Source organism: Varroa destructor, unplaced genomic scaffold (genome assembly GCF_002443255.2).
Source record: "Varroa destructor unplaced genomic scaffold, Vdes_3.0 BEIS01000004.1, whole genome shotgun sequence".
Lineage (NCBI taxonomy): Eukaryota > Metazoa > Arthropoda > Arachnida > Mesostigmata > Varroidae > Varroa > Varroa destructor.
The window spans coordinates 24,148,479-24,270,374 of NW_019211457.1; the positions used below are offsets into that span (position 1 = coordinate 24,148,479).

Below are 121,896 nucleotides of genomic sequence, written 5' to 3' on the forward strand. Positions count from 1 at the left end.
AAAGATCGTGAGGTTAATCATTCAAAAGTAGGAAAAAAAAAAAACATTGGGACGATCAGGCATTCGGAGTTGTTTTCCAAAAATTTGTATTTATTTTTTTTAACATTTTCTCTTCAGAAAATACATTTAGTTTGAGACGGCGTACATGAAACGATTTCGTTCGTTGAATTTAGACAAAAAAAATTATCGTTCTAGTGGTCGTGGTAAGCATTCGTGTGCGCTATAACGTATTTCGGCAGCTAACAGAGTGCTTGCCGGAACGTTTCGTTGAGTTTGCAGTTGAAAATTGGCGCAACAGGCGCCCACGGTGTCGTATCCTGAGTAAAATTTTTGAGTAACCGAAACCATATTGGCATAGTATTTCTAAAAAAACAGACTGATTTTAGTAATCTTTCCATATAGTTTATATACGAAATGTTCCTTCCAAAAAGATATCGTTTTTTTCCATTCAAATAGATGCATATCTTTTCTGTCTTTTTTTTGTTTGAGAATTCTCTGTCCTTACGACGTGCCAAAAAAAAAATTCTCTATTTTACTCTCATGATATAAAAAGCGCAGATTGCATATATTCACACAAAAGAACATCTCAACCCCATATAACGTCTGTCTAAAACGCTGAACAGAATGCCATTTCTCTGGCGTATGTCACCTACCTCACCTTCCCGACTAAGCTTCCGAAACAGGTCATCCGTGTCAAACTTGTGCTTTTGGTCTTTAACAACCCGCGGGATCTTGAGCAGGTAGCGCGGCAGCTGGTCGAACACAGAAGGAGTTTCGAATGGGAGCATCCTGCGAGGAGCACCTGCCAGCCCTCCGCCGGCTCCTGCGCCGCTCCAGCCCACCGTGGCGACGCTGAAAACACTCACGGCACTTCCAGTCAATAGGCGAAGGCACCAAAGCCTTCGTTGCGACGCGTGTATTTCAATGAATACGTATTTGCACGTTAGTCTCTAGCAGGCTGAGTCTCGCGCTGGCTTTTTTTCTGTCTATTATCCAGTTCAATTTGGCTGCACTATATTATCTGATATTCCCGTCTAATGGGAAGCTGTCGATCTTATGGAATCGGTGACAAATTTCCAGAGTGATACGAGCGCCGATGCCGATATATGCGCTCCACACACGTCACAATCACGTATTGAAAGACTCTTGTGCAGGGTTTCAGTAACAAGAAACCTTTTTCCTTCCAACAGACTTAGCCTAATAGTGCAGTATTCATATAGGCACAATCAAACGCGAAGACACAGCTAATGAGTGAGTGGAGTCGCAAAAACGTAGCTTACTCTTCAGTTTAAAAAAGCTAAACGAGTCTCGTCCTCTTGTCTAACGCCACGGTTCCAACGAGACTGCGATGACTTAAGCGACTTGACAAGCTCGGAGCCACTGTTTGGATTGGAGAAGGACAAGACGTCGCTCAGGACCAGCCTGAATTTTGCTACTCCTTCCTGCTAGCTCTTCTCTTCATGTTAGCTCTCAGCTCTTGCAACTTGGGGTTGCCTCCAAGCGGACGAAGACAAGTCGCGCGAAGGCAAAGCCCGGCCGGAGCCCGGACAACCCTAGCAAATTATCCAAGATGGAAGACGAAGAGCGCAGTGCACTAGCAAGGGGCGGAGCTTCGCGCGGGGCTCTGGGGTCTACGCGCCACCCCCGGAGCCGAGGGCTAAAGCGGGGAATTGGAGCAATCCCCGTTTGTTACGAAGGTATGTAATGGCTCTCCGGCAAAAAGCCTGGGTAAGGAGACTGTGGGATAACTCGCGTAGTATCGAAGCTTCCAAGACAGCTGGTAGGGTCGGTGGGGTGGAAAGGACGGAGGGGGAAATTGCAGCTCTCGACAGGGTGGCACTGTTGGACGCTCCGAAGATGGAGACGACAAAGCCGATGTGAAGTTACGACAAAGGCGCACTCTCATTGGTGCTCGGCGTGCCTTTGAAAAACCGTTCTATCTGCGCATGCGAAAGCACGCAGTGACACTCCAATAGGGATCTTTTCGATAGTAGCAGAACACCTGAGACGTTAAAATACAATAAAAAGGAGAACAGGCTTGGCGAAAGCAGGTGCCATTTCTGCTGGTCATCGAAAACCGGTACAAAGAATTTAGGAAGCCATGGAAAATAGATATGCTGGGTCAGCTTGAAACATCGAAGTACATGGCGTAACTGTGGGCTTGGTACTGAATTTTATGTTAGTAATATAAATGTAAGAGCGACCTTAGCAGCGCAATCAAACTGTTTGGCAGAGTATAATTTCAATAACTCTGTAAATATATATAAGCATGTCAATGAAACAAGCTTTTAGCAGGTAAAGCTATCCGAGAAATAAATTATTATTCCTTAAACGGATTGGGTTAGCATGCGTTCTATTTTCTGTAGCTGATCCTAAAATATATAACTAAATAGTATAGTGAATATATCGAAAATCAATATAAAAAATTACCTTCTAGTATTTAACTCCGGACCAAGTGATTAGCTTCAGAATCGACTCACAAAGACGCTTCAGGATTATATTTAAGCAGTTTAAATAGTACTTACTGTCGTTCAGCGCAACTCAGACTCATTCAGGAGGCACCGCTTGATACCGTAAGAAGTTCGGGAGCAGTAGCTGTTTCCACTTTTCGTAGATTTTCTTCGTTAGCGTTCTCACGTTGTCCATCAGCGCCCATCGACGCGAAGTATCGTTCCGCCTGAGATGACGCACAGTCATCAGACGGCGCTGCCGCTTCGCTCAGTGATAATCGGAATCGATCAGGTTCAACTTCGCACTTGAATCTGATCCCATTTATTCAGGGTTCGCTCTGTCATTGCTGTCGAGCAATGACGTGTGTACCACGGCTTCTGCCGTCGACTACTAGTTCATCCGATCACAAAATCAATATAGCACCAGCAAGCGACATCAGTGAATCGTAGCCGTTGGTCTCAATCGATGCGAAGTGAATGAATACTTTTGAAGTCGCTCAAATTGTCGGACAGCGTTTTGCTAGGAGGTAGTTGAATTGACACCGGCATTCAATCGGAAACAGATTGGAACCGGACGCAATGGAGCGCAGAGAAAAGACGCCACTTTTTTTTTGTATGACTATTATTATATAATGGGAGTAGGGGCAGAAGACCCAGCAGACTTCTATTGTAGGGGACAATTTTTTGTGTCCGTAACAGGAGGCCATCTACGATGCCACGCAAAGGAAGCTGAAAAATATATAGATAAAGTACACGATTTACAGAAGAGACTAGGAGCTATAGTGCACCGATAAACAAAAGCACTTCAAACGTTGGGAGAAGTGTAGTCAATTGAAATGTACCATGCACAGATGCGAGATCGAATAGGCTGGACGAGGTTTCACGTACCGATATGGGCGATTCATTAATGTCACGCGTTTCAATACAATGTTGAGCCTATTACTTGTGGAGAAATAACAGCGTTAACTAGTTTATAGCGTCGTATCATCCTTAGCCTGGACTGCTTGTTGAAACTAGGCTTATGTAGGGTTATTGATATCAACTAAAAAGCAGTCACTTGACTTTACCTCCATTATCACATTTAACCAAAGATATGTATATCAATTTTTAAGAACGTTCCCTTTTTTCTAAGAACAACTCACCTGTTTTTTTCAAATGCCTGACCCCGTAGTCGTTCCTATGCTACCAGATCACTGTTGCATTGAAGCATGTGGTATAGGATTTAAATAATAAACGGAAATAATATATTACTGATGACGATTGTAGAAGCGCCTTAAGGCTTTTCCTACGCGAAGACTTGCAATCACAGTATCTTTACTTGTATCTAGTAACGACTGCAGTAGGTCGTAATGGATCCTGTTACAAAGAGATTGCTCGTTTTCTACGAGCTGAAGAACTACTTAATAACGCTGGATGGAGAGTTAGCCTATGGGAAGTGACCTGCTATCCCTCAGCTCCGCTAGGGTGCTCTCCTTCCGGTTCTTACATATACACACATGTATATATATAGGTTCGAGGCTTCGAAATAGCATATAAGCCCTTAGACTTCAATGGGTATAACGCATGTATATACAGCTTGTGTTTGTGTGTCCGTGCGTTACCTATACGATCGGTTATCAGACCGTCTACAAAAGATATATCAGGGGGTGACTCTCCTATACCATTCCTACTAGAGCTAGCTATACGATAGCGAGAGGGAGCGTAGAATGTGCGCATGATGCGCGCACCGGTGAAATGGGGAGTCGCACATCGGGCGCTCGATGCCTACGAACAGGGTTAATAGGGTCATCGAGGCAGGTAGAAGCAATTCATCAAACGGTCGCGGCAAGTAGGGCCGAAAGGTAGAACTAGTGGCACGAGAGTGTTTACTATTGTATTGAAACCTGGTGTGCGCGAAGGCGATAAGCAGCGACTTAATAAGATAAACAGTAGTATAAAAATCCTAGGTAGGAAGGGGAAATGATCGCTATTCAAAGAAAGCCGGGTGCTACTGATAGCCAACACGAAGGAAAATCACCCGGGAGTAAAAGTCATTGAGATTCGTTATAATCAGATATCTACTGGACAAGGGGAACATATGTGCATTCCTCTATGCAGGTCAATTTACTGCTGTTGTCCATATCATCCGCTTGCATTCGTCATCTTCGTTGTGCTTCGCTATTTTTAATCGTACTCAATATTTCCGTTTACGTTTTATAATTATGACGTTAACGTTTCTACGGACATACGATGTGACAAAAGTAAAACACCAAGTTAACGATAGTTCGGTAGGTCATGTTTACTTATTCAAACTGCCATTTATTGTAACTTGTTGGGTAAAAACGACAGTATGTCACATCGAGTCAATGTATGAAGGCACTAATTCTATTAACGCTCATATGAACTTAAATCGTTTGGCTCGAGATGAGGGCAGATTTTAAAAAGTTCCTCAATAAACTCACTAATGCTGTTTGACACCGCTGATTCGGCAATAAGATCACTGGCGCATTCGTTATTTGTCCGCTCCCTGTAAGGACGTCAAGCGGTACAGACGAAAATATTAGTTGCATTTTCAATGTTTTTATCAAATATATGTTATAGACGTCTCTATTGTCCCTGCTTTAAAACCTAAGACGCACATTTATCCGATAAGTTAGGTCAAAATTATCTACATTTCTACGATCCGGAACAAGAAGGTCTTCCAAATGCAGACGACCAATTTCGGCTGATCGTGAGGATTAACGTTTGCGATAAGCCCGGACGCATTCTGGAGATCCGTTAGCATATCGAGATCCTTCGATTTCAGTATCCTCGCCGAGAGTTTAGCAATTAGAGCATTAAGTGACGTTTCTAATTTCAGTTGGACCTCGCGGATGGCGACCTCAAACTCTGCGCAAAGACCAGTTGATCCTAGGCGTAGGAACGCACTTACCTATAACGCAAGCACGACAGCGAAATTAAGCTACTAACTTCAACCCGGGCCAGACTACGTTAACAGTCATCCTAGACGTCCACAGTCACGCAGACACAACTGGAAAAAATGGGCCTAGAATTAAAATAGATTAGGCCGTGAGTCTAGTCAAGTGAACATAGTGCCCATGGTGCTTGCTTGTATCGCTCTTGAAACTACAGAAAAATGACCCCGCCGGCGATAGGTAAAACATCTTTCAAGTTACTGAGTATTCAGAGCCCACCGAGAGAAGCACGCTAGCTGAGTTAGAATCGTAACTTGCTAATGAAAGCATCAGTGCTTGAAAGATCAAAGCTGAAAATTTTACCTCGTCACAGGCAAATGCGATTTCTCGTATCGCATCGATTTGAACACAGTAGCGAATCGTTGGCGCGTCAATTTGAATCGACCAAAGTCGAGCCTGTAGCGCTTGGAAGACGTCACAAAGTTTGCGGCAGTAAACACCAGCTAAACCCACATAGCGCCACATAAAGGTGTCGACAAAATGTTCACAGCGCTTTATGCAATCTTGCAACCTGTTGGTGAATTCTAGCAAGGAATATGCAAACGTTAAGGGAAAGTAACGTACCGCAACTAAACTACCCTTAAACTAAATGATGTAATTTAGATTTACTATGGTGAATCCATTATGCTATACGAAATTGCCTTCAAACCTTGATTACTGTCTGTTAGATTTCCAATTAGGAGTAGGAGATCCTCCTGTTCGACACTGAGAATATCGTTGATGAGGCTGCTTGTCTGTTTATCGGTAAACCATAACTTGAAATCGTGATCGATTGGCGCCAGCTGGCTTAATCGGGTCAGGGGAACAACAACTTCAACAATTTCATACGCCAATCTTGGATACTTGGGAAATTGTTTTAAAGACTCACGGACGATGGCTTCCGCGTGCGGTAAAATCAAATCTCGGAAGTGATTCTCTAGAAGCAAGCTAAATTTTCCATCGCCGTATCTTGGACATACTTCATCCATGATCGAGGTCCAGCAGTTCAGTCGGTCTAAATTTACGCACAACCTCTCTACGGTATTAGTTTCGGCTGAATTAAATATTTCAAGCAATTTAACATGGACATCCTTCAAAAAACGTCTTATTACGCTGGCGTTAGGCGCGATACGTCGTCTGGAATTTAAACACATGTTCAAATTATAACCTCTATTACTGGCAATCTAATTCAAATTAGGTCGTCGATTATCTAACTATCCTGTCTATTCAGCTCTGTCAGGAATGGACAATGTCTAAATATATCTATGCACTACGTACCACTTATATATTTCGATTGAAAAAAGAATATAGAAAACAATAATGAGTACATACGCAGTCTCAAAAAAGCAGACCACGGTGCTCAGCGCTTCTTCGTCGTTAGGTCTGTCCCAAAAGCACAGACCTTCAAGCACGGCATCCTGCGACAAACGCAGCAGCTTCTCACTCACCTCGGGTGGAAGTACGTCGCTGTAAAGGGCCTTGAGGTTTTCTCGCATGTACGCAAACGAAATAGGAACTCCACGAAGTTTAGCTTCAACCGCTACATCGAGGTAGATGCGAGCTCGTTTCAGCCGAGTGACACCATAACGGTGAGCGTGCATTTTAAGCAAAAGGGCGCCTTCATCGTCGACCAGCAGGTGGCTCTGTTGATTTTGGCGGTGGGCCGCGAGGTATCTTGCCATCTGCTGATGAACGACTACCATTCTCGGTGACGGCTGTCGACGTAGCTGGTACGTACCTTTAAGGGCGCAGGACCCACTTGTACCATCGTCAATTGTGGCCTCGGTTTCCTGTTCAGCTTCATCTTGAGACATCAAATCTGAGAGGAGATGGTCAACGAGGACGTGGACTGTAACGTATTCCGACTCGCACAAGGCCTTGGCCGCTTTTTCAGGAAGTAGCTTTGCTATGAGGGCAGTCGCCGAGTTAGTGATTTCGTGCAAATGGCGTTTCCGTTGAAAACAAAGAGTGACCCTCTCGCATGGCTCGAGAATTTCGAATCTTACTCGTTTTCCAGAACTGAAGTCGCAGGTCTGCCTACGGGCAAAGTTTCGTGCGACCTTGAAATTTATTTCCAGACGATAACTTGTATGATCCCATTTGTTCGAATGGTGTGAGCATGTGATCTCTATCTCGAAGACAGGCGTAATACTGGAATAAAAGGGGCTAGCTAAAAATTTGATCACGGACTACTATTATAAAGCATTATATGCACCGAGCACGTAGGTAAATTATCAATAGCCTTAGTTTACGCGCTTTTCTCCGACTCTGCAGTTTAGTAATATTATTGATTATTTCGGATCTTTTATTTTTTTCCGACCAGTTATTAAATCTACGCACTCAATAGGACGTACTGGTTGCAATTTAGAGGCTTCGGTTGATCGTAAGATCTGCGTAATATATTCCCTTAGTTGACTCTTATTAATTACGAATTGCCCATCGAATTCGTCCGTGAGGGCCCACCATTCCGAGCACCATTCTGAGATCATATGTGATTCCATCAAAATTTCGTTATTTACACACAATAGCAACAGGTTACAATTTACGTAATTCCAGGATTCCCCCTATATTGTAACCAGTACTATATAGTGATTGAGAAATAATTGATAATAGAAAGTAAGTTGATCCAATCTTATAGATAGCGGCGGTGTTCCATGGCTCATCAGATCACAGTCTAAGTAAAATAGAAAAGAAACCATTATATGGTGCTTAAACCTATCGTAACTGTCGTTTCGTTTTATCCTTATTTCGTACCGCCTTTTTTCCATCGAGTACTCTCATTTTGTAGCACGATAGCATGCTTTTGTCTAGCACCCGCCCCTTATTTGACCCTCGAGCTCGTGATATCCTCTTCAAACAATCTACAGATACTACAGATGGGTTCAACTCTAAGCCCTACAATTACTCCCGTAAGCCCCTTCCGTCTGATCAGCATAGAGCACTATAGTCTTCTACACCAGTACCCTCCACTATAGCGCCCTATACTCATGGTCACGTGCAGGTCGAGCATAGCAATGAAGCAAGCTCAAGAATCGCCAGCGAACTCGGAGCGTATCGCCCTCTCTGCGACTTGTAAGTCCTGAGGAGCTACTATGCCGCAGAGAGCTCCAGAGCACGACTGCCTGCCCACCTATCGGAGCTACTCGGCTGAGTTTGCTAAGCAAGTTTCTCTGCGTTGAGCTTGTTCTCCTCGTCCGTCGAACAATGGAGCGAAGGACTTCAACGCATGTTGACCGGCGGAAAATCCTAGTTAGCCTCCGAAGGCTTGAAAGCCTGTAGTCCCGGACACCTCGGCACGCACAAACTACCATTCCTTTGCTTAGCTGCTGCTTCTACTACTGCCCTCAGACATCTTATATACGACCCGAACTGTTAGTGAACACGGTACAGCTTTGCGCCAAATGCGTACTTACGATCGTTTAGCTGTTTGTCGTATCTTCGCCTGCTGCTTCGTTACAATAGCTTCAACTAGGCGATAAACGTACTGGCTGAAAGTGCGCTCGTGCTTCTCATATACGCACGCATACATACACTCTATACCGATATACTCGGGGGTAAGTGCAATGGGAATCGACCAGCGACCGGGTCGTCGCGTTGAAGAGCAACTTTCCTATCAAGCAACTCTCTCCTCCAGGAAGCACGTGTAGAGTGCAGTATGTTTACTTACGAACGATACTAACGCGTTGCTGGCCTCCATCGCCATCACTGCTTACGCTGTAATAGGTGATGATTTGTGTCAATATCTGTTTGCATGACATGCGATACTGAATCCAATGTACAAAGTGACAGATACAACAACCATCAGTGCTTCCCAACACACGTGCGCGACACGTCTCCGGCGTCCTTGCGTACGACCAGTGAACTGGCCTATCGAACTAACAATATCGACCTTATTGGTTGGCCGTGGGAAGACAAAAAAAAAAAAACGAAGTGAGTAGTGATAACAAAGTAGTGAGAAAAACGAGTGTTACGACAGCGATTTATTAGGTTCCGTCTACCTTCGACACCCCGGAGCTGACAAGAAATTATTGCCAGACAACCTATGTATCGCCTAACGTAAAACCATTGACTTCAGCCACACCTGTTTAAGTAGTCTTGAAGTTTCCAAGTACATCTTCTGTGGCTTCCTTGTTTGTTCTCTTTGTGTTTACCATATCAATCTTTCTAGAAATAATTAACTGTTACCTTCTATTTTATGCTTCCATATCTTAGTGGTATAGATTGGTGTTTTTGTCACGCACAACTTCGAACCCAATGGTTCACTGGTAGCCTCGTTCTCGCGGTCAATGCTAAAACAATGATTTCGGCAAAAATCATCCTTTTTTCACTCACATACATTCTGTGCAGATGGGAATATTTTAGGGGACGGCCCAAGTACCTCAAGCCTCAACTGCCAGACGTCGCACTGAAATTTTGCCAACGGCGACTGGCAACGTGAGTCGCTCCTGAGGTTCCCTCCCCTACGAAAGCCATTCAACGACCTTCGTTCTGTGTTTTTATTTCGACTTTTAACTTTTCGCATCCTTCTATTACTAGATATTATTGCATTTCAAGCGTTTTCTACCGAAAGCCAACAACGCTTTAGCTCGTTCAGTTGTGTGAAAATCACCCCACACCCATTGCTAAACGTCAACTGTCCCTTCAAGCCATTATGCTAGCGAACGCAAAGTTCCCCTTTTGACGGTTGTGTCCAGAGTGGTATTGCTATGGCACCGCGTTTTCGTCGCGCGCAAAAACATTCGATGCCTCCGGCCGTGTGTCTACACATTTATGCGTAGCTTGCGAAGAACGTCTACTAGTTTTCGTTCGATTTTCAGTGGCAGTCTTGAAGCGCAGGTTCGGTGGCCGCCCCGGTTCATCGTGTGCACTTGTACACCACGCTGGCGTTTATGCTCGCCGTTTACTTGACCCCGTCTTCCTACTCGCATGAACTAGTAGCTACCCTGCTGGCTAGCAGATCACCTTCTCCCCATTCAATTTTTACGTTTCTCGATTCGGATTATTGTCTCAGTGTGAATCTGCTGCGCTAGCGGTTTCATTGAGCTGGGCGATAGTCACGTATACGAGTTTCGTCAACTCGTTAGACTTGTGCTCCACGAAGCAGCTTGGTGGGAAGGAAGACTTGCTTTTCTGTAACAGTTGAAACCTCTTAGCGCTCATCGATGTCGCTGCTACAATGGTTACCAATATCGAATATATTACTAATAAAATAGATATGCAGCATGTTGGATAATCATAATTACACGAGAAAAAAAAAAATATATATATATATATATATATATATGTATATACATTACATAAAAAATACGTCAAGTAGCGAAGTACATTTTTCAAAGGTCTTCAGTCAGCAGTTTTAATTGAAAATGCACAATAGGATGGTGTACTGTGATGTAACCCCAGCTAACATAGATATCTCACATGAGAACGAAAACGTAATAGGAATATTTGTGGCTGGTTTCAAAATATTCTACTTTTTGGTTAAAGGTCAACATACAGTCAACCAGAAAGGGGCCTAAAGTCTGGCCTTTTATCACGGCTTTACCTGTTAATCCGAAAAAGGTCACAGAATTTTGATTGGTGAAGGAGAAACTCTAAAGTGAAAAGCTGATAGTATCATCTAACAATATAGTAAATAATAATAAATGACACCTCGAAATCAATAAAGTCACAAAGTATGGGCCAAAAAAATAAAACTTACTGTGAGAATAGTCTGGATAGCCTTCGTCTGGAAGTATTTACCAAATAGAAAAAGCAAATGAGACATCTTCATGTTGACGTATCCATTTTTGTTAGTCGAAAGGAATCAATTTTTGACCCGAACCGAGCTGAACCATTGATTCACTATTGTCACAACGAGGCGCAATGCGAATTTGTTTATCCGAAACAATTTAATCAATAATAACTGAGGTCGTTAACGGACCCAATTTTCAAGTTTAACTTTCTCATGTACCTACGTAAACTGTATGAAGCAAACATAATTGTCAAGGAATTACAAAGCGGATTTGCAGAGGGAACTAACTGCCCAACCCTCGTCCCCCCCCCCCCCCCCAGCTTGCGCTACTGGAAGTAGAAATATAACTGTCGTTCACCGGACAGACACCCAGTCTCTCGCAGTGGTTCCCCCTTCTCACCGGCCTGTCATAAAACGCCTCTACGCCTATCAACGCAATCTCCAATCAAATCTCATATCTTTAAGGCAGCAATAAGGGAGACAGAAGTAAGTGGACACAAACCAAATAGAGATAGGACACAAACAAAGAGCGTAACTTTACTATGCCTTTTTTTCTATCGAGTCTCTCTGTTCGTTGTCGCCATCGTCATCGGTGATGAAGCAAGCAATAACTTTGCGAAGCAGATCACTTCGGTAAGCGAAGTCTCCATTAGATCACCCGCGTGAGCGTGCACCCTGACAACACTGCCGACTCTAAAGCTGTATGACTGCTTCCTCGAGATGCAGTCTTATGTGCCCGTGCACTGCACCGAGCTGCACTGGGCTACGGCCAGCAACTAACTCCAGTCGGTATGGTCTGAATCGTTTGAGTTCTACGGCCATAGAGGGATCTCGTTCTTTGTTGCGCGTTCTGCCAGGAAGAGAGGCGGGGGAGCGACGAGAAAGCAAAACTCCGTACCCATCGACAATGCCTGTCACAACAGCTTCGGGCTGGTAGAACGCTACAGGGTGTCCTCAAATGCAGGCAACGAAAAGGTCGCAAAGTTTGCGACAAGGATACAAAGGTCCCGAAGTCGCACCCCCTTTTTAATTGTACCAGACACTAGGTGCACTAGAATAAATAACGACGGCAAACACCTCGTTTGACTCAAAGCAGCCTAGGTAATAAGAATGGGCATTGATTTTGGAGTAAAAAAAAATATACTGTTCTCTTCCTACATGGTTGCCAGTATATCTACCATTCTAATTGGGAGACATTTATGCCGTGGGTACTTGGCTGAATATGACTTTGAATGAATTTTAACCGACGAAAAAGTCCATGATGCTTCTGTAAACATATTATAACAGATGAGCATTTATAGTGGCTTAGAGTTACGTCATGATCAACAAAAGTATTTTCTTTCTACATGCAACGGACTCTACAATAAAGGTATGTTTCAAGTCAAATATCTTGATTCTGGTTAGAGGAGGTTTGGAGCTCGGCAATAGTTATCTATGCTATCTTAAACGAGATGCTTCCCGCTGTCGACTTTAATGATTCGCATGCAAAACCGCAGGGATACAGCAAGAGCGTCTGAGCTCGATCGCTCTTTGATGGGCAGGTTCGATTTTCAAGTCGATTTGAAGTGAGAAGACAGAGAGTTCTCATAATCAAAAGCATCAAGATCCGCCTTGATTTCAGTAGTTCCCTCCTAGAAGCGAACATACTGCCAGGTATATATAGCTAACACCTGAACTAAGATTGAGAGCAGGCACTTTGAATTTGTCCTATCGGCCAAACAACAACTGAATTAAGATCTCTTATAGCGTGCAATACCAATGACAGAATTTCACCAAATGTTTACTGACGATATCTGACGATATATATATGAAGCTAGCCTTATAGTCACTATAGAAACGTACTCTTAGCCAGAGGTGGTAGCATAAAACTATAACGTGATCTCGACCATTTGCCCCATCATCACCCCTCCCCATTGTTGTCTGACACGGTCCACCCTTACGCGAACACTTCTGTTTGTTCTGAACAAGCGAAAACGTTGCGTGCAGTCAACAACAACACAATATGTCGGAAAGGTCTCGTATATTTGAACTTCCTCTCAATTTGTCAAGCTTAAAGGTAAGCACAATGGTGTGTAGGGTAGTGTGTGCGTAAGGCGTGTTCGTAGAAACGGAAAAACAGTTTGCCATTGACGATACAGCGACAGAGTATGACATAGCGTAATATTTCAGAAACTACACTTCACTGCCGGTGCCTTATATATAACATAAGCTTGTTAGGACCGTTTGAGACAGCCGAATCCCGTTCTTCTAACAGGGCGGTCAGCACCCACGTAATAAGTACGTATTTGGTGTTGGGAAATTTGTCAACACAGAATCGTGTCCTTCTATGCATATGTACGCAGTTACTTTCCTGCTCGTGCGAACCTTCAATACTAGGCGCTAAATTGGCCAAAAAGAAGTGAGTTGGTGTGTCAGGAATTGTAATCTGTTTCAGCGAAAGGCCTTTCTGACGACCGAGTAGCGAAACATCCGAGTGACACTATTGCGTGGAATTAGGAAGGCGAAAAGCAACTAAAACGTTTAGCTAAAAAATCGTTAGGCTATATGGCTCACTGAGCAGTTATTTACTCCAGCTATATACGTTTTATGGTCAGTCACTGAGTAATTGAGACATAAAAGTGTTCTCAGCATTTGGTCCTAAAGCGCTGGATGTGTCGCGAAAGTAAAAGCGGTGATGAGTAGTGAACAGTTGATACTTTTGTGTGATCAGCTTAGAGATGTGGTCGTTTCGTTCAAGCAGCTCCCGACGCTGCTCCGAGAAATGACAGATCAGACCCTCATCATGTCCGCTTTCAAAACATTTTATCGAGCCTTGCCTGGTTCGTCTATGACGCAGCAAAACACGGTGACATTGCTTTCAGATCTGTTCTCATATGCAAGAGGCTCGCGGCCGGTCTCCGATGACACCGCTCGCTCCTGCGATGTTCGAGGCGGGCTTGAGATGCGGCCGTCGCTACTGCTGCTGCTGCCCTTTACTAACAGCGACATTTGACACGTTGAGCTAAAGGAACAATATATTCTAGACCGATCTGTACTCGTCTTGTAGAGAAAAACGCGTACGACAGATCTCAATGTGTATTATGCATAGATCAGCGCTAACATCCGTAATGCTCTCTGCGTCACTGATGAGCACCCGACATGGATCGAGAGCTGAAATACCAACATGAACAGACTAAGTAACTGTAGAATACTTCAGTGAAAGATTCACTCGTTGTTCTTCGATAGCTGCAAGAACTAGAATTGAATAACAACGTTTCTACGTAAAGTATCTTAGGGCACCGTAGCATTCCAACGCTGTCTTCAGCAGCCCTAGCTTCTGGTACGTCCAATCGAAGATTACCCCAGAAAACTAATGCCGTTTATTGGCAAGCCTCAATTACTTATAATGAACAATTGGGCACCAGACTTAACTTGTTGCAATCAGCAAAACCTGCCACAGGTGGCTTACTTAATTTCAGGAGTAGCATTATATGCGTCGTGCAATTTTTCAGAATGGCCAGGCCGTTAAGCTATGGTTGCTGTTGCATCACCAATTATCCCCTATCGTTTAGCTGGAGTTCGAGTCCTGAGCGTGGCTTTTTGAGCACCCCGTACTAAAAAGTCACGTCCCTTGTGCCTGACGCATTCAGCCAAACAACCAGTCATCAATGGAATGATGGCGCTTGCAAGCTGAAGTCAAGCTACCAGGCCCCCTTCGCTAGAGGTCCTGCCTCGTAGATAAATGTGTTCGTATGTGCTTTTATGGGTCTGAATGTTGGATGGTGCCTGTCCATTCTCGCGTTTTCTATGGCCTGAGTATGTTGCGCCTGTTACCTTCCTTACTGGCAGGGTCGGCCGAAGTGCTTCTCCTTTGTTCTGTTCTCGTTTTGAGCGTTCTCGGCCTCTCCCCACCCAGCCTCTACCTATTTCATTCGATGCTTTGATGGAGTTGTCTTAATTTCTTCGCACCTCCTGTGCAGCCTAAGCCGGCAACAACAGCAGCACCAGTTTGACTACAGGCCGCTCACCTCGCAACCGAATAGTTTCCTTTATCGCTTTTCAAAGCCTCTTTTTTTCGTCCTCTTCGGCTCTCATAGGCCGTCTATCCCAATATATTCTAATATACGCCGCTTGACTCTCCATCAATCCATTTGGCTATCAGAAATAACCGAGTGAAGAAAGAATGGGAGAAAGCAGGCTCAATGTTGAGCCTGCCACACAGCAAAAGGTTAAGAGATGACCGCATGCATGGATACGTTTGCTGCTGTTGCTGCTGCTATAGGAACGCTATTGAACGCAAAGTTCGGTGTCATTTGTAGAACCCAAAAAGACACACTAAGGATATTGTGTAGTATTACAATATATGTATCTGTATGGAATTATTTGTTTTATGGGCAATGAAAAAATCCTTATCACACAGGTTGTGTTCTATGCCTCTCGAAACGTTAAAACTAGATCAGAAACGTAAAGTCTGTGCACTTTAGTGGCCAAAGTTCTGCCCAAAGATCTACCTGCTTGACTTGGAACTCCGATAACCTACCGCAGCAGAGTGCGCGCGAAACTAGCCTTAAGATTATCTACTTTTTCTTCTACTATTACCTATGTGTGTATGCTACTACACAGGTTTCTATAGAACCTATAGAAAAAGGTTCTGTGGAAAAAAAGCCAACGCCTACTGACCTACCTCGGTTAACCGTATAAAAAATCAAGACATCGTATCGTTACTCTAACGAATTTTATTTGTTCAAAACTTCCACCTTCGTCATCAATTCGTTTATCAGTCTTTGTGTTGTAATGTGAATACGAGTCCACTGCTATTAATCGGTCTTTCTCTATATTATATATATATATATATATATATATATACACACACAATTTATACGCACAGTGTCGTATGAGAAAAGGAAATGGATAACGCTTTGTTCGAACGGACAACTACTCCATTTCAGTCAATAGGACTATGTGCCCTCAACCATTGTCATAATAATAATAGCAAATTATTCTATAATCCTGTACTCTAACCCTGGTGGTGTTACCCGTGGCGCTGTGATCGCTTTGACACGATAACATAACGCCCCCTAGTGTTTCATCACTGTTATCTTCACACTCGAGCGGCCGATCAGTAGCGTTTGCTGTTTCGATCAAGCATCAATATATGATTTGTTAATTCCGACGCTGCCGTAATGATGGCCGACACCTGCTTCCTATTTCCTGCTTATCACAACAAGGGCGACCCAACGGCTATACCATTTGCGCGTTTTTTCTTGCAAATTTCTTTTGTGTACGCTCGTACAACGCCGGCCCTGTAGCAATCCATGGCGCACAACGTTATATTCAACGTGATCGTCATGTTCGGTGAAGGTCGACATCGAGTCAGAACTATAACTGCTAGTAGATAGACTTAATTAAAGATATCAAAAACCAATAAGCAATAAATATCTATAAATGCTAAGATAGCTAAACCGTCATTGTTAGCCCTGATGGCCTTTTTCTTTCGAATGCTGACCTTCACGTCCGGTGTACGTCAATGTGGTGCGCCTGTAAACATACAAATGCAGTCTGAGTTAGTTCGATTTTCGGAGATGAATTCTAGACGAACCTAGACTCGTTGGGATAAAGACAATTAAGCACATTCTCGATAGCTAGCGTAGCTTTGTGGTTATTTGGCAACCATTAATATATCTACACCGTGGTAAGTCTCTACGATAGAAGGCATTCTCTGCTAGCGTTCTAAAACGGCGTTTCTAAACTACGTATAAATTATCTACGAACAAAATCACGTAGTGCCCCGTCCCCCACGTCGAATGGTTTGGTGAGAAGTAGTACGATTACACTAGCGTTAGAGTATTACAGAGAAACGATGATCCTGATCGTTTTCTGGGAGAGCCACCTACACCTACAGTTGTATGATGCTATACATCGTTCAGGTTGCGACGTTGTCAAACATTGTTTTACGCACGCATTAGAATCTAACCGCGACGACACTTTCGCTCCTCAAGATCGAACGAGAGACGATTGATTCTCTACGGCGGCCAGAATTACGCCATAACCGCTGCGTCAATGTGGTTTTGGCTGGCAAAAATCCGTCATACTGGATGTTGTGTACAAGGATAGAACAGATCGATTAATCGTTGCATAGAAATCCCGAAAAAATAGCGTCCGTTTTTTCATCTTTGGATATTTGAATTAAACAATTTTTTTTCTTTTAAAGTGTTTTTCCTGTGCATCTCAGTATATTGAGTTTGATTTCCTTTCCTTCGAAACTTTGGTACATAATGAATATGATAACGAACAAATTAAGGGAGCATGGTTATACAGATAAAAATAATCCATATAGATCCTATACGGGTAGACATGCTGTAGATAGAAATCCAGCAACACAGCTGAAAATCTGCACGGCCGACATTGAGCCCATTCAAGCTGAAGATAATCTTCCATAACGACACATTAGCACAGCATATTGGTCACATATTTGTCTATGGGTGAAATGCCAACATTCGGATTTTGCCGAAAGATTCGAGTCGTATTTCTACAACATCCAAAAAAAAAACCTCTATTTTAATTTAGGCCAAGCTACCGAAAAACAAAGCAATGCTAACCCAAATTCCTTCGTCATTATATCGATCCGTTTCCGTCCGTCGGCGCATGGGTCATTAGCCTTTTCTCTTTGACGGATCGACTGTATTTAACGGAACTACGCTCCTGACTTCCAGTCTTGAGGCCAGTTCGCCAAATTTACACTCGTACAAGACTAGTATTTGCGACAGCTTAACGATTGTAGCAATAATCTGCTTAAGCAGAAAACTGACTTTCCGTAGCTGACTTTTGGCTTCGCCCATCGCTTCGACGAGGGGTAAACTAAATCTTTATTGAGGATTTTAGTCGGCTCGCTTGTATGACATTGGGTAGCTCGGCTCCTCTAAGAAGGCGTTGACATTAATCCACCCAGATCGTACCAAGCGGCTCACGGGGAGGTGGTTAGAATGGGGGCTCGATTTCAGCGTTGGCTCTGATGTGCTGTATCGCGTCAGAAGTTACAACGGCAGGCAATACAACCCCAAGGGTTGATACCAAGTGTTGAAGTCCATCAGCATAGTCAGTCACAACAGAAGGTGTGAATTTAAGCCGTCCGTTCCCTCAGGTCCGTGCGTCACGCTTCGTTATTGTAAGCAGGTAATAATAATAATCTGGCAGCCGAGCAATGGAACTTAAAAAATTTTCACAAATAAGGAACATGCGAACAATTGACGTACCAAGTCAATTCATATCAAAAAAATCATAGAAACTAACAATGTGTGACGGCTTATATTTCATCGGATAGGTCAGGTGGATTTGTTGGGCTCCTAGGTGATTAGTAAGCCTTATCCAACTTAAATGTCCCCGTTTGTATTCAGAGAATTTTGAATTCACACCGGTGATTTATTGTCGTTGTTTTAGTGGAAATAATAATCTTATTTTCATTTTTTATTCAAGGGGTCATTTGCAAATAACAAGAAATAATACATTCAGGTGTGCGCTAAAAAAGGGGGATCTTTCGGCCAATCAATAGGCTGTCGTGATTCGCCAATCTATCATGGTGTCCCCAGGTAGTATCTACTCCATAGGAGCAAATTAACTGCGTAATTCACGCAGACGAAACCTACATAAATCTGTCCGCTCAGCACGCGTCAGTACAGTCACAGTAGGTATCTGTGCAGCGCCAGTTGGAAAAAGGTAGTGACGATCTACAGAACCTAGGTGATCGGGGGTAGTGATTTCGAAGAGAATTAGAGAGAGGACAAGAACCGTTGCATCTTTTGTTTTATCACTACCATCCCTCGCACTCAATGTGGGTTCTCTTTTTCGCTATTTATTTCCAAAAAAATATGGAAAATCAGTAATTCTCCCAACGTCGTACGTTGGCCGGCAACTCAATTGACTAATTCCTTGTCCATCGTCACTCCTCTGAGCCCTTTCAGAAGCTCGCTTGTTCGGTCTGTTCACCATGAGTTCTGGAGGTGATAGCCATCGAAGCTCTTATTCGAGTTCGAACGCAGATTTGGATTGGGGGCGCATGCGAAGAAAAGCCTCATGACTCCCGCTGAGCGCTGATACGCCAAGACTCCGCGGGATACATGGTAATGCCGAGGACCAAGTGTTTGGGGTGAAAAAAGAGAAGAGACCACCGTCTGTGTCCACACCATTTGAAGGATTCTAGAAAGCGAAGATGGCACGAACCCGTGAACGCGTCGCGCCCTTGGAACTATTATACATATAACACATAGACACGAAGCAGGGTGTCGAGGGGGAGACGAGGGGTGATGAAAAAAGCCAATTGTACCAGATTGGATAATTTCGTAAGACAGTATTTGTTGACGCGCATTGTATCTCGCTGTTTGAGTCCTTACTGGCCAACGGAGATTTAAGTGTCACGCTATCTCGAACGATAGGAATTGTAAACATGCTAGGCGAACTGCTACTAGTTGACTCTTGATGCTAATTAGCTGCCAGGAGGGTCAGCGTACAGAACAGTCCCCCCGCGGCGTAGGCACCCACCTACAGGATATTCAATCAATATCCTCCCTTTACTAATGACACGATGCGTGACCGTATGATCTCTCTGTCGAGGGATTGCTACATCGAGCAAGTGCTGCGAAGGTTTCCTAGGTAACTCCCACACAACGACAGGCATATGGATACATACGAAATGTGTGAGACAAATTTTTGTTTGGTGGACATTTGTATTTGGCGGACATGCATAGATTATACTTTTAAATGCAGTATAATCATAAGAGACGCGTGGTAGTCGACACGACTGTGGGTGCGTTTTTACTGAGAGCTATCTCTGCATGCGTTAACACATGTGTCGTTTGCTTAAATTGTGATTTACTATATTACTCTCATTTCGATAGTTATATAAATACAGCGGTTTCCTTACTTGCTGTATGCTAATTCATTGACCTTTGGGCTAGCAGTAAAAGGCAACAGAACAAAGCCTTACTATGGCCTGTGTTATGGAACACGCCTCTGATTGACAATTTCAATTTCCAAACCAGAAAGGCAATAAGTTTGAAAACCGCAAAAGGACAACGTCCAAACCAAATTCTCCCTACTCGAATCTTCTTATTCCTTTAGGACGTCAACAGTTTACGTGCGTACTAAGCATAAATACGTTTTCGCAGCGAACATAATCATATTTGACTTTGCGTCCATAGCCTCACGTGCAGGTCTAGCTATTACCATAACTCCCCCAAATGACGGCCTTGCAAGTTTGAGCAACCCATCCCTTGCGCGACACCGAGCTCAAGGGACGCCCTTCTCGCTGTTGTGTCCTAGACCAGCTATATCCGTCCTACAACTTAAGACTGCTCTAACCAAAAGCAGCAGTAGTCCATAGTCGAGGGTTGCTTTCGTCCTGCATAGGTCGACAGCGTCGTGCGCTAAACAATGTCCAGCTAGCTTCAGCACTATCAGTATCTTTTCGATTCGTATTCGCTCACGAACTCTCTATTTGTTGGGCCAACACTCAGCGCCTGTAGCGTCGACGACAGTAATAATAACAACACATAGAGGCCAGCTTCGCCTGTTGACACATCCAAGAGTCGGGTGCTACTCAGTAGGTATACAAGTTTGTATCGGCTTAGGCGACCGACAGGCCACGTCCCACTAGCGCGTTCTTCGCCTTCCTGCACCGAGTTACAAGATTCATGCAGACTTCATCCAGACAGAAGAGCAGTCGTAGTGAAGAAAAGATTCTGCGGAGTCACACACATATACGTACATAGCGATAGTGGAGACACCGAGACGCTCTCAGGGTCACACTTCAGCTGACATGGCCCCTGCTCGTCGTTTTGCTGCTGCGTGCGATTCGGGTTTAGAAAACAGTCATCGCTGGCAGAAGCAATTCACTGCCGCTAATCGAAACGACAACGCACAATTATCACGTGAATAAGTTCGAAGGGTGGCCGAATAGGCTGGCCCATCGAAGACTGCAGAGTACTGACGATCGTCGACGTTAGACCCTTAGAATAGTAGAAGTTGATAGTTGACTAGCAAATGGATCGTTGCCACGTGTGTCATAGCTGCTTGTCGATCAGGGCAAAGCGCCTACCCACTCGTATATATATAGAAGCGATCTAGAAGGAAATCAGAAGACACTGATGCAGTCAAAACGGTAGCTATGGGGCGCGTCAAACAATGGCTAAGAAACAGTAGTTGGCGACTTCTTAGCGTACATACCGGCCGATAATGGCAAAGGCGATCTCGCCATCGCTGAAACCGAAGAGGGGCAATCAGAGGTGGGCTTCAAAAATCCAAGACGGACGCACACGAAAACCGGTGTGAATGATCGAGATCTGAGCAATCTTACGTGAATCAGCCGTATACGAGCGCATTATCGGGGCGCGCATTCGTATGGCTATCGGCTATTCAGAAGTAATGGCAGGTAAGCGACGCCATTTTGTCTGCATAATATAGCGAGTGCAAAAGATGGAGGCGACTGATGCTGCTACTATCAAGTCCAACGGAATTCTCTTCAGGTAGGACAGCGGAACCGGACGGAAAGTGCCCTGTTTATCGCTTCTCTCGCTGATTTGCATACAAAATGCGAACAATCCAAAATGTTGAAAACGTCAAAAGGATGAAAGAATAGCAGGCCCCTAAGGAATTAGTTAAAGAATAGTAGATTGTGCTATTCCTTCTAAAGGTCCTTATTCAGCCGGCGGTGACGTCTGTGAAATTGGCCAAAAAAAAAAAAAAAAAAGATTATCCGTGACATTTGTGTGCGTTTCTATCTAATCTGCTCTTTACTAGGACTTGTTTGAGCAGACCGTCGATACGTAGCGGCATAAATGGCAGTGTCTTGAATAGATCTAGGCAAACTATTGAGTAGCAAGTTGAGTGTCAGTGATTCAAATGTCCTTTTTCACTGCTTGCCTGATCCAGCGTGGGATAACGGAGGTTTTTTTGATGGCCTCGACGCGTGATAGCGCCACCATACGACGCTACAGCTAGGCAAAGAATATAGTGTGAATGATGCGTGTGAATTTTTACTGTAGTGTTTAGAAGTTGAAGTCTATTGCTTAATAGAAATTGAAGAACTTACGCTGAGATCTGTTTCGCCTTGTATGCGTTCCCTATACGAGCGCTTCGAATGTACGGGGAACGGATTTGGGTTGTCTACTCGAAACGAATCGAAAGCTTTTTCTCTGTGCTTTTCAATTTGCTCACGAAGATGAGCGTCTTCAATCTGAAAAACACATCGACATAAATTTAATATTTGTGACGAAATTCGTCAGCACTACCTGTTACCGAACTAGATTTTTCCGTTGGCTAAATAAACGTATTGTTATTACATGTCCGTGTTGTAATAAACAAAGATATGAAAAGGTGAAGAACGAAAGAAAATCGTCGTTGTGTTTATTTTACTGTTTTTATGAAGAGCTGCAGTACTGACATGAGCAAAATTAGACGTTTAGATAAGCTTCTTGTTTCGGCCCGGAACTTCGTTTAAAGTCTACTAGGCAGATACTAATATCGATGGAAAAATTGGACACGAGTCTATATATGCATATGGAGTCTTTTTAAATAACTTCATCATTATTTTCACGATAGAACCGAATCTTAACTATCTGTCCTATTAGTGCAACGGATTGAGCGTTACGTTTTTGACCTGAGCAAAAGCTTCCGAACAGGCCAATATGGGTGTCGTGTTTCTCACGCACAGTAACGGAGACGTCGTAACAAGCTCCTGAATACTGCAGGACTAATCATTTACCAAAGGAAAAATAATGCTACACCCACTATCAGCTTGAACATCTGCTCGTGTGAATACGTTATTATCGACGTAACTACGATCGTCGACGTTTAAACCGTTCAAAGTTGCACATTCGAACTTTACGCTGCTCCATAACGATCATTCTCGTAATTATAATAATACGTATCATCATAATGATTAGTGGGTCTCCGCCCAACAGCGGGATCGTCTCAACCGACCCAGACCGAGAATCGGTTGGAGCGAGGAAGATGCACGGGGAAAGTGCAACTAAAACAAGAAATCAAGCCTTTAGCGTCCAAAAAATGGTAAGCCCCTAATATATGGTGGAACACATGAGAAAACGAAGAAAATATATGAAGAACAGGGCAGAACGGCGTCTTGTAAATCCTAAACCTTTTCTGGGTCGGTCCCTATCATCGACCAGGATCACTTTGTCTTCATTTTTTCTGCGAGGAGACGATTCAAAGCAAAAAGGGAGGCGTTCCTGATGCCGAGAAGCAAATCGCTGGTTGTTCGAGTGAGTCTGACGTAAGTCAGCCTTTCTTAACTCCTCTGAGCGGGTCTAAGACCCGGCGATTTCGACTTGTTGCCGGCGGTGGTATCTTGTCTTAGCGCCGATCGTTCGCCTCGGCCAGTCCCGGTTGTTGCTACTTTCGTTGTTACTACCGCTGCTGGTACCGCCATAACGGTCGCGCCTCCATCTAGATGTTCATCATGGCTTCGCTGGTTGTCTTTTGCTTTGATTCGTCGAAACGGGCATCAATTGACTTAATTGCTCTAGATTCTGTCGGAGCGGCCGCGGCGGGTGATGCCAATAGTGGTCGATTTTTTGCTGAGAGCTCGACGCTGCGCGGGCGCTTGTCTGCTCGTAACCGGTGCGATGATAGTGCTGCTCGCTAGATGCGGACGTGAATGGTCGATTTCTTAGCCAGCATGCCTAACGACAATTTCGTCGACGGCAATGATGACGACAACAACAGCTGCAGTAGCCACAAGGAGACCAGAGGTTCATACATGAGAGACCTAACCGAAAAAAACGCAGCTACCGCAAAGCGGAAACGACAACAATTCGCCAAGAAGTTCGCGGTGAAAGCTGAAGCTCTCAAGACGTCAGGAGGTCCGAGTCGAACAGACACACAAACTAATTTAGTTACAAGTATACAATGATGATTAGAAGCAGAAGTTATTCTGCCACAACAGTAAAAAGTCAAAGGGACAGACAGGCAGCGGGGAAAGATGCCCATCAATGCACAATTATATATTCTGCATACATTCCGAAGGAGGGATCAATGAAAACGCTGTTCAGCCTGGCGCACACAGGTGCTGCCACGCCCGTTCGACTCAAATCACCGCGAACATTTCTCCAGTTTAGTTCATAACTGGGTCTGGGTAAAATCGCTTGGGGCTAAATGTGTTCAACGAGAGCGAACGAATGACGGCAGGCTATTCGAGCTTGACCGGCGGTTAACGCTAGGTTAAGGGATTAGGCGCTCTAAATCGTATCAACTTTTGAGAAAAGTCGAGATTAACGTAAGTGCCATTTCTGCGGACCAGTGATTCGCTAGTTTACGACCCGTCATCTAGCAGCATAAATACCTATACAAATCGTACACGCGAAACGAAGGCTACCACCAATTGATGACCAACAACAATTTTCCAACAGCTCACGTGCTAGTGACTCCATGCGGCGCCTTTAGCGGTAACGAGATAATTTACGGTTCTCATATGTACGCACGGCAAAAATGCAAGTTAAAGTAATTTAATAACGATTAAAATAGAACATGTTCCTGTCAAAACTTAATTTTCAAGCTTCTTGTACCTGTACAGCCATTACAGGTGTTCAACTAGGATAGTTCCGTTGTTGTATACTTACTTTTGCGCGTTCCTCATCGAACTCCAGACAGCCCATACCCTCTAGCTTGTGGAGATCTAGCCATCCTTTCCATCGTACGCAGACTCCGTTCATAATAAATGAGCTCCGAATGTACACCTAAAGTTACACACATTGTTTAGATATTTATTGTCCTTGCAGTACTCAAGTTCTAGTTCAGCCTAAACATTCTTGACCGTCCTCAAATATTTCCAAACCTGTGAACGCTTCTAACACCTTAACGTCACAGATCCTTACATAAGCACCTACAAGCAACTCCGAGTTGGTACGCCCAGTAAAAGATCTGCACCTTAAAATAAAGCTAAATATTTCATATATCTACACCGTTTCCCATTATCACAAACTCAAATAGAGCTATAGGGTCGCCAGTATATCGCTGTCCCATCCCCACAGAGGCAAAAGGCAATTGTTAATGTTATGCGGCAACAGCGCGCCGCAATTTCCATGGCAACCGAAGTCTTCTTTTTGAAACCTCTCACCCACACCCCGCGGGGCCGCTCAGAGCTTTCATGTCCTCCCTTCGGTCCCTTTGTCCCCATTTTCTTGCCCGCGATTCTGTTAGACTCCAGTAAGACAACCTTCGACAGCTGTTACTCTCGACAGCATTGCGTATCCCCTCTTTTCGCGAGCCCTCTCTTGCTTAATGGGGTGAACCCTGGTCAGCGAGTCGTGTCTGGCAATGCCTTCGGAGCACTCTTGGAGCCCAGCACATTCTCTACGTACCCCTGACTCCCCAGCTTGTCTAATGGCGTCTAGACTCTTAGCCCTATATCCTACTTCGGACGCGACACCATCAAAATGCGTATTGAACTCTGGGAGAGCTCCTCAAGACGGAATGGGACGAGACTGGAAGACTAGGTGGCATGTCCTGTTCAATCAAACGGGTTGAAGTTCGACCAGGAAAAGCAGACTATTTCACGGTCGCTAAAAATAGAACGGAGGATTGTATCCAAGTCCGAGATTTTGTTAGATGACTGAAGATGAAACTTAGCTCACAATTTGTCCAAACAGGATTTTACGAGGCTTTACTATATTTGAGTCCGGCCTAGACCTTCCTTTCAGGTTTTTAGTGCTACGAGTGAAGTATATGATTTTCGTGATTTTGATCAGATAACTAGCCTTATTGGATAGCTTGCATGATACTCCTTTTTTATCAAGTAATCAAAAAAACCAGCATGATCCATATAGAGTGTATTATAGCATACCTTACTAGGTTTACGCAGACTCGTACTTACAAACGAACAAATATGAAGCTTTTGTCGTTTATGGTCTGAGCAGGCCCTAGGAACGATTCAAAGTGCCTAACGGCAGCAAATCAGATGCGTTTGATGAATGCGTATCGCTGACCCAGGCTTCCGTCTTTGCGCGGTACGACCCAGCAAAAAGATCAACCGATGTTCACCAATCGCTCTAGGACGAAGGCATCACTGACACCGAAAGCAACGAAAACATCTTCATTGTCAACTCGCACTGTCATATCTAGTCGTCCGTCCGCTTAAGAGCAGTACTCGGATCCCCCTTATCGCTCATCTGCATCTCCCATTTCTGATTGCGGCCCTCTCCAATTCTTAGCATCCCGTTTTCTATTGCCTCCTGGTACCCGACGCTGCTATACTGCTATTCAACCCCCGAGTATATCTAGTATTGCAATCGTAATCAGTGATGCACGGATGCAGCTCGTCGAGACGATAATACCATGGATTTGTTGTAGTTCTTATACTTGTCGATCCGCTGTTCGAAATCGGACCAAAAGAGAAAAAAAAAACACTTATTACAGATGAGATCTATTGCATGATCTTTTTTCCTTACGTCCGTTTTGTAACAAGAGTCGACCATTCGAGTTAAGTGATATGATAGCAAAAGGATAGACCTGCAGCTAGATGAAGTTTAGGTTGACGGCATACTCTTCATTGCGACGAATGGCGAAAGACGTGCAGTTCTTATCCTCGAATCCTTTATCGGAGGTATCAGGACTAGAGATGCTATCGAGGGAATCTATTGGCTTTAAACTGATCAGCCACCTATAAAGAGCATCAGCTTTAAAGCACTCTTGGGCCAACAACAGGACCGTAGCAACAGGCCAGTGCAGGGAAGCGTTAAGGACAGGAACATTTTGGTAGTCCTTAGCCTGCTTAGGTTTATGATTGCTGGTCGTTTTTTCTTTTTTTTTTTTTATAGTATATAGTGCTTCCTTTAGTCGGTATCCATGCATATTTGCCATCCGCGGTAATGTAACCCATTTAATCTGTTTGGCGTAATAGCCTTCCCTGTGTACTGATGTGATCATCTATGTAGAGAAAGAAATCCTCGCTATACGGTAAGGCTCCGAACTCGAAAAAGGCGCTGTTGTCCTACTTATATATCTTCAATGGATATAATTCGTCGTTAAAGTTCAACTTTTTATTGCGAGTGAGCACAGTTCAATAAACATATATTTAAATCATAAGTTCGGCTTTGAATCCAGCCCACGGTAAATCTGTGTGAGTAGAGAAAACACTAAGTTATGAGTCTTTTTATAATGATTCAATAGAAATATTATTTTAAGCAGAATTTCGAACAACGCACCACTGCCCAAAGGAGATGCACCAGTGAGAGCTATAGGCAAGTTTCAGCACATCGAAATGTAGCAAATGTGAATATCTTTGAATCACCATCAATGACCAGCCAAATATCATGCTGTAAAACACAAAAAAAAAAACAGGGATCAATAAAAACAACATGGATTTATTTTTTTTTTTCGACCGTTCCCGGTCCGCAAAAAAACACTTGCACTATTCATTGTTGCTTATGCTTATTTACTTATCTATCTAGTTATTTTGCTTCGTAGCGCTCTTGGGTTCACAGCTTCCATCACGCAGTATTTGCAGAAAGGCTTCACAGAGAATGAAAGCCGATATCAGCGTCTACATTGCATAGACGTACTTGGAAACTAACCTCAACATGTCAGCGTCGCTATTCCGCCTGAATCTTGAACGCCTTCAATTCATCCTTTTGCATAATTGATATCTGTGTCTTTGTCTGTGTCTCTTTTTGCTAAACATTTTCATCTGCTGAGATACTCCGCATCCTGCCTATATCATATCCATCCGTTCCTTCTCAACACCCACAGAGCATCTTTTTCCTCCTGTGCTTTCCCTTAGTGAACCCCCGCTTCATTCAGCTCAGGACTAATTCCGTCTTCTAAAACTAACGTAGCGTAACGGTGTGAGATGAGATCGTTGTCCGATGCCAACGCGTCAATGCGCGAGACGCTCCCGCTTCGGAGCTGCCATCAGTCCTCACTACGGCTGCCTTCCGAATGACCAAATGAACGAACCCAGGCCGGCAAGCGATAAAGGGCAAATTTCTGCTACTAGAATTTACTCTACTCTACAATGAATGCCACTAGTCTTTCTGCTACGAGAGCAGGGTTCCATAACGGCGATGACTGGCATTGCATCGGCACTACAATCAGAGCTCCGTTGGTTCAGCTCGGAGTTCGGTTGCGTTTTTTTTTAGTCTGGTCTGCTACCGTCCTGATACGGTATTTTTGTTTCAGTATAACTCTGGCGTTTCCGCTCGGCTGCACCAAACGTTTGCTTCTATTTTTTTATGCTTCTTCTATTTTTTGCTGCTGCTGCTGCTAAGTATTCATTGGTGATCATTGTTGTTGTCTTCTGTTTTCTGCCGCTATATGCGTTGTTGATCTTGGCCATCAGCTCAGTTTCACTTCGTTCTCGTTGTTTAGCTCGGCCGGCCGCTTAGGGAGTGCAAGACTAGCCAAATGATCTTCGGGCACTCCATCCCAGCCCATGGCTCGATCTAACAGTCACTAAACTACTTCGAAGCACTGGCTGTAGGTAGGCGAACCAGAATGATGGATGAGTCACAAAGCTAGATAAGTAGCACGTTGTTTCAGTCTGGCGTTTTTGCAAGGTGGGCAAATGTGCGTAGCGGCCAACTGTGATAACTTGTGAAAAGTTCAACTTGCGTTGATTTAAGCAACATATCTAACACGCAACGAACCAGAAATGTACCTTGAGAACCCCAATTTTCTCCGCCTTTTCTTTGACGAAACGTATCGCACAGTAGAATGGTGACTTAAAACGGTGAGCATTGGCGACAGTTATTGGGCCTATGTTTTCGCCTAACTGTTCATCTCATCGGAACGGTCAGCAAGCCTACATAAGCATGCGATCAGAGCAAATCACCATGGGTGGACACGCACCATGGTCATCATGGAATATGGGTGAAACGAGCGGAATATATATATTCATACGTATTTTTAATAAACAAAAAAAATCATTAATTAAGTCACATTAACATTAAACATGACTGTAGGGATTTTACGCACAACGTTCGTTAGTTGGTAAGCCAATGCCTAGAATGATCGCCAATGCGAACTACTCATATACCCGTTACAGTTATAGCTGTATATATAACGGCCTCTAAATGTTGCATCCTATTGCGAAGTAAGCGCCTCTAAAGCATCCCCTTACATATATAGGCAGGATCACGCGATAGTACCAACAATCGTCTTTGAAACGAAGAGCGAAAACGGTCGCATGGTTCAAAAAGTGCGCCAGTTTTTAATTTAATGACCCCGTACCGTTATGTAATTATTGGCTTAGGCCACCGAAAGCTCCCTGGCCATATTGACGTTCAATTATTCGACAATCTAACCAGGTCATAGGCTAGTTGCCTGTCGCCGATGCTTACTACCATGTCCGTCATCTCCATTGCCTTAAGCTTTTCGACGCCAAATTTCTGGTGAACCCGCTGCATCAAATATATTTTGCGCGCTAATTATTTACATGAAGATAGTCATTACTTATACCGGTGTCGCTACTGTAGTTGTTTCAAATTTTGGCGGGCACGAGCCGTAACAAACGGCGAAAGTCCAGCGTCAGCAACTTTCGGCTCGGAATACTGATTTTGATGTCATCGGTGTCTCCGGTGGAGTATCACAGGCGGAGCGAACACCTCAACGCCCATGTGACACGGCGGTTGGAGCAAGCGAGCATACCCTTGTAAGGGGACGAAATAAAATAGAACCCATTCATAATCAGAACCAGCAAACGATTGTCACTTAGACCATTGGGCTGGCCGTTCGTGCTATGTCGTCGTCGGACACAAATTGCCGCCAGGCACGCTTCTTGTCAAGCCATCGAAGCAGCATCGCATAACGGAACGCTGATGAAGAAGCGGCATGTTAATGTCGATCGAGCATGAGCACTCACAGATGCCCGTGAACTACCGGGCAACAACCGAATTTCAATAATCCAGTAGAAGGATAACAAGTATTATGAATAAGCGTAGCAAGTAGATGAGCGACTCGTTAAGACCGAGTATATTTCGCCTTACTACCCAGCCTTGCTTTTTTCTTCTATTGTATTTCGGCAAACGTCACACTAGAGGAGACAAACGAAGACCGAAAACATTCGCCATTGTCAACAGGTAGGTCCATTTAGGTCGGCTCTTGCCAGTGTTAGTAAACACGAAAATAAAATGCCAGTCAGTAACGCGGCAGATGACGAAGGTACAATGTCTTCCTACAGCGCTATTCACCACTTTGTACCCTCATACTTATCCTCTCTGCGAGTACGGCCGCTGTCCTGTCGTATTCGTCTGTAGCCTACTCATCAGGACTGAACGAAAACTTTTTACACTTTTCATAACGAGCGTCTTGCCCGCGAGCTAGCGCAGTAATATGGTTCCCGCCCGCGACTGATGGATCTTAACGTTGGTGCCAAATATTATTTGCACGAGTATATTTCTGTTAGGCTATAGTACGACAGGTTCGCTTCACTGATGCGATACTCCAGAAATGATGGTAGTAATTGATTTACGAAGTTACTACAGCACCCTTACTATCCATGAGGATCGCCATTCGGTAGCCGATGACAAGAATAAGCTACTGTTGGGTATTACTAGACCAGCTCTAGATAACGTCTTGTCCTAATTTTTCGAACTTGAAATTTACGTTGCTTCTTGCCCTTATCTTAACCTCGTCTTCCTACTGATAGTAAAAACATTGAATCAAAAACTTCTCAGTGCTATCTTCAGTTATCACTAATTTTTAATTTTATACGGCCTTTCACTCGGCCTCTAGTAGCAAATAGGACAACGAAAACAATCGTTCATACCCTTTCTTCGTTAAGGCAACCGCCTGTTAGACGACGTACCAGTGCCTAAGCCGGTCGGAAAATCGGCCCGTTTATGTATGTATATGCTCGAGTATGCGTAAGTTGTAAGCACCTCGCACATGTCCAGTGTGTTTTTGTATGTTTGTAGGTCGTTTACTCTCATTTTTATAGCCCTATCCATTGACCAGACATCGGCGGTGTTGCAATACTGTCCATGCACACTTTTTCCCATCAGACATTTTTGTCGCTGTTGGCTAGAGACAATCAGTTTTTACGTTGCGTAGCTGTGACTCAGGAGAAGAGGGGACCCTGTCGAGAATGAGTAGAAACGAATCGAAAAAACTTAAACGATTTAGTTTGACATCGTGCGAATGCTCCAGTTGATTCGCGCATTGGTTTCTTTCAAAGAGATCACGAAGGCATGACACATCACCTTCCTTTAGATAGTGTTGGTATATCTTCAGGCTGCGATCTCTCGCTCCGTACTGAGGTTTTTTTCCCAATGCATTTTTATCTGGGTAACTGTTTCTGTCCACTTCTATTTACCTTTCCTGGTGTACGGTTAGCTATTGATGTGCGAATGAGAAGATGAAATGTCAGGCTATGAACATCTTTGATTGTCGTTGGCACCTTAACAAGGACACAACAGGTTTCTGCCTTTTTTGTACGATACTACAATTACTACGTGACGCTTGTTGCTTACCGCTTCTAACAAAGAGCGTCAACTTTTTTCCGGGGCCTTTTTTCGTGTGGATCTCTTTCATTGATGCGTATACAAGCACATAACTGTATACAAATCTAGACAGCGAGCGCTTTATATAATCTTGTGATTAGGAACAGATTCGAGTTGGCCGCCTTCGCATCTCCAGCAACATACATAGATAGTCTAAGGGTTTCAAATATAGTTGCGTTGTCTGCAAGAAAAATTAACGGAAGTATCTATAATATTTTCCTTGGAAGCGAAGGTTTATCGTCTTTCTCCGATGCGCAAGATCATCCAACCCTAACTGGTCAAAATCAATGTTTTTAGAGCAAAATGTACAAAATTACGTCAATAAATGCCCTCCGACTTCTGGTTGTATTAATTGTTGTCATTTCTTCTCTAGTCGACGTACACGTAAGATCCAATGCATGTCCCAGTTCTGGTGTTGTTACTCGACAAAGACTATGATATATTTACAAACAAAGAGAAAAAAAAATAGGTATTCATTATCACAATCAATGTGGGAATAATCTCTTGCTAATTGATGCTAGCCTTAGAGGTGTGGCGAACGTTTACTCAGGTTGACTGACCTATCCTTAGGCAGCCGAGATCGTCCCATTCTGTATCCTCGATCATGATCTCGCAAACAGACCATGTTTAAGCAGATGAAATTTCCCAATCGACGCAGCAGTTCGTTGACGACAGAAAACAAGTGGGTCCGACCAAGCACATAATCATGGTTGCCATTGCGAGAGTCCTATTTGTGCGACGCGACGGACACGACAAATTCAAATTACGACAAATCGTTCCGTTTCAGTCAGCCGTGCGTCTGCAATCTGACTAGTACACCCCTGATTGCTAGGTCCCTCAGCTTGTATCCACGAAATAAACACATGGCCAAATGCAAATTTTTAAACAGCCGCTATGAAACAACTGCGTATCGCCGTTAAGGCGCCAGGGTCACTCTCGTTGGGAACTTAGCATCAAGGCTAAGAGACTGCGTATCGACATGGACAGGTTTAGATAAGCTATTCAAGGCTGGCAGTACCGTATGACAACAACCGCTCTTCAAACCTAATAATATACAAGTAAATATATATATATATGTAAATTACAATTATGTCAGCTTTTTCCTGTTAGTAATCAGATCAGGTAATCAGAAGTGTAAAAAAAGAAGTGGGGCTTATCAGTTAGTTTCTTCGTTCGCTTCTTTTTACCTGTCCGTCGACTTTACGATAGGGCAACGGGAGCCTGCCATGGGATGGCTACCGATAGCTGACTGGCGGCTGGTGTCAAATCATAACCAAAATAATTAAGATAATAATAACTATTCTTATTATACACCGTATAATTATCTACGAATGACATGACAAAGTTATGTAGACTGACTGAATGATTCTTTCACATGCGCTGTAGTCACTGCACATCAGCAAACGTCACTATCGTGTTCAACGTCATTGTTGAAATCGCTCCGCTTTGGCTAAATGGAGCGCGTCGTCATAGGGGCCGTTGGCAGTATAATGACTTTAATTATCGACAGACACCGATCGCTTTCGACAAATACCTCTACGGACACTCCGTCGATACAGAGCTCCTGTAGCTGTGGACATCTTCTGCAAGATACTAATAATAATAATAATAACATGCCTGCGTGCAACGTATTACTCGTATCGTTCAATTTTACCAGTTGTCCAGGCGGCGCTGTTCCGGCTGAGTTCGATGTTTTTTACTGAACACTGTTGAAAACACCACCCCAAACAATGATAACAGCGCGCAGGCCACCGTCGGTCCAATGAACCGATACTGTCACATACAAAAGTGGGTGGAATAACGAATTTTTTTTCCTTGGACAATATATATATATGTGCACCATTCGGAAAGTAATAAAATGCCGATACAAACATTCCGCGTGGATACGCATCGGGTTAACAACCAATCGGCCCTAATAGAAGTGCTGGACGTATAGAAGGAACATGTTTTACGGCGTTTGAAATTTCGCGTTGTTGTTAGCCCTACGCAGAATGCGACAATTGCTTATATAGACCTCGTGCATAGATTGCATCATAACAAACAGTATTAAATACATATTACCAATATGGTTAAAGTTACGCGGAGTATTAAAATATTAATAGTCGTGTTTAAGTGGACTCGAATAGTAGATAAGTGTAAATCAACTGCATAGCTTCATTGTCATCAGGGGGCACAATCAGCCTGCTACACCACTCGAAAAGATGTTGCAGATACGGGCGACTGGTGGATACCTTTCTGTATATCGATATATCTGTCTTACATTACAGGATGACAGCGCACGTTCAAGCAGTTCAAGTTGATTATTTTGACCCATCGACTTATGAGATTGTCATGTCGTGCACTAAGACGCGGGTTAATAACTTATTTCGTGCCGTCTACATCCGATAAAGTGGCTCGTAGATGGAGCCTGAGAAAATCGCTGACGAAGAGACAATGCAAACAAGTCCTGCCCTCGAAACTTGAACTTCAGGCCTGCAGAGCTCGCAGTTGCTATCGCTGAATTACACCGTGACCATGTGGCGACAATCCTGTTATCTGTTCCAGCGCCCGCATGATCATAATCGACGAACGGGACGTGCTAAACGCTACTTTTGCTGTCCTACGTAGCATCCAAAAAGACAAGAAATTCGTATGGATCAAGCGAAAAAAGGTCCTCCGCTGAGAAGCCCAGCCACGCTCGGTGCCTGGCTGGCAAGCCCGAAGCTAGATGCGTTGTCAGAAGGAAAAGCAGGGAGAGAAAACGACGTTTTTCCTTCTTCATTAGCGATCTCGTGCCGTATAGTACGTCTTTGATTCGTGGCCTAATAGATGCGGCGATCCACTAGCATAAGACAGTATTTCTTTGTCGTGCTGCCCACATCACATAAGTGTTCAACGGCTGTGGCCATCTACAAATATAACTTGTCGCGTAACGCTAATGGGGTATTACATCCGTTGGGCAGACGTTACGGAGATGTAATATTTATTACATATCGCATAGATGTTTATGGCGACAGCAACAAAAAGGCCAACATAATGGTACTCTGAAGGGCTAGACTATTCGTTCTTGTCACCGTACGATGCTATTTGCAATCAAGATGAAACAGAGCCATTGAAAATGATACCTGTCCTAGAGACTGGCCTAAAATACGCTAGGAACAACCCATCCGAAGTTATTACTTATTCTTAACTAACAATGAACACAACTACAGTGTAACTTAAGTTGCGATACAAAGTTGCCACTGTTCAAAATCGGTTCTCAACACGTCAGTGTTTAGAAGCTAGCTTCGTAGCATCACAGCCGGCAACACTGGCGTAACGCCCGTGTCCCTTACCTAACCCAGCACTGGGTTATACATTTTGTCAATCGAAACGTTACTAAATGAATCAGCGTACCTAGTCATCACCCTCATTATGATCATTAACGTCATTGTTTGAGGGGTGCAGTGAAAAAACATCATCCTATGTGTGTTCCACATGGGAAACGAGCTAGCTTAAAGCCTAACCAAAAAAAAGGCGAAGTAAAGTTCGCTATTAACGCTACTGAGAACCGTGGCAGAAGCATGTGGCCGAACTATAAGCTTAAAAAGTCACCTGGACCCCTACTTTACTTCAGCTATTAGAGAATGCCAACGAAGAAGCGATGTGAGCTATGGTACCTGTGTGTGCGTACCAAAACCAAAGCAGCTTCAGTCGACCGCAAGAGACTACTGCCGTATCAGGGGACACTCGATAGGAATCGAGACGTAGCGAAGATGGCGTTGAGAATTCAGGAAAAAAATGAATACTGCTCGTACCTGGCACCTACGAAAATGCCTTTTGATGTAATTACATGTAACAATAGTGATGGCCGACAGCACAACGGGAATAGAAGCGGTCCCCGGAGTACTTGGGCACTTACGGAGCCCACTAATTGGACGACAGCATAGGCAGTGAATCCAATAGGGCAGCAACCGTAATCTTAATATGTTGTTATCACCATAATGTGTGCACGAGAGATATATGGGTGCCTGTGTACGTTTACATTGTTACATGTGCGGACATGTGTATACGTAATAGTAGTTGTTGTTATTGCTATTATAGTATTAAATTTCGGTGCAATTATTCGCTCGGTGGCAGACGACATTAGGCTAGCGCATGCACGATACGAATGTATTCGAATAAAATGTTGGCACTATTTGGATCACCTTTCGACCTTGACAAGGCAATAGCGGTGCATAATTAAGATCGCTTTATTACGATATGTGCAGACATACAGAATTGCAACTGTTGTTTGTTATATGTCGTCGCAAAAAACAACTCATAGGCTGTCGTTCCTTCAAAATACGAAGCAAGCTACAGTAGCTGCATGAAGAAAAGGACAATGGTACAAGTAGTCGCAACATCCTAACAAGCTATTGAAAAACAACGCTAGAAGCAAAATGAAACGACCCTCTGTTCAGGTAGTTCCTACAACGTCACCATGAACCCTGCCTACTTGGAAAGACGTTGATTACGTACGTGAGACTGATCTATTCAAGTTAAGATTCAATAGCATAATTTCCCTAAACTTGGGTCCCATAAACCATAACTTCCCTAAAGCCTTGGTATTTATTCGGTATAGCCTGAGTCACATAGTGCAAGGAATTAGTCAGTTGCTAGGTGTAATCTAACCTGTAATTCTAATAGCCTTGGTGACGAGTCTTGTCGACCAACTTCCAAAGTCACCTTCGTTGTCTCCTGCGGCCCAACTGCACGAGTGACCTAACGTGCAATTTACCCATCACCCCTAAATCTAGAGCGAGAAAGGGAAACGACGAGACGTCCAACAAAGACAGCCAATTGCTCGTACCTTTTATCTCTACACCTTCTCGTATAAATAAAATCATATACCCACACATACGCATACATACAGAGGATAGAGCATACGCCTAAATTGGACGCCGATTCAGTTTTTGCCCCTTAGGATATCGATAATGGTGGCTGAATTCCCCTATGGTACAAAAGCAATAGTTAACATTTCATTGGTTTATTAATTCGCTACATACATAATAGTGCTTCTGTCCCCTGTCATGGTCATTGCCAATGGCATCGCTCGAAGTTAAAGTAGACTGTAGGTAATCGTTGGGTGATTTAACTTAGCCAGACCCGAAATTAACGCGTTACTCACAGAAGATTTCGATACTAGTAGAGTCAATTGATCCAAGCCCGTTTCAGGTCGAGTATCGCCAAAAAACGTCTCTTCAGAATGTAAAGCTCTCTCTCTCTCTCTCTCTCTCTCTCTCTCTCTCTAGTTTTGTTCTTATAAAACTGTGTAAGACTCAAGTTGTACAATTTCAACAAAAAGGTTACTTAACGTTAATGGTTAATTAAGGGTGATTATAATGTCCTATTCGGTGCAATAAGGCTGCAGTAGCACTATTGGAATTCCTTTAGGAAGCCACACATTTTTTTTAGATCGGCCGCATGAGCAAAGGATCCGCGGGGTTTGCTGTCACCCGTTCTTTCGTGGGGGCATCTAGTAGTAACATATATGACAGAAATAGGATCATATAATTTAGCTGACTGAACAACCAGGTTCTTACCGGATGCGCAAATGTATATCATCAGACAGTGTGCTTTAAAGGCGATCCACACTCACAAAGCCAACGTATCGCGTTTATCGCCATCGGACGTTGGGTGGTGCTCCAAGCTGGCCTGTAGGCCGTATGCTTTGTAGACAGGCATCCGTATCGCGCACATATGCACCGCAGCTACATTGTACATGTTGCCATACAAGCATGTAGCGCCATAAGACTTTTTAGCAGAGTCCGATACCTTGTCAGCAGTTGTATTAGTAGAAACAATACCAGTGGCTGAATTTTCTGCGCACAGAGGAAGATAATGCCCATTCGTAGGTCCCTCCCCCTACAAGTACTGCCAAGCATTAAGGTTCGATTTGTCGCCACTTCAGCGACATCGCACGGCGACAACAGTAAATCAGCAGTGCGAGTGGCTGACGTCAAGGGCCCACCTCCCAGGCGACGCTTAATAACGCCAGCGGTAAATTCGTCCTCTTCCTATATATATATATATATATATATATATATAATACTTGGCGGCATCAGCAGCAGCCGGCGAATCCAACATCTACAGTGCGTTCTGCCTTCATGACGCGGCCTTAATGGTGAAATAATGCTAATGTAATGACAATAATAACAACAACGGCAACAAGCCAAGACCGGCGGCGTTGACGGCCGCTGTTCCAGCTATAGTGCCAATGGTGACGGCCGACAAACAGCAGAAAATGGCCACAGTCGAACGAAAATCGCGCCGTATCGAGGGAGAGCCGCAAAGTCACCGAAATGGCTAGACGAACTCAACAAACCAGCGGCGACACAAAAACGGTCACATACAAACAGACAGTTAAATGGACGAGCAGAGTAAAAAATTGAGAACAACAGCATCGGACAACAAACACCTCAGGGGCGCCGGGTAGTTGTTGTTGTTATTGCTGCTATATCAACTACTACAATAAAAACAACAATAGCCATGTCTGGTGACGAACCTTTGAAGGTATGACAGCATGGCGTTGCCCCATTGCATCTCTATGAACCCCGCAGGAGACTCATAATAGAAGTACTTAGTTCCTATAAATGCGGTTCATCAATTTTAATGCACACTACGGTACAAACCACTCTATGTACAGTATATGTATTATATACGGCCATACAAGCAATTTGTGGGCCAGAATGAACGAACTCTATGGAGCGCTAGAGATTACGCTGTAAGACAACAAATGATCATGCGATTCTGCCAACGATATAACATATGACTGATAAATTAGTTGTCATGCCAAGTGATAAATAAATAAAAATTGGTACATATGTATATAATTTTGACACATGCCTGGACATTAACTAAATTTATCTGCTCAGGAACAGATTGGTCATGGATAAGCAGCTATCCTTAGCGATGACAGAACTATGAAAGTATAAATAATTCATACGAACAAGTAAGAACAAACAATTGACGCTGTCGCCGCAGTCGAATGTAGCTTTACGTTGTGTACATGTCTGCGGTAGCCTAGCATCACCGGCCTTCTTTATGGATGTGCGACTCAGAGTAAGTGCTAACCCTTCGCTAAACAATGCCATTGACAAGCGGGCAAAAGTTTTTCGTCGATGTCTGGTGGACGTCCCTGTGTTAGTATCCTCCGTTGCCCGTTAAGATCAATATGCTTGTCCCGTCCTTTTCTTCGCCGAGCATCGCTGCTTCCTGGCATGTGTCATGTCTTGATTCATAAGACAACAAATCCGCGGAGGCCGATCAATACGCCAACTACTACTATCTTGAATCGGCCAGAAGCGATCAGTAGAGGAATACATCGTTGGCTATACGGCAAGAGCGGTCGCTGCGGCAAGGTTGATCTCCATCAGCTCAGTTCTACGGATGGACGGACGGATCTACGGAGCAATGCACGAAGGAGCGAGCGATGAAAACAGATGTACGTAGGATAATTGCAGGTAGATGGTGCTCCATGGCACCCACTGAGACTGGTTCATACATCGAATGCCTGTGTTCTGAACAATAACGTCTCAAACAGTTCTATAATATACGGAGGAGCATGCGTCGGCTCAGCGGATGAACGAGCTTCCGAGGAACAGGCAAAATACCCAAAACGGTGCTTTGCATGGGGCGGCACTCTTAATGACCCCCCTATCGCCGCGTCTATTTCAGCGAGTATTTTTGGTACCATTCTGATATGAGTGTCAGTGGGTTCATACAGTGGTAAAGGCAACTTGGTAACTAAGACGGCCAACTTCAGCGGATAGAGCTGGCAGAAGCGAGCAAATGGCAAGGGTATTCTTTTTTATGCGGGGTCTGGCCAAGTCCTCGCCAAAGGCTCGCCAAGTCCGTAGGCTAAGCACAGATATATAAACCGGATGATGCGGATTCAACGGTGTATGTACACCGAACCGTTAGCTCTCCTTTCAACAGTCAGTTTTGAAGAGCAAGCTATACTATTATTTGTGAGGAAGTTGTAATTTGCTGGTGTTATCGTTTTAAGCTGGTTTCGGGCGGAACATCGCAGCCTGAAACAGCCAGGGATAGCCTGAAAATACCTCAGTGATAATGTTTACAGTATACATTAGGCCAACCTGAAGTTTTTTTTTTTTATTCAAGACAAACTATTGTGATAGTAGTCGAATATTAGACGAGTGCACGGTATATGCTTATTTAGTATTTACGAGGATGACTCTTACTGCTGACGCCAATGTACCGACCCTTCATTGTTACCTCAACTCTAGTTGAGTTCTAGCGACACTGTATATAAACACCATATGTAGAAATGCCTCTGTGTGTGCCGAAGTCAGGCCAAAGATATTCGAGGTGAGTCGAAGTCGAAATGCAATGGCTGTACTCGCAGCGTGGATCGCTCCTGCTAGCTCTGAGCATACGCGCCAGGGGTACTCAAGCGCGGCTAACAGGATCTGAGAAGGAACAGAGATTCCTCTGACTCAGTCACCGCTCCGAGCTTCCTCAAGGGAGACTATTTCCCGAGTTTGGCTCCGCTGCTGCACAACATAGTCCCTTCGGCGGCAAGTACAAGCTAATGCCAAAATAATTACTACAATCACGTTCGTGTCAAAAAACGCATTCGCCAGGCTATGGAATCCCGTCTCAAATCGCCCGCTGGGCTTTGCTTAGGAAGTTGCCCTTATAAGTCGGCAAAGCTGGAGTTGCTCGGACATGCTGTAGTTGCTATGGGGTAGAACGAAAGAGAAAGGCGAGTCCAAGAATGGTGATGAACGGAGGTGAACTCCAGGAGGGGAGTCGCGCCGAAGGAAGGTTGGCCTATGAACGGTAGGACTGAAGTGGGGCTAGGCACTCCGATCATGACAGGGGATTTTAAAATCCCCTACACGTGACCGAAAGATATGAATTCGTCATTGGATTCGACGACGAGACATGTAGACAACACATGTTGGCGGAAAATTGCTGAGGAACCAGTGCCGAAGGGCCACCCGCCTGAAGGTACAGAATGCGTGCGCGCTTCGATGGGAACCGAAATTAACTTGGAAACAAATCGGATGCAAAAGACTTTAGCAAAATGTTAAAGAAACGCGATGACGCCTGTAGGCCATACTTGATAATATCCATATACATAGTTTCATGGAAAAAGGTTACATGATATAAACTCCTATTACGGAGTTCTTTCCTATCGTCGAGATGTAGATCCTGGTTAGATAAACTGTGTCATGCAATAGATTGCGCGGGAAGTGACGAGCAATAACTGAATGAAGATAAAACTAAGCTTTCTTGAACTTGAAAAACATGCATAGCTGCTAAAACTTCTTTTACAATTCGTTGCAGCAACTTAGCAGTACTCGGACTACGCAGAGTCAGTCTATCATGATCACTCTTTGTGCACGGTAAGTAACAAATTACAATATCGTCTGCAGCGTGCACTACTCACTCAAGCTGTGCGCTCAATAGCAATGCTAGTTCCAGATGCGCAATATGGTGCCCACCTCGGCACGACACACACGAATCATTACGAGTCTTCGCTAAGTGATTACTTCCATTAGAGAAGTCACCATCCCTAAAGAATCTAAAAATGTACATACGTCGCTAATTCACCTTTCAAATATAAATAAGGAACAAAGCAGGGCCATAGTTATGCTACTTCCCAGATCGCCCAGGGCACGCACGTGCTTTCAGCTGCCGTTCAGCTTCCCAGTGCTCGCGCGTCAGACTATAGTAGGAGTTCCAGCATTTCGGACAACGATGCCGGAGAGTCGCGGGAGTTGCCGGATTTGTGTGTGTCCCACCGACGGATGTCTCGTTTCCCAATAATAATCTCTAGCTCAGCTTGATCTCTCCCAGGTGATTCGCCTCGTACCGAACGTCGTCACAGCACCCATCATTGGATTGTAGATAGGCAACTTTCTAGAGCGATCCTGTCACCCGCTAGCCATTGCGAACTCGTTGATTGTGTCACATGCCTATACACGGAGAGTGTCTGTTGTTGCTCGCCATATCTCGACCTTGTGTCTTTCTACCACTCGGTACATGGGCCCAGTAAGGAGTAACAGGGAAGAATTCAAAGTGCCGCCAAGAAAAGCGGCACACCGTGCGAAGAACACGGTGCGCCTATGAGGCGCATGCCTCTTCTACTATCGGAACAAGTCTAGCCAGTTTTCTTTCTGTGGACGACAAGTATTGCTTACATTTATGTTGCTGTTCGCCATCGTCGAAAAGATTTCACCCGCCAGCCATGTCCTCGATGGGCGAAAGCATCTTCCCAGCAGCAGTGGCTTCGGCGCCTGATAACACAAGGCCTAGGCTGTCTAGCCTGAGTAAATATGAAGGACATATAAGGCTCCAAGGGGAAGCGGTGCCGGTGTACATCATAGTACTTGTAGAAGTACTTAGTAGTAGTACTAGAGTATAAAAGTGATGACATCATTTCTTCCTTAACGACGCTGGGTCGTGGGACTGCCCTTGGAATTGTGACTGACTCGCCACACTAGATGAACAGGACAGAGAGCCTACGAAAACAACTAATACATAACTGATCGTAGGCTATCGTACAGTTGTAGTTAGGTAAGTGGAAGATGCAAAGGTTTGCCGGCCGTCAGAGATAGGCAGATGAGTCCGAAAAGATATTAGACAAAAGTGCTCACCCTCTCTTTGCCTCATATCATTTTAGTGGGGGACTAAAAACTCTCGCAGTTTCTACCCGAAGGAAAACGAGATCGTGGTGCAGATAAAGCACTGTATCATCCGCATACAGCTAGCTAAATGAGGACATATAGAAAAAAGTAAGGGAAATCGTATAGCATTTCAAAAATGAGTAGGATAACAGCTCTGATAGTGGCAGGTCTGAGACAGAAAATAAACCCAGTCCCGGGATAGATACGTGATTGGCAGTACAACAGCCTCAGCGTTTGGCTGACAACTGTGTGAGCCTCTGGCTATCTTGCGTTTTTCGATAACTTCTTGTTCGTCAGTATGCTACAGAAGCGACTTTTGCTATTATCTCCGTACAGCACCGTTCGAGACAAATATTTGTTACTCAGATAGTTATATATAACTTTTGAGGTCAGGTTCGCTTCCTTACCGCATCCTCGCTTGAGGGCCGAAGCCTCGACAAAATGCCGCACTGCCGCCTGCCATACTGAGTATGTCGTTGTTTCGCATGGTTCACAGAAAAACAGACAAACCCGCAACGAATTTTCGTCACTCATCAATTTCAGGTAACAGAAAAGGCGAGCAAACTCTGCGTTACCGGCGGAGCGTTTTTCCGCCTCTGATGTTCACTATAGACAATACAAACATTTTGGCCGCAACCTTCATCAGGCAGACTTCTTGTAGGCGGCCGCTTCTTTCCTTCTCCAATGGATTTCCTGAAGGTTATCAGTACCCGTTCGAGCTTCGATATTGGTTCGACCTCAACTGAACTCGATGTGTGGCCCGTATCACCAGGCGACGCTGTGTCTTACTTGCTATTATGATTGCTGTTGCTACCACCAGTTGTGAATCTCGTTTCGTCGGGCAATGCCGAAAGTTGCCTTTAGAGGAGGCGGCGTGGCGGTCTTTCGCCTCCACCTGGCGAAGGAGGAGCGTTGATCAAGCCGGCCCAAACGAAGCAAGATTCTTTGAAGGGCCACACCAATTAGATGGCAATTGAATTTAATGTGTCTAATTGTATGCTGCAGTACATCTATGTCATCTCTGAGGTCGGCTTTGGGCCAAAGAAGCACATGACTATTGAACATATATAACAATAAGCTTAGAGGAAGTCGCAGCGGGAGAAAGCGTCACTGAGAACGAAACGCTAGGAGCTATATGCTATCAAGTTGGTAGTTTGAGTATACTGCAAACGTAGACCTACTTGGAATCAGATAAATTTATGAGGTGCGATCGCATCTTGGATCCTCTCCTAGACACCGATGCATCGTAAAACAGGATCGGTTCGTATTATGGACTTTTTACAGCATGACCCGGTTCAATTTCCGAGTTGTCAACAAAGGATCATGTCATAGACACAATTAGTCCGTTCAATTAGCCTAAACCATTAGATCTAGCAGCAGGACTAGCGAAATGAAATGAGCGAACATACTTTTTATTGACGCGCTGCAGTATCCTACCCGGAATGCTTTTCATATAGCTCCAGTCTGTCCTAGTGCTTGTCTTATTTAATCGAGCTTACCAATCGAATCTCAGTGAACTTCTCAGTAGCAAAACCGTCTAGGTCGGATCGGAGTATTTCATTCTACCGCACTCGAATAACTGACTGCTTATCCCGAAAACAATGCGCGGGCTTGTTTGGGCTCCTGCTTAAGTCAGGCCGATTTCACGTTCCGCTGCCCAGTTGGTTTTAGCTGCACCGTACATTTGAAAAGCCCAGTGTAACCCAGTATACATATCGTACACTTCAGAACCCTTGAACTGGGAATGATTTGAAGGTAAATACCCGAACGCGAGACACATGAAGCTACCTCGAGGCTGGTTTTAGTAAACGACTAACTATGGGGAGAGTCGTGGTCCACTGAATCCAGCTTGAAGCGTGACTATAAATGTCAAAAACAATGACAGCCAGCAGAGGTGTCCGACTGGAACGTCATATATATATATATAGAAATTAAATAAGAAATGCAACGTATTCCAGTAAACGTCAAGCGTACGATTTGTCGCTTCGTTAACTTGCTCTAAACGGTTAACGGGTAATATTAATCACTAATGGCTAGGTTTCGCTTGGGAAGTTTCGGGTAAAATACATTAAGGCCAGACAAACATTTGCTCATTACATGAGATAGCTAAAACCAATTCATAGAACTGACTCACCCTTCCAGGTTGCTTGTTGAAATCGCAATACTCGTTGGAAAAACCAGTCGCGCAGCCGGGAAACGCCAGTTGAAGGTTGGTTCCGTGAGCCGTGTATGCCTGAAAAGGTTTTCACTCTACAGTTAGGCAATACACTATAACTGGACTATAAAATACCATAATTGAAAAATTTGGCCAAGACCAACATCTTTGCCAAGTTGCTCGTCTGTGATCAAGGGCATATACATACATCGCTCTCATTACTATTAATCTAAATAGGCAAGTTGGTTCCATGCCAATGCGTTGTGCCCCCCTTCGACGTTCAGATGTCCTAGCATGTCGTTAAATACGGTTCACATACAATGAACATGTGATATATAGGTACCTAAGGAGACCTTGCACTGCGCCTATTTAATAAGCGCTACAACGTAGTGGTACAACCGTACGCGATCTGTCTGATCGACCGATTGACTAGGCAGAGCGATGCTGATTAGGCTGATATACACAAGTAAACTTGGGTTTATATCAGATAACTAAATTTGAGAAACCTCTAAACGGGTCTCGGGAGCGAAGTGCACGCAGTCACAAATGCAATATTTCCGTAATTAACTTCAAATATTTGCTTGAGTAACGAAAATAAACACAGATACATACATTGCTCCCTGGATTTGTCAGTTATAGCTAGAGAGTTTTTCGTTCAGGATCTATAGTAGACTATGAAATTATTAAGACAACTACAATTTTCTAGCATCATGTTATAATCGATCTAAACGATTACGTAGAAAAATATCGCTTTAGATAGATATAGTTGTTATGGATACCGTTTAAATTTGTACGGGATTTGTTGCGATGGTACTTAAGATGGTAGTGTTATATAATAATGAGTTCGTTTTGGCCACTGCACTTATTTGTTTGTTACCTTTAACGCCGATATTCAATCAATTATGCTCTCAATAGCAGGACAATTTCTGCATAATGCGACCGAGCATAGTTTTGTTATGATACCTGTTCATCATTATTATTATTAGCACATTTATAAATAGTGCCATAACGACAAAATTTTGGCCGCTACTCAAACACGTTTACATAAGGCTTGAGGTTACAAACAGAGAGCGAAAAATCCCCAATACAGACACGTCTCGCTTGACTAAATGGCCACCGGTAGATTAGGTTGTTTTTGCTCCTGGACGATACGTGTACGACGTATGATGCGCGTGTATGGATGCTGGATATGAGAAAACCGGGCACCTGTTTATTGTCACCCTATCGGTTTCAGAGAGCCTGTCATCAGGGTGTAATTAGCGTGTCACTTAATTGAATAGCCTTGAAAAATAGGTCGTTGCAAAATACCTAGATTTTTGTAAGGTTTAGACATGTTGCAAACAACAAAAAAAAGCCAAACAATCCTTCGTTTGTTTTTTTTTGCGAAATCAGAGACGCTGTTGAGCGGTTATTCATTGTTAAAAAATATCAGTGCATATGTTTTATACGCAAATATCAATCGATTCTACGTTTCCGCTGTGATCTTTAGTATATAAAGCACCGTTTTTACTGTTACTTTCAACTAGAGACCTTGGCGCACAATATGATACACGGTATACCCAAATCGTTAATGGCAAAGTCCTAGGCATGACCCAGGTCAAGTTGATATGTAAAGGCAGATGCTTAACTATTCTACAAGAAAAAGCGATATATTAAATTGAAAAAAAAAAACGTAGTCTGTGTTATTATTCAATAAAGGTCGAGACAGTTGCGACGTTATACGGATTTTGTTTTATAGTCTAAACCGTCATGCACAAGATGACGACCGTTTCGTACGTACCACTTCCACTCTGCCTTCTCGAAGACCGAGCTTGAACCGATATTCGCGCTCGTCACGGGGCCGGTCTTTGTACCCCGTGTATTTTACCTCACTTTCTCGAGCGCACTTTTTAAGCAGATCGTCACTTTCGAACTTTGCCCGTTGATTGAGCACCACCCGAGGTACGTTTAGCATACACCTCGCCAGGTCCTCAAAGATCGTGGGCTGCTCGTAAGGAAGCATGGCCGCAGCATCCGCCGGAAACGAAGTTAGTAACGCCACTTTGGCAAGGGGTTCGGGAGAGCCGCTGCCCCCCTGGTAGACCTTCACAAGTCCAACTAACGGCGCCCAACGCACTATACAACACAGCAGCCGGAACAGCACTACGGTTTTTTCTTGCGTGAGAGCAACATAGAACGCTGGCGGCGCGCGCGTTTCCTAATTGCTTGCCGGTATAGTAAACTGAAACGCTAGTTTATTCGAACGCTCCGCTATGGATTGACGAACACGCAGAGAAATAGTCTATTTTTTAAACGATATTCGCGACTTCTTGCACACCTGTTTCTTTACGCTTTCTTCAGAGTTTTGACTTGATCCCTCAAAATCATGCATCAGTATTCAAACACAATTAGTACAAAAGCAAATTTCAACCAAAACATACATACGTACACAACGAACAAGCCACACGCAATTGACGGACTCGCCGGTTTGATGCGATTCGCATTTGGTCTTGCAGGGGCTATTTTGCCTCTTAGTCGTTTGTTATTGTTTTTGTTACAAGATAGCTGCATAAACGTCACCAGTCGATGGAGTGCAGTACAGCAGCATGAAAAACACATGAAAAATCGCCCAGCGCATACAAGCGATTAGCAAGCGCCGATTCTGGTGAGTATCGGGCTTTCTTTGGTCGGGGTGAACAGTTTGTCGTGTGGATTAACGCACGCGCAGTGTGCTCTGGCCCGGTCTCCGTCGGTGTCAGAGCAAATAATCGTACAGCCATTCCCTCGCAGCTGAGAGGCTCCGCCCATTGGAGAACTAAGCACCTCCCAGCCGCTCTGTCACTGACTTCGAGTGGAGAGGAGGACAGCTATGGCGTCACTTCCTACCGTCGAAGGTTCGATGGATACAACGCGCAATTGGGGCGTGCCTGGTATTTTTGATGGTAGCACAGTCTAACTCGATTCGGATTTAAATACTGGGGTTAAATGAGGAGAGCCCTGTCTAGCAGCTGATGATAACGGCTTCAAGTAAATTACTAAAAAAAAAATAGAGAAGTTATAATTTAGAAATGTTTAATAGCGTTTAAATGTCCGTCAAAGGACTAGACTTCGACAGGATCAAGTCCATTAAGTCACTATTTCTATCTTTATGATTCTCCATCAAGAAGTTGCAATTCAGCATTGCGGTGGGCGTAGACCATGTCGCAACTATTCCCCGTATCAGTGCCTCATACCTTTATGCCAGGCGGTAATGTTTCTATGTGCATTTGCTTGGCTGGCTTCTCTCTTTCATCGCTCGCTGCTCCAGCATTTGAACGAATCGCTATCGCCGTAGCTGCGGGCTTTGCGGTCAGCAATTGGGTGCGCGTAAGCAGTTCGTTCGTTGGAGAGTGCCAATGCGCCTACCGAAAATAGCTGGGAGTTTCACAGACGGCTAGCATTTCGGTGACGGCCGAGAGACTCCCTGGGGTGGATTTTATCTGGGAAGCTGTCGATCCTGCGGTTAGGTCCGGCGGCGTTCCCACAGAAACCACGTAAATCGACCTGCCTCCTTACTTCCACTGTTGGAAGTCCGGGGAAAGATAGGGAGCACGTTGTTTACACCGCGCGCATAATTCTCGTCAAGATGTGTGCAGGCAGATACTTGTGTGTTGAAGATGAAAGGAGTAGCAAAAACAGCGTGTCCAAATAAAGGAAGAAGTATGTGTACCGAAGCCTGGAGACCAACTTATGACCGACAGGTGATACTGACATCTAGTAGAAAACAGTTGAGGTCTTTCGGGGAAGATCGAGTTTGGCTGAGCTACATTTGTTTGTCTGAGAATAAAAGTGGTCTTTGTGGTTAAGAAGATGGGTGACGGAAGTGATTTCATACTGGCGCGCATACTCACATACGTTCATAGATCACTACGAGAATTAATGTTTGCTTGTTATCGATAGGTACAGATGTGTCAGCCTTACCAGTAGTGGTCCTTCTAAACGACAAAAACGGTACTATAATAAGTACATGCTTCTGACTGATGAATAGGAAAACTTGGCAACAATAAGTTGGAATTTTCTTACTCTGAAAGCGAGACGCTCAAACTGAATCATAACACTTAACCAATGGCGGAAAAATTCCTGTGCACCACAGCGGTAAGGTTTAGGGGTATGACATCGAATCAGCATGATTTTAGTTCATATCAGGCAGGTTAGGTGAGTTCGGCATTGATTTTCATTGATAAAAATGACATTTTTGTGGAAACGTCTTTTATAACTGTCAAAAGTCGAAGCCGCACCTGAGGAGACAGGCTCAATTCACAGTGCTTACTAAAGGAAATGTTTTTGGCTAACATCGCAGTTAACAAATGCCCTTCGGTATCATGTGGCGAATTACTAAAGATGAGCCCTGGTACCCGGGATTTATATATAAACCTTTTAAAAAACGCGAGACCTGTTAAACATGTAATACCTAAGATAATTTGAGTAGGACTAAATAAAAGGCGACATTACTAAAAAAGAGTTTTTTATTGATCTATTTATTCGTGTAGCCCGCTGTTTTCTGGTAGTCTCTAGCCTACTTGCCACCATAGAGGAATCTCTGTATTTCATATCCAGAACAGATGAACCCGTTATAACCTTCGGCAAACCAATTCCAAGGTAGCGATGTTATAAACATTGTCACAACAGAAGAGTCATTGCTTGCTCTAATTTGTTTTGATCGGAAAGCAGTCCAGCGGCTCAATTTCGGGCTTTTTTTTTCGGTTATGTGCTATGTCTTTTGTCATTGTTGCTGAAACCTTTCCGACACCGAAAATTCACGTACCACGTAAGCCTTGACGTCTGATAGCGTTATACGTTATAAATAAAAATGCTCGGCAAAGAATACATTGACTAATATTGCATATTTTACCTTTCTACGTGGTATTTACCATTCTACAAGCCCTAACCGAGACGAATGTTCAACGAGGACCTTTGCCATGATCTGTCTCAATCATACCATTAAACTTTAGCGAAGTACCACTGCGCTTGCAAGTATTACCGCAGGTTTATTACGCTATCATACCGACTGTATTTATCTGCTGTGTTAATCTTAACTTTATACGATGCTGTCTTATATTTTCGCCATACCATCGACTGGAATCCATCGTGTGCTCGACTGCGAATTGCCCGATAGGTTTTTCTTAAGGTACAAACCATTTTTGGAGGAACAATTGTAAAAACAAATTAGAACACTAGAGAAGATCAATATGTAGCATTCTTATTTTGGACTAGACAAAGCCGCTACGAAGCCAATAGGTGCAAACTGTAAAGATACGCATATTTATATGGTAAGAAAATGCAAAAATATAAACAATAAAGAGCTAATTCGGACGTAACGGACGCCTCATTGGTCTTTTACGATATATTAGGGGATGCACCGGCTTCTTACCACATCATTGATTCTGCCTTCTTATCTGTAACCGCGAAGTCATAGCAACATAGCGTTGTTCGTTATTTTAGTCAACCGACGATGGATTCGTCTGAAACCCAATTTCATTGTTATAGCTGTATTAATGGTCGACATTCTGCCAGCCATATTACTATGTCACTTCGTCGTTGAGCTCTACGTACGGCGGTTTTATGTCTGCGGTCGCTTGTCAGTAGTTACTGTCCGGAAGTACTGACAAAGAGCACTGGCGGCTTATAGTACAGCACACCTCGTATAGGGGTCAGCACAGAATAAGCATCTGAGCGAGCAAACACCATGTTGTCGATATACAGAATGGGCAAAAGTCTGTTGTCGGTTTTAGCAGAAGAACCTCAAACAAATCAAGTAAAAAACTTTCAAACCTTCAGATAATTTTTGCCTCTTTCTGTATAACCTTAAATCACTAAAGCTAACAGAAAACTTACACATTTGTTAGTAAAAAATATATTGTATTTGATTTAATCCTGTTTATAATACTTTCTTATGTAAACAATTAGCGATTAGTAAATTTTTCGTTGAGCTTTTTTCATTAAATTTGTATTTGGATTGAATTAATTACTTGATGTGACAGTTTGCTATAAGCATATTAATTCCGCTATGTTCTGCAATATTTCTAAAGCTATCCAACACAATCGTGTTGAATTGAATTCATTATATCTTACTTATTGCATGTATGTCGTCCTAAAAATAAAATGTACCTTGTTGGCTTTATACATAGCTTTGCTGAGGTTGCTAGCCACAGATCGTATACAGATTGTGCTCCCTCTTTGAAAAACTTGAACATAACACTAACCATTATACTATCTGCTGAACTAACTGCGTTTGTTAATCAATTTCCGGAGAGCGTTTTTGTTTACACAGAGGAAGTATGTAACACTGAAAAACGTATTGAAAAAGTAGGTACTGCGTAGGAAACTAATTGAGGAAAAAGTCCAGGTACGCTATAGAACAATTGCTGCATCCGTGATGCGGTCCGTCCATGCGGTCCGAAGATTTTAGGAAGGACAATCCACTTGTTTCGAAGATTAGTAGCTCTCACAAGGTCTGTTTTAGACAATTAAACATGTGAACATTTGCTTTCTTTTGCAATAATGGTGTATAAGGCAGATCAACGAACAATCCAACAACAATTTAATAATTTTAATAGCAAACATTTAGAACAGCACAAAAGTCTGTTTTTATACCGGGGAACAGCGTAAAAGTTTAAAGAAAAATATTCATACATCGCTATTTAGCTTTCTGCAGAATACCAAAGAATTTAATAGTTATGAACACAATATATGATTTAACTGCTGATTTATGTGACCTAAATCGGGTGTTGTTGACGATTGTTATGTGTCATGAGTTCTGTGTTTTTGGAGCAAAAAACGTAAACATGCAGGGCTCACCGCACTTACAGAAATAAACAATTACACACAATTAACAAATCGCCACAAAAAGTATCAGGCCGCGATTTAATTGCCAATATTTGTCTCGTTCCGATAGAAGTTATCATCCATTACAACAATTAACGTAGTTCAGCTAGCAGCGATCTCTGATCCTAAATCTTGCGTTTTTATTTATTTTCAGTTAGATTTACGGCTTCTTGTTTATCTTATACCGCCCCTACGGGTTCGGCTTTTAGTCTGGCCGACTTTGCACAATCGTTCTCTAGTTTTGTCTTCGCTTCGAGTCTTTTCAAGACGTTCCAGGGTGAGCTTTAACGGAATCGGCTCCTAGCATAAATACCGCCACTCAAATAATCTCGTCCACAGACTCAACAATTGCCTTCAGAAATGGATGCCGACAAAGAAAGTCTCATACAGGCAAACGATGCAGAGGTAGAATCAACGAGAGCACTAGAGCACCGTACGAACAAAAGGCACTCACAAACGAAGCAAGCCGATTTCCAGAAACTTTTTTCAAAAGACCATAGAGACTTGGTTAGCGTGTAGGATTTCAGCGTGGGATAGACGATAGAATACACTCGTAACAGCAGATGCATTGCTTTTTTGAAGCGTGGGAACCGTTTTTTAACACGCTTTTTTTTATTAGTCAGCCAGACCGTCCACGCCCATCACAACGAAACAAAGGGTGGAGGCACGCGGAAAATCTCTTTGATCGTGTTTTTCGACTATATTTCCTTCCGAACGATTTGATGACAAGTACAAAGCTTGATCTAACAAGGTTGAGGTCGGAATGATCTGTATGGATACATTCACATAGGAGGACGATCGAGGAAATCGGGGGGGAACTGACGGTCACTACCCTTGCACAGGTTCTCGTCGCTGTTGAGTAGGTTTATTTTTTAGAACTTCAACAAACGGGAAAATCTTCATAGAATGCTCTCCGTCCTGTGAGAACGGCGGAGTTTTATCGTCTTGTGAGATAATAGGGTAGTGTTAAAGCCTGGAATCTTGGCCGCGAATCGGTGGCTTATCAAAGATAATTGGAAACAAATTCCTGCCTGTTTGGTCGACGCACGCAGCCAATTCTTAAACAGGGTTGAGTAAACCCAGATCAGAAGAATATGCGCCACCCTAAAGCCTTGCCGCCAAAAAGTTCGTAAAGTTTGTATGTTTAGGCAAGGTGAGCCACGGTGTCGCCATATACGTGTACTCAGAGGTAACTATATTAGAATTCGGTAGTAATCCGTTGAACTAGTATGGTTTAAAACGATATACCAATTGTATTTACTACGGCTTTAGTTTTGATACGGTGGACAAACCCTTATATACATGGCACAAATGTGGAGAAAACATTTAAATATATTAAGGTATTAAAAAAAAATAAAAAAACTGCACGTAACCGCTTCTGTGTTAAATGCGATTTCTTGAAATGGAAATTTGCATCAATAGACGAGGCTATATTCCCATTAATGTCAATTTTAAGCCGGAAAAATATACAAGCCATAATAGTAGTAAAATATGGCATTTGTTTGATAGCAACGGCTCCGTACGTGGAAACAATTACCGTCGAATCGTGGGATTTCTTTTTTTTGAAACAGTTTAATTTTTTCTTACCAATATCAGGAGCGGTGCTCACTAAATCAAGAGTATAAAAAAATAATGGTTGTCGGCACCTTTAAGAAAAGTGGTAAATATAGCGTATAGGTTTAGCTCAGAAATTTTATTTCTAAATCCCAAATTCGATCTCAACGACAGCAAATAATCTACAATAGTTGCTTTATCCGAATTCCCTATTCAACTAATTAGAAAATAATGTCAGTTTTTAATTTAGCAGGAAACGCAACGCTTCCATCAAATTATAAAGACGCTGACCGCCAGAAAATCTGCTAATCCGCTATCTTCACTGACAAAGATTATCTTGCGTAGCAAGTCCTTTCTGTTACATGGCTTTATTTTGTCAGTGCAGCTGGGTCAAATACACATTTTTATTAACGGTCATTTTCTAAGACCTAACGTCTAATAATAGTGGGATCCTTGCAACCCACTCTTTTGATCAATCGACAAGTCATCTTGCCTTCGGCTATTTTCACTAATCTCGAATGGCAGACCTGAACAAAAAAACACACTCTAATGCCATCTTTAGCGAATCGTTTTTGAACAGATTTTTCGACTAAAGTGTCATGTCATACACAACACAGGGTTACCCCAAGAATCATGGCAGGTGAAAACCTAAAGTGCAGTTTCTTTTTTTCTGAAACGTCCGTCTTAAAACTGCAGTAAAATTCCATTTATCGCACGGTCAAATTACAACAAGTTGATAGCGACAAAACGGAGTTTCCGGTAGATAGTACCAATAGAACAGCGGAAGATTTGAAGAAGCGGACACTATGTTTTGACCAATCAAAAATCATAGTAATCATCTAGACAAAACTAGGTTTTGCTTACTGTGCTTCATAGTTGCTGCAAGAGTAAAGCAAATTTTCTTCAAAGCTCTATGAAAAGACGCTACCATTTATTAAAGAGTAACAAAAACAAACTATAACGGTCAGCGTAATCATTTATTAAAAATAAAAGTTTTAGAATATTAAAAAGGTATCAAAGCGCAAAAAAGATACGCAGAACGCAGATAATTTCATTTAAGTTGGCTTAATTTGCGCAAATATGCCATTCACTATTAAAATAAGTAAATGCACAAGTAATCTAGTATGTACAAAGCAATAAAATCTTAGCTCCATTATTTAAGTACTAGCAGTTTTTACACGGTGCAACTCTTCTTTAAAAATGCCTAGAGATGCAAGAGAAAAATGTACCAGCAATCGCTTAATTCGTAACTTCGTTAAACTGCGAAGAAAAAGTCATGGTTCAATTCCTGTAGACTAATCGTTGTTTTTGCAGTATTTGCCCATTTTCTACACTTTGTTTATATATATATATATATATATATATGTGGATGTGCGGCGAGAGAATCAAATTCTTCCCCGCAATATGACCATGCCTTATCTTTTTTACCACTAAACAGTTAGCTAGTAGGGATAGTTTATTCTCCAATGTTTCGTCCACAGGATAATCTGATCCAGTACGTGTAGAGAGGCAACTGCTTTACACACGAAGCTTGCTTTGCAGGAAGCTATTGAACACACTTCCTAATAAAGATTGCTAGTTTATTTCGAAATACCTATAGCAGCTTCTCGCCGTTCGATTTCGGCGGTGTCGGGTCGCCACAACGAGTTGTTTCGAAACAGACAGCAGCCAACATACACGTACTCTTTCTTTGGATCGTGTCGATTTCCGATGACAAAACATAAATAAACAGACGTGTTCCGCTCTATCCCTTTCTCGCTGTTCGATAATAAAACAGTACGTTCTGTTGGGCAGTGGCAATGCGCCGGCTAGACGGAGTGCGAGGAGTTTGATTCCAGAAGTTGTTGTGATGGTTTAATTAGGGCACTTCACGTACTTCGGCGCCTAGTTCTACTCGGCGTTACGCCGCACTTCAGTAACAGTAAAGTAAAAAGCTCGGTAAAATCTGTTGATTCGTGTGTCGTGTATTGTTATTCGACGACATGTGCGAATGCTTCTGTATAGACTATATCATGATTTTGCGAAGCGTCATGATTCCGTTCATTGGACAATGATAGCGTGCTGAGAATGTCTATTGATTACCAAGCCTAGAACGGGCTAATTAAGTGAACGTATTTATTAAAGGAATGAGCTACATATTAATGATCTTGACAATGCAGTCAGTTGCAAATACTTGTATACACCGTTAAATGTATACTGTATTAAGGGAGGTTTGATGTTATGACGGTAGATAACGCTGCTAAGTTGTGTTTCAGTTGTTAAGTTTTGGTACTGATGTAATGGACGAGCCAATCTGGCGAGAATTATTGCAAACAAAAAATTTGGCCTGGACTGCTTTATTTTGGCGTTTGGAAAAGCGCAATAGGTTAATGTTCTAGGTATCAACAGCGTCGCATTTTAGTCAGATTAGTGAATCCTTTTTTAAAATCTTACACTTTCTTGTTGCGAACTGGCCCAATATCTATTCTCCGTGGTCGCTCGGACAATCAATGTACGTTTGACTTGGTTTACTTATGATCTCTCCACTGAGTTAAATAATTATATTTAGTCTCCCATGCAAAATCATTTCTAAGCACTGTAATGGAAAACTATATGTGCAGTTTCTTAGTGCGGGGGGTATTAATTAATTACTTTTAATTTAGAAAAGACTGACGCTGAAAGATGAAACATGCGGAAAACAAGCAGGTTACGAGGGACGTCATGCTCATGCTCGATAACGCACCAGTGTGCAAGTCAATGCGCTCACTAAGTTGGAATTTTTTCTTAGGCTACCCTTATAATAAAAGCATAATATACTTAAAAAATAACTTATAAAAATCAACTTATATAAATAAAATTGGTGAACCTGTTTTATTAAAAGGCTAATATGCAGGGGTTTGTTTTCTTTATATAGGAGACTGCCAAAATGCCAAAGGAGCAGTATCGGTCGACGGGTGAGACTGTCGAAGTTCGTCAGATGGCGTTTGGGGTTCATACACCCGACGAGATTGGCGCGATGTCTCATATTCGTTGTGTCAACAAAAGTCTCTACAATCAAGATCAGTCAAAGGGAAGACAGGCTGCTCCATTTGGAGTTCTCGATCCTAAGCTGGGTCTGTACGGCAAAAAGGATCCTTTGTATAATGACGTTTCTTCATACTTACGAATGATTACAATATATAGTGATCAGGTCTCATATATTGATTAGAGGCCTATGTATTACGAACGGGGACCAATTAGATGCCTTACGTACGTTTACAGTATCAGTGTTACCTTTACAAATTCACAGGAACGAAGCTGACCTGCTGTAGTTTTGATTTTTCTGCGATTTTGTATGCTGTCCCAATAGGAACCTCAAATCGAGCCGGCGTTTGTGAGACGTGCGGCAAAGGTTTGACAGATTGTCTTGGACATTTTGGCTACATTGATCTCGAGTGTCCTGTCTTTCACGCCGGCTTCTTCCGTGAATGCATCAATATCTTACAGTGTATCTGCAAAAATTGCGCCAGTGTCCTACTTTCCAATGATGACAAAGGTGAACTTTGGTTTTTTTTTTTACTTGTGAATACAGTGTCTAAAAATGCAATCATTATCGATCAAGTATTATTTTTGTTCCAATTTATATTATAGTTCTTTATTTAGTGTTACGTTTGTCAGCACATGAAACGTGACCTTCTGTCTTGTAAAAAGTTACAATTGTAATTTTCTTATCTCTAACGTATGATAAATTTTTATCTACACGAATAATTATGATATTAACATAGGAACAATTGCATTGTTATGTTTCTATATTAACAGCTAAGTTTCGGCAGCGGATTCTTTCGCGGCAGTTGGACTACGTGGCTAAGAAACATATGCATAATGAGATTCTTGACAAATGCCGTAAGATGCAAGGCAAAGCCTGCCCACATTGTACGTACGTGAACGGATTCGTGAAAAAGGCAGGCATGCTGAGAATTATGCATGACCGGACGCGCAATAAGATTTCTCGCAAAAAAGTTAAAGGAGAGGCTGAGGGTGATGATGAAGACAATGAAAAAAAGTCGGATGACAAAGGTGGGAACAGTACGGAACACTTACCTTAGTTCACATATTGCTTTGGTCTCTGTGTTGTTACAACTCTATTATAAAGTTCCTCTTACAAAACATTATAAACCTGCGTTAGGAAAGATCGCTTTTCTAAGCAAACTAAAAGAATACTGATTCAGCCTGTCGATGCGTTAGAGGACGATGCATCTTGTAAATCTCTAGATAATGTTCATAAACTAGAAAAGCTAAGTTTGATCTCGAGTATTGGTGCATGCTGTTTGCATTTGAAACGTTTTACCGAAAGAATATTAGCAACAATGGGCAAATAAAATTAACTGTGAATTGAACATGAAATCAATTATTTCAATCTTGTTGATCGGGTCAATCATTTGATGATATTTCTAACTAAGTAGTTTTATAAATATTTACTTTAAGTTTAAACATGTTTTCTACAGCGTGATTTTAAATTAAATGCTAAACATTGTTGCCATTTCCCTAATGTTACAATTCACCTTTATTTCATGTTTACAAATACTGTTTCAGAAATTGATTCAGTGGATGCCACCAAATGTCTCCAGCTGTTTGCGCGCGTTCCGGAGCACGACGTCACTCTGCTTCTGATGAATGCTGACATTGGCCGACCAGAAAATTTGATTCAGACTCGGGTTTTAGTTCCACCGCTGTGCATCCGACCATCAGTAGCTTCAAGCTTTCGGTAGCTCATTTAATAGGTTACTAATAATTAAGATAGTGCCACACAGTAATCATTAAACGAGATAATCATAAAGAAAAAAAAAAACATGTATTTAAATAGCTGGTTGCAATTGCAGATAGCCGTTACTTTCGCTTCAAGAATGTCAGCTGCGTGTTTGATTGCTGTCTTGTTTACTATGATAAATACCAGAAATCCAGAAGGTGCAAATATTCCATAAATTCACCAAAGAGGTATCAACTGTATTCATTTTTTTTTTGTAAATATGTCGAAGTTCAGTTTAATGAAACAACTAATCAAACGGCTCTAAACCAGGGTAAAGAGAACTGTAGAACAGATGTAAATAATGTAATATTCAGAAACAAATAAATTGGCACCGAGTCTTTACTAAGTTTCGCTTCTTTTTAAAATTATCCGTAGTGCTGGCACGAATGAGGATGACCTAACAGTGAAGCTGACTGAAATGATCTTCTTGAACGACGTTATCGAACGCCATCGACAAACAAATGCCAAGCCTCAAATGATCGTCGAAGACCGGGACTTCCTGCAACTTCAATTCGCTCTTTACGTCAATGGCGAAATGAGTGGTGTTCCACAAAACATGGCACCAAAACGACCAACCAAGGGCATTATTCAGAGGTTGAAGGGAAAGGAAGGTCGCTTTCGCCAAAATCTGTCAGGCAAACGCGTCGATTTCTCGGGGCGCACGGTCATTTCGCCTGATCCAAATCTGCACATCGATCAGGTTGGCGTACCTGTGCATATGGCAAAGATTCTCACATTTCCCGAATTAGTTACCCGTCACAATTTAGAGCGGATGCGTCAACTTGTTAAGAACGGCCCTGACGTCCATCCCGGTGCTAACTTTATCGAAGGCAGAAACAAGATTAAGAAGTTCCTCAAGTACGGTAACCGCGAACAGATCGCTCAAAATCTTCGTGTTGGAGACACGGTTGAGAGACATCTGTGCGATGGGGACGTAGTCCTTTTTAACCGACAGCCGTCATTACACAAGCTGTCCATTATGGCGCACAAAGCAGTTGTTCTACCCCACAGGTGAATTCTGTTTTTAATTCCTTTATTTGAATTGAGTTAATGTGAAATTTTAAAAGCAGACTTCAGTACCTACGAGGACTATGCCTAGTTAATGTTTGCTGCCCCTTAATATATTTCAGATCTAATAAAATCTAGACATTGTTTATCTCTAATGAATACCAGGCTACGACGAGCCAACCACATAAGGCGGTCTATGCTTGAAACCGGGTGTAGACACACGGTTTGTTTCAAACGGTCGTTAGTCGATTGAAGCAATGCTTAACTAAGGCGGGTGTACCATTCATAAAGTTCGAAAGAAAGAAACATAAAGTACCAGAAATTCTAACGTGTCCGAGTTCGTTTATCTTTCGCCGTTTTGCAGGACGTTGCGATTTAATGAGTGCGTTTGCACGCCATACAATGCGGATTTCGATGGCGACGAAATGAATATTCATATGCCACAAACGTACGAGGCGCGTGCTGAGGCTATAACGCTCATGATTACTACGGCAAATATCGTTACTCCTCGCAACGGAGAACCACTTATTGGAGCTATTCAGGATTTCATTACAGGTATGGCCACTTTTATGACAAAGTAAGATTATCTATTGGTGGCGACAGTACGTCAACAGTATATATGTGACTCAATTTTTAGAACCCGCATGATTGTGTTTGTCCTTTTTTAGCACTAAATATATGGTTATTACAATATGTATTTGCCTTAGAAGAATTCGAATAATTCAAATTTTGTTAACTTTTTCTTCTGTTCGGCAACCCTTAGGTGGTTATTTGTTAACACACAAAGACGAGATGTTTGATCGCGATACGGCGTGTCAATTAATCAGTCAGTTGATTGCTGGAAGAGATTCCGGAACACTTGTGGAACTGCCTCGACCAGCAATACTCAAGCCGCGCGTCTTGTGGACTGGCAAGCAAATTTTCAGTCTAATTCTCAAGCCCTCCAGAGAGAGCAATGTTCGAATTAACCTTCGTGCAAAAAACAAGAAATATACGAAAAGTAGGTGATCTCTTCTTCCATTTTATTGCCACTAGCGAGCGTTCCCGACTCAGTCATTTTTATAATAAAAAATAAGAGCGGAATAAATACAGTAAAAATGAGAATTGAATTATGCGTTTATGGGTTGTACACAAGCAGCATTTCACGACGTATTCAATAAGGGCTTTGCGAAGTTGAACCAAAAAAAAAGAATGGAGCGGAATCCCAAATTATATCTTGAAATGATCGTCGAAGGACAGTCCAGGGCAAAATAAGTAAAAACGCTGCAGATGTGATGCTAAGCAGTGAAGTGTCGAGCGTGCAAAACATCACAAACTAGTGCTGGGAGCATTGGCACTAGTTGAAGAGGCAATTGCATTCTATGAGAAAGATAATAGTTTTACGGCTTCCGGACCAAGCGTCTAGCTTGTATAAATTTATTATTACTATTGTAATTTATTGTCTCGTTAACGGTTAAATATGATATTAAATAACTACATGTAATACAACTATCTCCTTACACCACTCCTAACCGCTGTGCTCGCTTCGTTATTTTAGATGAGGATATGTGCGCCAACGATAATTACGTAATCATACGAAACTCGGAACTTCTATGCGGACGAATGGACAAGGGCACTATGGGCAGCGGATCAAAGAACTCAATCTTTTACCTGCTTCTTCGAGACTATAATGCCCAACTTGCCGCTGACGCCATGTGGCGATTAGCCAGAGTAGCTGCCTACTTTCTCTTGTCAACCAAAGGCTTTTCCATTGGTACTAAATTGTTCGCGCATACTGAGTTACAGTCTCGATGTGACGCAGTACGAAAAATATCCTTTAGACATACATTGATTAAAATGACCTTCTATGTTATAAAACCGTTTTCTTTTTCAATTCACTTTACATTGCGTCTTTAAGGACAGTTTACTTCTAATTCACAAATATATTTGGATATAATGTTCGGGTTAACATCTGATAAACTGCAAAACTTGCGTTTCCGATATTGCTACTGAATTATTTAGGAATTGGTGATGTAACCCCCGGACCTAGTCTGGTAGCGCAGAAGAAGGAACTTGTTCGAGTAGGTTACACAAAATGCTCAGAGTACATCCGCAAGTTAGAACAGGGTACATTGCCTGCTCAGCCTGGTTGTTCTGAAGAACAGACCTTGGAAGCGCTCTGCCTCAAAGAGTTGTCTTCGATCCGAGATAAGACTGGAAACATTTGCACAGAAGAGCTTCACCAAACCTGTTCACCTCTTATAATGGCATTGTGCGGATCAAAAGGTTTGTTTAAATTTTTAAAAAAAAAATTTGTTCATTATTTTGTTTGTTTACAAGCATTAACGTCTCACTCTTCGGTATTATTTTCCCAATGTGCTTTTAGGGTCATTTATCAACATCTCCCAGATGGCTACTTGCGTAGGACAGCAAGCAATATCCGGTCACCGTGTGGGTAATGGCTTCGAAGATCGATCGCTCCCACACTTCGAGAGGAATACGAAGGACCCTGATGCCCGTGGTTTTGTGGAAGACTCATTCTTTTCAGGCCTAACTCCAACCGAGTTCTTCTTCCATACGATGGCGGGACGGGAAGGTCTTGTTGATACAGCCGTGAAAACTGCAGAAACAGGTGTAAAGTGCAGGCGTGTTTCAATTCTATTTGGTTTACTGTGAATTCAAGCTGCTGGCTACTCTAACAGTCTGCGTCCTAAGAAACATAATAACTAAATATTAAAATATAAATCATTACGATAAATTGTTGAATTTATTATCTGAGCGATATTCTTTTTGGCCTTTCATTTCACTCAAGTTTACTAGTCGATGTTTAAAAGAAGTTTTGTCAGAATTAATTCGTAGCCTGCTGAACACTTGCTACAGGTGACAGGACAGCCTCACTTTTTGAAATTTACTGACACAGTTGAATCTCAAATGCTATACGCAGGATATATGCAACGTCGTCTGATTAAATCCCTAGAGGATATGATGTTGCACTATGACAGCTCCGTGCGTTCATCAACCGGCGACGTCATTCAATTTGAATATGGCGCAGACGCTCTCGACCCCGCTATGATCGAAGGAAAAGATAACGTCGTCGATTTCAACAGGTAAGACGTAATTTTAGAAAGTGCGATTCCTTGATTGAAAGGTACAGAAGCTGATAGAATAATGATTTCTACTGTACATATATATATATTTAGAAAATCTTGCAGTTTGCTTAAGCTTTGTAGAGAATTTACTGCTGTTTTACAAGACTACATTTTGGAAATCATCAAGAGCATTTTACAAAACAATTTGAGTGGGCTCTTCATGATGACTTTTGAAGCTTTGAATTTGTCAGTATTATTCGCTTATTTGTATTGACTTACGATTGCTTCAATCAATCTGTATTCGATAGAGTTTTAGAGCTGACAAAGGCCCTATACCGCTGTCCTGACGAAGAAGCTGCTGAGCCAGAGACACTTATGAAGCTCGCCGAATCCATCGTATCTGAGAAGTGGTCCTCTGGCGATGTTAAACAGTACTTCATTGATCAAGTGTTGCGGTATATTAAAGATATGACAACTAGCATAAGTCGTTCGTGGAACAAATTCGGAATCACAAAAAACACCCCAGCGATCTACAAAGAGCCGTGGCGCCAAACCAAAACTCAGCTTAGGGAGTTTCTCAAAACATGCCATAAAAAATACCTTCGAGCTAAGGTATGATAACAGACGAATACTTTTTTCTTTCCTACAGTTTCGTATATTGAGTTTTATTTTAAATACAGCTGTACGCCGCTAATCCTATGCTTTAGATCAGGCATTTATGCTAGATAAGTCTGTGGTCGAGGCGCATGTCAAAAAGAACATGAATTCGAGTCATGTTCTATTTGCTTTCAGTAAAGATTATACAGTTTTTGTATTACGATGAGGATTTTAATTCAGCAAACATTGTTATAGGAAATACTATTTTTTTTTCTCTAAAAATATAGATGTATAATAGGTGTATATATGCACTGATTTAATAGTTAATTAGTGCTGCTAAAGTCTTGGTGATAATGCATTGCAGCTGGAACCGGCTACCGCTGTAGGAGCAATCTGTGCTCAGTCGATCGGGGAGCCTGCCACTCAAATGACCCTGAAAACATTTCACTTTGCCGGTGTGGCTTCAATGAACATTACCCAAGGAGTGCCTCGTATAAAGGAAATTATCAACGCATCGAAAGCTATTGCTACTCCAATTATTACTGCAACTCTGCTCAATGAAACTGATTCAGAGTTTGCTCGGTGGTAAATATCTTTTCTAATTTGGCTTAGTGTACTTTTAACGGACCGAAACAAAAGTCATACCATAATATTAGGCATTTCATAAACAGCCATATGAGCAGAAAAATAAATATACGTTATGTACAGGATAATGAAGTGTGAAACAATTAGATTATTGTTGTCAAGCGTAGGATAGAATAGGTTATGATGAATGCGATTAATTAAGTCGTTTGTGACACTCGCTGACATTTCGTTAATTGCTTTTGGTTGATTTTAGTGTGAAAGCCCGTGTGGAACAAACAACCCTAGGCGAAATCTCAGAATACCTGGAGGAAGTGTATCTACCACAAGAGGTCTTCGTGCTCATCAAACTTGCTATTGACCGTATCCGACTTCTGCAACTTGAGGTTTCCGCGGATACAATTAAGTATGCGATTTGTTTAGACAAGAAAATCAAGGTAAGAAAGGAGATCTGCAAATATTTCTAAATGTAGCTATTCTAAACAGAAATTACTAATTAGAACACAAAGCGTGCTTCTTCACTACCAGATGCTTGAAGCCATCTCGCCCAGAGCTTAACTGGCTTACGTTCCATCGGAAATGTGGTTCTTTGCTATCTCTTTTTTTAACTTTTTGCATACAGTCATACGCACTAATCATGTCTAACTCCCATTTCCAGGTCAAACCTAATGACGTTATCGTTCAATCGAATTCTGTTATCACAATTCGCGCGTCAAAGACGCCGACAAATCAGAATTTGTCGCATATTGTACAGGAGTTGATGGTTCATTTGCCCCAGGTTGTAGTCAAAGGAGTGGCTACTCGTGCGGTTATCCATTGTGACGATTCAACGCCAGATCGGCCGATCTATAAACTTCTCGTAGAAAGCGATCGCCTTCTCGATGTCTTAAGCACATATGGTGTTAAACCTGAACGGAGCGGTTGCAACAACATCCTCGAGGTAAATTATAGGTGGTTTCCCAAAAGTCCAAACCAGAGCATCTAGGAAATTTCTCTTGTCGGTACGTGTTTTAAACTAATGCATATGGTGAGAATGATCTGACCCGCGCGATCTTGTAGGCTTCTTACATGGGCCTGAATTTTATTGACATGTTGACAGTTCGATGCACTTTTGTTTCAATTTAAGCCAACAGACTGTGTGAAAAGACAATTATGTGCTTTCAAATTCTTCTAGGTATCAAAGGTGCTAGGTATTGAAGCGGCCCGGCAGCAAATTATAACAGAAATGCGGGAAACGATGGAGGGACACGGTATCTCTGTCGACATGCGCCATCTAATGTTACTAGCCGACCTGATGACTCGAACTGGCGAAGTCGTTGGTATCACACGGCACGGCCTCGCGAAGATGAAAGAAAGCGCTTTGATGCTTGCCTCATTTGAGAAGACAGCCGATCATCTATTTGACGCCGCTTATTTTGGACAACATGACGACGTTACGGGTGTTAGCGAATGTATCATTCTTGGAAAACCGATGCGTCAAGGTATATGAACACAACTTGGTATTTTATGCTTTCATTGCGCTGTTATGCTTCTAGGTCACTTCTTAAATGATTTATTGCAGCCTTCTTTAACGTTTAACCCTCCCCGCAACCCGTGGATAACGATTTAACGCAGACATAATATTTTTCGTTCGTTTCTCACAGGCACAGGTTTCTTTAATCTCGTCCACGATTTTCCCCGTAAACCACCGGCGCCGGCAAGTCTCATCTTCGATAACCCCGAACTCCACACTTCATTATTCGTAACAAGTGCGGCAACCTAGTCCTGGATGAGTATTCATAGCGTTCTATAACCAAGTCAACGTTAAGAGTCAATTTTTCGGTGGGAATGTTATTGCATGGGGGTTCGGACGTAGATGCCTTGTAATGTAATATATACGTGTAAAAGTAAAAGCTGACATTGTTAGTGTGTAAACGAAATATGGTTTAGATTTGTGTGGAAAGAAGCATCACACACATTAACTACAAAAAACGGAAGAAAAGTGCCTATTGACCCAAACTCTAACATTGTGTATTGCAATCATTATTTTAAGCTAGGGTCATAGAAACCTTCTGTGGCTACGCTTGTGCATGGAGGGTGATAATTTGGTAGTTGTTGTGATAATGGTAATGGTAACTGACAACGACGACGTCGCTAGAAATTTAATGCTGATATTGATTCATGAATGTTGCATCTCGGAAACGCAGAGTAAGCAATTTAAAAAAATGAGGGAAAATGCTTCTGTCAGTTCGATTAAGTACGCGAATTGATCATGTAGTTATTCTTTGTAAATTTTTGCTATGGCTAACTTTACAGCGATTTATGTTGATGTTAGAATTGTTCGCTATTGACCGAATAAAACTACCTCTTTGTATGTTTTCTTTTAGTTATAATACGCTTGTGTTCCATTTTTGTATCACTAAAAATGACTAAGCCAAAGACTGATTTACAAGAAGCGATCTACGTCCTCCGTGTAATAGGATAGGATCTTACGCTACATTCCATGTAGCCCCAACATAGCTGGCGGGACTTGGAAAGGGTCTAGAAATACGAACAATATTTAATGTTTTAATGTAAGTACTTTGCTTCATTAGGGGTTGATTCTATGCGTGTGCAAAAGGATCGTTCGGTGCGTTAATAGTATCTGCATTAACATGTTGTTTGTAGTGTGGTTTTGTTAAAACAACTGCCCATTGTCGAAGGCTTGTACTCTTGTGATAAAATTTATCAACCGGTCACAGATCCGTGTGAATGACTTAGTAGATTACTTAAAAAAAATTTAATTTTGCGAGCAGTAATCCTTTGGGTTGACCTTGTGCTACTGACCATTTAGTAGGCTTTCTACTTACAAGACAAAGAGCCCACAGTAATAAACAATAACAATACCCCTACAGTTGAAAAAGAGCTGGCACGGCAATTGTAAAGACACTATTATTACAGACACATAATATCTTGGTACTGAAATGGCCTCGCTATCGTTAATATTGAACCTCTCTAATACTCTATGTCAATAACAGTACTTGGTTCCTTCTTGTTCTGTTTCCCACTGTTTGCGATTGGTGAATTGTCGTCCGACTGAGAGAAGCCTCGTACCTAATGGGGTTGCCCTCTATTCTCTACCGTCGTGTTACACAGGTTGTATCAGCAACTTTAGGAAAAAGATATTATTTCAGTTTTCTAAGTCAAATTTAGAGGGAATAATTATCGACTAGAGTTGTTGTGTCATACATTACTATAAAGTGAATATTCAAAAAGTTGTGTGTATGTCATGAAATATAGCTACAGCTGTGTACTAGTTAGCAGGCTGTAAGCGCTGCAAGGTTGGATTTTGGATTATGACAAATTAGTTAATTAATGGTATCCATTAGCTTGCGTAGTTTATACGCGCATTCCGTTCATTTTCGGGGATTTCATTATGTATTTTGTGGCGTGTCATGGTACTCACATCCACTTATTGCAGACGATCCACTTATATCGCGTACAAGATTGTAAATTCGCAAGATGCATAAACTTTAGATATGCTCTAGTGAAATCGGTCATTGCAGAGGTCACGACTTTGCAACTTAGAGTGATTCTGGACGAATTTTGATGTTTTGTTTTATTACAGGAAATACTGTCTGTGCGTAAATTCAAAGTCCTATTTTCAAAATGTATAATACATAAATCAAAATACATATTAAAGATTTTGTTTTCAAAAAGAAAGCCAAAGCTGCTTTTCTGGTTTAATCCATCCTAAAATAAAAGAAACACCTATCCCGAAATCTGTCGAAGAAACGTCGACACGCTGTTGGATTGATTATTGGACGATCTACTTTTTGTTAGATACTTAAAAGCGTTTATTTTGAACGATGCGACTCTTCCTAGGCTCGTTATTAGGTAATCGCGCAGGCTGTTCATTCCACGACATATTAAATACAATTGTTGTACACGGTTGCCTCGTGGTAGAATATCCAGTAGTTACCTAATGACTTTACAGAATGGCCAAATTGGTTTAACTCGTAACTTGTCTGACGTGTTGCTGCTGATTTCGCGGGTTTCATTTATTTGTCCCCCATGCCTTCTGTTTTCATTATTACTAATATTACTACGAACCCTATAATATAAAATAATAATAAAAGAAACCGAAGTTGCATAAATCAAAATACTTGCCGAGAGCTAAACAGACGATGAACAATAGAGATGGCTATGAACGTGTTTTGAAGTCGACTAAATCATTTCTGTGTTTTTTTTTTGCTGGGCACGTGAAAAAGTTACCGAAACGTACCCACAAATTTAGCTACAGTTGGAATTACATTGTTGCTATTTTCATCAAATAAATATGAATTGGCTGTGTCTCGTCTAACCCGTAATCCATCTAGCTCTGAGAAAACAAGCAACAAATAATACAGATAATAAGCAACAAATAGTAACATTCTCCTTGTCAAATGGCTAAGCAAATAAATATGTTTACCTTTTTTTATTTTTATTTTCCCTCGTCCGGTGCTACACAGCGGACTAATTACAAGAAAAAGGCAATTGGTCTCCACTTCTGATCGTGACCTCGATTCGAAACGTATTCTATTATAAACAACGAAATCGTTCTCTTGATACCCATTTATTATTATCAAGTTCCGATTATACTTCATATCTGGCGTAATTCTATTTATCTAATTATGATGCTATCACAGTTATTATTTCTTCATTCATATACTGTCCAGAAAATCATTTCCCTGTTTTAAAACATTCTTCGATATATTTATTATATCTATAATTTTGTTAATTCGTGCTGGCTGTCGCGGCTTACGTAAGAATCAAGACTGAAAAGGGCTATTGACTTAATTACCCTTCATGCGTCATGAGTGGCTTGTAAGATTATCTCCGAAATATTCGTTGACTGTTTCGCTGATTGATTGTAACTTCATAGCCTCACTGCTAAACTTTGGTATACGTAACGCAGGCCAAGTGTAAGCTGTTGTAGACCACTGCAGAAAATCACTGTTTTATCACTGTTCAGCAGGCAGTGACCTTTCGAAATCAGCCAACCTTTCGCCCGCACATTTTCGGCCCACAAGAACTTGTCACAAGACACTTCTAGTACGTCTGTGTTTGCAGTGCTAACTTAGATCTTCTAATTGTAGTGACATGCAGAACATGTAAGTTGTGCCATAAAGTGACATTAGTGACACGGAAAAAGTTTTTGTGCTCTAATTATTATCGTACTTGCATATTTTACATGAAGTTAGTAGTCGCATTATTTACCCTGTATGTACGTATGTCATTATTCAGCGATCTTGACTGATTTCCTGCCTCTAAATGGCGATATTTTGAATGCTGACACGCGTCGCAAAATAGTTTTTAATATTCTTGTAGTATTTCTGTACTGCTGATAATGGATCGTTTTGGATTGGGCTACAAAAACACGGTGTTCATCCACGAATCCCTATGAATTTCTTTAGAATTCTTTTTTGATTCATCAACTAGCACTACTATATGATATTACCTGTATTCCACTGAAGAGTCTATTAAAGGTACTAACATTTCCAGCATAGGTTTTGTCCGTGGGCTATTGTTTCATATTTTGCGTACAGTAAGGCTTAGCTAAACCTAACACTAAACGCATCGTTTATCTACAGCGGGTTTCGGGAAACTGGGTCCCATCTCAGTAGGTGTCCCCAAATTCAACAAGCAGGTACGCCATCATCTTAGAAGCTTACAGCTTCAGTTTGAACGTGGTGCGGTCATGTAAACTACCAATAAAAATAGCAATAGCAAAAGACAAATCCCGTCCATTATGACAGAAATTTTGATTTGAAAAGATTTGACTGCTCCAAAATACATTTCACATTGTGCTTGACAGCTGGTTGTTGTTAACTCAAAGCATGCTATAACTTGAAGCGCAGAATTTAGTTAATTCAACTGCGTTGGCCACTCCTGAAAAAAAGTACGCCAGTGTATTTACCTTTTGTGGCCCGAGAAGTAGTTGTATGATGACCCATTGATGCCTATTGGAGATACTTATGTTTTTGAAACGTACAGCCCCAACAAAGTAAGCTTAGTAAAACCAAAATAGGGTAACGTGAGCCGCCAGTAAATACGTAAGAATTTTAAAATATGAAATTCTTCTATGCCATTATCGTATGCAAATAACCCAGTTAGTTATTCAACAAAGCTACAATGAAGAAGCTGTTTGGCTTGTCTAGGTAGTGAAAACCTTGTGCTAGTGGTGAGTCTCTAAAACTGAGATTAACCAACTACCCGAATGTTTGGCAACTTGCAATGTCTCAATCATTTTTTTTGCCTGATACCACCATTACAGAGATAGAACAAGCATGCGACAGCAATCCTTGTCTTAGACATCGCTTGAATAATCTCCTTAGTTCATCTTTATTGCTTAAATGCGTGCATTCAGCTTCAGCAAACTGGCTTACTGCGGGCTAAATGCACTTCATATTGTTGTCTCTTGCGCTGCCACTCCCGTTTGTTGTTATGGCCAATTAAAGCTGACAGCCTCGACAGCGGAGAGCTCGGTAAGTTTAGCGGAAGATCGCTTACCACGTTACCGATATAAGGCTCTATGTGCTCGTCCCCGCCTTGATGTTCACATTGTTGTGTATCATTTTGAAAGGTAACAGTGACTGTCAAGGTGGTAAGAGTATTTACCTTATTTGTCTGTTGTAAGCTATGGCATCGAGAGTTGTTGTTTAATTTACGGACGTTATAGGGATCGCCAATCTAAATGATATGGGGGAGAATACTATACTTAGTGGTCGTGCAGCAAATTCGGCAACGTTTAATCAAATCGGTATAGTCTTACTTTGACCAAGGTCTACGTTTCAGATAATGCCTATTAGAGGATAGCTTTTATAAGCCTACATTTTAACAATCAAAATTACGGTGGGAGTTCGGCTGATAGAGGAACCAAGATCTCTACCTTCTGTTCATTGTCAGTCCTTGAAATGCTAATGACGTCGCCGACAGAAAAAAATATATGCTGACGTTTATATAATTATACGGCGCGTTCCGTCTCCGGAAAATTTGCGCATGCTTTAAGCACAATGGAGTAGCCGATTGTCTAATGCATAATGTAGAATCGAACAAGATTAGGGCTTTGCCTCATTCTTACAGTATGTATAACAAAAGGCTTCATTCTATACACTTCGATTGTTGGGCCTCATCTGAAGAACGATACTGGTCTCAACGACAGCACAGTGTACTGATTCATGTTCTGATAGGTATTTTACTGTCGATTTTGCTTTTCACCTACTCATTATCGTGTCTAGACCCCACGGCTACCTCATCGTTCGTTCTCTCTTGGACCTACTAATGGAATAGCATCTGCCTGTTCTAAGAAATCACCAGATGATCATTGTCAACGGTGATCTGTGTGTGCTACGACAGACACAAACGAGTCGAATAACAGTGGTAACAACTCTGTAAAACTACTAAGAGCCGGAGTCGTTGCAAATCGAATAAGCAGGTATAGATCCTATCATCAACATAACTAACGTTTATGATCATTGCATACGCATATTTAGGGTCGTTAGACCGGCCATCTACTCGCAGACGGTTCGATCGATTAGATGAATTTGAAATGTGCTTTTGTCTTTAATTTAGTTTTTTTACAGTTTAGCTAACGCGGTAGTTGTAGGCAACTGTTTCGATGGGAGAAAAAGAAGTATCGTTGTTTAATTGTTTTTGCCAGTGTGTGTGTACTACGGTACTATATTCTCCCAAGAGTTTTTCTATCTTATATTTTAACGGGGGCTTACAAAGATTCATTAATTCCTCGAAATTCACTATATGAGTCGCTGAAATAAGGTCCGCTATTTATATAATTTGCACGTAAAAGTCACCGTGAAGCTTCACTTCTGAAGTCTGCTTTTCGATTTTGCGGTTTTATACAATCGTATGAGGTTCTCACGGAGAATAGCTAGATCGGCGAATACAGCAGTAATCTGCATGAACAATAAACATTTTGTTGTATACAAGTTCATGCAAATAACTTGGCCATTCGACAAAGCTAGAAGAAAAAAATGCTTGTCTTGCCAGAAAGTGCCGGGGTCTCGGCCAACGAAAATAACGCTTTATTTAGTTCTTCGTTTACTAAGTTCTCGAAAAATTTTGACATTAAAAAGCCGACTTTCGAACAGTTAAAATATAGGCATGTTTGAGGGATGAGAAGGAACTGTGACAGGCTGCACACCGTTTCCCAGAACCAATTTAATCACCTTGATACTTGTGCAACTAGCGTGGTCGTTCGTAATTCTGATCAACGAACGATCTGCGATGATGCATAATCCATAATAGTGGTTTTCCATATGAAATACATTTATCGATTTCACTGCTGATTCTGCGTCATCTTAATTTATTTGATAAATTTACACAACAAGAGAAAATAGGGTTGCAGCGCGGCGAGACAAAATGCCTAAAAGTAGCGAAGATAGGTTTAGGGAAGCACGACTATAACTAAAAAAAGGCACCCGTATCAACCGGTAATGTACATTTCCTAAGTCATCTTTTCCAAAATGTCAACTTAAGTCTTATCCAACTTTAGACTAATTTTTATTCTTTCCTCCCTGTGTAACATGACGCAGTGGGCTGGATTGTATTTTGAAAATAGTTCATTTTCTACTGATAAGACAAATTCGTTCGATAAAATATGAAAAAGTACATAGCTAACTCACGAAAAAGTCTAGTAGTTCCAGTTGAACCGAGTGTGTAACTTTAAACATGTTCAAAGTTTGATGGTACTTATTTTAGTCAGCGTTTACCTATACGACCCGTTTAGTCCGGTACTTGCTCATATAGCCTGCTCATTCCCTGAGATTACAAAAATCATTCGGAACGAGTTTCATTAATTCGAACTGACTGACTCGGGCAAATGCTCGGTAAGCTAATTTAATCTAATTATACAAGCTCAACACACTTTTGGTACTACATGACGAGCATCGTCGAATAACAAGACTCATCTGTACCATATAAATGCTCAGGCAAAGGATGACAGAATCAATAGTTTTAATGTCTGCTACAAAATCAACTTTCATTCGGATTTCTATCCATGCCGACTACCAAACGTTGTAAAAATCTAGAAAGCCTAGAGTAATCTGCTGTTGCCCTGGAATCTAAAGCGAGACCAGCTAAAATGATTGGTTTCTACGTAAACGCTTCTGGCGGTTTACAAGGTCAGTCGGTTACTGCCATGCCAATGAACATTCGGGACGACACATGTTTTGCCTTTTTATTCCACTCTCAGCTATCTTGCACGCAAATACTTGAAATTTCGTCTTCGGTCTTGCGTTAAGGTTCTGCCCCACAAGAAATCTTTCTTGCTTAGGGTGACATTTAAGCTAGGAATGATCGCAGACTTGGCCCTTTGTAGTTGTTATGATAACGCGTGGTATACATTATCCCTCTACGTGTTTTGTTTAAAATGCTCTGTATGGGAGTATAAATTAATGAGTTACTCTGTACTCTGTATCCGGATACAGAGAAGATAGGCGTAGTTGATTCTGAAGCTCCGGGAGTCGTTGGTTCGAGTCTAATCAAAACTATATACTATGTGACCGATATGACCGAAAAAAGGAACTTTTACATGTGATTCTGTTTCTGTTTTGAAAGCAGTAATATAGTTAAGTGTTTTGATGATACAAGCAATCCTTCCAAAAAAATACAAGTAATGGTCACTTGAAAAGAGTCAATTTACTTTTATTTAGACGGATCGTAACAAAATATTTATACATAAAGGAGCGAGGCCGATTTTACAAAAGTTTTCTCTGATGTATGCGCGATAAAAGTTTAAACAGCTATTTATTGTATAGTTTAATATAATGACGGTCATTTTCTAATGTTGTATTAAAGTTCTGTTGGTAATAATAATAACAATGTTAAACGGCCATTTGCTATAAACTCGAGCCCTTTGTGGGCACGTCCTACTAATCCGGAGCAAAACAAAATACAGTTATAGTTTACAACTTTGTTAATTTCTAGGTTCGTAGTATGTGGGTTGATCGGGCAAAGTCTGTGACGAATACAGGGTAGGCGTAAAAAACACATCAGTTACTTTCTGTAGAGCCTTAAATGCCATGATAAGAATCATACAGCAGGATCGCCGTAGACTTTACGTAGCATACGCGTAAAACCGTTGTCGCAGCAGAGCTGTAACAAGTCAGCATCTCCGTCATACACTCGTAAAGGCCGAGTCTAAATTCGAACTTTTCGAGTCGGCTCTCCTCTATCGAGAACCTTGCAACCTAGGACTTCGAATGATTTGTATTCAATCTACGGTGCTACTTCGTAATAGAACAATTGTTTTCCGCGGCGCTCGACATCGCTTCCTTTCACAGCTCACATCGATAATGATAGGTTAGATAGTTGTACTAATTAACATTATTGGGTTAATTGTTGTTTGGCCTGCTCACACGCTAAGAACGCTATTGAATTTGTTTTGACTTTCTTCAAAACGTAACGCTTGGCGCATCGTCAAGGCAAGTATTATGCAGCCATTCATCAGTTGTCTGGATAAAAAAAAAATTAGGTTTGCAGCCATTTCGCTCTCGTGTTTTTGCAAGAAGTTTCAACAAGAACACTTTATTGCAGCGGCCGAATTGGGTCGAAAATGGACATTAATATCCAGCCTAAAGAATGACCGCTTTGGGCCTGTCATAAGCAAAGGAGCAACTTCTGTTGATCAAGCAAGATTTTCGAAAAACACCAGAAACAAATGCTGAAAGCTACGATTGAAGATAGCTCTATAGAAATTTGGGTCTTCAAGTATTGGTAGTAAAATCGAAAGAAATGATCAAATAAGCCTTACAATTTGTCTGCGCTAGATATAAATGTCTGTCCTTTGAAAAGGTTGACTCAGACTAAAATAGATTTTGTTTACCTTCTTATATCGCTTTGTATTTCCGATATATATCCTTTTCAGAATGAACGGTACTTTTTTTTGTCTTAGTACAGGGAACAATATTCCGGGTACGTGGGCTTTCTCACTCCAAAGAAAAGGTGTCTCAGTTTTTTGAAAGAGCAAGCTTTTCCGAACTACTGTGCAAATATTACAATTAATGCCAGTAATGATAGAGTTCTTTTTACAAGTTCGCGCTACGGATGATGATTGTTTATGTGCAGTTGATGGATGCAAATGTCTACAATGGTAAAGACGAATTTAATCCAACAAATCGCAAAAATTTTGAGAATTGTCTGCAGCAGCGGTGGAACAAAATTGGTGCTCCGAGGCAAGATTTGCTTTAATAGGCGAGGACAGAATGGCATATAGTTGAGTGAATGCTCGTGATCCAGATGATGTGCGAAACTGAAGATGAAGTGCTATCGTTGCCCCTTCATATATGATACAACAGTAGAAGAAGTTACATTGATAGAAAAGTTGTACCTTTTTTTCTGAAGTACTACCAGTTTCAAGCCTAGATCTAAAAATACGAAATTTGGGTTTAGTAAGTGGGAGTCCTACCGAACTAGAGAAATCCCCTATTAACAATGAATTCGTTTTCATTGAAAAACACGGGGCAGAAGACCATTCGACAAACGATTGTGATCCGCTAGCCCTTTACAAAGCTGCTCAGACAAGACCGCTGCATGGCTACACAGTGATCTAAAATCAGTACTAATTACGTTATATCCCGACAGCTATACAGTTAGGACACTGAGCACGCTTCTCTTTATATTAGAAACTTCTTTATACTAGACTAGTCTATCGATGTTTCTCGCGTCTACAGTTATAGAGGCAGATCCGTGCTTTATCTTCGGTTCGATTAAGTTCAAACTTACAAACTGTGATCAATGTTAGAAATGGTGAACGAATCTCATAGCTTAAAGCAAATAAAATTCGCACAAACTAATTTCAATTTTTGCTGCACACTAGCGTATCCAACTGATGAAATAGTAGTTCTAAGAAATGCCAGTTCCATCGACATCTTAGTGATCAGCACCGCCGTATATAAGTTAGCCAAAAGTCAAAAGAGCCAAGAGTGGAAAACTCGTTCATCGTATTTTCTAACCTTCCGATTTTTAATGGCGATTAAAAGAATGGCTCCATTTGGTGTTTGAATTCGAAATTCGGCGGCTGTTTTTGGTTTGAAAGAGTTTCAGTTAACTCATTGTCCCTAACAAAAAGCAAGAACGACTCTTAAGGCATACCGTTTCTATGAAATTATAACTGTGATATGCTCGTATCTGCCGCTCTTTGTGTGGCAACGTAATATCTATAAAAGTAAAATGGCAAAAAATAGCTACTTTTCGCACAAACTTAGTCTAAACACCATCTTAACACCGATGATATTAGCGCCCCTAGGTTGGAAACAAGCTGAAAGATCTTAGGAGTATTGATTAAAGAATTGTGTTAGAGCACAAACAGCTTATTACCTACTTTTCCAAAGACAAGTTTCAATAAATTTTAGGAACAAATGATGTTCTCAAGCTGTATAATCTTCTGGCTGCGGTTTATTTTACTGAAAATCAAAACCGCAGTCATGACAGAAGAACCGGGCGTGAAACTTGGAACGATCCAATTTGGTCATACTGATTTGCCACGGAATGCATTATGTTCCGCCCCACATCCAATCGAATGAAAAATCAATATTGAATGATTGCTAGGTGTTAAGGTATATTATCTGCGGTAACTTCTGATTTCAGCATATGCCGGCATATTATAGATGTGAGCTTACGACGTTTACTTTCCCGTGATGGTGTAGTGGCAATGTGCTTACCCACTAACGTTAAGAACACATGAGACGGTGTAAACTAGGAAGCAAATGTTAACAGCATCGGAAGTGCTGGAGAATCGAACCATATAATGTTGCGAATTTCTAAGAACGGGTACCTTTTGGTAAACGGTGATCCATTACATCGATGAACTGCTCACCATCGCAATAAAACGATACAGGGCTCAAGCAATTGGCGAATATTTTGTTTTCATAATATGAAAAGTCAAACCATACTATGTGATTAGATATTCTGGTGAAACATAATTAGTCACAATGCATAAATAAATGCACTGTTTAGGTAATATAATTTGGTCAAGGCGATGCCAATTATTGACCGTAAAGACACCCAGGTTAATTACAACTTCGAGACTTCATTTCTGCGAAAGAAGATAAAATCGCCGACATTTATTATCAACGCTTGAATAATATGTGACTTGATAGTTGAAATTTGACTTCAATGTAGGTAGATAAGTGTAAAGGATGCCGGCAAAAATGTATCTTGTTTAATAAACAGCTAAATTTAATTGAAACAGAGAAACAGACTTAAGTAGCTGTATTTGTCGAAGATAACCCTGATCGCTAGGTTCTTCAGAGATGATTTTTGGAACATCTTTACGACAAACAACAAGATCTCAAGTCAAGATGAAAGTTAGCACCTCTATCGACCGAGCGTAACTTAATTACAAATTTTGAAGTTAAGCATTTTGTCTCCGTTCTTTTGAACATTTTCTCTTTGGAAAAGCTGCTTCGTCAACGACATATACTACACAATGTAAAGGTGTGCCTGAATCAAAAATTTTTACTTTGAGGTGCTAGGGGAGATCTTAAGCTCAGTTTTGAAGGCTGGCTCCTAGCACACATATATGGGAAAGGCAAGTATTTTGCTTCGTTGAACCTTATTGAATCACTAAGCTATTTGCACAAAAGTAGAAAAGATTCTTTATTTATACAAAGTACCGCACAAAAGCATAAGTGGCCTATGTTATTCCATTTTAATTTTATCAGGCCATACGTTTCAAAAACATAAGCGACTATAATTGATACTGATATTAATAAGGGACAGCAGAATAAAAGAATCTTTAGTAAATAACCGGCATAATTTTCTTGAATGGTGGCGTGGTTGGTCGACGCGGTCGTGTTAATTTAATTTCGCTTTTTCAACTTCACGATCCCCTACCAAGCACAGTGCGAAATAATTATCAATTTCCTAGCTGTAGTTAGGTAAACGTGATGCAATAGGATATATATTATCACAAATTTATCATCATGGTCGCAATTTCCCGCGAGCATTGGTTATAGCTGTTGGCGTAGGTAGCGTTTCATCCCGCATGCAAATCGAAACTTATAAACACTCAAGAACACATTTGCTGACTAAATATAGGAACAGCGATTAAGTTCGAAACTGGTCGTGGACACACAGTATGTTCAATGGTGGCTAAAGCCAACTATTCGAAGTAATGTAGAGGTAACGCAGCACCGTGCAGAAAATATGAAACAGCAGCGCTCAATTAAGTACGAGTCAACTCTGAAGGCAGCAAATTGTTACGGTTCACAGCTATCGACTTTACTACTACCCCGGTCGCCGTTGCTCAAAATTGATGATCAGTTAAGATTCTACATACAATAACCAATCAACAGGTCATTGGTCAGGTACAGATTCATTTGACTTTCGAATTCGCTGGATAAAAAATTACTTACACAGTTCGACGGTGACTGTTGTGACTTACGTATCGTGTCGCGTCTGAACGGACGGCGTCACCATCTCCCTGTACGTCACTGCGGATCTCTTTCTCAATGGAGCAAATGTCCTCATTTTGCTTAGTTCTACTATTCAGTATGTTCAGGGGCCGCTCTGTAGAGTTTCAGCAGATAGCCTAATCGACTGCCTATCGATCTATCTGGATTTTTTGCTCATAAAAATTGCGTAAATTGTCCTAATAGTACATTGTACGGGTTTATATCGGCAAAGTTTCACGCAGATTCACTAATCATCACTGCAAGCTTTGATTTGAAATCATATGTGAATCTATATAAACCAACGCCCAAGTATACGGGGTCAGGGCTCAATGGGTACGAGTCCCACAATTTCAGACGAATATCTGATTGCCAGTAGAGCCTACTCTGCAGAACGTAGTAGCGATTATATAGAAAATTATCTTGCTGCACAGTAAAGACGCTTTCTGTGCCGGTTACCGAGCTCACTTCAGGTTACTTAACACGATAGGCATGATAGATGGGAACTCTAGTTTTCGGCAATATGTTTTCGATCAGCCTGAAAAGGGACTTAAATCAGTGGAAAAATGTCCTAGCAACTAAAATATCTTGCATATTGAAGCAATGTTTAAATTAATTTCACTTTAGTTCGGTTAATTATCATTTATAGTTATGGCGCGAGAGAATGAATAGGGAAGTTACTAGGGAACTATGAAGCCAAAGTATGAAGCCTCAGAGGCTGGTGAACCTTATTTTAAATGATGTGGTCATAATAGAGATTACAAGATTCATTGCTGCTTAAGATGGAATGACAATTTGTGAACGTTCGACTTTTATAGGGTGCTTATGATTATACCTTATTCAACATCATAATACGTCACATAACGAATAGCCGATGCCATATGCTCGCACATCGGTTTTGTAAGGGTAGAAAAGCTATCCAATATATACGATTATTTAGTGTCTCTCATTTTACCATTTTGGTAAATAGAATACCATTAAATTTTTATAACGGAGTGTTCGTGCTCTATAAATAGGTCTCTCGCAAAATAATAAGTAACTCCTGTTATTTGTGACGCGGGTGATCTATCTAACAATATAAATGAGCTTTAGTTCACATTGATAATGGAGAAGGAAAAAAGTAAATAGATATGGGTTGATGATCTAGCACTGTAACGTTACAGACGTCATAGAAAATCTCTGGGCACAAATTAACCTGCAGAAAAAATGCTCACTGTTATATGGAACGCAATGAGCGAAAGTAGTCAAATCAAGTTGCTCTATGAGTCACGTAAGAAAAATAATTATATTGCACCTCGATTTGTGAATTTAATAACACTGTTAAGGAATTTGAGTTATATATATGGACTAGTGTTGCCAAATCTGCGTATTTAATCAGAAGTAAGAAAGTGCTCTCGCTAAGTATTGAGCAGAGCAGAAGAAAATGCTATACAGAAGACTTGTCGGGGAAGCTGTGTTGTTTTGGCTATTCTCTGAAGATAGAAATGGGAATAGGTGCCGCATGCATTTGCCAGCCGTAAACGTTCTCAACGTTACGTCCGGTTTGTTGGCAACCTATGGCATCGCTTCAACTGTACTACGATGACTTCAACAGTATATGGCTGTATCTTGCATTTCGCATTTTGATCTCGACAAAAAAATGGAAGCTATAAGAAGGCGATACATTTTTTCTGCCACTTCGGATTGCTCATATTGAGCCTTCTCTTACGACGCTGTCGAATTTTTTGGAGAAGAGACAGAGTTCGCATTGTTTTTAGCTCTAATAGCTTATATATTCGCTAGGTTTGCAGTGTCGAAAAAAATAATGTTCGTAAATTTATTACGCAGCACTGTTAACTTTCGGCTACATTTCCTGCTTTACGAAGTAACTGCTTCAACAGTTTCTACTTCAACAGGTTAGTCTAAAGACGCTTCAAAAATGAATAGCATCAATCCTAGCCCCTTCTACGTTTAATAAACCTATAATAGCCGTACGTTTTGCATTCGGGTAACCATACTTAGTCCTGTTCTCACTACCAGATGATCCTTCGGGCAGACGTTCATATCTTAATGTTAGCTTTTACTAATCATACAACCTTTTTTTCTAGAATCCTAGTTTCCTCATAGAGCCCAACAGGATCACATTGGGCAAAAAATGACGTTCATGAAAATGTCTTCTTTATATTACGCTGTTCATTACGATGTTTGTTTTGTCACGTGATGCCGTGATGTTATGAGGCGTAGATATCTTTTTCGGTTCGCATTCGCTTCCGTTTTGGTTTTAGTCTACGGTTCTAGATAAACGCTATGTCGGTCATTTCCTCTCGTTCTTTTTTTTTGAGCTCAATCGCCTTAACGATCGATGTACCTTGATTAACAGACACTAATCGTAACATATCTCTACAAATGTCACCTTTTTTTATAGCTGCCTCTTGTAGCGCTAAAAACTCCTCGTGTTGTCTACGAGCTTTGAATAAGTTATCGATTGCTTTTCTTGACATCTCCTTGCACCATTCAGCTTCTTCTGAACTCCCTGCGCCAGCACTTCCGCCTGCGTCTTCCTCACCTTTATGATCTTCGGCAGGTCTTAAAATATTTCTGATAATGTCACCGACAGCGGTCAGACCTTGTTTACCATTTTCAGTTGCGCCTGCATCGCCAGACGCAACTCCAGCAACAACTGCACCTGTTCTTCTCGAGCTACTTGTTTCAGAATCTTTCTCAGAGCTTTGTGGGCTCTTTTTACCGTAACTTTTCCCACGTTTATTGGTGCCTCCTTTCAGGACAACTTGAGGCCTCGGTCCGGTTCCCCGGGTCCACACGCCCAAAGGCTTTCTATCCTGCGACGAAGACTCGACAGAGCGTCGTTCGCTGTTGCGATTCGTGGAATCACTCGAAGCAAATCTCGATAGGCCCATTTATTTTGATATCTTAGAGATTAGAGGGCGATTATCAGCTCGTCGTTGCAGTGGAATAGCTCAGTATATGTATGTCGAAGGGACTGTATATCAAATAGGATAATTTTTCTTATGCCAAAAGAAAAAACTTTTGCACGTAATAGAGATTTATCGTCATTCTTTGGACACAGGTAACATTCTATGAATAAACCCGTAAAGCAAGCGCTGCTGCTTAGCGCTTACTTTTCTTTGGGTGAAATAATCGTTAATACTGGAACACGTATATACTTGTATGAAACAATTTCGAAAATTTGAATCTGTAGTACAAAAAATACACTTAAAATGCATAGAAAATGAAACATATACTGTGATATGCAAATGCAAACAATGTACATTTTCTAAATGCGTGCTTATGCCATATTTTTTGCGCTGTGTTCTTGTTCTTCTGAATGCAGCGAATTGCGGGCCAGGCCTTAGAATTTATAAAAAATTAAAAAAATAGATTTTTCGCAAGTCCTTTTAGACAGTGCTGGGCAAGTATGTTCGCCTCAAAAAACTATTCCGTAAATAGTAAATCTGTCACGTTCAGAAACTTGAGGTCATCAAAAATATAGGTGGCACTTCGAGTTATAACATCGTATACCTTGAAATTTAACTGTGTCTCAAGTTTCTTCAGTAGCAATTGAAGTCAAAATAGAAGTTTTAATTATAAACCACTTACACTGTACTAAAGAACTTCCGAAATTTCAGTGAACTGAATTTTAAGCTCATAAACTTTAGTTAAGTTAATAGATAAAACAGATTTTGAGACTAGCTGCGTCCCAGCTTGCCACCCAGAACAAATTTTCTTTACGATAGTACAAGTGACCTATTCAATAAAATATAGAAGCTTTACTAATTTACTAGTAAAAAAACTAACTCTACTAAAATATGCTTTAACTGGAAATATTTGAAGAATATCAGACATATTCGTTTTTTTCATAGCCGACACTTACCGTAAATTCTGCAAAAAAAAAAAAAAGATTTTTGATTGTTTATGGACATCCTGCATTTGCACTGATCCTTTCTGACTCCGAAACATTGGATTACAACTCTGCAAGCAACATAAAATTTTAGGCTAATTATGCCTTTAAATCTATATTTATTTATATTAAGCATGCTAGGTATAAAGATGAATTTGTCTGCAAGCTATTGGTAAGACTACGATACATTATTTTCCATTCTGATGGGACAGTTACTGTATTGTTTCGTATAGAAACTTGTGCACGTGCCGAACTTCGCTTGTTCCCTGTGGAAATCTATCAAATCCAGGACAGATATAATAATGGATGCCTCGATCTTGTCACTTGCCTTTGCGCTAGCCATGCTGTGTTAAGATTTTTTTTGTCTGCCAGAATCATAAATTACCTGTTAAGATGACTTTCCCGTAGGGGTAACTATTCAGAAGACCAACGTTAAACGTTGGTCAAGATCAAGTTGCTAGTTCGCCCTGAGCACTTACCGATGCAGGATCTTGACAAAAGATAAAGTGATTGAGCGACTTCTCAACAATTTGCCAAACATTTCAACACAGAGAGCCAACTAAAAGCCCTCTATTAAATCTAAGAGATAGATATATATATATATATATATTTGCTGATCCTCTCATTCTAGTTAATGGTGCACAAGCGGCGAGCGGTAAGTGTACAGAAAGCCTTTTCATGTCTGCTAACTTCAGTTTACAATTTTGATAACGGTCAAACAACAATGGACCGATATTATAGCCTTGTTTTCTAATGCCGCAAAGCTAACATTTACGAGTTAGCTAAATAGGGTCGTTTGACTATTAGAAACATTTTTACAACCCGATGCTCCATTATAATAACACGCTTATATTATATACGTAAAGGACTATTGTGAAAGCTATTGTTTAGCTAATTATTTAAACTTTCATAATGTCACAATGTTACAAGGAGATTAAGTAGAAATGTGAGCTGTATCTAAATTTTAGCACGCCACGTAACGTCTGTCTAATGGGTCTCGGCCACGAATCCTACGTTGCTACTGTTTGTGGGTAGGTGTGTGCTAGTTCGAACGAATCTACGCAGGTTCATTATGTACATTTCTTCTAAACAAACAGTTTTTATTAGCTAGCATAGGCAAACGAAGGCTGCGTTCTGTCACGAAACAATTTTCATTCCGCAACCGATATAATTAGAGGATAACATATGATTCGTATATCTCCAGCTAGACATAGAAGAGCATAAGAGAAAATCACCTTAATATCCAATAGCAGACTAATGAGCATAGGTTTACTCATGGATGATAAGTAGAATATAGAATCTAACGCTAGGATCTTGAATCATAACGATCTTGCATGAAGTCTTGTTTCCTGAATAATAATTTCATAGTCGATTCCTACGGCTCATAAAAATTGTTGTACTTATATGTTTTGGGCCAATTTTTGCCCCTTCATTGCAGTAGGCATATCGAGAGCATTCTTAAGTGTTCGACAATCTCGGCTGCTCGAACTGCAGCAAGCCATAGATTTTCGTCAGGGGCCCTTCGGGTTTCGCGGCCGTCAATGTTGAACAAATGTCTGAACTTTTACATCCGGTGCTAAAGTTCAACTTGAGCTCCGCTTCCGACTTAAACGCGGTCTCAAACGTAAGCCTTCTTTGTTCTTAGCTCTAATAAGTACCGAACACGTTGCCGTTGTGCCATCACGGGGCCTATCGGTCGTTTTTTTGAGACAGGCCAAAAATCATTATTTGTACGTTTTGTAAAAGTCAAATAAGTATGTAGGTTTGTAGCAAAGGTATCACATTAGACTATTCATCAAGCGTTGTTTACCCTAAAGGAAAATTGTATAGGACATTGTCAGCTGATTAAAAATATCATTGGCGGTGATTAATTCTACTCACGCGACGACAAAGCTATGAATTAGTTTTTTACTCTGCAGATCATTACCTTGCAGCTTTACATTGCTTCACACGATGCATGACGTTTGTTGCGTCGGCGACCGCAATCAAAACAGCCGATCGGGTAGTCCCTAAAAAAGATGGTCGCCACCACATAAGATCTAGCTTAGCAAATTCTTATATATGTATAATCGTTTGTTTGGGAGTCGTATTGATGAAATTGTATACTATTTTTACTGTCCTGTCCCTATCTGTCGAAGTGTACCTAGTCGACTCTCGATAACTAGCATATAGTTTTTTTTTTTTTTTTTTTATTTAGCAAATCGGTGTCGCAAGCATTACTCTTCAGGGAAAAGCATTTATAGCAATTTTTACATGGTATTGGTGCCGTTCGTCAGTCCATTGTTTACAGTCGGTAGGATTTAACCCATTTTTGAATAGGGACTAGCAGCTTGTTGCTGCAAGCGAGCAGGACCTGCGCTTCTAGATCTTGATTTTATTCATGTGAACATAGAAAAAAAAAAACACTCACAGTTATTAGAGCGGTTGGTTACGTTTCGCTAATGGTAAACATTTTTGATAATCGAATCTCATTAGTGATTTTGACACAACCCCAAATCAAAATTCTTACATATGATTGTTATAAGTCAGTTAGGTTATATGTCATAAAGATAATGATTAGACAGAGGGCACTTATTAGTTCGGTCCGGCATGGCAGACTGTGCTAGATCTGAAAGGACCTCAGGGGCGCATCGTCTAGTTGTCCCGCATTAAAAAAAAACACCCACGTTGAAGGTCAACGAGGGCGTTCCTCGTGTAACCTAAGTAACGAACTTACCTAATGGTAAGCCCAGACAAATGGAAAAGGACCCATCTGCAGCCATGGAAGCACATGCAAATGTAACAAAAAAGGAATCCATTGCAAAATTTATAGAGGCAATGCACCTGCAGGCACTTGTATCTAAGCCGACTCTCTGTCTAGAATAATTCATATCTTTTGAATCTGGAGCCCTTTGGGCACTGCCTAGAGCATAGTACGCCCTCCTTTGGCTGCTGGCTTTAGCTTCAAATGGTTCTCGGCATTTTCGGAGCATTCTTCAGTGAAGATTTTTTTTTTCAAAAATAGACAACCGATTACCGGATTCGACGACAGTTATCGAAAGATCTTTAGAAGAAGTAATTCTGAAAAACTGCCAAGAACAAACCTAGTACCGTATGGACTAAAGACATCTCCAATCAAAACTAGCTTACGTTAGTGAATGCGGCTTTGTAACGCGAATCTTAGATACTCCGAATTATAGCCTGTATCACTACGCCGTATGTATTGAATACTTTTTCTAGTAGTTGGCTAATGGTCAATTACCTCTTTTAAACGACGACTTATAAATGCCTCGGAGGGTACCAGGACTACTCATCTTCAGAAAGGACAAAGCTATGCAGGTATACGAAGATGAGAATATAATTTCTTCATATCTTTTACATTTTGCGACCAAAAAAATTTCGCTACTATTTTGTGATCATGTGTAAATTTTTCTAGATTAGGTGCTACCCTGTAGAATCGGTAATAACCGATGTAAACACATCTACACGGTGTCAAACGATTCCGTAACGAATTTTAGTTTTCCCAGTATCGGCCGATCGGTATACATGGCGAAATGATTCCTCCTTGTCGAAAATTCATTTACCAACGGCTACTAAAACAGTAAATTACTAGGCAGCTATTATATATTGTGGATTAAGTGTATCTAGCAACGTTATCGTGAGTGGAACACAAAACAATGAGGAGTTCACAAATACTGTTAGATTGAGTATTCATATCAGTTGAAAGTCAGTTATATTCCATATGTGGCCGGGAAGGTCTTTTTGGCGACGGCCCCAGATACGGACGTTTCACATTTATTATCGGCCATTTTTGCCGTTATTAAACGCACCAAATTTTTAGTCCGCTGTTTACAGTGTCTATACCCAAATCTACTTTTTATTGTTAATTGCAACAGTGAAAGTATAACCATACGATGGAAATCCAGTATTTCGGGTCCAATGTAGAGTCGTACATCGTCGTTAGTCTCTCTCGTGCGCGTTATTTTGTTGTATCAAAATTGAAACTAATGAGGCTTTGCGGTGGCATAGAGAAGACAGAGATGAGCCTCCCTAACCAGGCTGTTGGTTGACAGCGCTCGTGCCAATGTTGCCTCCGACAAATCGTCAGCGGTCATCAAGTTCTCAGACGGATGGAACACAGGAGATGGGCCACAGTCAACTCCAATTTGCGCAATTAAAACTAAATACGGTGCCAGTTTGAAAACAGAACGCGTTGAGGTCGGAATTCTCCATCGGTTCGTTCCATTTTCCATTGACTCTTGCCTTCTACACGTCCAAATAGAATCGATAAGTTTTCCCATGTAGAAACAAGTAGCAAAAATTCGACACTTATTGTTTCAGCTTTTTTTTCCAAATACATATATACGAATACATTACAAATAGTAATACGTGATTTTTACTCGGACAAGGCGGGCACGAGACAAGCACATGACTCTTATGGGATTTGTGTGCCTTTAGTTTCCATTTGATACGATCTACGGTACTTTGGTATGACAATATTGTCAACTGGGCCCTTGCTAGTCATATTGCATATTGAATTGCGTAGCAAGATATGTAATACTGACGCGTGCAGACGCAAGGCGTATGTTGCAACATAAAGTATGTTGGCTATTTGTATGCAACGTCGGAGTATACTTTGACGCAGCGACTAAATGCGTACGTTTCTAATTTCGAAAAAGGAAGATGGCGTTTAAACAGGTACCGCTTTAGCTGTCTGTTCGTATATTTTACTGATGCTCTTCCATGATAAGCCGAATGCTTCAAGATGAACACAGCCATTCCAGCAAGTGACAAATGTTATGACATAAGCTCAAATAGAAGATTAACAAGTAGACCATGGCGGAAGGCGAAGCGGCCCCCAGCTCTAAATCGAATGGAAGAAAGCTTATCTTTAGAATAGTATAGCACCGAAACTGGCCAAGATTTCGAAGGCTTGGCCAATTTTTTCGCTTCGTATATTTCTATAATATGGTTAGATAGCTTTTTTTTTTTGATCGTTAACTGATTGCCGTCAGCTCAGGCCTTCGACGGACTGACTTTGTTTCCGGAAAAAAACGTAGCCAGAGTCGGCCGGGTTGGGATATTAGCCATGTACGTTAGGCGAATCAACCTGCGGCCGACATTGCGAACGGCCGAATCGATAAGCGTCCCGGCCCTGTTCCTGAGACACCGTCAGGGTTTAAAGGTTTCTATTGACAATGCACGCTTACACTAAATGGATATTGCTTGATTTGATTTATTACCGCTCCCGATTGTCAGGCCTTTTTTAATAGGCCACATATATGTACATGACATTGAATAGAAACAGCAATGTTGTGTTTTTTCAATTTTTATTTTGCATCAATGAATATGGCATTACATACTAAACCAAAATACAGTTGTAAAAGTGTTGAAGGACAGCATAGTAAATGAATAGTTTTCCTATGTGCGGCGAGCTCAAACTGATATTTACTAACCGAAATACGCAGTGTTTAGTTTTAAATGTAAAGATGACGCAGCAATATATATCTATATAAGTAAGTGAGAGACGTATATTTAATAAACACTTGTGCAAGCCCAAAACGCTGCCTTGGGCCCCATACTACCGTGGGAAAGGTAACAAATAAAAGGCCTAATGTCGTTAATCTCTCAAAAAAAAAAGCTCGGCTCGAGGCCTGCTTATTTTAAAATTGTTCAGCTATCCCTAGCATGGCCAAATTAAACGCCTCTTTGGCAATCGTCGTCGGTGAGTTGTAGGTTAACCACCGACGTTTGCGTTATTCTGTGCGAAACCAAAGGCAACACAAGCGTTCTTTCTGTAACCGACGGCTTAAACTAGGGCACAGTATGCGGCCCAGAACCCAATCATGTGATACATTCAGAAGTGCAATTACTCTGGTAAGACACAAAAACGCTTCAAACATGGCAACAAAAACAAACACAAATGACTTTGAGTTACCTAAGCGATCAAAATTGTGTGAATCAATGTAATCAGGTTATCATGGCTAAATTAAGAATTCCAAACTGGACATTCAGATCATAACGTGGTTATGTCTGCTCTGGGGGTTATGGCTTATCTGTAAAAATGCTAGGTAGCAAGTCTCATACATCTACCGGCTTGAATAACGCTAACGATTTTTTTCGTTATCGGATTCGGAGAATTCCTGACGTACACGTTTTTAAGGCTTGTGCCTTGAGAGGCGTAGGGCCGCGTCTTATTTATACCGCGTTGGACCATAAAACCGTTTTCTTGGAAATGTCACCGATATACGAGCAGTGTTCGGCAATTGATGAGCACGCGCGTCCGTAACAGAAAAACGAAACGTCTCAGACCCTACTCGTATGCGAGAACAATCACGTTCCAAATCAAAACTTGAATATTTTGACATTTGACAAAATAAATATGTTACATTAAGATAGACTGGTATCTTTCGGTGTTTACGTCCGTTGCTAGCTGGTCAATGACGAGTACTGACGACGTTTTCGGTCCAACTGTGACTAATACGATTGCATAAGGATTAATTTCGAAACAGTATATCTAGTTTGGGACTAGCAATCGAGATTAGAAGCTTGGGTAAGCAATTCAACCATTTATACGAAACGAATCATTCGTTTGTTTACAGCCAGCAGTAACTTGGCAAGGTTGAAGGAAACTTTCTTTACAACTTATGGGATCTAGTCCAGCCGCGGAGGCTCGAACGTTTTTGCTTTTGTGTTTTTCTCTAGCGATTCACTTATTTGAGCCGTCATATACTGTTATTTACAACAAATAAGATTAATCTTTTATTAAAGTTACATCGATGAGAAACATGACAGACATCTTCATACAGACGTATAGTGTTGCCAGTAGTTGTTCCCTGTTGCGACGAAGATGAACGTGATAGGTCGCTGAAGGTAAAGCTTGAGGAAGCTTTACGAATCGCTAACTTTGGAAGCGTTCATCGGGTAAGATAAACAATAACTACTAGTGACTCGGGTGAAAGCAATGGGACCAGGTCACAGTGTCTGGCCAAGCATTTAAGATTTAAGCCATAATATTGCTCTGTGGTATAGATCACCGTTGTTGCTTCGTGAGCATTTTTCATTAGGGTATCTGAAGCTGATCAGCTGCACGCGGCATGATGCGTTTATCGCATTCAGCGGTTGCAAGAAATAAAAGATCGTATAGGTACCAATTACCTTGGTGAAGAAGTGTAATTAGTTAAACCATGGTAAGCTTGATGGCAGAAACATTAGCTTTTTCTAAGACACATTGGGGAATAAGTCGGCATATTAGCTGTTCAATTCACCAACCGGGTCTAAGGATAACTGAATAAATCAGACGTGTAGATCAGAATTACGTTCAGATAATATCTATTCCATTCTAACCGAGAACACCTTGAGCCATCACCGAAAAAAATACACTTTTTTTTTTTATAAGAAAAAGAAGCATACGATCAAGGCGTAACAACCAAAAAATTTAAGTTAGTGCTATCGGAGCTGCGAAATACTTGTTTTCGTTTCGACTGATTGATTCGCCCGACAGTTGAGACACACAGGATGTCGCAACGTAGAAACTATATTCAATTGAACACCAATAAAGAAGACCCTACGATTTTAGCCGACGTAAGCACCAAAATGGGTCCAGACCGGAACATGAAATTAATATGAAAATTGTACCAGTATTTACCAGACGCTGTAGCTGAAGGTTATCTTATATATGCTAGCATATTTTACCATAGTTAACTCGGTAAATGATACACGCAGACAGTCATTGCAGCTGAATAAACTTTGTTGACCAAGTTACAATACGCTCCTATATGGTTCTGTATTGAATCACATCTGTCGTGTCGTATTTGTCGTTGGCTAGGCTCGCCTTCGGGTGTGTGATATCGTGGTTTATCGGACGGATCTTTCCAAACAGTGTCCCTTTGAAGAGTAGAATTTAGATCTTCTTGTTGGCACAAATTCATTACATAAGCTAAACGCTTCTTGATCTTGCTCAAGTTCAAACGAATTTGACTATACTTTAAGGCGATTACAAACATAACCTAACCGTCTCACATTTATGAGTAACTATTGTTAAGAAGGCGGTTAGGGAAAGAAATGAATGATCTTATATGTAAGGCTAATAGGAATATCAATTAGCTCAGCTGGGTGCTTGTCGCGCGGGCATCTCTTGCTTTTGTTGGTTTTTACCGTTGCACATATCGGTAAAAGAGCGATAGCTGTGTGATACGATGTGGTAATTAATAGGATTCAATTTAGCCACCGACAAGGATATCCGTTATTGGTTCTTACGACGCAGTTTGCTGCGTGGGCATCGCGTGCCATTAAACACATTGACTGAAAACGTTACCACCCTGGACAGATCCTGTTTCCTCCCCAAACCTATGCGACGTTAGAAAACAATCAATAGAACCTGAATTGCTCCCGACACGCTGAAAGGAGCCGATAGGCCACCGAAATGTCGGTTGTCCTGCCTCAAGTGACCTTATCGCGCGAATTAAATAAAGCAAATTTTCATGCATAGTATAGTTATAAAATAGTTCTAACTGTCGTATGGAAAATAGCTTTAGACATTCCGTTTTCACAAATAGCATCGAGTACTATATACCAGGAGAAGATCGTTAGCCGTTCGAGGTGTAATGATGCGCAAATAGCGAGCTGAAGGCTATTTTTATAGAGACTCTGATGAATCTCTGCTTCGCTTCTGTTGAGGCGAACCTTTTAATTTCAAAGACACTTTGTTTAATAATAATTTGCAATTCGTTAGCGCCGGATCCACATAAAAAATCCCATGACTTTTGCGACGCCTGAGGAGCGAGGTGTTGACGTTTCCTTTTTTCTTGCTTAATTTTATATCGGTATCGAAAATTGAGCTCATCTTAAATATACACTATTTATTCATTGGCCCAACGAACGTTCACTGCTTCATAATCAGGCGTGACTTCAGAATGACAGTCAAATAAAGCTTTATCAGTACCTAGTTAATTTGTTGCATACGAAGGTTTGACGCAAAACGAACGGTGTGCTCCCGCCAGGTTTCACCCCGCCGTGCTAAGTGCTGCTTACAAACGTAAACAAATACGCTACCATCACGCGAGTCCGACAGTGCAATATATGCACCTGTGATTTTACTTGATGCCGCCATACTTTCCCAAAGGGTGCATTTATGTAATATCGAATGCGGTGCCATCTTCGAAGAGAACCTTAGGACACTTAGGAAAGCGATCGCTTTAGATATCGTCAAAGTCTTGTAAATCGGTGGCAATCATAGTGTAGACAAAGAGCGACGTATGTTATCGCGGCCTTTCGGTGAAATTACTATACCTAAATAATGAGCTCAAACGATACTTTCCGCTTTCTGTGATTCATGAGCGCAGTAGGTAATAGATATGTGTCGTATTTCTGACGGTACGGCTAACCGAAATCCGTTTCCGTTGTATCGTCCTACCTTGTTTTATCTCGGCACGCTCTCGCTTAAGCACTACAATACAAAAATACGTCTAGCCAGTTGGATACGAGGGGTCGAACCAAGACGGCTTCCCTCACTAGCGGCCATCCCCAATCAATCAGCAACGTCTTGTTTTCTCTTAGAAAACTTTGTTTGGAAAATTTTTTGATGTATTATTATTCGAAGAATATGGACAGATAGATGTGCCAATGTTGAAAACATTATTGCAGAAAGTTCCATTACAGAGCACAGGCGTCGCTAATTTTTCTTATAATCAGTAATTCCTTTCCAAGTCTATGCAGCGAGAAGCATCACAAAGACTTACTATATTTTACAATTCTATTACGACAAAGGCACAAATGCTACCCAGACCCACATAAAAATCCGACTGTTTATGGTCAAGGTGCGTTAGCGGAGGACATAGCCCAAAAATGGTTCTGTCGCCTTCGTTTCGATGTAAAAGGCGCTCCTCCTGTGGTGGTCTTGTTATTATGAAGAAAGTCGATGCCACTGTTGCCAAGATTGAGCAACACCGGCACGTGAGTAGTCACGACATCTTCAATAAACGTAGCATCCATCAGCAACTAGTTAAGAACCATTTAAAGAAATCTGGCCATAAAGAGAACCCCGGCATTTTGGCGTCACAAAAATTTAAATATAAGAATTTACTAGACCGTATTCACATCTGCGACACTCTACACAGGGGCAACGGGATCAAACCATTTCTGGGGCTCTTCCTCATAGATGATCGAAGCTGGACTATATACAATAATGATGTGCACGTAAAGCTGTGCTTCACAATCTGTGACTAGGCCCAGATTGACGTTGAAGAAGATGATGCTGTGCGATCGATTGGATTGGAAGAAAGTCGTGCACTGTGAGACCCCTACTGTCAACAACTGAAAACACACAACAACAAAAAACCATTAGCAAAAATCGATTGGAACTAGTGAACACGAACGGCGTCGTTTTCCCTCACGACAATGCCAGACGAATCGGCAAAAATTAAGGGAACTTTAATCAGAACCCTTAAACCATACGTCGTATGGTATAAATTTGACACCATCAGATTTTCATCTGTTTCGGTCTCTGAAAAAACTCCTTTAGTGGTTAATCTAATTTCAGCGGAGCGATGCAAAGATCCTCTATGGCAATTTTTCGTCCAGAAATCATAGGAGCTCTGCAGCGATGCTCTATTGTGGTCTTAGCAAAAAAAAAGGGCAAAAGGTCATCAAGCAAAATGGTGCTGGTTTAATGGAGTAACACTATGTTAGAATATAAGATGTATTTAGATGCCCCGACCTAATAACCTCAACGAAGCTATACCTAACCTGGGCAAGAAGTCTTTGCATTAACCATCTCATGCTACACGCTATACCCATATTGTAAATCCATACCCCAAATAAACCCATACTTCTCGAACATCGTAATGACCATATCGTGCATAATTCTAATGTAAAGCTTTGATCAAATCATCATCGTCGTCGCCTTGGGTGAATTGTATAAGCGTACGAGATACGCAATACATAATTAGATGACAACAACAGCAACGACACTTATAAAAACTAAGCCATACGGACTAACTACCGTTCGGTAGTATTAACTATAGAAAAAAAACCATATCAGTTGCCAACAAGTGTCATATAGCGGATTACTCGTACTATGGTAACAGCATTTGCATCATTATCGGGGCCGTTACATCGAGTAGAGAGACACCCACCGTTGCTGTTACTACGCGCGGCGGCGTTGGATATTATCACAACAGTTACGTCCATCGGAATGATCAACATTTCGTTTATTTTCGTCATTGGACAAAAAAGTGATGAAACAAATAAATATACTGGCGTATCAGCGAGCAAGCATCGAACCGTAGGTATCAGGTGCAGCGCTAGGGGGTGCAGGAGCATCAGCTGTTGCCGTCATAATACTCAGTTTCAGCGTTTTAGGCACTGCTCGTATAGAAGTAAAAATGTATGTTGACGGTCGGCTTGTGACGGCTACTCGCTAAATGGGTCGTTCATGGATCTGTAAATCAATGGCGAGCGTCGAGCGGGAACCGCCGCTATTTAGGTTATTTGTCTTAATTTCAAGACATCCGTCCCCTCATTCCCCCATACAGACACCGTCTACCACGACAGTGCGGTGTGCATGCAGGCCATATTGACCGCGCGTGGTTCACAAATATTGAGGGTTGCCTAACACGGCCCTCGAACAACTGGCGATCAAACGCTTAGAGCTGGCAGAAATAACGGTAATGAAATTACTGGTGAGCGGTGACTAAACTTCTTCAAGGTATAACTTTATTCAGTATACCTGTAGTGGTCTATAAACGAGTAATGGTTAGTACACGTTTGATAGCGTTGTCTAGAGACGTAGAACGAGCAATCTAGGGTGAATATTATAGGAAAAGTTAGCTACAAACCTCCGAGCGATGTACTTGTTTCACTCAAGACTTAGGACAAAATCAGTAGTTTCATGTCACTAGTCGATGTCTTATGTCTGCCCCCTATATGGGGTGCATGTGCATACAGAGGACGTCAAGCACGAGCGCGGCAGGTTCATAAGATAATTGAATTAAAATGCAGAAATGACAATCTCATGTAGCATTCGTGCTTCTTACTGTTAACTTAATAAGATCTATGCTAGCCACTATATGGCTATAAACGCCACTCGTAAATCTATAAAATGTAGAGTAAAGGAGACATCAAATGCTACGACATCGGCCTACTTGCGACGTAATGAGTAACGCTATATATATGCAAAATAGAGGTCGTTAGCTTTTGTTTGTAGAGCAAAAACTGGTGTCACAGCGGTCAACAGGTCTTGTCTTGTGGATTTCTAAATGTTGTTCAAAAACTAAATTTTCATATTAAAAATTTTAAAAAAGTCATTAGCTTCCGTTTCAATAAGTAAGTGAACCATTATTTTAAGATAAATGCTCCGATGGACCTTTACTTTCCTTAATACCAGTGCGAATATCGCTTCGAGGAACCCCTACCTCCTAGCAGTAATTCGAAATTTTCTACATATATGCATCTCATCTTCCTGATGACAAGGATTTAGGTAGATCTATTTTCATCTAACTGCAATCCCACAAATGTCACATAAAGCAATCATGACCAGTAATGCTGCTATATATATATATATACGAACGGCGCAATTTTTTACGAAGACCCCTTATCTAACCGATCCTCCTGTATCTTTGATTATTTCAGCTTGTTTTTGTTGCTTCGGCTGTTGTCATCGTTTTCTCCCTCTTATAAAATAGTCCGTTCAGTTCAAGCACATTGCGGACCCCCGAATACGCCCTGGGGGAAGTTTCCGCTAATGTGCTAATCGACCGACAAATCAAATAGCAGCCTACAATGCAAAAACAACCATTCCATTAAGCTTATCGAGATGGTAAGTATCAACAGGAATTGCACAGAACGGGGGAAGAAAGACAATACGCAGAATATGACGAAGATGATTAGAATCGGGGATACCAAACACTTGCCCATAGACCGACGGCCAGCGTCAAATAAGCACTGACTGCCAAACTGCAGATATTTCCAAGAGGTCATCTAGTATCGCGTTGTCAATCATGTTATGCATGATTAAATCATGCTATGAATGACGGACGTATTCGGTGAAGGGCACAATTGCACGATGACACCTTAAGAGTTATGCTCGTATATGAAATAAAGGGAAATATCGCAGCGCACGTATCTGTAAGTGCTTGATACATACAGATACGATGACGCTGATTGGATGTTGTAGTAAATAGAAGTATTTAATTAAAAATGATACCGACTTCAAGAGGGAGCAATCTATTTAGGGCTATTTTCAGCCTGTAGTTAGTATAGGGCTAGCCATCCTATCGATTGAAATCGATTTATCGCTTACGTCTTTTGACGAATTTCTCGATTTCTGTATTTATCTGAGTGATCCGCAGAAATGGTTAAAATCGGAAACTGACAAATGGCCGAAATCCATTCCAAACAAGTGCCGCAACACTCGATCTGGATCTTTCGTAGCAGTGCTATGTCCAAATCATGTCAGCATGCTCCTGTGTTAAACCGTAACGCGTGTATTTCGGGTGTTCGACCGTTGGATTACATGATGACTGTAACAGGCACCTTATGGCCTGCAAAATGATGTTTACTTCAGCTGAAACAAGGTATCACTTTCTATATGGAACCAATCTAAATTGGGCCAAGAGTCTTTGGATAGCTAACCGGTTGGGGTTGTACAGAGACTTTCGGCCTATCCCGTATCAAGATTCTACCAACATATACTGTGAGCCAGCTGCTTGGCTGTGATTGTAGCGGATACCGTAGAAATATAAGGTACATACTCTATAAATCAACTTATTCCAGCTTTTTCTTGCAACTTTTAACTTGAGCTAATGCCACATTGTGACACCGCATGAGATGTTATACGCAAACATGAACGCTTGAAGTCTCTTTTGGCAGACACATGAAACGAAAAGGTAAATCACAAATAACTAACAATGAGAGGGTCTGCCAACCACAATTCTTTCATTTGGCTAATTATTATCGATGTTATTTTATTGATTACTGGCGTTTCCGGTAGCACCGGTAACGAGATTAGTATCGTAGATGTATAGATCCCGAACTATACATCTACTACAAAACGTACTTCTTCAAAGAGACGCTTTGTTCAGTTAGAAGGTGGGGGCTACTAGTCAGTTACATATGTATTTGAAAGATACTGTTTCTGTACTTGTGTTTGTTCCTATGTTCGTGTACATAAATATCCGACGCAGTATCAGAGGCGAAGTAATGTATCCCGCAGAAACAAATAACAATCGTTAAGCTGACATGTGATGAAGATCAGGTGCACGGAACGTGATAGGCCCATACGGAGGATCTTAGGCAAAACATCTATACGTATGTGGTAGCAGTGGATGATACAATGTATTGTTAAACTGGTCTATCACTTACAATCTTCGAAGCTAACCAAGAAGCTTGGCTAATAGCGAGTAATAGCGTGGCGTTATAATTACCATATATATTCGTATGTCCTATTAGGGCAACGTTATTTTGTTTCGAGCTGCATGTACCGTTAGCGTTAAAGTTATTCCAAGGAAACAGTGAAGTTAATAAATCAGCTAGCTGTCCTATCAACGAAACGTGTTCCGTCGATACAAACAAAATACGACGCTGTGATCTGTTTCATAGAATCTGCTGTCATCATCATCGTCCGTTATCACTAGCAATAGATAAACAATCGATGATAAAGCTTCAATGGGACCGTGGGACCTCGGCATTTATTTTGGCATTAAAAGTCGACATTTACCGTAAAATACTAACTAAATAAATAGCACTTCATGTAACGGTGTGATAAGTATACTACTTTGATTGAAAAAGCTTATTTTTATTATCAAGTTCAGTTGGTTGATTAAAAATTACTCATTATAATAATAATAATAAGAATAATCAATTGCAGCCTCGAAATAAAAGTGTCTAACAACTTTCCCCTATAGCCGAACACTACATAACGCAAAATCATTATTTGTGTGCCTGTTCATAGCATCCAAACACCAATAAAGTCAGCAAAAACTGAAATAAATCTAAACTGTGGAAGGTAATAGTCTGTTTTTGGTACTCTCGAGTATCTAGCTAGAGCTCAAGAAATAACAAGCTTTTAGCCGGGCTATCAGTTGGTATCATACAGGTACCCGAGGTATCAATTGTTAAATACAATGCGTATGTGATACTGATAATAAAGAAACGATACATATTCTAAAAGGTACCGGGTATTTCTAACAAAAACGCATTCGATTTAATCTGCTGAACGGGGTTCAGTCTGACGATACCAACCAGCTCGGCTCGTCCCCATTTTCCCATAGATGCGTCGAAATCAGTACGGCCATCGGCGATTTTTTATTCTCGGGAGGGGCAATTGCTTGACCACTGCTATTGCCAGACATATGAAGAAGCTCAAGCAAAGCTTGTTTTCAATTTTTTTTTAAATCCTATTATTCGAGAATCTCTGTCACTGAAGTAGTCGTTGTTAATTGAAAACATCAGCTCCTTTCGAAGGCATATCTCACTCTTCTGTCGTTAGCCTCAGTCCGTGATTTGCTTGTTACGGTACCAACTTGACACAAATATCTTCTTTTTTTTTTGCTATAATGGAAAAATTCTAAGAAATTTTATCTCAAAGCAAACGAGAGGCACGTTCAATGATGAATTGAAATTCTTCATTATTTTACCCATAACGTCTTGAGCCTTTTAAACAAGCATTGGTACATTGATAAAAGCAAATCTTCATTTTTATGTGCATAGCCAACGTTTTCAATCGAAGCAGAATTCTCTACATCGCCATTGATGTTCTATCTGCTAAGTTAATTGTTCCCAACTTCAACCTTTACCACTTTAATTTATCGAGTCGGACATTTACTTACCTATTGAAAAGTGACCTGCGGCTCTGAAGTACCTTGTATAGTGCGAAACTATGATCAACACCCCAGCTTAGTCAATACTAAGCAAGCATAAAAGTGACATATAACCGTAATACATATAAAAGCAATTATTTACAGCCATAGATTATTGACAAAAACTTTGATATGGTACTATGACAATAGAGTAATCCGTATTGGCATTGCCAGCGTCATAAACAAGCATCTATAGCAAAATACTACAGACGACATATAAGCTTAATAGACAAGCTCACGTATAGGACAACAAAGGCCGGGTTCAACATTGAATCGGACATATTACATACGACAAAATACCAATGTATAGCGTGAACTTTTCCCTGCACCTTGATCATGCGCATGTTGCTGATTAATGTTCTCATTGCTATATATATATATATATATATATGATCATTTATAGCATGCGTTCTTTTATACAAAGTATTGTATTGAACAAATCAAATAATATTGATAATAAATCTGAGTTCCTGATTGCACATGATCCAGGTCGATTGGTTCCCGTTTAAGCTGAGACATTTTAGCTCATGCTATTTAAAAAGAATGTTAGGTAGCTTTTGGGTGTCGTAGGTGGTAGTACTATGCCGAAGAGGTCTGGGTCCGTTATCATACGTTGTATACGCACCCCTTGCACCGGTAAGGACTTTGTGATAATGGTCATATATAAAAGTAAGGTAAACCAGAACTTGACTGGCCATTAATTCTATCTTCTATTGATTCGCAGATATAGAAAAAATCATTGACATCTTTATACTTGAACTTACCGTGAGGCATGGAAAATAAACAATCCAAGCAACTCATGTTTAATTCTATAAGCATCCAAATGGCTTTGTTCACACAAATAGGTAAACCGTAGTTCCAGTGATTCCTTCATATCAGCTGTACATCGTATCTGAGTCACATTCGTTTATTTGGCTTCTTTAAAGTATCTGAATGTTTCACCTCACCAGTATCACAGCATTGATTTATAGAAGATCTAAGTTTTGTTAGCCAGCCAGTAATCTAGGCCTATTCAATGGAACTAGGGAAACGAGTTCCTACTTGTGGAGTAGATGATGAATCGAAAGGCGCCCTACACCACCTCGCATTTAACACACAGCCAAAGATCAAAGACCCACAAAGCGAGGCTGCAAATGAGCCCAAATCACTTATCCAACGACTAATCGTATAAAACGTCCCCAGCACAAGTATTTTCTCGTCTACTTTCTCCCATCATTATTTATTTTCCTCACACCTTTACTTGGCTAGAAGATTGTTTACAACATTTATCGGCCGATCGATTTGCCATTTTAGCTTTTTTTTATGCTGCCGGCAGCGACATGGAATAGTTCGTCGCTTTCCAGTTTCAGATATTCAGGGGCAGTGATTCGCGCCTCATGGGTGTCAAGTACCCGCGCGACTGCTTCCTCACACTGAGCCACAGAACGGGCCGATTGCTTATGGCATCCGGGGGAATCGTTCGCTACATGTAAAGAACCATAGCCATTGATTATTCTGTTTGCAGCTTGTTCGTAAGGTGGGCAAATCTCGCGATCCGTTGACATAAACGCGCATAACCACAACAGTGCCTCCACCGAATTAGTACACAATATCAAGAGGCCGGCAGCGGCAATGTCGTCTGCAATGTCCTCAGCAGTGTGAGCTGATGTCAATAGAGTCAGACGATGCACGCTCAACAGCCGTTGCGTTTCGCGATTACGCGATCGGAATCCTTGATCAGTAAATTGTAAATTACGGGTCGATTTCCGGTTCTTATGCGTTGAGCGTTACTGCGAATATTCTAATGCTTAGCTAAGACATACGTATTAGGGACTGTAGGACTGCTGGGTTTGTGGGTGCCTGCGCGTAACCTGGGTAGTTCTTTTGATTTGTACCCATTTTGATCTGATGTTACGGTTTTTCGTATCGGGCAATGAGATCAGCGGCGACGTTGCGACAAATGAATTTAGACTACTAGTTGTTCTGGTCTTCCGGTATCGTAACACAGCTAACTCGGAGTATTAAGTGGGAAATTTCCCGTACCGTAAAATTATGAAATCTCGTAAAGAGATTGCTGCCGAACTACTGATGAATACATACCCTAGACTACGCGGAACGTAAGATCAATGCTAGGAGTCCCTTATTAGTTACCAAATCAAATAGGAAGAACATATCTGCAACATTTTTTTAACTGTCTGGGAAGAATCATATCTAAATGTATTCTGCTGTTTACCAGGCCATAAATTAAGGCTTAGCATAAAGTCGTCCTTCAGAAATTGCGAACAGTAGCCCCAGTGTCGAAAACAAGCTTTCTCACATGGTATTATCTCGACTGATGAAGCAATTTAATAACATAAGCCCACCATTCTTTCGACCTAAACGGAATAAAATCTCATAGGTCATCTCTAGGTCTGCCTAGACTGCGCGTCAGCTACTGCCAAGGTCAAGTTGAAGCTATTTCCACTGTGCGAATCAATAGAATAATTCGACGTTGCAACTTACGTAAAACTTTAGTTGATAGATCGTAAATTTGATTTCGAAGATTATAAAATATTCAGCGGTGGAAAATGGCCCCAGAGGTGAAAGTCCTGGCCTAGTTAAGGCTCAACGATGTAGGGACGTTTTATTTTGCATACATAGGCCTGGTTCGTTTGTCTATCGTACACGTTCTCATAATTAGTAATTAACAAAACATGATTTTAGCCATCAGTACGTAGCGTGTGGTGGTAAGAGCTTTGATGTAATGGTAAGAAGTAACTTTACTATAGATGCTAAAGGTTCAATAGGCCTAACGAAGTGGTTGCGTGTGCACCTTTTGAACGCGTATGGCGACTATTGTACATGGTTCAGCTTCCTGATACCCATAGATTCATCAAGATACCATGATGTCAACAAATGTTACCTTTACTAGCACTTTTGCATAAATTATCGTCCAAATTCATTCAGCACATGGATCTACGCCGTGTAGCAGTACAGTATGGTCAGCGTTTGGATAGCGCTGAGAAATGCCGCTCGCTGAAATCCTGCTTCTATCGACATACACAAATCGTATATAATCTGACTAGTTTTCCTTCAACTCCACTTTCCAATGTGAACTTTAGATTTTTAAGCAATTTCCTATGAGTGTTCTAAAGGAGAGAACCGTCCTATTATCGATTGTCTGTGTAATCGGGGTGAAACGTAAACACGTACAATGGGTCGACACAGGACCAAACACCGGCATTTCTTGGGCTGATCATTGGGTTGTTATGGGTTCTAAAAAAATATTCAACAACCGCCCGCAGTCTCCCATCCTACGAACCATGCTACAAGAAGCATCAAATCAGTTATCGCCCAACATCGTGGACCATGTTCTTGTAGCTCGGCAACATCAAATAAGTCTGTTGAGGAACTTTAACTTGACAATTATATAGAAAATAATACGATGATTTTCTGAATTAGTCTTCCTGTTTAGAGCAAGGGAATGTCTAGATCAACTTTGATGTTGCCTGAACATCCACATCTTTGTGCCGATAGTCATAAACAAGTTGTTTGGATTTATAGCTGCCACAAGTATCAGACATGAATTTATGGGACGCTTTGTTTACGATTTCAAAGTCATGCAAATTTTTTACCTCTTAATTAAATTAGCTCAAAAATAGATCGTTCACACCCAAGGCACTCCGTGTTGCGCGTATCGAAAAACATTGGGTAATCCATAATATATATATGATAAGCTACGACGACTTTCTGCATTTATGACAAAAATTTATAATCACGACCGGGGCAATGGCGCGGCATGCTATGAATACGAAGTTTGATTTTTGGCTTGTTTTTTAGCTGAAAATCCGCTTCGAGGCTGGTTATTTATAATTTGCTAGTCTTTAGTCATGCGGCTTCTGCATGCCATCGTTTAGCGGGCCCCTGCCGTGCGCTTCGCTAAATCCCGAGATTTGGTAAGCTTATTGAGAAATAAAATATGCCAAACACTAGGCAACAACATTTGTCTGTCCAGACCCCCCTCCGCACGATGCCCACTCACAGCGGCCTTTCTTTTTTTTCTGCTATAATCAGCAATAAAAATGCGCAAATGTTGTGTGTCGACTTCATTTATTTATTTTATTATTATCTTTATTTTTTTTTTTAATCTATTTCGACGACGAAGACGTCTTCGCTTGTTGCTTTCCTATTATCGACTACATAGAACATACGCTGAGCAATTTTCGACAGCGGTCACTAGAAACGCTCGTCGCTTTAATTCAGGCACACTTTTTCCATTCTCTCAATCATCTCTTTATTTACTTCTTTTTCATTTCGTTCGCGGGACCGTTTCGCCTCCAACAAAACAGTGATGACATATAGATACGCCTATATCTGGCACCGGCTATACTGCATACATCGTCATCACTACTAAGATCATTGTTTATTTTATTGCTATTATTATACAATCACTGAAACCATTACAGTCATACCATAGTGCACTAATTTGCGGACATGCTTGTGTGCATGCCCCATATATATATATATATATAGAGTTTCTCTGTCTGTATTCTGTGTAAGCAGGTTATCTATCGTGGAATATGATAAAACGGACGTGTTCAGGTCGTGGCAGTAACCGTACATGGCTAGGCCTTATATTTTGCCGGACTAAGGTTTCGTCATTACCTCCTTCATGCCTACAGGTCGATGCTACTGCTGTTATGATAATATTGGTTCGTTTGATGCCTGTTAAATCTCAATCTATCGACTGATGACGACGGTGAGGCGGTTGAGAATCGATCTCCGTGGGTCCGACTGTTTGTTGACTATGTTTACGTTGCTCGAACGTGTTGTCATTATGTGACTTGAGACACTTGGATTCAAAGTTTTTTTGTTCTGCTGGCGACAGGCGCACTTTGATTCGTTGCGGTAGACCATGAAGATGCCGTTAGTGCCGTCCATGCCGCCGTTATCGTTGTGGTTGTCGCTACTATTACAGTTACTCCTGTTGTGTTGATATTAGCGAAAGTTAATATCAAGGGTGACGTTCCAAACGGTTCAAGCTGCAGGTGTAGGGCGATATTTTCTTATAACAGGTGCAATTGCCGGCCGGTAAAGTTAACACAGAGAACGCGATGCTGCTAATGGTTGTCGTTTTGTCGTAGACCTCGTTTTCGTCGATGTCGTGGCCGCTGGCACGCGATTGAACGGCCGAGCATGGCCAGCTGCTGGCTGTTGACCGGATTATCCGCTGTACGACTGCTATGACGCGTCGATTCGAACGCTTTCCAACAGTACTGCTTGTCGCTTGCCATTTTTCCCAATCCAGTCTTTCGCACTTCAGCTACGTCCCTTCCATTGGCAACTTAGCTTATCATCTTGTCACTTGCTTCAAGCTTTTTTTAAAGTTATCAGACGTCAAAATATCACTCGCTAATTGACGACGACGGAGGCGCCCTCTCACCTACACATCTATCCCACGTTCATCTTCGCTTGTATAACCCTTTCACTATAGCGATGGCAGCCGTTGATTCTGGTTTGATCGTTCGGTCGTTGGCCTTTAGTCCTTCGTTGACTGCGTTCCTGTCCTACTCATTTCAAAACAAAGGTTGCAGGCGGTCGGGTTAGCGGACGAGTCGACATTGTCCTAATCGTCCTAATTTGGGCAAAACAAACGCATTTGCATTGAGCCGTACTGCGGTGGCCGATCGATTTTCGGCTGGCACGTGCGTACTGCCTCTTCTATACACGCATTCAAATGTAAACACACTCGCAAGCATTAACCTTGTGTTATTTTGGTACTCGTCTGGCGCTAGGACCACCATTATTGCTATAGGTAGGAATGGTTCCGCGTCTGAAAGGTCGTACCAGCAACTGCTTCGTTCGTAGTTACCGCAGTAGGACCGTCGTTTCGGGCGATACTCCTTGTGGGTGGTGCAAGCGACGATATTGTCCTGTTCGTCGATTCCACCCGAAGATCATCGTCCATTGTCGTGTCCGGATGTTTCATGCTCCGCGAGTTCAGCCCGGCGAAATGTTGTTCTCTGCGGAGTCGAGATCTAGGCTTCTTGAACAGATCCCCACCAAGGATCATACGTTCGATTACGGCTAATGGCGCTTCGCAGAACAGGTACAGAATGTAAGCGCATAGGAACGAGGCCATTGTGACAGCGAAATAGTTCATCATTTTAGTGAGATGATTGTACGCGATACGCTCTTCCTGCATCATCAGCTGAGTGAGCAGGATGACTACGTGCGAAAGGAAAGCGCCGTATGAAAGTCTACTTAATGGTACCAGCGCCCGCCAGGACAAAATGTCGTTAGCAACTCCCGCACGACCTGTGGCGCATGCAAAGGCTACCCAGGCAACCCCAAGTGACCAGGCCAGACGATGGAAGACCGCATACAGGATGCACTCCGCACTGCTGAAGTCGACGTAATCCACCGAAAACCAATCGTGTGGTTTGAGCAGAACCGTAAGATTTAAGCACGCCGCAACCATCCAGCAAACAATCACCGTCAGCTTTTGCATGCGAATCTTAGGCTGTTTATAAATGAGGTAACCGAGTACGATTCCAACATTGAATGAACCAACATGCGCCCAAGGCCGGAATTGAACAAGATTCGTTGTGTTAACGGTGCTATCTATATTGGTCGATGTGAATACGACAGTTGGTTGAAGACCCAAGCTAACGGTGGTATAGGCAATGTAAAGGATTGTGCTTATTGTCGAAATGACAGCAATAAGCACACCATGTTTAGGGCTTCGTAACATGATGATAGGTATGATAATTAGTAGGCCGTAAAGTTGATAATCGATGTCGATGTACCACAAGTGGCCAAGGCACATGTCGAAAAAGGGCACGAAGTTGTTTGTATGCAATAGGACTCGCCACCAGTTTTTCTCGCAGGATTCAAGAAACCGGGCTTTGTAATCATTCATGATGGCGCCGTCGCCCAATAGTGGGACAAGAAGCCAGATCCCAACGATCAGCATCGCTGGAACAGTAAGTCGAATGTAACGACGTAGCAGAATCAGTGGTACAATAAACCACATATTCTTGCAGTTCTGCAAACTTCTCTGCACGTTGTAACTCATCAGGAAGGCACTGACAAACAAAAAGGTCTCGACCGATGGAAACGCGTTTGCGATAACTGTGGTGAAGACACTATCAACGAGGCTGATGACGTTGGATAATGAGGTTGTTCCTGTGGGATCAGCGATGAGATAGGTATGCCCAAGAATGACCCAAGCTGAACTGAAGAACCTCATTCCATGGATGAACATTAGTTTCTGATCACTGATGTTTCGTGGCTCGGTGTGTAAAAGCTTTTCGGTGTTAGTCACAATTGACATGCCAAGTAATATTTCTATCAGTTTGGCGAATATGTCTGAGTTCTTTTCCAATTTCGAGACGGCGTCATCCTGTTTGGGATTACGCGTAAAACGACAAACGACGTCGAATACTGTCGCAGACCCTACTATAAGGAACAAAATCGAAATAAGCTTGATAACTGCACGTTGGGTCGAATTTGATGTTTTCTCGCCTTTGGCTGTGCATCCTCGAATTGTGACAGTGGCCTCTATTTTTTTTGCCATTATAGTAGCGATATAGCTTATGTCTTCCTTTGAACAAACCGATGGGATACATATTGAATTTCGCATACCCTTGAACATGCTGTTTCCGACATAATTGAGCGGGTCGCGTCTGCCAATCAGCATGCCCACGGCTTGAAACCTATCAAGCACTTTGGGTACGAGGGTGTTATTTGCCATGTTAACGTAGACGGTACAGAAACGACCCGTAAAATCAAGGCTGTCATCGATCCGCTTCCGAGCCACTACCTCAAGGCATTCATGGAAGTTACCAAGGTCTCCGAGGGTACCTCTAATTAATCCCGGAGCAAGTTTGCCAGACGCATCAAACATCTGCATTGCCCACGGTTCCATTTTGCGTAGACCCAACGCAAACTTGACGAGAGCAGCCGAACAATCTGTTGAGATGTTTGGATCAAATCCGAATTGTGTCACCGATGGTAGTGCTCGACGGTAGAATTCATCAAACATCTCGTTCATCATTATCTCCATTGGTCCGGGTACGTTCGAATCGACCGTCGTTGAGTCCTTATTTGTAGTCGTCTCCTGTTCTTTGGAGTGCGTCGTGGAGTCGCTATAATCACTGCCATCTTCACTACTCACAATCACTATCACGCAAGAGGCAACTAGCACTAACGCCGTCAGGCTAATCCAAGGCCGCCGCATTTTGCTCTGTATTTTGTAGGGGATAGATATCCAATAAAGTAATATTTTGTAGACAGATATATATGCTGAATCACCACCACGCAGTGACGAAACTTCTTAATAAAATGTGTTAACCCTCTTAAAAAATCATAAACCCTTCAAAGATGTTTTCACAAAATCGCACCACTTCAACTGTACCGCAGCTTCTATGCGAAAAGCGGACGAAACGAGACGATCGTACTAACCAATACTGATCCGCCAACACAAGAATGCTATCTAGATTTCAAGCCTTTTTAGAGGACTTCACGCTAGCCTTCGTTCAGGAGGCGTCGCTTAACCACGCGTATTTCGATTATGCGTACTCATGTCTGAAGGCGACTCCTGCGACAAAGCGTCAATGAGAGATGCCGGATCGTCCTGTCGAACTCACGTCGTGGTTTAACCCTGGGTCGCCCGTTAGAAAGCCCCGGAAAGGGATCGCCGGCCCTCGCCGCGCCAACAACGCACCAGACAAAGGCTCAAAGACCAGGAGCAGCTAACACAAGCACAGTAATAACAATGGCTGCAGCAGCAACAGCCGCAGAAGTTCAGTCTGCGCTGTCTTCCGACGTTCACCAATTTTCGGGATTTTACGGTTGGAACTATCGTATGACAGTTCCATCACAAATCGCGGCTGGCGCATCCACCGCCGTCAGCGCTACTGCAGTGCTATAAACTAGCGGCGTAAACATCTTTAAGTAAGGTGCCGTCGACGACGCACAAAGCTCAGCGCGCGGATTTCTTGTCGCCAGCGCAATTGGCGTAGTTCTGTTAGGGGGATCGGCATCTGAAACACGCCTCTAATGCGATGGCAGCGCATGTCAACGTGCAGTCTATACATTCGCTCGCGTCTTGTGTGCGATAATTCCAGGTAGGTTACGGCGACTATCTGCTACTAGTATTACCAACACTTCTGCTGTCGCTAGTATATCAACGACACTATGATCGTGCGTAGGTGGGGGCCCATGCCGAAGATGAAAGCGGCAACGGCAATGACAACGTCACCGGGTGAGTTTTCACATCTGCCATCTGCTGGCAAGCATTTTGTTGTCGTTGATAGCGACGCGGCTGATGATGCTGTTGTTATTATTGTTACGTAGATGATGCGTCAGACAGGTGGGCACGCAGGCAGGCAGGCCGGCGGGTATGTACAGGATGTTGTTGTAGGAATAGAGGGATGCACCGGGACGCTGAGATGCCGTCGGCCTACCAGTTCGTCGGCGTTTCAGTTTGTTAATACCTCAGCCTTGCAGGTTGGCCACAAAAGCCGTCGAATGTGACATGGAACGCGTGACTGCCCCTCGATGCTGGTGAAGCCGTCGGGCGTCGATTGGCGTGCCGCCAGTAATGAACGATGTTACGACCAAAAGCAACAGCATCACGCGTCAAAAGGAAAGACTAAGAGCAAAACTCGGCTAACAGAGAAGGCGAAAAGAGAAATCAGGTGATCAAGGTCAAATATTAAGGGGTCCTGTAGTAATTCGTCACACTGTTTTGGAACACCTCGTGATCGAGCGACAGGCAGACGTTGCCTGACAATAAAACTTTGTGACAGCGACAAACAGATAAACATGTGCTGAGAACCTCTAAAACGACTAAATACATTGCCTGGTAGGTTGTATGGAAAAATGGCCGGATCACACTTCGACTGTTACTAAATGAGATAAAGCAATAACACGGCAGTGGCCTCAATGGCACCACAAAGATGAACTATTAGTGGTCACGCTGGTTTTTGATATTGAAAATGAAAGAGCAGTGGCTTCTTATAGAATATAACAAAGTAATTACTGTTCATTACGAAAATTTTCGGAGAAAAATGTGTATTTTGGTGACGGGAAGCCGCCCCGACATCAGCTCACTAACTGAATCATTCATTAGACGTAACTTATCTGGCAAATAAATTTCTTGTAACTATAGCCATTATAATAAATCCATTCACAACCGATATCTTTACGTTTATATATTCTGAAGAATGTGCTTGCTTTTATGTAAGTCATTTATCATTTAAATGATCTTTTGTTATAAACGTTATTATTTGTTTTTTCATTACGTAATAAGAAATTCCATTACGTAAGCAGTCTCATCCATTATGAACTCGAATGATTTTCTAATGAAAAAATAGAGCTATACAGGCAAAGATAATATGACCTTTACTACCCTTTTCAAGTTCTTCTGCTAATTATATAACAAAGAAGTCGAAGCTGCTTAAGCACTGTCTTTCAAGAACGCCTTTTTTTGCCACAAGTTAGTCACTTGGAGCGCACGTACATGCGTTCCCTCTACTGTTTGTATACCGTCTGAGGCACACGATCGTAATGTGGGAATGGTTATGAAGATGGGCAGGTACGCAGTACCTGCCCATCTTCATAACCAGCATTAGCCAAACATTGAATTCACCGACTAGATCGCAGGAAATTGCAAGATCCGTACGATTTGATCTGGTAAATACATAACTGGGTATATTTATCATAGAACAATCTGAGTATGTATGTGTGTGTCTCTGGACAACGTTTTCTTATGCTAATCATCCGGCCCCTTCCTATACTTGCGTAAGATATAATGCCGTGACCCGCGTTGTCTGCATTTCAGTATCGGTGGAAGCCCGCCAGCGCGGCTCAACTCAGCGGTGGTAAAATCTGAAAGCACTGGTGCGTTATTGGCGCGTACCGCTACCGCTACCGCTGCCGCCATTACCAACACCTTCACCAGCAGTGTAAGATTAATTTTGATCAGATGTTTCCCGCGACCGCTCCCCGATTTGCTCAGACTTATTTAGCATAAGTTTACGTATGCCGCGTCAGCGCGGCGCGCAACTGTCTTCCATTACCTTTATCGGTGGGCGGACTTGGACGCCAAGACGAAAAAACTGTGCTTACAAGGCTTAGTTTCATCTAATACTTATGCTCTACAGAACTGCTTGATACATACAGTCACAACATCACGTAGGGCTACAAATTGATGGCGATGGCAACAACCTCGTAGTGAAAAAGGTAATGCTGGTAACAAAAATCAAGCCTGCAATTTATCAGCGTTACTGCTAAGAAACATATTCATCCACAATTAGTGGCATCATTGAATCGAATGAGGTAAATGATAAATTCGGACTTCAACTAGGTATAACGAGTACACATGCTGCGTTGGAAAATGGAGGAGTTACAGATACCTTTTCTTATTATTATTATGAGTACGGTTAATCTTGTCCTTCGTGCGTTCCTTACATATATCGAAGGAAGCTCAGTCTGAAGGCTCGTTGAAGATAGATATCCGTTGAAAAGCTCTTCTACTATGTCGAGTTGTTACGCCACAGAACGATAATCTCTCGATCCATGTGCTTGTATAGAATTAGGTTGCCACTCTGTCTAGCCACATAACCTACTTAACTGCTCTGAATTAATTGTACTATTCCTGCTCTAACGAAAAGTTACAGGTTGAAAATCATCGTTGGCAAAATAAGTCCACAAAGGCAAAGGTATAAACCGCACTGGGTTACCACAGGATTCTTGTTTCATGTTAAATGCTATTGAAAAGATCATTGTACATAACTGATATAGGTTGGCTTCCAACAAAAGCTAACTAGGGGTAAAGTCGATTAACTGTACCTTAAAAGTTTCAGAACGGAACTATTATTATATTATGGTTATTTGTAATGTATTTTCAACTTAAACTTCGGTTGATGATTTGTATCAGTCAAGCCTACCGTTTTGTTTAGTGAAACGCTCCTGAATTGTACGCGATTCGTAGTAGGTGTAATGTGGTACCCGATCTGACTCCGATCTAAAGGTGCAACGCATTTCCAATGTGCTGCAGCTGAAATCGGACCACGTCTACAAAGGCTCAGCTTATTTGTACCGGGGCACGTCAACACGATCTAGATATTATCGATAATATGTTATCCTTCGAGGAACCTACGCCGTGTGATTTACCTGTTTCCAGAAGATAATTATGTAAATATTCATCGATAAATTCATCCCTACCTAGTGAAGCTTTTTCTACTTCAATGCACCGCAACTGATTATGCTCATCGAGTCAAGTTCTGTTGACAACTGCTATTTAAGCAATATAAGCTTACGGCGGATTGCAGATTTTAGCGGCGGGCAGGCCACATTAAAATGCAGCAGAAGGTCCTGTGCTTTATAGAACGCAAGATAAACATGGCCCGAGCACTTAAGGTAAAACGTTAATTATAACGTGCCCCTTAACGCTGTGTTTTAACGGTAAGGACAGACATGTTTGAAATGCTGCTTGGTTAGTTTTCTTGAAGCAAATTGCATATAGCAGATTCCCTTCAAACGTTAAGCCTTCGCCCAGCTTCTAACGATTCGCTGTTTTATCCGAAGCTTTTTAAAAAAAAATTCAGTTGGTGCATTTTTGATCACTTGTAGAAATAACTTATGTATATAAGTAATTTTAACTTTTTATTTTCTTCATAAGTTCGTAATACAGCAGATTTCTACAGCAGCATCTAAACATCACGAGCGTTATCGATTGGTTATTCTTTGAGTTTTAAGAATTATTGAACAAACAAATTTCAATGTGTTTCAGCTAAATGTTAGCTTGTTTATCCTTGCCCGAACACCAACCGCCGCATAAATTTCCCAGAGGACATTTACGACGACGAGTCGACGGCTGCGATGCTCCGGGATGAGGTACGATTTGACTCTTTCCCTCAACATATATATTCATACATATACTTTGTTATGTGCCTACATTAGATCGGCATCGAAAGTCATTAGTTATCAAGGCGGGACCATTGGTTGTTCCTTGAGAACTGATTGTTTTTGCTAATTATCCCTGGCAGAAATTCTAAGCTACCGCGGCCTTTAGCTTTGCAATCATCAGCACCAGGATCGCTCCCCGTTATCATCACCATCAACGTCACTCAGTAATCTACCAGCGCCAATGGTGAACAGCTTGTCTAAGGTAGCCAACTCATGCTGAACGTATATCCGGTATTCTTTCGTTTGACTTTTTATGGGACATCTTTTTCTTTGGTCATCATTGAACAGACGGCGAGGCTCGCCATGATTATCGCCGGCATCAGCTCCTCCGGCAGCAGCCACGACGGCTACGATATTTGAAAGGTTCTCAAACCGAATGACAGTTGGCGAAGCGACCAACAAATGAAGGTCGTTTGCGGTAGAAATAATTTCGCCGGCGCTGCTTCACCGCGACTGTACAATACTTAAAGAAAACGAAATCCTAAATGTCTTACTGCGACGATCCACTGCTCATCATTAGTGTGCTACAGTAGACGCTGTGTTATTAACTGTGAGGTTACGAGGGCAACGTTGCCCCTATAGATAGAAAAAGAGACTTGGCTGTATAGTGATTATCATAATTGGTAATGTACGCGCCCAGCGGATAGTGGTGTGATGAAAGGCATAAAGTTGCTTCTTCTCCAATAGAACTTCTTTTCGTTGTTATCCGATGGTCGAACACTGAGTTTTTAGCCACTTCACGCCGACGATAAACTTCGGACTTTGGAACGGTCCAATCTAAGGCGCAGTTAACGGTTCAGTGGCTGCTCGAAGGGGAGATGTTGGCATCACGGACACGCACTGAGGCAAAATTCCATGCACCCCCGTAGATCGACATTGTGGATCGGCAATCTAATGAACTGAAAGGAGACAAAGCAATGGAAAGAAGTGTCTTTTTTCCTTCATCTCTTGAAGGTCGGCTTTTCGATTATTATTCAGTAGCGGATCTATCGTGGGATCATGACCGTTTCGTGTAGTCGAGTGGAAAAGCCCACGGGATGGAGTGGGCGGCAGCGTCGAAGACTTCTGAAGGATTTCGCTTCAAATCTGCTTTGGTACACGCAAATTGACGCGGTCCTATTCGTTAACAAATATAAAAGCCACTGTTGCTGTATTTCGTGTCTGTGGCTATTTGTTGTATAGTTCATCGACAGCTGAACTTCATGGATACAAATGCTAAGTTTTCTTAGTGAATACGTAAATAAATATGTAAAAGTATTGATTTTAATACCTAATCTGCTGCTAATTATAGACGAGTGCAGCGAGTTTTCTAAAATGATACTTTTTAGATAAATTATCGATAGTCATTATACTATTACAGCCAAGATAAAGGGTAATAATTGAGTTAACCAAGAGAAATTTTAGCTCCTCGTGAGCACATTTACATCATAGACCTTTTACGAAGTTCGTAATCTGTATGATCTTCAACGATAAACGTTGTTATAACATTATTTTTCAACCAGCCGCTTCAGTTTTAATGGACTACTATTCCAATGGCCAAATCGTTTATCGTTGTCCAATTTATCTGCGCAAGTGTCATGATTGACTTTATACTAACAGGTCACGATTTACTAATAGTGATTTTCGCATATGTAGGCGCCGTAACGCTTGAACGGGATGCAGTGGCGACTTTGGCCTGCTCGTTCGCCAGAAACAGTCTTAATAAGTCGAGGCCTTGAGAATGCTCAACCCATCAGCCGACCTATTCGAGTTAGGCAAGCCCTTCGGACAGAAAATATTGACTGAATAAATGGCCGAACTTTTGCCTCGAATTGTACCGCCAATCAACATTGCTTTAGACGGCTGGATACTTCCAATCATGTGTTTTGTTCGTTTTCGAACCTACATCGCCTTATCGGGTTCAGTAGGGAAACACGTTACCACTGTACCACCACGGAGTAAAGAGCACGATTTTATCGATCTGTAGTCGTGTTGGACCGCCTAGGGAAATAAGCAGATCATTGGCTAGCTAAAGCTCAGTTTTGATCAGGTAAGCCACGCATTGCGACGAGAGCTCGCATCAAGATAGCGAGCCCGCTCTGGCAAGCACTCGTTTTGCGCCCCCACAGAAGCCACGATCATAACTGGAATGATTAGCAAGACGGAAGCGGAAAGAGACGCGTTGCGATACAGGACACGGAAAGCTGTAGGATGGAAATATGCCACACAATGACCGGATCGGAAACTCTATAAACGAAATGGAAAATATGACTTGGTAGAGATTAACTGCAATATCGACACGGGGCGGTTTAGGTTCGAAACCGGGTGTAAACACGCTTCGTTCTATGCTCGTAGAGGCCAGCCGTCTAAAGCAGTGATTAACGGCAACACTGCCTGTAAAAACTCGAAGCATCTATAGAAAATTATTCTGTAGAAAATTATTATTAAAAGGTTATGTAGGGCTGGGGCATATGGCTGTGAAAAACTGATTTGTGCCAGGCAACATGCAGAATTAAAGACTTTAGAGCTAGAGACTAGCCATATGTGTTTACATTCAGGAACAGTTTATTGATCCCCGCTACCATGCTAGTACCGTTAGAGACAGCTGGTTTATAATGGTGTTCAGCATCTAATCCAGTTGCCTGTCTGCGCTAACGACGAAAAACGAGGCAAAAAATAAACCTAATATCGATATTCGTGTAGAATGCTCACTGCGTCGTTCGATAGCGGTAGAGGAATTGCATCAGCGACCAAGCAAGCGCTATAGTTATAATGCGTGTAATGTAATAATGAAAAATCGCGCTATACCAGTGATATTAGCGTTTAAAATATTAAGTTCAACGCGTTCCCGTTGCCCTGAACCAATTGCTTCATCCCTTTCTCTCGGTCTCCCTGTCTGCCCGCACCGCGCGCTATATCGAAGACATCCCCCAATGACTTTGCCCGACGGCTTTATAGAGGAAGCAAGCTTCTACGATATCAATCGTACACCTAACACTAAGGGTATGACAACGGGAAAGAATAGACAAAAGCATTTTGTTTCGAGAAACGGAATCTACTACGAGGTTGAAAACATCTTGTCAGTCAGTTCAACACCGCTACCACTATCGACCCGGGACCACTAGCCAGTGTGACCGATCGCTCCGCTGATGGCATCTGCAAGTGACGAATCATTGTAACCAAATGGATAAGCAACGGTTCTACGAGAGAGCTGCCTTCGAAGAATCCGCATGCTGAATGGGAAACAATTTGTTATTTTCAATAGTGCTGCATTTTCATTGACCTTCTCTATTGTAGGATCCCAATTCAGTGTCCCCTACACTGATAATGCGAATTCTGTCACGCTCTATCCAATACGTGCATGCGAATGAATGCCCGCGTAGCTACTGATACGTATATCCGTGTAGGGACGTGACGGTAACATTGACGGTGACAGCGTGTCTACGTTCAGACTGAACCACGCCTATCTAATTGATAATCTTACTCGACAGAAGCGAATGGGTTTAAAACTATTAGCCATAAAACTTAGCTATTTGACGCCAGATGCACAGTGGTACCAAATTCTTGCTCTCTAAATCGGACTGACGAAGGGGAGTGCGAGGTGATTGTCATATTTGGTGAGGTCCGCGATGGCAGCCACTCGTCGGAATTGAGCACGAGTCACGCAACGATAATAATATAATACTTCTACGTAACATAGGGATGAAAGCACGTTATCGGAACAAGAATGATGACTTTGAATCCTATATTAAATGAATACAATGAATGTCGAAAATACGTAAAACGTTAATTTCTTTACGTATATGTATAGATATTTATACTGTGAATAAACACAGAAGCTTACGTGCGTAATATCTGTTGCTAGACTACGATGACCGAGTCCCATGCCAATACCCATAGCGTAAGTACGTAAATACTGTGCATTAATAGTGTTGTTGCGTATATATAATAGGACACGGGATCTGTTTATCGCGTCGAATGGAAGTAAATAAGCTACAGCGCTCCGACGACGCTTGGTCGAGCCACGCCATAGAACATGGCCAAATAGTCTATGTAGCATCGATTCACTATTCACATTCGCAGCTGTATATATCACTTTCAGGTATCTTTAAGAAATAATATATATATATATATATATATATATATATATATATATATATATATATATATATATATGTATAATAAACACGAGATTTCCTTACAATTTTGCCGCAGACGCAGGCAGAATCGACCGGCTTAATTTTGTATAACATCTGAGCCATCCTTACACCGTCACGATGGGTTATCACGGCTTGCCACGGTGTCGATATTGATATTCGTGTAAATGTGCAGTTCTTCAATGGCAAAAAATAGTAATGTCAAGAGTTTAAATAGTTGCCCCACCGCACGCGATGACCGGCTGCTTTTCGCCCCCTAGTATAGCCATAGCGCTGACGATAGGCACATAACCTTTTGAACAGATCAAATCCTATCTGGATAATTGGCGTGTTTTTAGGTTAGGTTCGCCTATGCGTATGTGCAAATCACGCTGGTATTCTGAATGACGGCCGTAAATGCCGTTAGTTGCTGGCTCGATTGTCAATCAAACATTCTGCTGTTGGGCTACTGGTAGACAGATGAGGCTCAGCCAACAATTTTTGTGAGCTTATCTCAAATCAGGATCAATTTTACGATTATCCGCTAACCGTTAACGACGCTGGTAGCTTCGCCGTCTTGCCGTCGTTGCTACCTTAGAAAATTACACCGCGATCTGGGTTCGGGTGGGTCGACAACAATATCAAACGGAACCTTGCGTTTATCGCCAGGTTTATGGCGGAGACAACTAAAGTAGACACAACACAAGTACGAGCGCAAATTCAAATTCAAAATCTGCCAGCCAAAAATGCATAACGGGTCCTACTTTTGTTCCCCGTTTTCTTTCGATAGTACGCTGCGATGGTTAGAGATGAAGGCATTTCGTCACAGGAGGAGGAGGAGGAGGAGGAGGAGCTGCGTGGGGTATACGTATCGCTACGATGACACTCAATGGAAACGACGAATCAAACGTCCAAATCGTGGGATAACTTCTGCCGGATCTGCCACGTTGAAAAAATTTAATTGCGATTTTTTTCCTACGAGCCTTACGTTGGAACGGATCGTGAACTCAGAGTCGGTGCTAGATTATTATGGCCCGATTCGTGTCTGTAGCTATCCGTGTTCGACTTCGACAAGGAAATTCACCGTACTTTTAGGAAATTACGTCGTCCATAGCTTTGACGATTCCCTTGTCGATAAAATGGAAGTTATATTTAACTGAACCGGCCAGTTTAGACTATAACGGTTATATGATATAAGCATGGTACATTATGGATTTCCCACTCCAGAATGCCGAACACCCAGTGACAGCCAGAGCGAACCTGGCCGACGTACCGTAATGGCTTGCTTAATCTTTCACTTACGAATATATATATGATGTCTACTTGTATAACAACCGTTTTAATACTCGCTCTAGGAATACCAACGCGAAAAAGTTCGGCCCGTTTCGTGTCGACGCATAAGTGCGGCCGCTATCCGTAATTGCCATAGCGTGTTAACGAATGGCCAAATAGTATTTTTGTACAGAGGTACCGGTATGGGCCTACAAACAAATGCGCGCTTTTCGGTCTGTGCTTGCTTTACTAAAAGTAGCTGGTTGACGACGAATATACAGTGTATCTGAGAAATCAATGTGATATTTTTGTTACTTTGCTCAACGTAATTATTCTTTATGTGTTTTTCTCCGTTTAGCTAGAACGTTGCTGGGGGCTTCCAATCTTCGAGAGCATCAGGCCGGTGTGCAATACGCTGTGATTAGTATCCGGTCGCCTTTTACGGATGCCGCTTCCGAATGTCAAATGCAGTCGCATAAATATAGAATGCTATTATAGCGGACCACATTTCAAAATGTACACGACTGACGAGAACAAAAACGTTATCGTTCTCTTTTTTTTATTCAACTGATAACCATTAGTCGGCCACGCGAAAGCCGAAAGGGGGAAAGGTACGCGTTATGTTATTACATATATATTACGTAAACAAAATAAAAATACAGTGGCGAAACAATATATATATATATTGGTTGGATAGCGTGAGTTCATACGCGACAACGGTACTTTTTGCTTATCTCTTTTTGAATCTATTCAATTTCATAAGTATTCAGAAGCAGGGCTAAAATTTTAAGTACTTTAGTCGAAAAAACGATTCTTGTTACCGTTACACCGTTTAATTACGTATTCAGTTAGTTTGCTCACGAAGTTTTCGATGTCCCAGCGTACGCCACACGGCAGGCGCACAGAGAATGTATAATCGAAATTCAAATAAATTACATAGTATTTTGGTAATATATGATCGCATGTACTTCGGAGGATTTCCTTCTCGAAAGGACGATTAGCGTGAGAACGTTCATGTCAAAGTTGAGCAATGAACGGCCAGCTCATTCCGGGACCAACTGCAGCAAAACGTAGCATCAACGTATTGGCGCAGATCTCGCTCGCAGTCCTCGCCGAGTTCCGTAAGAAATGTGCTATGAATTACTGTACTATGAGCAAGTCTAGTCAATGAAGTAAGAATGGCTTTCTTCTCCCCGATAGTCTAATGTATAGTTGTTCGTTCAATTTTTAAAGTTGCGATCGGTACCCGACATGTCGTGGCGAGGAAACGTAAGTGAGAAGATAATCGTATGGAAAACTCGCTGAGTCCTATGCTGATTAAATCAATTCTGTCTGACTCAACATACAGATCAAGGCACGTGTCTCGGCAAAGCGCGTGTGAAGCGCCATAGTTTCTTTAGAATCATCCTGAAATAACTTCTATCTGTCAGCGTCCTTAAGCGATCTGGCGTTAGACAGAGGTAACAATGGTAGAGAAAAAGGACTAACGAAAAAAAGGTGCTGGTGTTTTTCAGTCGTGCAGATCGTATGATTTCGTATTTCAGATATGAGCGCCGATACAATCAAAACATATATACATATACATGTATATAAATTCCAGTTTGCGTTTTAAGGAACTGCCAAGTCAATATACATACGTTTTTGTTATAATTATTGGCTGACAAGCCATTTATGCTCCGTTTGGCCAAATCTCCCTATATTCGCGATATTTTGTTGTAGAGACAATGCAGTACGAGATCTAATGACACGCTAAGCGGAACTGAAAGAGAAAGTTCATAACAATAAGAGTAAAAATCACGATGGCCATAGAAGAAAGCCATTGTTTACTAGCTATATGGTAATGCAGTTTGCAAAAACGGGTCACAGTAAATCAACGATGGGGTATCTGTTAATTATTATTATCATTCTAAGCTAGGAGCATTATTTTTTATTGTATGTTCATGTCATGCTGCATGTGCACGATGGTTCGAATCGTGGCAAGATTTGCGTACTGATCGATGTGTCTTTACGCGCATTTAGGAATATGAAACCACACTGTTTTTTGAAACGGCCGAACGATGCTCTGCCGATCACAGTAATCAGTTTTTATCGGTCGGATTCGTGGAGTGAACATCGAGAATTGAGGAAAAGCTTAGACAGTTTGCTCGATGCATTGTTCAATGAATCAGTTAACTTCGATCGGTATTGGCTGACCAACATACTGTGTGCATTCACGATATACTAATGTGTGTCTTCAGTCCACGTCAATCTGTATCGAACAGTTATTCGAGAACATTGAGAGACAAACAGATCGCATCGATCTTCAGCCGTAAGCCAACGGCTTCTTCGCTCATATCGATTGCATGCTGACGCATTGAAAAGCGATGCTACTCATGAGCGATCATCGACACGAGTTAGCGAGTCCCGATTGATTTCATTTATCTACTCCGTTCGACGTAGACATACACCGTTTCCATGCTCTGCTGATCTTCATCTTATGAGTTATTAAATGATAGTTATATGTGAATGCCCTAACTGAAACTCTTCGAAAGAGAGGACAATTTAGCTTTTTTTTCGAGCAGTTGATGGTCCACTGTACAGCTTTCAGGCTGATTTGCGACTCTGTGGCTGATACCATCATATTCTCGTAAACTGCAACATATCTCGCTAAAATAATTAAAGTAACCATAACTGGGTACATAGGTGATAACTAGGGAAGCCGACCAGTTATAATAATTATAGTCATAAATCTATATCCATATTATTGAAAGACGAATTATCAATAATAATACTAATAATAGTATGAGTACAATGTGACCCCTCGATATCTTTCATCTTAGGTAGATCACGTACTAAGAAATATTCCCGGAGAAGAACAACGCAATGAACGCTGCTTCGAGCTACAAAGTACCTCTCCTTTTCGGCGTTGATAGTTAGGGTCTTAGAAGGATTAGTTAGGAGCTTCAGATCGGTGGCGTCTTAATCTTCACGCGGTACATCAATTATAGGTCCTTCTGTTTTCAACTGAACTGGCATCCGCTACTGCCGTCAACAATGCCTTCGACCGATAAGTTTTTCCGACTACAAAATTGTGTATGCGCACGCCCAGTTTCGAAGCTAGAGTAACCCACGTGTAATACAAACCCATTTTGTATCCTCAAGGGGGTTGGGTGCTGCATCGTACGTGAATTAAATAACTTAATGGGGATTAGACAGTGTTGCTGAAGATGAAACTTGGCTTTTTTTCGTTTTGATTCTTTGCGAAGTGAATACGTGATATTCCTGCACGAAGTTGCACACATCAGCACGAGTCGACACAAGCAACGTCTGGCACTATCGGCTTTTATTCTTCATCTTGTAATCGAATAAGTATAATTCAAAATAGAAAAAAAGATACATTATGCATAGCCCATGTCACGCTGGCAGCTAAATTTAGGAATTAGAGTGGGCAAAACCGTAAATATTTTGTAGACTGCATTCCTTGCACGGCTACATGTCTGTCGCACGTCGCTGTGCTGAGCGGTAACAGGCTGATGAACACTACTCAAGCCTAAGCGGATAAAGCGGCCCTATACGTTTTAACGGCATCGTTTCACATCACGCACAACTGTCTATGTGCTGCTTACGGCTGTTGTTCCATACAGAACATTAGCATCTGCACCGAATACTTCTGTGCGGACTTGAGGTACCGTGCAATGTAACGTCTGACCGTTCGTCGTGCATGCACACTACGTAGCATCATGAATATCGCTACAGATTACAACGGAGAGGTGGAATGAACATATGAACACTGGATGCTGATTTATCTGTTGTTGCTAGATATAAAACATAGAAATGACCAGAAAGACTTTTTCATTTTGTATATATTTTGCTTTATTCGACCAACAAAGCCTCAGAGTGGACAGATAACGGCATGATGGGTTCGTATTAAGAATAATAACGTGTGATTATACAACAACAACAACCACCGCGATCTGAAGTTTTTTTTACTGCTCTTCCTAATATAGGCTCGAATTCATAAATGAATTCTACTATTATTATAATTATCAATATTGAATTAAGGCACGAGATTTCGTTACATCGGACATGCATACTAAATCTGTGATTGTCTTTTGGGTGCGGCAGACACTAGCCATAGAATATCTATAAATTTAGGATATGCATTCGAGTGAGGCCCCCGTAAAGGTAAATACTTGTGACAGAAAATTTAAAAAATAATATAACATTAAATATGTCAGCTTTATTTAGTAAATGGTTCGAATGCCATGTTCATACATCACAACGCGTAGGTGCGTTATAATATTGATTGCATTACGTATTCAGGTTGTTCTGCAAGAATTGACGGCTAATATTAATCTATTGCGCGCTAACACGTTTCATCGTTGGTCAAATTAATACTCTAAAAAAACATAGATCTATGGGCAAACAACGTAACTCAACGCAATAACACCTCGCCTCGGCCTCGTCAGACGCCGGATGATGCAGTCAGCAGATGTACATCATACAATAAGTAATAATAATAACATAAGGTCAGAACCGCAGCTCATTTTCACTTCGATGTACGAAACGTTTTTGTTGGTAACGCGATATTGCGCAGCCACCGCATCAATATTGCCAGTTTATCCATTTCGTTCAGTGTATCGCAGTATTTCAGGCAGGCCATGCCAATAGAGACAAATGAGCCACCTACTTTAGCTTACTTTTTACAATGAATAACTCATCGACCAGACCCAAAGCCTATTGCAGTGTGTCTTTATCAAAAGAATTACTCAAACTTCGTTTCGATATTCAGTATACCATAATTGTTGACGATTTGGTTAGGATTGTACACAGAACAATTCAGGCTTGTATTATGCACTGTTGTTGGAAATATAAATAGCAGTTATAATGATATTTATAATAGTATCCCTATAACATACGGACCTTCTACGCGTTTGTTTAGACGATATCGACAAGACCAAAAAAAAAAACGTTGGGGCACTGAGCATGACCCGAACTCTCGAAATTACTCTTGACTCACTGGGTTAAACATCAGTCCCCGAAGCAGACGAGCCTCGCTTACTTTACAACGTTACATACTATAATAAGCCTACATGAACATTATCGCTGTGTGTTAGTGGGCCGCAAGGCAAACGTGGACCAAAAGCTGGCAAGGGCGGCTAATTAGAGTATCGCTAAATGCCATATTTACTATGTAACCCGGCTTTAGGTCACCAAGGTAAAATTTTATTCGTAGGAATCCCAAATCAATGAAATTGAAACTAAACAACTCTTTATCTTGTCTTTTAGATTTGCTGTCAGGTATCAAATAATTGATAAGTTTGGTGACCTGCGTAAGTAACAGATTTAAATTTCTTCAAAATCAAAACCAGGCTGACATTATTATGTTGTTCTGATTGTAGCTTCTAAATCTTTTTTACCGCGACGTACGAACGCTTTTGTTCAGCCACTCTAACCCTAGGCAACTATTGTAATAACGTTTTAACTCAGAAGTATATCTCATATATTCTTACCTTTATGAGATTAGGACAGATAATTTCAGGATGCGATCGAGGGTACTTTTTATCCTTGTATAATACCCAACTGTTATGAAAGAAATTATCGCAACGAACAGTGTTGCTGAGTGTATTTTTATTGCATACGTGTACATTGTACACAAAAATAACAAGCACATTTAGAACATTCAGCCAACGCATAGCACGTAGAGCAAGTCCCTAGCCTGATTAAAGCCGCATTTGTTTACGTTAGTAAAAGCTGCCTCCGCTCGATCTTGATAATTTTAATTATTTCTTAATTATAAATTTAACTATGTAATATATCGTGAATGTGCTTAACCAAACGAACAATTTCATTTCAAAAACATCCCTGGCGGGAATCGAACCCGCGGCCTTTGGATTAGAAGTCCAACGCGCTATCCACTGCGCTACAGGGACATGGTGTATAGACTCGATGTAGGAAAGATGTTATCCAATAAAGTAACCGTCTGGAATTTCCAAGCTCGCCACTGAAGCATATTTCAACCAATGCTTTAAACTGACTCCAACCTAACGTTGAAAATGACAAAAAATATCTATCGTAAAGTAGATTACCTCACTTCAGAAGACTATTTTGAGGTGTGATGTTACGAACAAAAAATTATATGACAGTGTTTATAAATTTACATGACAAACTTTTATCGTCTTGTTTAATAAAATCTATGACTTATAACCGGCTATGTTCCAATGGGGCTGTGTGCATGACATAGCATATTATTGCCCCGTAATGGGTCAGTCGGGCCACATTTGCGTACCATATTTAAATATGCATGAGGTGGTTTAGGTTGAACAGCGTGCGGAGATACGATTGCTTGCACTGCTAAGACCCACAAAAGGCCAAATAACTTAACTAACTATAAGTGAAATAAAGATTGGCTTTAATGCCCTGAGTTGACACGCTAGCGCATTTGGATTTGGTACGTCTTTACCAAGAACCTGCGATAGCACACGTTAGCATTTTCAGACGACACTTACTTAAATAGCATGGATTACTTTTTTTTGTAGAAATCAAAGGCTTATTTTTGCTGAAGCAGTATTGTTAAATTGTTTGACGTAAAATTTTTTATTAAAAATCCTACGCAGAAAAG

The 121,896-nt window shown here is 41.7% G+C and overlaps 5 protein-coding genes, 1 long non-coding RNA gene and 1 other non-coding gene across 54 annotated transcripts in view; 2 read left to right on the plus strand and 5 right to left on the minus strand.

The window, feature by feature from the left end:
* LOC111250368 (protein big brother-like) overlaps window positions 1–3,095 on the minus strand; it is a 10,164-nt gene extending 7,069 nt beyond the window's left edge. The window contains exons 1-2 of one of the 2 annotated variants that reach the window (XR_002673334.2): window positions 2,526–3,095; window positions 654–2,002 (exon numbers count right to left, since the gene is read on the minus strand). Coding sequence is in view for 1 of the 2 variants with exons in the window: in XM_022805501.2 (XP_022661236.1) it covers window positions 654–788 (135 nt within the window). In the remaining variant the exon portion in view is untranslated. The remainder of the gene's footprint in view (window positions 1–653; window positions 2,003–2,525) is intronic. The other variant, XM_022805501.2, reaches the window with a different exon arrangement.
* A 90-nt stretch (window positions 3,096–3,185) lies between these two features.
* LOC111250367 (uncharacterized) lies at window positions 3,186–7,978 on the minus strand. 4 transcript variants are annotated; one of them, XM_022805500.2, is made up of 7 exons: window positions 7,724–7,975; window positions 6,716–7,534; window positions 6,054–6,520; window positions 5,708–5,928; window positions 5,102–5,361; window positions 4,892–4,956; window positions 3,186–3,643 (listed from the first exon to the last, which is right to left on the minus strand). In XM_022805500.2, the coding sequence occupies exons 1-7, from the start codon at window positions 7,882–7,884 to the stop codon at window positions 3,633–3,635; spliced, it is 2,004 nt and encodes a 667-aa protein (XP_022661235.1). In that variant the 5' UTR covers window positions 7,885–7,975; the 3' UTR covers window positions 3,186–3,632. The 4 variants fall into 4 exon arrangements, with proteins under 4 accessions (XP_022661235.1, XP_086845069.1, XP_086845068.1 ...); XM_086988943.1 differs by lacking the exon at window positions 3,186–3,643 and having other exon boundaries at window positions 4,714–4,956; window positions 6,273–6,520; window positions 7,724–7,976; XM_086988942.1 differs by lacking the exon at window positions 3,186–3,643 and having other exon boundaries at window positions 4,714–4,956.
* A 7,836-nt stretch (window positions 7,979–15,814) lies between these two features.
* Window positions 15,815–47,172, minus strand: LOC111250369 (core-binding factor subunit beta-like). 4 transcript variants are annotated; one of them, XM_022805504.2, is made up of 6 exons: window positions 46,191–47,163; window positions 44,390–44,488; window positions 24,722–24,838; window positions 22,177–22,320; window positions 16,600–16,631; window positions 15,815–16,396 (listed from the first exon to the last, which is right to left on the minus strand). In XM_022805504.2, the coding sequence occupies exons 1-5, from the start codon at window positions 46,410–46,412 to the stop codon at window positions 16,602–16,604; spliced, it is 612 nt and encodes a 203-aa protein (XP_022661239.1). In that variant the 5' UTR covers window positions 46,413–47,163; the 3' UTR covers window positions 15,815–16,396; window positions 16,600–16,601. The 4 variants fall into 4 exon arrangements, with proteins under 4 accessions (XP_022661239.1, XP_086845074.1, XP_086845073.1 ...); XM_086988948.1 differs by having other exon boundaries at window positions 15,815–16,631; window positions 46,191–46,660; window positions 46,839–47,162; XM_086988947.1 differs by having other exon boundaries at window positions 15,815–16,631; window positions 46,191–46,660; window positions 46,835–47,162.
* A 7,399-nt stretch (window positions 47,173–54,571) lies between these two features.
* Window positions 54,572–65,199, plus strand: Polr3A (RNA polymerase III subunit A). Of its 5 annotated transcripts, none has more exons than XM_022805499.2 (18): window positions 54,572–54,728; window positions 55,701–55,899; window positions 56,136–56,321; window positions 56,585–56,842; window positions 57,359–57,530; window positions 57,948–58,583; window positions 58,945–59,135; window positions 59,344–59,580; window positions 60,118–60,333; window positions 60,582–60,845; window positions 60,946–61,191; window positions 61,504–61,666; window positions 61,957–62,260; window positions 62,610–62,830; window positions 63,084–63,264; window positions 63,486–63,767; window positions 64,002–64,308; window positions 64,471–65,199. In XM_022805499.2, the coding sequence occupies exons 2-18, from the start codon at window positions 55,713–55,715 to the stop codon at window positions 64,587–64,589; spliced, it is 4,170 nt and encodes a 1,389-aa protein (XP_022661234.1). In that variant the 5' UTR covers window positions 54,572–54,728; window positions 55,701–55,712; the 3' UTR covers window positions 64,590–65,199. The 5 variants fall into 5 exon arrangements, with proteins under 5 accessions (XP_022661234.1, XP_022661232.1, XP_022661233.1 ...); XM_022805497.2 differs by having other exon boundaries at window positions 54,574–54,733; XM_022805498.2 differs by having other exon boundaries at window positions 54,575–54,745.
* Window positions 65,200–76,914: 11,715 nt separating this feature from the next.
* On the plus strand, window positions 76,915–115,970 carry LOC111249415 (uncharacterized). Of its 20 annotated transcripts, none has more exons than XR_015325692.1 (6): window positions 76,918–77,154; window positions 93,746–93,932; window positions 94,465–94,689; window positions 107,780–109,359; window positions 109,733–109,836; window positions 115,654–115,970. It is a non-coding gene; the product is annotated as an uncharacterized LOC111249415 (long non-coding RNA). The 20 variants fall into 20 exon arrangements; XR_015325695.1 differs by having other exon boundaries at window positions 115,658–115,970; XR_015325694.1 differs by lacking the exon at window positions 115,654–115,970 and adding an exon at window positions 111,544–113,923.
* LOC111249414 (nose resistant to fluoxetine protein 6-like) lies at window positions 81,275–121,218 on the minus strand. Of its 18 annotated transcripts, none has more exons than XR_015325670.1 (4): window positions 118,128–119,036; window positions 116,933–117,054; window positions 83,064–83,145; window positions 81,275–82,825 (listed from the first exon to the last, which is right to left on the minus strand). XR_015325670.1 is itself a non-coding variant. In XM_022803259.2 (2 exons), the coding sequence occupies exon 2, from the start codon at window positions 105,170–105,172 to the stop codon at window positions 102,740–102,742; it is 2,433 nt and encodes an 810-aa protein (XP_022658994.1). In that variant the 5' UTR covers window positions 105,173–105,178; window positions 118,419–119,020; the 3' UTR covers window positions 101,024–102,739. The 18 variants fall into 18 exon arrangements, 2 of the variants coding, with proteins under 2 accessions (XP_022658994.1, XP_086842153.1); XR_015325673.1 differs by lacking the exons at window positions 81,275–82,825; window positions 83,064–83,145; window positions 118,128–119,036 and adding exons at window positions 89,962–91,429; window positions 108,888–110,807; window positions 120,788–121,218; XR_015325666.1 differs by lacking the exons at window positions 81,275–82,825; window positions 83,064–83,145 and adding exons at window positions 89,962–91,429; window positions 108,888–110,807 and having other exon boundaries at window positions 118,419–119,040.
* On the minus strand, window positions 121,135–121,207 carry TRNAR-UCU (transfer RNA arginine (anticodon UCU)). Its single transcript has one exon. It is a non-coding gene; the product is annotated as a tRNA-Arg (tRNA).
* Window positions 121,219–121,896: the final 678 nt, after the last annotated feature.

Bases quoted from the DNA above. Each gene is read 5' to 3' on its own strand.
- LOC111250367 (XM_086988942.1), bottom strand. From the start codon at position 7,884: ATGGAATCACATATGATCTCAGAATGGTGCTCGGAATGGTGGGCCCTC. The intron at 5,362-5,707 runs GTAAAATTTTCA...CTTGCGTTATAG, and splicing joins TCGCATTTGCCTGTGACGAG to GTAAGTGCGTTCCTACGCCT. The intron at 4,957-5,101 runs GTAGATAATTTT...ACGTCCTTACAG, and splicing joins TTGTTCCGGATCGTAGAAAT to GGAGCGGACAAATAACGAAT.
- LOC111250369 (XM_022805504.2), bottom strand. From the start codon at position 46,412: ATGCTTCCTTACGAGCAGCCCACGATCTTTGAGGACCTGGCGAGGTGT. The intron at 22,321-24,721 runs GTAAGTATACAA...TGTGTTTTTCAG, and splicing joins TCGATGAGGAACGCGCAAAA to ATTGAAGACGCTCATCTTCG. The intron at 16,632-22,176 runs GTAAGTTCTTCA...GTATGTTTACAG, and splicing joins AAGGCGAAACAGATCTCAGC to GCGCACCACATTGACGTACA.
- Polr3A (XM_022805499.2), top strand. From the start codon at position 55,713: ATGCCAAAGGAGCAGTATCGGTCGACGGGTGAGACTGTCGAAGTTCGT. The intron at 56,843-57,358 runs GTGGGAACAGTA...ATACTGTTTCAG, and splicing joins AAAAAAGTCGGATGACAAAG to AAATTGATTCAGTGGATGCC. The intron at 60,334-60,581 runs GTACTAAATTGT...TGAATTATTTAG, and splicing joins AACCAAAGGCTTTTCCATTG to GAATTGGTGATGTAACCCCC.
- LOC111249414 (XM_022803259.2), bottom strand. From the start codon at position 105,172: ATGCGGCGGCCTTGGATTAGCCTGACGGCGTTAGTGCTAGTTGCCTCT.